Here is a 143,786-nt window from a genome sequence, read left to right as displayed (position 1 = left end):
GTATGGCCATAGCAGGCTTCTAGCTAGCTGTTCTTATATCTTAAATTAACCCATTTCTATTAATCTATAAGTTGCCACGTGACTCGTGGCTTACCGGTATCTTAACATCTTCTCAAGGCGGCAGCTGTCAGCGTCTCTCTGCCTCAGCGTTCCACTTCCCAGAATTCTCTTCTCTCCTTGTCCCACCTATACTTCCTGCCTGGCTACTGGCCAATCAGTGTTTTATTTATTAACCAATCAGAGCAACACATTTAACATACAGAACATCCCACAGCATAAATTAATTAAAATAAAATAAAAAATATTTTCAAGAAATGAATAGCAAAATGCCAACACCAACTTTGAGAAATGGCCTGTGGGTGGGGACTTTGGTCTGTCCTGGGCAAGTTATGATAACCCCTCGAATGCTAATTCCTTGTGCATAAAATAGCTAAAGGCATTTCTCTGGAAAGCATCACAGCTGTGGTTGACTAAACACCCATGACGAGTCAGACACATTTATCAGCTCAGTTCTCCTTTAGAGTAACAGAGCAGCTGTGGTCACATCTGGTCACAGAGAGCTGACGAGATCTTTTGAAGTTCAGAGAGATGTATTGGGAAGAGAAATACTTCAGTAAACAGCATTGTCTTGCCCCAAAATCTTCAAAGCTGGAGCCATTTTTTGGAATCTAGAAGCCCTGAAACAATGAACTTGGCAGATCAACTGTGAAACACCTTTAACAGTGAGTAAAGAGTAACCTACCACCACCTACTTCTTTGAACCATGTCCTCTCATGACCCAGGCAACTGTGCAACCTTGTTAAGGCTCCAGGGGTCTGAAGAAGTACAGGGGCTCTCAGCACTTGGAGCTCAGTTGGCAGATGCCTGTGGCGAGGCAGACACAGGAGATGAAGCTAGGTAAAAACCTATTCTCTCTCTCCATTGCCTGACTACCCTCACCCTGACTAAAGATAGGGGACCTTGCCACCTGGATCCTCATCTACACCTAGCCAAGCATGCATGTAGAACCACACAGGAATCCCAAATTAGCTCAACCTGCCTCCTAACTGCTGGATGAGCCTAATTAGACCAAATTAATAATTTATTCAAGCAAAATGAGACATGCCAAGAATCTCCAGGGAGGCTGTGAAATGATAATGCCTTCTTATTAGAAAATGTGTCAACACCCCACAAAAACTCTTTGAATCTGGGCTAGAAGTGGGAGGCCAGCAAATGTGACATAATTCACCTTCTGAGACCAGTTCCTGGGTCCTCCCACCTCTCTCCTGGTGCATGAGACATCTCCTCCAGCCCACCACATACACCTCCTTCTCCTCTCTGTCTCCCTTCCATGGATTCCCCCTCCCCAAATCATTAACCTAACTTTTGAAATTGTTCTCCCCCAGAAGAAAGGAAAGCCGATGACAAGCTAATATTTCCATGTCACACACTGAGTGACTCTAACATAAAAATTAACTGGTGCCTGACAAAGTCATAATTACTAACTAATGATGCATTATGAAATTTCCATAATTAGTCATGTTACTGATATTTTTGTCCAAGCACAGAGCTGGTGGAGGGGCACCTTTATTTATAGGGACAGAAATATCTGGGTGGAAGTTGTCCAGAGAGACTCTGGGGAGACAATTTCCTTCTAACACATTCCCAGAGCCACTCCTGTCCTGCTCACCAGACCCCCTGGGGGCTGATTTGTGTCTTCAGAGGAACAGGAACAAACCAATGGGTTATGCAGAAGGATCCACTGAGGACATAGCAACTGAGCTCCATGACGAATTTCTCTCTCAACCCAGACTCCTGAGGCACACCACAGAAGCAAGGATGGAAGCTGGCAACATCGGTAGCTTTATAGTCCTCTCCCATCATCTTACAGCAGGCTTCCTGAGGCCATAGTTATGTGTCCACTAGAAAGGCATGGAGACTGAGGTTTAAGAGGTAAAACAACATATCCAAGTGTACAGTAAGCTGGTATGTAAATACATGTTTTCCAGTTAACAGTCCCACAGGCTGCACACAGTGATGCAGATGGCAAGTTCTACTCCTCAGTAGCCACTGACTCAGGCAAATTACCTTAGTCAAGTTGCTAACTCAACCCAGGTGTCCTCATTTTTACTGTGAAAACATCATAAAGGGGGCTAGGGGTGTAGTTCAGTGAGTAGAGCATTTGCCTATCATGTACAAACACTAAATAAATTCAATCCCAGCCACTGCATTAACCAAGTGTGGTGGCACAAGCCTGTAGTTTCATCAGTCAGGAGTTGGAGGCAAGAAGTTCAAAAGTTCAAGGTCATCCTTAGCTAACTGGCCAATTCTAAGGCCAGGCTGTTATACATGAGGCCCTATCTAAATACATACATATGTGGTGATATTTTAATTGTGCTGAAATGTGATTTTATTTGTATGTTAATAAATAAAGTTTGTCTGGAGATCAGAGGTCATTAGCGAGCCAGGAATAGAAGTCAGGTAGTGGTAGCCCACACCCTTAATCCAATCACATGGCAGGTAGAGTCTCTGTGTGGTCAAGGACACAGACAAGCATGGTGACACAAGCCTTTAATCCCAATCCCAACCATAGAGACCTAGAGGTCTGTATAGACAGGCAGTGACGAGAAAGTCATGTGGCTGGGCTTAGAGTCAATGAGAAGGCGGAACAGGAAAGCAATAAAACTCAAGACACACAGGAAGAAGGTCTCTCTCTCAGGGGAAGGACGGCAGCAAGTGGTAAGACAAGGTGGTGTTGGCTCTTCACTGGTGCTCAGATCTCTTGGGCTTTTAACTCTGCATTTGGCTCTGTGTTTCTTATTTAATAAGGCCGTTTAGAATTTCATCTACATACATACATACATCATGCATACATCCATATATACACAAATAAGTGCCATAATAAGCCCTACCTATGATGTTATAAACTACATTGCCATGTGCTGTATTATTGTTACTTTCTGTGCATTATATCACATTACAATATTATTTCTTTTTTTTCTCTTCTTGTTCATTGTTTGTCTTCTTGGCTAGAGAGCAACCCCGCTGTGGGCAAGGACAACGTGGGTTGTACATCTATGTTCACCAAACCGACAATCATAAATATTCAGAGGAAAAAAACATGCCTACATGTGATACAGAAATAGGGGAAAGGAATACCTAGGCTTAAAGGCTGAATTGGGAATGGGAACAGGAAGACGAAAAAGAGGAGGGCGTGCAGCAGGTTAACCAAAACCAAGGGCTATGAAGACTGCATAGGCAGGCAATGGTTTTCACCTCAGGTGTAGGCTACCTCCATATGCATGGTCAGTGAGATCCCAGAGGACCCCAAACAACAGTCTATTGCTGTTGCCCTCGGTTGTCCATCATAACTTAGTAGTAAGACCCCTTTACTGAAGATATAGCACTTTGATTGTAGAACATAAAAAATTCAAGCTAGAACTGACATGCCATGCTATGCAAGCCCTGGGGGAGGAAAGTCATCAAGAAACTTCCCCAGCTGTGAACCATTCATGCTGCAATTCTAACCTACCAGGAAGATGTGCCCACTTGTGCAATAGTGGCATGACTGTTCTGGGGTCAACAACTGCTTTCTGGTTGCATGAATTCTAAATGATCTTGTAATAAAAACCTGGAGCCAGATATTGGGGTAAGTGCTGAAAGATCAGAAGAAACAAGCCACAGCCACTTCTCACCTCGCCAGCTCCTCAGCCAAAAAGAGAAGATCCTGTCTCCATGAATCTTCAGACTGAATGCCTCTGAGTCCTCAGCCAAAAAGGCTCTAGTTCCTGTCTTCTCGTGTCTTATAGGCCTTTCTCTGCCTAGTCATTTCATTTCCTTCCTAGTGCTGGGATAAATGGCATGTGTACTTCCCAAATACCAATAGCAAAGGCATGAGATCTCAAGGGCTGGGATTAAAGGTGTGTGCTACCACTGCCTGGCCTCTATGTTTAATCTAGTGGCTGGCTCTGGACTCTGATCCTCAGGCAGCTTTATTTGATATGCAATATATCACTACACTTTCTGACTGGATCTGAGGCAGGCTCCACAAGAAGGAATTCATGGTTGTTACTGTAAACCTGGGACAGTAGAGCTCGTGGCTGGGGATTATGACCCTGGGTGTGGGAGAACTATCCCTGTCATTTTGCTAAATGGACATGTTGTCAAAATACCTTCTAAATGTGTGTGTGTATACCCATGTGTAGCTGGAGAATTTCTCTCCAGCTCCCGCCAAGTCCCGCCAGTCCTGGAGCCCACTTATAAAATAAACACACAGACTCTTATATTATTTAAACTGCTTGGCCATTAGATCAGGCCTACCATTGTCTAGCTCTTACTCTTATACTAAGCCCACTTCTGTTAATCTATATGTTGCCACATGTTCTGTGGCTTTACCTGTTGCCTCTACATGATGCTCCCTGAACGGCAGCTGGTGTCTCCTCCCCTCTGCCTTCCTCTCCTTTTCCTCTCTCCTCTCTGCTAGTCCTGCCTATACTTCCTGCCTGGCTACTGGCCAATCAGTGTTTTATTTATACAGAGCGACATCCACAGCACTTCCCCTTTTCTTCTTTTTCAAAAAGGAAGGTTTTAACTTTAACACAGTAAAATTATATATAACAAAACAATTATCAAGCAAGATACAATTACAGTTACAATATTAAAGAAGATATCCTATCTATCTTATATTTGTGAGTCTAAGGTTTTATATCTAACCCATCTTTTATCGTAACTGAGGAAATTACAACTATCTAGTCTTCAACCACATCAAAGACTTCAGAAGGATATAATATTACCTGAGAAACGGGAGAAGGATGCAAGCAACTTTTGGGAGTCTTGCAGGGTAGACAGTTCAATCTCAGTCTCACCCCATCGCCCAGAGCTAAGAATTGCAGGGCAGGTGCAGGAAGACTGACTCTGAGGCCCACAGAACCCTCTGAGACTCAGTTTCTATGTGAGCTTCTGCTCTCTCCTGGGAAGTGAGATGGTAGCCACGAGTGACCTGAGGAATTCTGGCCCCAGGGCCTACATTACACTGTTGTAAGATGTTTGATTATACTGTGTAAAGATATGTCACTGTGATTGGTTTAATAACAAGCTGAACAGCCAATAGGTAGGCTGGATTTCCAGGCACAGAGAGGATGCTGGAAGAAGAAGGGAGGAGACACCAAGAGACAGAGAACAAGCAAGACATGCTATGGTGATATTTTATTTGTGCTGAAATGTGGTTTTATTTGTATGTTAATAAATAAAGTTGCCTGGGGATCAGAGCTAAGAGCAAGCCATTAGGCAGAAGTCTGGTAGTGGTAGCACACGCCCTTAAACCAATCACATGGCAAAGTCTCTGTGTGTTCAAGGACACAGCCAGCATGGTGACACACACCTTTAATCTCAGTATAAACCATAGAGACCTGGAGGTCTATATAGACAGGCAGTGATGAGGAAATCATGTGGTTGGGTTTAAAGCCAATGAGAAGGTAGAACAGAAAGGCAATAAAAAGACAGATCACACAGGAGAAGGTCTCTCCCAGGGGAAGGACAGCAGCGACTGGTAAGCTAAAGGCTATTCACTAGTGCTCTGACCTCTTGGGCTTTTAACTCTGTATTTGGCTTTGTGTTTCTTATTTAATAGGACCATTTAGAATTTTATCTACATTTGGCACCCAACATGTGGCTCAAATGCAGGACCCTGAGATTAAGAGTCTCATGCTCTACCAACTGAGCTAGCTGGGAGAGTTAGTGTGGCAGCAAATAGATTAATAGTAATGGGTTGATTTAAGTTATAAGAGCTAGTTAGAAACAAGCCTAAGCTATCGACCGAGCTTTCACAATTAATAAGTCTCCATGACATGATTTGGCAGCTGGCTGGTATGACAGCGAAACACTTGCCACATTGCACAGGTGTGTAACACATAGACTCCCCAGCTGAATATGGTGGCTTTCATGAAGTCCCTCTGCAGGCCTCTCAGTGGTGGCAGCCCAGCACTGCCCTCAGGAGCACAAAGAGTACCCTGGCCTTCTCCATGGACTTTGTAATGCATACTGCATTGGTAAATTGTCAGGTGCTGTTTGAGCTGACTGAGAAGCTGGCTCTAGAAGCAGAGTGACCCAACCCCCTATTTCAGGCCCAAACATGTTTATCTCAAAGTGTCCTTGTCTAGGGATGGGCTTCCCTCCCTAACTCTGTGACAGGGAGGGAAGAAAACATCAAAACTGTCCAAGAGTAAAAACATCATGCCCTTGAGAACAGCTAGAATTCCAACCATTTCCAGCAGATGTTGCCATTCTCTATCCCATGATATAAAAGTACATACAATGTGAAAAAAAGTCTGGAAGCCCATCCATGGGAAGCCCACCCGTGAGAAACCCACCCACAGGAAGCCCACCCACGGGAAGAAAGCTCTATGGGCTGCTGTTTGTTCTTTTGGAAGCCCCACCTGAGGATGCACTCACTGCTCGGCCTGAGTCTCTCCACGGGGAGCTACAGCTGGTTGTCTTAATGACTGCCTCTGTCAGTTTCTGCAGGATGTCTGAGGCCTTCAATTGGATGGCGCTACCTTCCTGTTGTCACTTGTTCTGTTACTTGGAAGCCCCACCCCAGGGACTCTCTATTCTGCCTAGGGGTCTCTCTATTGGAAACTCCTGCTAGCTGCCTAAACAGGGCTTCCCCAGTCAATAACTGCAGGATGTTTTGAGCACGTGGCATCATCATCATCATCATCATCATCATCATCATGTTAATAATAATAGTAATAATAATAATGTTTTGAGCAATCACACATAAATAAATCTCTTCTTCAAATGTCTCACGCCACTTTGGTGTGACTCTTTTCTTTCCCTTTACCACTTTCAGATGTGTTCCTTCTGGTCAAATTCCTTCCGTGAGCTCTCCCCACCCACCAAACCCCACCCACTGCTTCCTTCTCTTTCTAGCTTAAATGACTCTTTTCGTATCCCCAGTACTTCATCTCAGCTCTGCTCAAGGGTTCAAGGATGTACCTGAAGAAAACACAAACCAGACAAGAGCCCTGGCCATCAGGAGAGTGAGGGAAGGAAGCACGCTGAAGGCCATGGGATTCTTTTTTCTACCACAATCCCAAGTCAGTAGGTCAAGAAGCTCTCTCACCAGCACTGATTCTTGGAAAATCAGGGAATAGCGGTTGACTTGGAAGGGGGATAGGGATGTAGGGTTTGAAAGGGAAAGAAGTGAGGATTGGGGAGAGATGTGCACTGTCTTCCTCACGAGCATGATGCCTTCTTAAGACCTCAAAAGTACTTCCCTTGATATCTCATCCAGTCTTAGGGGTCCATTAAGGAAGCCATTTGAATGAAGAATGAGGATATGACCACTCCTTGGCATGGCTGAGGAGAAGGACTTTATTGTAGATTTGAGGGGGAGAAAAGCCAGAGGACACCTGGAAGAGTCCAGACTGAACCCTGCATGAGAGGAGAGACAGAAGGAGAGAGCAAGAGAGGAAGGGGGTGGGGCAAGAGGACCAAGGGAGTAAGTGGGATCCAAGGGAGGGCCAAGAACCAAGAAGGCGGCTGGCCAAAATGACCGAGGTTGTATAGGAACCAGAAGCTGGGGGAAGGGAAGGGAAGCCCAGAGCCTGGGTTGGAGAGGTTCGGGATAGGGTGTGGGTGAGAAGCACTGGGAGGAACCATAGGTACTGAGTGAGACCTGTCCTGTGTTTCTTTGGGACCTGACACCACTGTGCAGCTATTTCGTCTCATTTGACGCTTTCTGTCTTGAGGGGAAGACAAGATCACAATTCTAGGGGAAGTAAGGAAACAACTCACAAGGCTAAGAAACCGAACATTCTTGAGTGGAGCTGAATTGCTGACCAATGAGCTGCAAGGAGCTATCTGTCTCTGCCTCCCCACTCCTGGGATGGGGAATGCTGGGGATCTGAATTCGGGTCCTCAAACTTACACAGCAACCATGACTCTATCTTCCTACCCTTTATTTTCACATCTGTGCCTTCTTTGCCTAATACAATGTCTGGCACAAATTGAACATAATTAGGCTTGAGGAATAATTGAATTAATCAATTATAATTAATTAATGGCTCAACACTATACTAGTAGCCACCTGTCACAGTAACCCCAAAACACATGGTGGTCTTAACTACGAATATTAATGAAGAATCCCAAGGTGGGATAGTGAAAGTTATAAGCATGAACCCTGTAGGTCCACACAGCACTGCAGTCTTGATGCCTGCCCATCCAAGCGAGCAGATAACTCACACTGAGACTTACTTAAAAGGCATTTAACTCAGCTCACACAACTTCTGACCAAGTCTATTACCCACAGAAATCTATTCCATGTATTACCATTTTGATTGCCAGCACTGAGGAACAGTGGTGGGTTAGCAGAATCTTTTCTCTCTCCTCCTCTCACCAGTTGACTTACTGTCTGCTTTTGTGGAATAAATTGCTATAAATTGAGTTACCAGCACTCTAATGCAGGGAAATATATTCTCGATGCTTTATGGGCAGCTGACAACATTATGGAAATACACAATGTGTATGTTGACGTTTATGTGGACGGCAAAGGGTTGTGATGGATAGTGGAAGGATGGGGGAGGGGGTAGCCTCAGGCAAAGACACTCTGTGCATACCCGTCCAGAAACTGTAACAGGCCTCCATCCCTCAGAAGAGAGTACTGGAAATGAAACACTGGGATCAGGACAAACAGGAGGGGCTTTTGGAGGTACCAACTGCCAGAAAAGCCAGTTTGGACAATACAACCACCCCAGGAGCCAGTAAGCATCTGCATCGGGATGCGGGATGCCTGTGTGCCCATCCTAAGGCTTCTAGGTGCTCTGCTTCTAAAGGCTGCTCAGGAGCCTCCCTGCACATCCCAGCATTCTCCTCAGCTTCACAACCCCCAGAGCAGCCCTTGGCCAATGAGTGTGAGGTGTGGGAATATGAAAGAGATTTTGACACAGATCCAAAAATGAACATTGTCTGGGGGCAGGGAGGCGGGGGAGTTAGGTAAAGAGTAGTACACACCCAAATGTGGGTGTCAGCTTAAGGGAGAGTCGTATTTAAATGTCTTAACAGCAGCCATGTATGTGATTCTGATGGCTTCTAAAATGACACTGCTCAGAGGTTCTCTAAGGAACTTTTCCCCATTTTTAGGTAAATGAGATGGCAAGGTGATTCTAAGGATGCTTTGGCTAGGAATCAAAAGTGAAATCATAGTTCAGATAGGTCACACAAGGGGAGACACGTATTTTACCATAAGTGGAATTTAATCTAGCTCATTAGATTCTCAGAAAATGAAAGGTTTCTATCTGAGAAAGAAAAGGCCATATTTGGTCATGTATGCTTAGACCTTAAGCTTGGTTCATTGCTATTTTTAACATTCTTATCCAGATTAGAAGCAGATATTCACACTTCAAATTATTTAATTAAGCAAAAATTCCTCACAGGTATGCCCAGCCATTTTTAGGTTTTAGTTAATTGCAGATTAACTTGACAACCAAGAATAGCCATCACACCATGCCTTTCCCAGTTAGTTCTCTCTGCCTTATGGTTATTTCTCATGATATGAGGCCTGTTCCAGCAGTATCCATGCCTGCCTGCTGCCATGCTTCCCAACATGATGGTCATAGACTCTCTGAACTGTAATCAAGCTCCCAAATGAACTCTTTCCTTCATAAGTTGTCTTGGTTGTGGTGTCTCTTCACAGCAATAGAATTCTGACCATAAACTCATAACATATCTTTTTCCCATGACCATAAAAATAACTGTAAAATTCCACTTTTAAGCACTTGCTTGCTTGGTATAAGAAGGCTACTCCACCTTTAATCTGGGCTGTTTTCATTTTCCTACTATGGAAGACTGAAAATATGGCCCAGACATTAAGAAATTTTTACCCTGCAACATCTCTGTTAGCTCCTGCTTTTCAACACTGTAACAGCGAGGCAGGAATATCTGGAAGAGTCCAGAGTGGACATGACCAGACTGAGCTGGACCATGTGGGGAGAAGGGGAGGGAAAAGGAAAGGAAAAAGGAAGGGAGGAGAGCCAAGTTTCAGCCATCAGGAGGCCAAAGGTCTTAAAAGGGGCAGGCAACCAAAATGTTTGGATTATATAGAGGAGAGCTTCTGGGGCAGCCCAGCCCCTGGGCTGGAGAGTTCGGGGTAGAGGGTGGGGTGTGCCAGGTATACTCTGTAACAGGTAGGAACTGAGGGATGCTGGGAGAATCTGGAGGCCAAGTCTGAATATGTTAAATAGGCACCTCAGCCATTTGTCCTGTGTTTGAAACACTAGCAGGCTAGACTCAGTCACCCATCCTCAGGCCAACTAAGTAGACAAATAATATAGAAAAACAGAGAAAGGACATTTATTCAATGTGGCCCCAGTGAGAAGAGGTCCTCTTCCCAGTCCATCTTCAGGGTCCTGACATGCTGTCTAGGTTTAAAAAGAAGGAGGGAAATATGCATAGCTGAGCAGTTATGGTCAAGATGTGGTCCCATCCATCGTCATTGTTGTAGTTCCAGACTCAACTGCAAGGTGGTCTGCTAAGTCATGCGAATTGCGTGACACACCTTCCCCAGAAACAGGATCCTCCTCTGGCTGGCACTAGGCTTTCTTTCTCCCAGTTTGAGACTTCTGAGGAAATGCCAATTCTTTAGTGTCCATTGTTTCAGAGGCCTGATAGCCTAAGGGGAGGGGCACAAGTGTCTCTAGAGTATTTTCATTCCTGCCATGACACTTCCAGCTTTCTGTTACTGTGACAAACTACCCGAGTTAACCTTCTCATGGAGAGACTCTTATTTTGGTTCACGATCTTGGAAGTTTCATTCCGTGGCTACTCATTCCCACTGTCTTGGAACCTACAGTGAGGCAGCATAGCTTCCCTGTGTTTTAAAGAGAATTAGGTGGGTAAAGAGATGGCACAGTGGTTCAGAGCACTTGCTGCTCTTTCAGGGGACCTGGGTTTTGTTCCCAGCATCCACGTGACTTACAACCTTCCTTAACTCTGGTATCAGGGGACCTAATGCCCTCTTCTGACTTTTGTAGACATTGAATGCACATGGTGCCCTGACATACAGGCAGGTAAAAAATACATGAAATAAAAATAAACAACTTTTTTAAAGGAAAATTAGGAAACAACAATTGTTAAAAAACAAAATGGTGGGGCTGGAGAGATGGCTCAGTGGTTAAGAGCACTGGCTGCTCTTCCTGAGGTCCTGAGTTCAATTCCCAGCAACCACATGGTGGCTCACAACCATCTGTAATGGGATATGGTGCCCTCTTCTGGCATGCAGGCAGAACACTGTATACATAATAAATAAATCTTAAAAAAAATGGTGAGGGGAGAGAGAGGGGGATCTGTGGTTGGTATGAATAAAAAAATTTCTTGGGAAAAAAATCAACAATTCACAATAAAAATCCTGAACACGTTAAAAAAAAAAAAAACCAAAATGGAAAAAAAAAAGGATTTGTTCCAGTTTTACCAAATTGGAATAAAGTGTAGCATGAATCTTAGAGAGTCTTATTAATAAAATCAAACCTGAAGCAAGTTATTGGGGTGAAATGCTGGATGGTCAGAGAGACAGAACAAGCCACAGCTATCTCACCTCGCCAGATCCTCAGCTGGTCTTGTTTCCTCAGACTGGAAGCTTCTGTGTCCTCATCCCAATGGCTCTCAGCTGAACTGCTGCTTGAAAGCCTGAATGCTTAACCAGCCAAATGCTTCTAGTTTCTGGTCCTCACGCCTTATAAACCTTTCTGCTTTCTACCACCACTCCCTGGGATTAAAGGTTCGCTTTCTGAGATTAAAGGCATGTGTCACCATGCCTGGCTATTTCCAATGTGGCCTTGAACTCACAGAGATCCAGAGAGATTTCTGTCTCTGGAATGCTAGGATTAAAGGCGTGTGCCACCATTTTCTAGCCTCTGTATCTAGTGGCTGTCTGTTCTCTGACCCCAGATAAGTTTATTAAGGTGTGCAATATTTTGGGGAAAACAATACCGCCACATTTCCTCTCTTTTTGTCTAAAATTAAAAAAGGCTTATAACTAATACAAGAAAAACTATCCAATAAGTATATACAATATATACACAGTCAACATTACATTAACGATGTCTAGTCCATTAACATTTGACAGATTCAGATAAAAAACTTCATTATATATATTAACAATGTCCAGTCCAGTAACATTTGATACACTCAGACAAAAAATTTTCATTACTTATCCTATTTAAAATGAGTAGTTCCTTTTTAAAAGTAGATTCAAAAATTGACCTTTTTATCTTACCATATTTATATTTTCCTAAAAGTTTTAAAAATCTACCTTTTGTCATTTTTATATCTTCCTCTTTTTCTTTTTGGTGTAGATTCAGTGATCTACCCATTTATCCTATTATTCTTTATCTTTTTTCTCAGAGTAGATTCAGTGATCTATCTCATATCTATATTCTTTTCTCTTTTTTCTTTCTTTTTTAAACAAAACCTCTGAATCTAATCTCCATGTTCAGCTTTTTTCCTTACGATTAACAATTAACAACTTGTAACCAACCATCATAAACAATGACAACATCCATAACTCATTAAACGACCAAAAACCTCCCATCCCACCTCTTGGGAATGTGGGCGTCGTTTTCTTAAAATTACTTCCATCATTAGGGGATCCTGAAAAGAAAATTTTGGGGTTAATTGTCAAGTCCTATATCATTTGTCCAGCCACTGCATAATGAAAAAGTGCAGGGCTTGTTTCAAGTCCTTGTTCAAGTAGTCTGTTAGGCTCGATCATCTCAGCTAGTCGTCTCAAAATTGTCCTGACCAGTTTGTAGTCTAAAGTCGATTTTTCCATGGTGTTAATCGGTTTAATGGCTTTATCATAGTCCATGTGGAATCATCTTTGTGGGGTCTCTTCATCCTTTTGAAGATTTCAAAGTCGCTGTTAGGCGTGGTCATGGTTCCCTGAAGACTTTTTTTTTTTTTGGTGCCTCCTCTATGGTTTGGAGTAATCACAGTCTGACAATATCTGTCTCTCAGAACCATGAACGTTCTTCCCTAGAAGAGAATATCTTCACAGCAATTTCTCCCCACAAAAAAACATCGACAAAGGTCAGTCTGGCCAAACTTTTCCAAACTGACCTTTGCTGATTTTTTTTGTAACATGATGGTCCTGGCAATTCTTCTCTGAACAAGCAGCGGTAAACTCTTTGTCCCAGGTAGCAGCATCACCACAGTCACCAACATGATGAGAAGGAGCCAGCAACTCGGAGCAGCAGTCTCTGCCTCCATGGTCCCACTGCCACCGTTTGTGCCTGGGTCTTGGCCGAAGCTTCTCCTTAGCAAGCCTCCTAGGCCAGCCTCAAACTCAGGATCCTCCTGCCTCTTCCTAGGATTTCAGTAAATCCTACCGGCGTGCGCCACCACAACCGGCTGAGGGTAGCTCAGATCTGATCTGGGGCCCTTAAGACCACAGGCAAGTAGCTTTTTCATGAATTCGTACCCGACAAGTTGGGCGCCAGATGTAGATATGCTTTACATTGGATTGGATTGTTTTATATTGTATACAAATTATATATATTGAAATTGATATTGTTAGAAAATGCTATATGTATATTTCTAATTGTACTTATACTGTGCATTTAACAATGCAATTTTCTGATCCTTGAATGTTATTATTACCAACTATTAGGATATAAAGAAATGAAAGTTAGTAGTTAGACATTACAATAGAACTTGTAGTCATATTAGATATGTTTTAAAAATTGAGCAGATATATTTTAGACAGGTCATCTTCAAACCCTTCAGAGATCTACAGAATATGGCATTTAAAATGTTTTAATAACTTAGAAAATTTTTCTTTTTTGAGACATGTCGGCACCTGGCAGTACCAATCTACTTCAGAGAAAATATGGGCATTGAAGAAACTGCATATGGAGTTAACTTTCATTGTGGCAAAAGTTAGCCACTGGACAACAAAGTATCCTCGAATCAACAGGACAGAATGGACAGACAGGACATGAAACAGAGGATTACTGATTCTTGCCAAAACAAGTGTGGTTATGGCTTTATCAAAAGGCATCTTCTGAGGCCAGGACAATACGGCACCATCCCTGAAGTGATCTTCACAATTCGGAAAAGGTACAGTGCCCTTTTCTTCAAAGGCAGCTGAACAGGCAGTGGGCCGATGGCTTCTCATGTGCAATGGAACAGCAGCTGAAACAGTTATTCTTGAAGAGTAACTAAGCTCACACCTCTCAATAGTAGACTGGCATTTAATAGAGGGATGTGGAGAAGAATGGGATGCTAAGATGAAGCCATATATACACAGCCAAGAAGAATGGACAGCTGAATTAAAAAACCATCAACAATTTCCAGAATTTAAAATCCTGAATCATGACATGACACTAATGGAATTCAGGTGTTTCTGGTACATGGACTGCTCTCACCCAATGTGAGGTTGAACTATTGACCTTGTGTACATCCTACTTCACAAATGAGTCTGTCAGATACGCTAAGCCTATAGGCTGAAGATGATGCCCCAGCACTGCGGAGAAACCTCAGGTGATTGTCCAGGCAGCTGGCTGTTTCTGTCAACTCACAAATTTTTTGGAAATTGCTTGCATGCACTTCCTGTTTTTATTTTTGTTAGCTAATATTATTTCCTTCTTGGGTCTCTGAGGGAGTTGAAGATTAGTTAGTTATAGTTGAAGGTTAGTTAGTTATAGTTGAAGATTAATTAGGATAGAAAGTGAATTAGATACATTTTGGACTTACCAAAATAGGATAGATAATGAAATTATTTTCTCTGAATTTGTCAAGTACAAATGGACTAGACATTGTTTAGGTATTTATTACTTGTATATATGGTATATACTTATTGTACTTTTGTATATAGTTTTTCTTTTATTAGTTATAACCTTTTTCTTTTTTTTCTTTTTATTAAAATAGAAAAGGGGAAATATGGTGGTATTTTATTTGTACTGAAATGTGATTTTAATTGTATGTTAATAAATAAAGTTGCCCAGGGGTCAGAGCTATTAGAGCCATAGCAAGAGCGTGGCGGTGGTGGCGCACGCCTTTAATCCCAGCACTTGGTAGACAGAGCTAGGTAGATCTCTGTGTGTTCAAGGATATAGCCAGCATTGGAGACACACGCCTTTAATCTCAATACCAACCATAGAAGACCTGGAAGTCTCTACAGACAGGCAGTGACGAGGCGGTCATGTGTTTGGGTTTACAACCAATGAGAAGGCAGAACAGAAAGACTATATAAGACAAACACACAGGAAGTAGGTCCCTTTCGGAGAGCTCTCTTGGCTGAAGCAGGCAGGGTAAGGCTCTCAGTTCTGACCTCTTGGCTTTCTTCTCTGAATCGGCTCTGTGTTTCTTGTTTAATAAGACAATTGGTTACATCTACAATAAACAGCATGCTGTGGGATATCCACCTGAGAAGACTGCTCGGACATGCATTTAAGAATTACGAAAGTCTTTATTAGCTGGTCAGTGACTATACTAGGTGTTCAGGATTCCAGTGTAGCACTGAATCTTTCTCAGGGTGAGTTTATAAGTACAAAAACTATGTCCTGGGTTGACAATACTTCAGTTAACAGAAACAGTTAGCCAGAAGCAGAACTACAGAAGCCAAAAAGCAAGATTAGAGACTTTCCCAGAACTGTGGACTTAGATGGATTAGATCTTTTAGTTTTAGCAGGTGATACAACCAACATGTTGAATTTTACAGCCTGAATGGTACTTCCATCATGGAGTTAGCTGTGCTAAGGACTGGGGGCCTACTAAAGTTTGGGGCCCCATTACAGTTAGAGCTACAGAATTGGGGAGTTGTTCGTTTGTTAACGTATGTGTGCATGTATATGCAGTCCAGATGATAGCCTAGGGTGTTGTCCTTCAGGAATGCCATCTACCTCCTTTGAGATGGAATCTCTCATTGGCCTGGAGCTCGCTAATCAGGGTGGACTGGCTGGCATGAGCCTCAGAAGTCACTAGGGTTGTGAGTGTATGTCACTGTGTCTGGCATTTTTGCATGGGTTCAGGAGATGGAACTCAGGTCCTTGTACTTGCAGGGCAAGCATTTTTATCAACTGAGCCATCCCCTGAGCCAGAAAGTGGGGTCTTAAAGCTCCCCTGTTCTTTTTTTTCTTTATTAAGAAATTTTCTACTCCACATACCACCCACAGATCCCCCCTCCTCCCTCCTCCCACCCCTCAGCCCTCTCTCCCAAGCCACCCCGCATCCCCATATCTCCCAAATCAAGGTCGCCCATGAGGAGTCAGCAGAGCCCAGCACACTGAGCCTAGGCAAGTCCAAGCCCCTTCCCACTGCACCAAGGCTGCGCAAGGCATCATACCACAGGCACCGGATTCCCAAAAGTCTGCCCATGCACCGGGGATGGATCCTGATCCCCCTGCATGGGTGTTCCCCAAACAGTTCAAGCCAAACAACTGTCTTCCGCATCCAGAGGGCCTAGTCCAGTCTCCACTAATGTGGCTGGTTATCTCTACACATCTTCCCATCATGAACTCCACATCCACCACCTGCAGAATCTCTCCTCTCTCTCATCAACTGGATTTCCAGAGCTCAGCCTGGTACCTGGCCATGGATCTCTGTCTCTGCCTCCATCAGTCACTGGACAAAGGCTCTATGATGACAGGTTATTTGCTAGACCGGTCACAAGAGTAGACCAGTCCAGTCACCCTCTGGACCAGTGCCAACAGTCCAAGGTGGGGTCATCCTTGTAGATTCCTGAGAGCCTCCCCAGCATCCTGCCTCTTCTTATTCCCATGATGTTCTCATCTATCATGGTATCTTCCTCCCTGCCCTCCCACTCTGTCCCTGTTCCAGCTTGACCCTCCCATTTCCCTATGTTCTCATCCCCCACTCCTCGCCCTCTGCCACCCCCAACACCCAGTCCACTCATGTAGATCTCATCCTCTTCTCCTTTGCTGGATCATCCATGTGTCCCTCCTAGGGTCTTTCCCTGTTAGTTAGCCTCTCTGGAAGCTCACCCTATTCTGATCAGCTGTTATAGAACAGAAGCTTGTAATCCCAGTACCCTGGATGCAGAAGCAGCAAGATGGCTGCCCCTTTGAGCCCATTTCATCTACATATCTCAGAAACAAGGACAAAAGAAACAAACAAGGAGCATGTTTGAAGAGAAAAGAATCAGGTTTTGTGTTGGGCAGGAATCTGTGAAGAATTTCCAGAAAGGAACTCCACTTTTCACTGACCCTTCTGCAAGCCAAATTAACCAAATGTTAATGACTGCGTGAAAGTTGGAATGGTGCAGGTCAAGAGCCTAATTATAACTTATCACCTTAAGCTATCTGTGCCCACTGAAGCAGCCATTCCTTGCCCTCTGTGCCTAACCTCATATCCTGTGACTAACAGATAAGCCTTTGGAATGTATTAACTTAAAACTCAGTTTCCAACAACAAAAAAGCTGAGTGTTACCTAATAGTGTCTGAGCTTGACAGGCTGCTCTGCCTTTATTTACTGCACCTGAGGTTTCCACTGATGAATCTGAAAAGCATCTTGACTTATAACTGCTTTTATTCCATTACCATAAAAATTTAGTGATACTGAGTCTGCATTAGACCATAGAATTTAGGGTAACCAGAATCTGTGTTCCAGGCCATGATCACTCACGTTCGCCTCCAAAAAAAACCTGTCCTTTATCCCCTTTGAGATGAGATTTTGTTTTCAAGAACAATCCCCACCAACCTTAGGTATGGCAGCATTCCTGGTCCACAACTCTGTTTCTGTGATGGGTGGCTAATAGAACCTTTTGAACCTTTTCTTTGGAAGTCAGCTTCAAGATGCAGATTCCTGCATTCCTGATTATTGAATTATTTTCTTAATTTATTCTTCTCTCATTTATTACATCCTGATTGTAGTTTCCCCTTCCTCCTCCCTTCCCAGCCACCCCCATCCACTCCTCCTCTCCCTTCAGAAAAGGGCAGGCCTCCAAGGGATAGCAACCAAACATGACATATCTAATTGCAATAAGACTAGTCACCTCCCCTCATATTAAGGCTGGATGAGACAACTCAGTAAAAGGAAAAGGGTTCCCAAGTAGGAAAAAGAGTCAGAAGCAGCCCCCACTCCCACTGTTAGGAGTCCCACAAGAAGACCGAGCTACACAACTGTAACATGTATGCAGAGGACCCCATGCAGGCTCCCTGATTGTCAGTTCAGTCTCTGTGAACCCCGACGAGCCCAGGTTAGTTGATTCTGTGGGCCATTTTCTTGTGTCCTTGACCCCTCTGTCTCCTTACTCCTCTCCCACAGGATTCCCTGAGCTCTGCCTAATGTATGGCTATGGGTCTGTGCATCTGCTTCTGTCAGCTGCTGAATGAAGCCTCTCTGATGAAGATTATGCTAAGCTCCTGTCTACAAGTATAGCAGAATATCATTAGGAATCATTTCATTGACTTGTTTGTATTTGGTTTTGCTGGTCATGTTTGGTTCTATCCTAGGTCTCTGGGCTATCCCACATCTGGCTTCTGGCCCTTCAGGCAGTGTCAGGGATGGGCTCGCTCTTGTAGCATGGATTTCAAGCTGGACCAGTCATTGATTAGCCACTCCCACAATTTCTGTGCCACTTTCACCCCAGCACACCTTGTAAGGAGGACAAATTGTAGGTTAAAGGTTTTGTGGCTGGGTTGGTGTCACAGTTCCTCCACTGGAAGTCTTGCATGATTACAAGAGATTGCTCATTTGGGCTCCATATCCCCCTTGCTAGGAGTCACCTTCATAGATTCCTGAGAGTTTCTATTGCACTAGGTTTCTAGCTCATCCCTGAGATGCCCCCCCAATTCCAGTTATCTCTACCAGTATCTCTCCCTCCATCCTCCCCCCATCTGGTCCCTCCTCTTCCTGCTGCCACCGGCCTGAGTATGCCCATGGTAACTACTCTATTTCCTCTTCCCAAGGAGATCCATGCAACCCCCCCCCTTTTAGCCCTCCTTGATACTTAGTATCTCTGGGTCTGGGGATTGCACCACAATTATCCTTTACTTTACTTTACAGCTAATATCCACTTATAAGTGAGTACAAACCATGTTTGTCTTTCTGGGTCTGGGTTACCTCACTCAGGATGACCTTTTCTAGTTCTATCCATTTGCCTGCAAATTTCATGATGTTATCTTTCTTTAACAGGTAAGCAATATTCCATTGTGTGAATGTACATTTTCTTTATCCATTCTTTAGTTGAGGGATATCTAGATTGTTTCCAGTTTCTGGCTATTATGAATAAAATTGCAGTGAACATGGTTGAGCAAGTGTCCTTGTGGTAGCATGGAGCATCCTTTGGACATATGCACAGGAATGGTATACCTAGGTCTTGAGGTAGATTGATTCCCAATTTTCTGAGAAACCACCAAACTGACTTTAAAGTGGCTGTACAAGTTTGCACTCTCATCAGCAATGGAGGAGTGTTCCCCTTGCTCCACATCCATGCCAGTATGAGCTGTCACTTCTGTTTTTTATCTCAGCCATTCTGACAGGTACAAGGTGGAATCTCAGAGTCATTTTTATTTGTATTTCCCTGATGGCTAAAGGTACTGAACATTTTTTTGAGTGCTTCTCAGTCATTTGAGATTCCTTGTTGAGAATTCTGTTTAGATCTGTACCCCATTTTGTAGTTGGATTACTTGGTTTGTTGATGTCTAGTTTCTTGAGATCTTTATATACTTTGGAAATGAGCCCTCTGTCATATGTAGAGTTGGGGAAAATCTTTTCCCATTCTGTAGGCTGCCATTTGGTCTGATTGACAGTGTCCTTTGCCTTATAGAAACTTTTTAGTTTCATGAGGTCCCATTTATTAATTGTTGATCTTAGTGTCTGTGCTGTTGGTGTTCTGTTCAGGAAGTGGTCTCCTGTGCCAATGCATCCAAGGCTATTTCCCACTTTCTCTTCTGTCAGGTTCAGTGTATATGGTTGTATGCTGAGGTCTTTGATCCACTTGGACTTGAGTTTTGTGCAGGGTGATAGATATAGATCTACTTGCTTTCTTCTGTATGTCGATATCCAGTTATAAGAGCACCATTTGTTAAAGATGCTTTCTTTTTTCCTTTGTATAATCCTGGCTTCTTTGTTAAATATCAGGTGTCTATAGGTGTCTGGATTTATATCTGGACCTTCAATTCAATTCCATTAATCCACCAGTCTGTTTTTTATGTCAATATAGTGCACTTTTTGTCACTATAGCTCTGTAGTAGAGCTTGAGATCAGGGATGGTGATACCTCCAGAAGTTCTTTTATTGTATAGGATTGTTTTAGCTATCCTGGTTTATTTGTTTGTTTTCATATAAAGTTGAGTATTGTTCCTTCAAAGTCTGTAAAGAATTGTGTTGGAATTTTGATGGAGACTGTGTTGAATCTATAGATTGCTTTTGATAAGATGACCATTTTTACTGTTAATCCTACTGATCCATGAGCATGGGAGATCTTTCCATCTTCTAATATCTTCTGCAATTTCTATCCTCAAAGATGTGACTTTTTTATCATACAAGTCTTTTACTTGCTTGGTTACAGTTATCCCAAGATATTGTATGTTATTTGTGGCTATTGTGAAGGATGTTGTTTCCTTGACTTCTTTCTCAGCTCATTTATTGTTTGTATATAGAAGGGCTACTAATTTTTTTTTAGTTAATCTTATATCCAGCCACATCACTGAAGGTGTTTATCAGCTGTAGGAGTTCCCTGGTAGAATTTTAAGGGTCGATTATATATATTATCACATCATCTGCAAATGAAGATACTTTGACTTCTTCTTTTCAAATTTATATCCCCTTGATCTCCTTTAGTTGTCTTATTGCTCTAGCTAGAACTTCAAATACTATATTGAATAGATATGAAGAGAGTGAACAGCCTTGATTTATTCCTGAATTTAGTGGAATTGCTTTGAGTTTCTCTCCATTTCAGTTAATGTTGGCTTTGAGTTTTCTGTAAATTGCCTTTATTGTCTTTAGGTGTGTCCCTTGTATCCTTGATCTACCCAAGAATTTTATCATGAGGGGGTGTTGGACTTTAGCCAAGGCCTTTTCAGAATCTAATGAAATGATTGTGTGGTGTTTTTTTTCAGTTGGTTTATATGGTAGATTACATTGACACATTTTTGTATGTTGAACCATCCCTGAATCTCTGGGATGAAGACTACTTGATCATGGTAGATGATCTTTTTTATGTGTTCTTGAATTGGGTTTGCAAGTATTTTATTGTGCGTTTTTGCATCAATGTTCATGAGAGAAATTGGTTTGTAATTCTCTTTCTTTGTTGATTCTCTGTGTAGTTTTGGTATCAGTATGACAGTGACTTCATAGAATGAATTTGGCAATGTTCCTTCTGTTTCTATTTTGTGGAATAATTTGAGGAGTATTGGTATTAGCTCTTCTTTGAAAGTCTGGTAGAATTCTGCACTAAAACCATCTGGTCCTGGGCTTTTTTTGGTTGGAAGACTTTTAATGATTGCTTCTATTTCCTTAGGAGTTATAGGTCTATTTAAATTGTTTACCTGATCTTGATGTAACTTTGGTAAGTAGTATTTATCAAGAAATTTGTCCATTTCTTTTAGATTTTCCATTTGTGGAGTACAGGTTTTTAAAGTATGATCTAATGAGTCTTTGGATTTCTTTAGTGTCTGTTGTAATGTCTCCCTTTTCATTTCTGACTTTGTTGATTTGGATATTCTCTCTGCCTTTTAGTTAGTTTGGATAAGGGTTTGTCAATCTTGCTGATTTTCTCAAAGAATCAACTCTTTATTTCATTGATTCTTTGTATTGTTCTTTGTTTCTATTGTATTGATTTCATCCCTCAGTTTGATTTTCTCCTGCTGTCTACTCCTCTTGGGTATGTTTGCTTCTTTTTGTTCTAGAGATTTCAGCTGTGTTGCTCAGTTGCTAGAATGAGATCTCTCTAATCTCCTTATGAAGGCACTTATCACTATGAACTTTCCTCTTAGCGCCACTTTCATTGTGTTCCATAAGCTGGAGTATGCTGTGCATGCATTTTCATTGAATTCTAGGACATTGTTCAGTTTCCATGAGTTTGTAAGATTTCTGTTGTTTCTGTTGTTGTTGAAATCCAGATTTAATCTGTAGTGATTTGATAGGATACAGGGGGTTATTTCAATTTTTTATTTGTTGAGACTTGCTTTGTGATCAAGTATGTGGTCAATTTTGGAGAAAGTTCTATGAGGTGCTGAGAAGAAGGTATACTCTTTTGTGTTTGTGTGAAATGTTTTGTAGATATCTGTTAGGTCCATTTGGTGCAAAATGTCTGTTAGTTCCATTATTTCTCTGGTTAGTTTTGTCTAGATGACCTGTCCACTGGCAAGAATTGGGTACTTAAGCTTCCCACTAAAAATGTGTGGAGTTTGATTTGTGATTTAAACTTTAGAAATGTTTGTTTTACAAATGAGGGTGCCCTTGCATTTGGGGCATCAATGTTCAGAATTGAGATTTCATCTTGGTGGATTTTTCCTTTGATGAATATGAAGTGTCCTTCCCTATCTCTTTTGATTAATTTTGGTTGGAAGTCTACTTTGTTAGATATTAGAATGGCTACACCAGCTTACTTCTTGGATCCATTTGCTTGAAAAATCTTTTTCCAGCCTTTTACTCTGTAGCAATGTCTATCTTTTTTGTTGTTGTTGTTTGTTTGTTTATTTTTTGAGACAGGGTTTCTCTGTGTAGCTTTGCTCCTTTCCTGGAACTCACTCTATAGTCCAGGCTGGCCTTGAACTCACAGAGATCTGCCGGCTCTGCCTCCCGAGTGCTGGGATTAAAGGTGTGCGCCACCACTGCCCCGGTAATATCTATCTTTGACGTTGTGGGGTTTTGTGTGATATTTTGTTTGTGTTCTGACAAATAAAGCTTCCTTGGAATCAGAGAGTAGAGCTAGCCACTAGTTAGCTATAGAGGTCTGGAAGTCTGTACAAAGAGGAAACAGGGAGTGATAAGGCTGGGTGGAAACAGGATCTCAGACTCTTTTTGGCCAGAGGAACTGGAGAGGTAGGAAGTGACTGTGGCTGTGCCCCTGCTCTGATCTTTTAGGTTTTTAACCTGATATCTGACTCCTGGTTTTTATTGATAAGATTAATTAGGATTATGATTCATCTGGCATCCAACTTTTGTAGCATGAATTCATGAAGTAGCTGCCTGTCTGTAGCTTTACAGCCACTGGCACCCACCAGAGGTACATGCAGGAACAGTACCCAACAGAGTCACCATGCCAATGGCTGCCTTTTCCTTTACTTCCCAAACCCTCTGAGTGAGTCTGGTATTTTCCTTTTGCAGCCTCTCTACAGCAATCTCCACAAGCCCCAAACTCCACAGGTACCTGGGCTGCAAATGTCAGCAGAATTAGGCCCTCACCATCAGCCAGCTCTGCCTTCAGGCAGCTCTGTGCTTTCACTTCCCACCCATCATACTTACTGTTTTCACATGTTCCTGCTGTGGGATGTCTTTCTGTATGATGTAAATATGTGTTGTTCCCACTGGTTAATAAATAAAGCTGCATTGGCCTATGGCAGAGCAGAATGGAGCTAGGCAGGAAATCTGAGAGAGAGAGAGAGAGAGAGAGAGAGAGAGAGAGAGAGAGAGAGAGGCAGAGTCAGGGGGAGATGCTCTGAGCTGTCACCAGCAGAAGCAAGATGTGAGAGAGAGAACAGGTAATGCCACAAAGCCACGTGACAAAACATAGATTAATAGGAATGGGTTGAGTTAAGTTGTAAGAAGTAGCTAGCAAGAAGCCTGAGCCATAGGCCATACAGTTTGTAATTATTATAAGCCTCTGTGTGTTTACTTGGGATCAAGTGGCTGCAGGAACAGGTGGGACACAGGAAAACTTCTGGCAACATGTTCCCTGTGTCCACCTTTCAGATGGCTGCCTCTCTACTCTTTTTCCCTGGACCCCCTCCTAAAGCTGCTGACATGCAGTCAGCAGTAGCTGTCCTTAGCCAGGCTGTGCCCTGCCTGTGTTCTCTGTTCAGAGTTGCTACGCAGTAGCAGCCAGCCTCACATTTCACCATCATTATCAGCATATTTGGTAGGACAATTGGGAATTCTTACTAGGGAGAATTAGTTTAAAAAAGAGAAAGAGAGTTTTTTCCTACATTAAAAAGTGGGAAACATGCTGGGTGGTGGTGGCGCATGCCTTTAATCTCAGCACTTGGGAGGCAGAGCCAGGCGGATCTCTGTGAGTTCAAGGCCAGCCTGGTCCACAGGCACCAAAGCTACATAAAGAAACATTGTCTCAAAAAACAACAACAAAAAATGGGAAACACTATTACAATGGAAGGAGTTAGGTCTCTGTGATTACACAATGTATGGTTTTAAAATGGAACAATTAAATGAGGGGATAGAATAATTAACTTAGATAAAATTTACACAATGTCAATTATAAACATTATCAGTTTGATAATTTTTGTTTTATCCTGAAAAAAGTTGGTTGATATGAGTGCCAAGATACAGGCCTTAGAAAAGGTTACTACAGATAATATGCAAGCCCTACAACTAATTACTAAATAAAATAAATCAATTTTGACTAATAAGTTACAAGTCTTAGAAAAACTTATTGAAACAAATAATAGAGATATTCAGACACAGACAGAGGAATTTAAAGGAGAACCAACCTCACCATTATGTTATAAAATTAGAGAGAAACAGCCCAAAGTTATCAAACAACCAACTTTAATTTATCCATCTTACAGGAACAACTACCAAATGACAAATATCCCAAAGGCTATGTAAGAGCTGACTGGATTCCTGTTGAAATGTTAGATTTTAGGAGACTTAAGGAAGCAATAGTCTCATATGGCATGCATTTACCTTTTGTGAAGCAGATGTTAAATTCATGGTCAACTAGTAACAGAATTGTCCCATAAGACTGGAGAGATTTGGTTACAGCAGTATTGGAACCTGGTCCTCAACTACAGTGGAGGACCTGATGGAAAGATGAGACTAGGACCATTGAACAATGAAGTAGGGCTAAAGGTATTGAAATCTCCCAAGACCAACTTCTTGGAGAGGGTGATTATGCTGAAGTACAAAGATAGTCTCTAGATGATGATGACATCCTGACTGTATGCCATGCAACAGCTTTAAATGCTTAGGACAAAATTGAAGAAGTTGGAAAGAAAACTGAATCATTTACTAAAGTTATACAAGGCCCCAAAGAAACGTTCACTGAGGTTTTTTGTAAAGATTTAATTCAGCTGTAAATAGAATGATACCAAATTCAAAAGCTAGACAAATAATAATTGAATCTTTGGCTTTTGAAAATGCTAATTCACAATACAAAAGGGTAATTAGGCCTTTAAAGGCAATATCAGCACCAATAGGGGAATGGATCTGAGATACAGTCAATATTGAATCTCATAACCATGATAATGCTTGGATAGGAAAGGTGATTTCCAGAGGTTTGAAGAAAAATCAAAACATCAGTTGTTTTAATTTTGGCAAACAAGGTCACCAAAAAGGGACTGTAAACAGGACATTCCTAGAAACAATGTTTTTTTCTAGGAATAATCCAAATAGAAGGCCCCTGCCTTCTGGAGTATGGAGAAGGTACAGCAAAGGCTGACATTGAACCAATGAATGCAGATCAATAAGGAACAGAAAGGGTAACCCTTTGCCATTGGTAAATGCCTTGGGAGGCCTCTCACAGGGCCCTATGTCAAATTTGGTTCAGTTATTCCCTGTCACTGTGAGGGTAACTCCTCCCCAGAGCAATTAAAAGACCTAATGCCTATTATAAAAAACCATACTGCTCTGGATGATAGAACAGCTTTAGAAGATAAAACAAAAATTTCAGAAGAAACCATAAAGCCAATATTTTGGCAAACTTCTATAAATGATCAAAGAGCAAAGCTAAAAACATGAATAAGTGATGTTGTATTTGAAGATTTTGTAGACACAGGAGCAGATGTAACAATACTTGCACCAGAATCTTGGCATCCAAATTGGCCTCTTCAGGAGGTAAATGTTCAGCTTTTAGGAATTGGAAATTTATCTCAGGTAAAGCAAAGCATGAGATGGGTCAAATGTATAGGTCCAAAAGAACAGAGAGGAAAATTAAAGCTACATGTGGCTAATAAAGCAATGAATTTATGGGGATGTGATTTGTTACAGCAATGGAATACCCAGATTAACATTCCTCCAATCTCAGAAACAAACCATAAACTAACATATGTTTCTGGGGAAAATATTAAAAGGTATTATAAAGAACAGTCACTGAACATTCAGGTTGTATGAAAACAGGGTACAACAGCTGTGGATCTTTCAAAGGTACAAAAAGCCTTACATTTAAAATGGTTAACTGATAAACCTGCCTGGGTGGAAAAATGGCCTTTGACATCAGAAACATTACAGGCTTTAGAACAGCTGGTACAAAAGCAGATAAACCCTCAACATATTGAAGAATTGACCAGTCCTTGGAATTCTCCTGTATTTGTTATTAAAAAGAAATCTGGAAAATGGATAATAGTAACAGATCTAAGAGCCATTAATAAGGTAATTCAGCCAATGTGTTCTTTACAGCCTGGAATTCCCCTGTCTTCTCTATTACTTAAAGGATGGTCTATTATAGTTATTGATTTAAAAGACTGTTTCTTCAATAAATCTTTACAAGAAAAAGATAAAGAAAAACTTGCCTTCATGGTGCCTACTTATAATTCTCAGCCTGTTAAGAGATTTCAATGGGAGATTCTCCCATAAGGGATGTTAAACAGCCCCACCCAATATTTTGTATGACAGCTACTGGAAATGATTCATGTACAGTTTCCTCAGTCTATAATTTACATTATATAGGCAATATCTTACTAGTTGATTCAAATGTAGATAGTTTAGAAAAAATATTTAAAGAAGTAAAGAAAATTTTGCCTTGTTGAGGATTACAAATTGCTCCTGAAAAAATACAAAGAGGAGATTTTATTAATTATTTGGGATATAAAATAGGTTTACAAAAACTTCAACCCCAAAAGGTACAAATCAGGAGAGAAGAATTGCAGACTCTTGATGACTTTTAAAAATTGCTGGGAAACATTAACTGGCTACAGCCCACAATTAGATTAACAACTCAAGAACTGAGTAATTTGTTTCAAATCTTACAAGGAGACAAGGATTTAAATAGTCCAAGAAAAGTATCAGTAAGCTGAGAGAGAATTAGCTTTGGGAGAAAAGAAACTACAAGATGCACATGTGGATCATTTGGATCCAGAGCTTGATTGAATTCTGGCTGTTTTACCTTCTACACATTCCCCTATAGAGATTTTAATGCGGAAAAAAGACAATATATCAGAATGGATATGTTTACCACACAAACAGAGTAAAAAATTAAAGACCTATGTAGAAAAGGTTTCTGAGTTGATTCTAAAGAGAAAATTGAGACTTTGTCAATTAGCAGGAATAGATCCAGCAGAAATTGTAGTACCTTTTACTAATGATAAAATTTCCTCCTTATGGGCAGAAAATGAACATTGGCAAGAGCTTGTAGCAATTTTTTGGAGAGATTAACAACAAATATCCCAAAAGCAGGATAATTCAGTTTATAAAGAAAACTTACTGGATCTTTGCTCACATTGTGCAGGGAACCCCAATTTCTGGAGCCCCTACATTCTATATTGATGCAAAAAAATCAGGAAGGGCAAGTTATAAATCAGGAAATTTGAATAATGTGGCTCAAAGCTCTTATGATTTTGTTCAAAAGTCAGAATTATGTGCTATTCTCATGGTATTATCTAGAACCTCTTAATATAGTTACTCTCAATATGCAGTTGAAAAAAAAGAGTTGTTTTACATATTGAAACTGCTGAAATTATTCCAGATGATACAGAATTGACTTTGTTATTTATTCAGTTGCAAAAAATAATCAGAAATAGAAATAATCCCTTATATATAACATATATTGGATCCCATATAGGTCTACCAGGCCCTCTAGCACAAGGTAATGATGAAATTGTTCAACTAATGGTAGGAAATGTGCTAGAAGCCTCAGAATTTCATATAAAAAACACCATGTCAATATAAAGGGTTTGAAAAAAGATTTTTCCATCCCTTGGCAACAAGTCAAGAAAATTATAAGAAAATATCCTACATATTTGGCTTGGTTCCTTGCATAACCAAACTCCACTATGTGCAGGAAATAACCCAAAGAGTACTCAAAGAAATAAAATTTGATAAGTAGATGTGTTAAGTAGATGTGTTTCATTTTACAGAGTATGGAAAATTAAAATATGTATACCACACCATAGATACATATTCAGGATTTCAATGGGCAACTGCTTTGAACTCTGTAAAGGCTGTTTGTGTTATAACACATTTGTTAAAAGTTATGGCTATCATGAGGATTCCTGTACAAATTAAGACTTACAATGTTCTAGCATATGTCTCCAGTAAAATAAAACAGTTTTTTGCATATTACAACATAAAATGTATTATAGGTATACCACACAATTCTATAGGGCAAACAGCTAACAAAGATCTAATTGAACTCTAAAGGATATGCTTAATAAACAGAAAAAGGTAATAGAGATCCCCAGAGATAGATTCCACAATGCTTTATTAACTTTAAATTTTCTCAGTGCTAATGAGAAAGGAACAACAGCTGTGGAGAGACATTGAATAATAGAAAAAATTGCTGAATTAAATCAGCCTGTATACTTTAAAGATGTGTTGACCTCAGAATGGAAACCAGGATATGTATCACATTGGGGAAGAGGTTTTTCTTTCATTTCCACAGGAGAAGAAAAGCTATGGATACCATCAAAATTGATAAAGATTAAATTTGAACAAGAAAAACTTCTTGATTAGAAGAGATGATAGTTCAGCAACCAGCATAACCATTCAATCTAAACTAACTTATAAGACTAATAAATGCTTTTCATTTGATCAGATATAACTTGCCAAAAGTGAAATTCCCCAAAGTTAGGGTTGGGACAAGGTTTTGTTTTTGCCTTTCTGGGAGAATTAAGGCATCCAGCGAAGGAATCTGAAGACAATTGGGAAAAAAAAGAGACATCTGAAGAAAAAGGACAAGTCATCCAGAGAAAATGTCCCAAGGAAAAGAGTAAGTTGGTATACTGGTATATCACATTTCCAACAGGATAAAATTTTATATATCTTCCCAAATGTTTGTTTCTGCTGTTTCCTACAGACATATAATGTAAATGGTTCTTTTGTAGTCCTAGTTCAATTAAAAAAATAAAGCTGGTTTTGGAGTTGGGATTTGGGTCTCTCCTTCTCTAAACCCAAGCACGCTTGTTAAAAGGAAACCCCTTTAATCCCAGCACTCAGGAGGCAGAGTCAGGCACATCTCTGTAAGTTCAAGGCCAGCCTGGACTACAGAGTGAGTTCCAGGAAAGGCACAAAGCTACACAGAGAAACCCTGTCTCGGGGAGAAAAAAAGATATTTTTGTATATTGTTATAAATTTAAGGTTTTTTTGTTAGAACATACTGTACATATATTTCTACTCTTGGTCAAGGTATTGTACCTATACAACTCATCTAACAGTGTATTGTAAATTTCTAGTCCTTGAAAGTTATTATTACAAACTATTTAGGATAATAAAGAAATGCAGGTTAGTAGTTAGCCACCTACTACAATCAAACTTGTAGTTATGATAGGTATGTTTTCAAGGTCAAACAGAGATATATTTTTAGATAGGCAAGTGGTCTTCAAACACTTCAGAGATCTACAGAATATGGCATTTAAGATGTTTTAATAACATAAGGTTTTTTTAATGGTAATGGGACATGTCTGCTCCTGGAAGTACCAATCTACTTCTGAGAAGATGATGGGCATTGAAGAAACTCCATATGAAGTTTACTTTCTTTGTGGCAAAAGTTAGCCACTGGGCAAGAAACTGCCCTTGCCTCAATTGATGACAGGATCCTGTCCAAACTGGACAAGCAGGACAGAAAAGAAAGTGACTGTAGAACTTTGCCAAGACAAAGTGAGACAGTACTTCATAAATCCTGCTTCACAGTAAAGTCTGTTAGATATTTTAGGCCTGTAGGCCAAAGATGGATGCCCCAATGTTGCGGAGGAACCTTGGGTGACTGTCCAGGAAGCCAGCTGTTTCTGTCATTTCTTAATTTTGGAAGTTGTTTGCTCTGCTCTTCCTATTTACTCAGATAATATTATATCCTATTTACTCAGATAATATTATATCCTTCTCAGGTCTCTAATGCATTTGAAGACTAGATAGTTATAGTTATACTTTTCTTTGTTAACAGATTCAGAAAAGACACAAAAGAGGTGTAAAGTGTATAAGGTTGAGAGACATAAAAATATAGTTTTAGGTTGGTAATTTTTCTCAGAATTTGTCATATGCTAATGGTTAAACATTGTTAATATAATTATTGCCTATATATTTGCATATAGTTATTGTATTTATTATATATAGTTTTTCTATGTTAGTTAAAACTTTTACTTTTTATTTTGACACAAAGGGGGAAATGTTGTGTGATATTTTGTTTGTGTTCTGACAAATAAAGCTTGCTTGGAATCAGAGGATGGAGCTAGCCACTAGTTAACCACAGAGGTCTGGAAGTCTGTACAGAGAGGAAACAGGAAGTGATAAGGTGGGGGAGAGACAGGATCTTGGCCCCTGTTGGTTGGAGGAACTGGAGAGGTAGGAAGTGACTATGGCTGCTCCCCTACTTCTCTGATCTTTCAGGTTTTTACCCTGACATCTGACTCCTAGTTTTTATTGATAAGATTAATTAGGATTACACTTCAGAGGTGTGTTTCTGTATGCAGCAGAAGGATGGATCCTATTTTTGCATCCATTCTGTTAGCCTGTGTTTTTTAATTGGGAAATTCAGTTCATTGATATTGAGAGATATTAATGACCAATGATTGTTTATTTCTATTCTTTCATTGTTGGTGGTGGCAAGTGTGTGTGTGTGTGTGTGTGTGTGTGTGTGTGTGCACGTGCGTGCGCGTGTGTCCCTTCTTTTGATTTTGCTGGTGTTATATTATTTATTTCTTGTGTTTTCATGGGTGTAGTTAACCTCCTTAGGTTGGAGTTTTCCTTCTAGCACCTTCTGTAGGGTTGGATTTGTGGATAGATACTGTTAAATTTGACTTTATCATGGAATATCTTGTTTTCTCCATGTATGGTGATTGAAAGTTTTGCTGGGTATATTAATCTGGGATAGCATCTGTGGTCTCTTAGAGTGTGTAGCACATCTGACCAGGCCCTTCTGACTTTTAGAGTCTCCACTGAGAAGTCAGGTGTAATTCTAATAGGTCTGCCTTTATATATTACTTGCCATTTTTCCATTGGAGATTTTAATATTCTTTCTTTGTTCTGTATGTTTAGTGTTTTGGTTATTGTGTTAGGAGGACTTTCTTTTCTGGTTTAATATTTTTGGTGTTCTGTAAGCTTCTTGTACCTTTATAGGCATATTCTTCTTAAGGTTAGCAAAATAATCTTCTATGATTTTGTTAAAAATATTTTCTGGGTCTTTGAGCTGGGATTCTTCTCCTTCTATTCCTATTATTCTTAGATTTGGTCTTTTCGTAGTGTTCTAGATTTCCTGGATGTCTTGCGTTAGGAATTTTTTAGATTTAACATTTTCTTTGACCAATTTTTAGTTTCTTCTATGCCTGAGATTCTCTCTTCCATCTCTTGTATTTTGTTGATGATGTTTGCATCTGTAGTTCCTGTTCACTTACCTAGCTTTTCCATCTCTGGGATTCCCCTCGGTATGTGTTTCCTTTATTGCTTCCATGTCAATTTTCAGATCTTAAACAGTTTTATTCATTTCCTTCACCTATTTGGATTTTGTTTGCTTGTTTGTTGTTTCACTTGGCTTTCTTTAAGGATTTTATTCATTTCCTCCCATTGTTTGCTTGTATTTTCCTGGATTTCTTTAAAGGATTTATTCATTTCCTCCAATTTTTTGTTTGTGTTTTCCTGGATTTCTTTAAGGGGTTTATTCGTTTCCTCTTTAAGGGCCTCTATCGTCTTCATAAAATTGGTTTTAAGGTCATTCTCTTGTGCTTCTGGATATGTTGGAATATCGAGGGCTTACTGTAGTAGGAAAGCTGGGCTCACTTGGTGGTACCATATTACCCTGGTTGTTCTTGATTGTTGTGTTAGGGCTTCTATTGCTGTGAAAAGACACTATGACCATGTCAATTTTTATTTATTTATTTATTTATGTATTTATTTATTTATTTATTTATTTTACCTGCCTCTGCCTCCTAAGTGCTGGGATTAAAGGCGTGCCCCACCACTACCCTGCACTGGTGGGAATTTTTTTTTTGTTTATTTTTTTTAACCAGTTTTAACCAAAACTTATTCTAAGCCACAGTCATCCTAGGGTCCCCCCTGCCATATAGCCTCCCTGGTTCTGGGGTTGCAGTCTGATTGTTCTTTGCTTTATATCTAGAATCCACTTATGAGTGAGTACATACCATATTTGTCCTTCTGGGTTTGGGTTACCTCACTCAGGATGATATTTTCTAGTTCCATTCATTTGCCTGCAAATTTCATGCTATCATTGTTTTTCTCTGCTGAGTAGTACTCCATTGTGTATATGTACCACATTTTCTTAATCCATTCTTCAGTTGACAGGCATCTAGGTTGTTTCCAGATTCTGGCTATTACAAATAGTGCTGCTATGAATATAGTTGAGCATGTTTCTTTGTGGTATGATTGAGCATTCCTTGGTTATATGCCCAAGAGTGGTATGGCTGGGTTCTGAGGTAGATCAATTACCAATTTTTCTGAGAAACTGCCATACAGATTTCCACAGTAGTTGTACAAGTTTGCATTCCCACCAGCAGTGGAGGAGTGTTCTCTTTGCTCCACATCCTCTCCAACATAGACTGTCATTAGTGTTTTGGTTTTTTTGTTTGTTTGTTTGTTTTTTTTTTTTTTTTTTTTTTTGGTTTTTCGAGACAGGGTTTCTCTGTGTAGATTTGCGCCTTCCCTGGAACTCACTTGGTAGTCCAGGCTGGCCTCGAACTCACAGAGATCCGCCTGGCTCTGCCTCCCGAGTGCTGGGATTAAAGGCGTGCACCACCACCGACCAGCGTCATTAGTGTTTTTAATCATTGCCATTCTGACAGGTGTAAGGTGGTATCTCAGAGTCGTTTTGATTTGCATTTCTCTGATGATTAAGGATGTTGAGCATTTCTTTAAATGTCTTTCAGCCATTTGTGATTCTTCTTTTGAGAATTCTCTGTTTAGCTCTTTAGCCCATTGGCTTGTATTTTGTATTTCAGTATTTTGATGTCTAGTTTCTTGAGTTCTTATATACTTTGGAGATCAGTCTGTAGTGATAACACCCATGCTACCACCACCCGTTCACCATGTCCGAGTGAGGGGCTATGGATCGAAAAACAGAGACAAAAGACAGCTGGTCATTCACCTCAGCAGAATGCCCAATGCTGTTTATTGAAAGAGGGAGGAAACCTTAAATACAGGCTTACAGCACAATGGGAGAACCCCAGAAGGCAGAAGTTCGCTACTGATGTTTACAATCTTGCATCTAAGCTGTTAATGCCCAATATGCAGGATACACAAACAAGGAATTTCCCTTAAGCATTCAGGAGGGTAGAAACCTGCAGGGAATTAGCATAGGGAGAACATCACGATCAAAGTCAGCAAGCAAGGTGGCAGCTACCCAAAATGGGGGGCCAGGGCCCTACATCAGTCCTCTGTCATATGTGGGATTGGTAAAGGTCTTTTCCCATTCTGTAGGCTGTCTTTTGGTCTTATTGACCATGTCTTTTGCCCTACAAAAGCTTCTTAGTTTCAAGAGGTCCCATTTATTAATTGTTGTGCTCAGTGTTTGTGTTGCTGGTGTTATATTTAGGAAGTGATCTCCTGTGCCAATGCGTTCAAGGATACTTCCTACTCTCTCTTCTATTAAGTTTAGTGTAACTGGATTTATGTTGAGGTCTTTGATGCACTTGGACTTGAGTTTTGTGCATGGTGACAGATATGGATCTATTTGTAATCTTTTACATATTAACATCCAGTTATGACAGCACCATTTGTTGAAGATACTTTCTTTTTTCCATTGTATAATTTTGGCTTCTTTGTCAAATATCAGGTGTTCATATGTGTGTGGATTAATGTCAGGGTCTTCAGTTCGATTCCATTGGTCTGTATTTAAGCTTTTATACCAGTACCAAGCTGTTTTTATTACTATAGCTTTATAGTAGAGCTTTAGGTCAGGGATGGTGATGCCTCCAGAGGTTGCTTTATTATACCAGATTCTTTTAGCTATCCTGGGTCTTTTGTTTTTCCATATGAAGTTGAGTATTTTTCTTTCCAAGTCTGTGAAGAATTGTGTTGGGATTTTGATGGGGATTGCATTGAATCTGTAGATTGCTTTTGGTAAGATTGCCATTTTTACTGTTAATCCTACCTATCCATGAGCATGGGAGATCCTTCCATTTTCTGATATCTTCTTCAATTTCTTTCTTTAGAGATTTAAAGTTCTTATCAAAAAGGTCCTTCACTTGTTTAGTTGGTGTTATCCCAAGGTATTTTATATTATTTGTGACTATTGTAAAGGGTGATATTTTTCTGACTTCTTTCTCAGCCCTTTTATCATTTGTGTATAAGAGGGCTACTGATTTTTTTGAGTTGATCTTGTATCCTGCCACTTTACTGAAGGAGTTTATCAGCTGTAGGAGTTCCCTGGTAGAATTTTTGGGGTCAGTTATGTATACTATCTTATCATCTGCAAACAGTGAAAGTTTGACATCTTCTTTTCCATTTTGTATCCATTTGATCTCCTTTTGTTGTCTTATTGTTCTAGCTAGAACTTCAAGTACTATATTGAATAAATATGGGGAGAGTGGACAGCCTTGTCTTGTTCCTGGTTTTAGTGGGATTGCTTTGAGTTTCTCTCTGTTTAATTTGATGTTGGCTGTTGGCTTGCTGTAAATTGCCTTTATTATGTTTAGGTATGTTCCTTGTCTTCCTGATCTCTCTAAGACCTTTATCATGAAGGGGTGTTGTATTTTGTCAAAGGCTTTTTCAGCATCTAATGAGATGATCATGTGTTTTTCTTTTCTTTCAGTTTGTTTATATGGTGTATTACATTGACAGATTTTCATATGTTGAACCATCCTTGCATCCCTGGGATGAAACCTACTTGGTCATGGTGGATATTTTTTTTTTTTTTTTTTTTTTTTTTTTTTTTTTTTTTTTTTTTTGGTTTTTCGAGACAGGGTTTCTCTGTGTAGCTTTGCGCCTTTCCTGGGACTCACTTGGTAGCCCAGGCTGGCCTCGAACTCACAGAGATCCGCCTGGCTCTGCCTCCCGAGTGCTGGGATTAAAGGCGTGCGCCACCACCGCCCGGCGGATATTTTTTTTGATGTGTTCTTGGATTCGGTTTGCCAATATTTTGTTGAGTATTTTTGCATCAATGTTCATGAGAGAAATTGGTCTGTAATTCTCTTTCTTTGTTGCATCTTTGTGTGGTTTGGGTATCAGGGTAATTGTAGCCTCATAAAAAGAGGTTAGTAATGTTCCTTCTGTTTCTATTGTGTGTAACAATTTGGAGAGTATTGGAAATATTTTCTTTGAAAGTCTGGTAGAATTCTGCACTGAAACCATCTGGTCCTGGGCTTTTTTTTTTTTTTTTTTTTGGTTGGGAGACTTTTGATGACTGTTTCTATTTCTTTAGGGGTTATTGGTCCATTTAAATGGTTTATCTGATCTTGATTTAACTTTGGTTTGTGGTATCTATCCAGAAAATTGTCCATTTCTTCCAGACTTTCCAATTTTGTGGAGTACAGGTTTTTGAAGTATGACCTGATGATTCTCTGGATTTCCTCATTGTCTGTTGTTATGTCTCCCTTTTCATTTCTGATTTTGTTAATTTGGGTGCTCTCTCTTTGCCTTTTGGTTAATTTGGCTAGGGGTTTGTCTATCTTGTTGATTTTTTTCAAAGAACCAACTCTTTGTTTCATTGATTTTTTTGTATTGTTCTCTTGGTTCCTATTTCATTGATTTCAGCCAGTTTGATTATTTCCTGGCGTCTATTCCTCCTGGGTGAGTTTATTTCTTTTTGTTCCAGAGCTTTCAGTTGTGCTGTGGTATGAGATTTCTCCATCTTGTTTATGTGTGCATTTAGTGCTATGTATTTTCCTCTTCGCACTACTTTCATAGTGTCCCATAAGTTTGGGTATGTTGTACTTTCATTTTCATTGAATTCTAGGAAATCTTTAATTTCTTTCTTTGTTTCTTCCTTGACCCATTAGTGCTTCAGATGGGCATTATTCAGTTTCCATGAGATTGTATGCTTTCTATAGTTTTTGTTGTTGTTGAAATCTAACTTTAAGGCATGGTGGTCCGATAAGATACAGGAGGCTATTCCAATGTTTTTGTATCTGTTGAGATTTGCTTTGTGACCAAGCATGTGGTCAATTTTTCAGAAGGTTCCATGGGGTGCTGAGAAGAAGGTATATTCTTTAGTGTTAGGGTGGAATGTTCTGTAGATATCTATTAAGTCCATTTGAGTCATAACATCTGTTAGGTCCTTTATTTCTTTGTTAAGTTTCAGTCTGGTAGATCTGTCTTTTGGTGAGAGTGGTGTGTTGAAATCTCCCACTACTAATGTGTGGGGTTTGATGTGCATTTTAAGCTTTAGTAATGTTTCTTTTATGAATGTGGGTGCCTTTGTATTTGGGGCATAAATGTTCAGAATTAGGACTTCATCTTGGTGGATTTTTCCTGTGATAAATATGTAATGTCCATCATGATGTCTTTCGATTGATTTTAGCTTGAAGTCTATTTTATTAGATATTAGGATAGCTACACCAGCTTGCTTCTTAGGTCCATTTGCTTGGAAAGCCTTTTCCGAGCCCTTTACTCTGAGGTAGTGTCTGTCTTTGAAGTTAAGGTGTGTTTCTTGTATGCAGCAGAAGGATGGATCCTGTTTTCTTATCCATTCTGTTAGTCTGTGTCTTTTTATAGGTGAGTTGAGATCATTGATATTGATGGATATTAATGACCAGTGATTGTTAATTCCTGTTATTTTTTGTGGTCGTGTTGTGTTTTCCTTCTTTGGTGTTTGTTTGTGTGGGATTATCTATTGCCTGAGTTTTCATGGGTGTGTTTAACTTCTTTAGGTTGGATTTTTCCTTCTAGTGCTTTCTGTAGGGCTGAATTTGTGGATCGGTATTGTTTAAATCTGGTTTTATCATGGAATATTTTGTTTACTCCGTCTATGGTGATTGAGAGTTTTGCTGGGTATAATAGTCTGGGTTGGCATCCGTGGTCTCTTACTGTCTGCATAACATTTGTCCAGGACCTTCTAGCTTTCATAGTCTCTATTGAGAAGTCTGGTGTTATTCTGATGGGTCTGCCTTTATATGTTATTTGGTCTTTTTCCTTTGCAGCTCTTAATATTTTTTCTTTGTTCTGTATGTTTAGTGTTTTGATTATTATGTGGTGAGGGAACTTTTTTTTTTTGATCCAGCCTATTCGGTGTTCTGAAAGCTTCTTGTATCTTCATAGGTATTTCTTTCTTTAGGTTAGGAAAGTTTTCTTCTATGATTTTGTTGAATATGTTTTCTATGCCTTTGAGTTGGTATTCTTCTCCTTCTTCTATCCCTATTATTCTTAGGTTTGGTCTTTTCATGGTGTCCCAAATTTCTTGGACACTTTGTGTTACAACTTTTTTGTCTTTAGTGTTTTCTTTGACTGACGAATCTGTTTTCTCTATTGTGTCTTCAGTGTCAGAGATTCTCTGTTCCATCTCTTGCATTTGGTTGGTTATACTTGCTTCTATAGTTCCTGTTCATTTAGTCAGGATTTCTTTTTCCAGTATTCCCTCAGTTTGTGTTTTCTTTATTGTCTCAATTTCAATTTTCAAATCTTGAATTGTTTCCTTCATCTGTTTAATTACTTTTTCTTGGCTTTCTTTGATTTCTTCCAATTTTTTGTTTTTTTTTTTTTCTTCCATTTCTTTAAGGGAATTTTTTATTTCCTCTTTAATGGAGTTTTTCATTTCCTCTTTAAGGATCTCTATCATCTTCTTAAAGTCAGTTTTAGGATTTATTTCTTCTGTTTCTTCTGCCTTGGTATGTTCAGGTCTTGCAGGTGTAGAATCACCAGGTTCTGATGTTGTCATATAGGTCTTTATGTTGTTGCCTATATTTTTGCACTGGCATCTACTCATCTCTTCTTCTGCTTGGTATAGGCAGTGTCTGTGTCTCAAGGTGCCTCTCTTGTTCTAATTGTTTGTCTTGGTCCACTAGGAGTTCTTGGTTAAATCGGTGCTGTTGGGCTCTGTTTCTTCGGGAGCAGCTGTTCCCAGTCGGTGTAGTATAGACTTATGATTCTAGTAATCTGGTTCAGTTGCTGTTCTGCTCCCTCTTTTGTGTTCTCAGGTCATGTTTTGCTCATTTGTCAACTCCTCTGCTGATTTTGTTTCCTCAGACTGCAGAGTGTAGGATTCTGAATCCTCTCCCGAATGGATCTCAGCTGAGTAGATTATTTAGTAGGGTAATCTCACCAACACTTCCAAGTTGTTGGGTTTTTCAGGATCAGCAGCTGGACCCTCAGTTGGCCTCAGACTGAGTGCTCGTATCTGTTCTGGTCACGTCTCATGGAGATGGCCCCTTCCCCGGTTGCTGGGTTTAAAGGCGTTCCTGTTTCAGATTCTTATTCTCCTTGTTTTCACTAACTCCTCAGCATGTAATAGCTCAGTTTCTGGTCTTTATTACGACTGTTTCTCTGCCACCGCTCAGCCTGCCTCTGTCACCACCTGCCTCTGTTGCTGCTCCATCTGCCTCTACCCCCATGTGAACTTTTATAAAGGAAAACATTTAATAGAGTGACTTACAGTTTCAGAGGTTTAGTCTATTGGCATCATGGTAGGACATGGTGGTGTGCAGGTGGACATGGTGTCAGAGAAGGAGCTGAGAGTCCTACATCTTGATCTGAAAGCAGCAGGAAATGAATTGTTTCACTGGGCATGGATTAAGCATATATAAGACCTCAAAGCCCACCCCCACCATGACATACTTCAACAAGACCACACTTCCTAATAATGCCACTTCCTTGGGGAGCATTTTCTTTCAAACCACCACAACTGTGTTCTAGGCATCTGGGTTTGGGATAATTACAGGTTTAATTGCTGATTTCTGAGTTTATCTTTGTGGGATAGATGTTTTTACCTTGGTTTCCTTTTCCTCTTTGGTCTTCTGGCCTGAATGGCCTGTGGTTCTAGTGACCAGTGTCTTCAGATCCAGTAGGTTGTCTCCACAGCCTGCATGACCTCTGGGGTTTTGGGTACTGGCATTCCTTCTGGGATTCTGGGAATTACCACAGCCTCTGGGGTTCTGGGTACCAACTCTGGTAGAAAAGGGGGTTTCTAGTGTTCTGGGTACCAGTGTGCTCTCTGGGGTTCCAGGTATAGGTGTGGCCTCCAGTAGAGCAGTAGGCTTCTGCAGATGTTGTGGGCCAGATGAAGGGAGGAGGTTAACTGGATTAATCTTATTTATTTATTTATTTGTTTGTTTATTTATTTATTTATTTATTTATTATTTGCAGAGTCTCACTATGTAGCTATGACTAACCTGGAACTTACAGAGATCTGCCTGATCTGCCTCCCAAGTTCTGGAATTAAAGGCATGTACCACCAATTCTGCCCATAACATGCTACCCACCTTTGCCAGGGCTGCACCCCTTCCACTAATTTCTGCCTCCTGATTTCTTCTGATAGCAGTACTGGGTAGTTAGACCTCCAGAGTCAATCAGAAGAGCCAACTCACCCCAGCTTTTTTTTTTTTTTTTTAATTATGTATAGAGCATTCTGTTTGCATGCACACCTGCAGGCCAGAAGAGGGCACCAGATCTCATTATAGATGGTTGGGAGCCACCATGTGGTTGCTGGGAATTGAACTCAGGACCCCTGGAAGAACAGCTAGTGCGCTTAACCTCTGAGCCATCTCTCCAGCCCGACCCCAGCTTTTAAGTTAGAAATTATCCTCAAAGGGGAGATAAAAGTAGCCTCAGTGCCCTCGTGGGCCATTCACCCCTCACTTCATGCCTGAGTTTCATGGGAAAGACTCAAGGCCAGAGATGAGTTCAGGCTGTCTAGAAGGTAGCTCAAGAAGACACAGGCAGATCCCAGGAAATCTCACCACACTGCTCATACATAGGTTCAAATGCCCAACCTTAAGCAAGCAATTTTTTTGCATATAGATTTAAGAAACTGATATTTGGGATGATGGCTCAGTGGTTAAGAGCTCTAACTGCTTTTCCAGAGGACCTGGATTCAATTTCCAGCTCACAGATGTCTGTAACTCCTGTTCCAGGGCATCCAATGGCCTCATACAGATACCTGCAAGCAAAACACCAATGTACATTTAAAAAAAAAAATTAATAAAAATTTAAAGAGAGAGAGAGAGAGAGAGAGAGAGAGAGAGAGAGAGAGAGAGAGAGAGAGAGAGAGAGAGAGAGAGAGAGAGAGAGAGAGAGAGAGAGAGGCTGATGTTTGTTCCTGAAGATTTCTTTGTCAAAAAATAATGCAAAATGATAAAGGTAAATTGAATGTAAAAATAGAAGGGGTCTGTGTAGGGGAGAGTCCAGGAAATTGAAGGGTTGTGTGTGTGTGTGTGTGTGTGTGTGTGTGTGTGTGTGTGTGTGTGTGCGTGCGTGCGTGCGTGTGTGCGTGTATGTGTGTGTGTGTTTTCCGCTTTGTAGCAAGCAATTCAAGATCAGAAAGCTTGCTGAACTGGGTCAGCTGCGCCCTCTAGTGGCTTCATGGAGGAAAGACTCGGGGAACTGGAATCACGCGGAACTCGCTTCCTTGGCAGTCCAAAGGGTCACTGAGGAAGGGCTTTCTAGGAATGGTCTCATTAGCTATGGTCCCGCCCCCTGGCTCTAGCTGTGTGATGTTACAGGCACAGACATCAGCATCCAGATAGTTACTTATAGCTGGATTTCTGTACCCTTCATAGCTTCCGTTCCCTGTCTGTGAGTAAACTGTATCTTGATAAGATTAAATGCATGTCCACTCCAGAAGGTAGATGCAAGGATTGACATGGTGCTTCCAGGGGTGTATGGAAATGTATTTGTGTTGACATCTTTTTCTGTTTTTGAATCAATACTTCCTAAAGAAGAAAGCCTTACTACTGTGAACTGAAGTCCCTAAGTAGAAAAAAAGTTAATGGTGTGGTAGCACACACTTTTAATCCCAGCACTCCCGACAGGCAAGCAGATCTGTGAGTTCCAGGCCAGTTCAGTCTACACACAGAGACCCTGTCTCAAAACAAAACACACAAGAAAAGACACACTTATGTTAAAGATGCTGCAAAACTGACTAGCTGGTTAGAACTCCCTGACTTCGGGGGTCCTAATGTGAAATCTAGAGCCAAATAACCTCGACTACTTTTAGTCCCTGTAAGATGCATCTATTGTCAGCCTCTGCAGCTAACCTAACATCCTTCTGTCAGGGAAAAGTCTCTGTGTAGCCCTGGCTATCTGGACCTAGCTCTGTAGACCAGGCTTGCCTCAAACTCACAAAGATCCACCTGCCTCTGCCTAGGATTAAAAGCATGTGCCACCACCACCTGGCTAGGTAAAATCTTTTGGGATGCATTATGAGACTTAAGAGACCACTAGCTCAATCAATCTGAAGGCTAAGAATTTCATCAGATAGTATAATAATCCACTCAAGATAGTTGGTGACTGGATCATTCCAGCCTTTACTGATGTGCAAACTCCCTTCAGTTTTACGTAAATGTATGTGCACACTTCAAGACATTGACACTTTTTAAGAATACAGGCCAGATACGTTGTAAATCATACTTAATTTGTGAGGACTTGGATTATCCAGTTATGGTAAGATGCGACGGCAGTGGCTCTTCTCAGTGCATCATATCAAGAAAAGTATATGCTGTCACTTTATCCTGTCACTGAGAGTGTTAATATCAATTTTTTGTGATAAAGGAACATCTTTTGGGGAGACAGAAGAGATGGCCCAGTGGTTAAGAGCACTTGCTACTCCTTCAGAAAGAGGACTTGAGTTCAGTTCTCAGCACTCACATGGTAGTTCACAATAATCTGTAACTCCAGTTTCTGGGGATTCAAAGCCCTCTCCTGGCTTCCATTGGGTATCTGCATGCACATGATGCATATAAACTCACACAGGTACACATATACATAAATAAAAATAAATAAATCTTCTTGTTGATCTTCCAGCTAATTGCTGCCTTTACCACCAGCATTCTGTGAGTTCAAGGCCAGTCTGGTCCTCATATGGAGTTCTAGGCCAGCTAGGGCTACATAGTGAAAACTTGTCTCAAAAAAATAAAAAATAAAAGATCTTCCAATTGATTCTCTGTTACACTATTTTTTTTTGTAGTTAACACATGTCTTATAGAGAACCAAGGTGAGATTATGTGGTTATCTGCTACTTCTCAAATGTCTATTCAGTAACATTAGTGTCTTTGACCATTCCTACCTGAATGGATTATTATGATTGACAAAGGGTGCTTGTCAAATCCCATCACCTTTTTCTCCATTTATTAGTTGGATTTCTTCAGTAAGGAAGCAGTGACACAAGAATATTGGGGTGTCTTTAAGTTTCAAGAAGGCCCTTCCTCTCTCCCAGAAGGGCTTTAACTCAGGAGTTAGGATGGTAGGTTCTGGTCTCCTGAATTTGTAGAATGAAATTCTTGGGCCATGGAGGGTGTTTTAGTCATTGTTCTATTGCTGTGATGAGACACCTTAACCAAGACAACTCTTAAAAAAGAAAGCCATTAACTGGGGTCTTGCTTACAGTTTCAGAAGTTAGTCTGTTATCATCATGGTGGGGAGCATGGTGGCAGACACAGTGCTGGAAAAGTAGTTGAGAGCTGTAGGGAGACTTTTCTGTCTATTCTGCTGGTCAGCTCTGTCCCATCAGCCACTCCCAAATAACCACACAGAGACTTAATATTAATTATAAATACTCAGCTGATAGCATAGGCTTGGTTTTGGCTAGCTCTTATAACTTAACTCATTTCTATTACTCTGTGTGCTGCCCCAAGGCTCATTTAACTCACGTTCGTACTTCCTATCCTGGTGGCTCTGTGTCACATGGCGTCTCCTGACTCCACCCTTCGTCCCAGCAACCTCTCAGTTTGCTCTCCCACCTAACCTTATCCTGCCTAGCTATAGCCAGTCAGCTTCTTTATTAAACAAATCATAGTGACATCTATTCACATAACGTAAAGGAATATTGCACAGAGAGCTCATCCTGATCTGCAGGTGGAGAGAGAAATAGTGGGCCTAGTGTGGGCTTTGAAACCTCAAAGTCCACCCCCAGTGACACACTTCTTCGATCAAGACCACATCTCCTAATCCTTCTGAACCTTTCAAAAAGTGCTGCTCTCTGGTAACTAAGCATTCGAATATATGAGCCTATGAGGCCATTCTTATTCAAACCTCCACAGAGAAGTTTATTATAGATTCACAGATGGGCACCTAGGAGGAGAGAAGGGAGCACTAAGTACAGTAGGAGTGAGCCTGAGGAAATGGGATACCATCAGACTCTAGTGTAGGGTCTTTCTTAAGGAGTTATGGCAGAAAGTGGGTGGGGCACAAGGAGGGGGTGAGCTGGTTGTTCCAGTCAGCCCAAGCCAAGGTTTTCAGGTGCCTCCTCTCAGTTTCATTCATGTACTCAGCTTCAGATTCCATGCAGAGGTGATCATTTAGGAGAAGCGATAACAAGGAAGCAGGAAGCAGAACTCTCTCTTGACCTCCTGCAAGGACATTCCTCCTGAAACAGCTTTGGGGTCCCAGCCCACAGTCGCTATCTCCTGTCCTCATCAGCATCTTCCTTTCTCACCATTCATTCACTTACTTGTGTTAGTGGGCTCAGGTGCTCTGACTTCATTCAGTGTTTGTAGAATAAATCCTCCTTAACCAAGACTTCCCCTTCTGTGGTGTCGGTTACCCTGAGACAACCTTAATCTGATAATACTAGATGAAAGTGTGTGTGTGTGTGTGTGTGTGTGTGTGTGTGTGTGTGTGTGTGTGTGTGTGTGTGTTTTAAAATCTGCACCACTGTAGTATTCTGAACTCTTATGCATCTTATGCAGAAAATAAGTCATCTCTTTGGCCAGTGTATTCACATATGTATGCTACCCTCCATCAGTCATTCAGTTGTTGTGGAATATTAGTTTAAGATGTTTTATGTTCATTTATACTGTGGAATATTTGTTTAATGATGCATTCTTTTATGTTGTATTTGTTTAACTCTGTAAAGCTGTGTTACTTTGTCTGCCTAAAACATCTGATGGTCTGTAAAGAGCTGAACAGCCAATAGCTAGGCAGGAGAGGGATAGGCAGGGCTACCAGGTATGGAGAAGAAATAGGAGAAGAAATCTAGAGAGAAGAGGGGTGAGGAGTAAGAAAAGGAGGGGAGGAGGGTGCCAGGGATCAGTCACACAGCTACACAATCAGCCATGGAGTAAGAAGGAAAGAAAGATATATAGAACAAAAAAAAGGTAAAAGCCTTGAGGAAAATGTAGCTAAAGAGAAACGGGATAATTTAAGTTAGAAAAGCTGGCTAGAAACAAGCCAAGCTAATGCTGGGCAACCATAAGTAAGAATAAGTCACTGTATTTATTTGGGAGCTGGGTGGTGGATCCCCGAAGTGTAAAAAAAAAACAAACTACATTTAGTAGCCATGTCAGTTACCAAACTGTGATGAGAAAGTTTGTGAATTCAAGTCACCCTCGTTTTAGTGAATGATGGTCCTACAAAAGTATCCATGCAGCTGGGCATTTTAGCACATGCTTTAATTCTAGCACTTGGGAGGCAGAGGCAGGCAAATCTCTGAGTTTGAGGCCAGCCTGGTCTATATAACTAGTTCCAGGACAGCAAGGGCTACACAGGGAATCCTGTCTTGGAAAAAAAAAAATGAGTAGCAGTGCTGGCAGTTAGGGTATGCCCAAGGTGCTTTCTTTAAGGTAATTGAACAAAGAGATAGAGACTGGAGAGACCACACTCACGTGGCTTTTATTACAGTAGATTAGCATAACTCCTCTTTTTATTATTGGTTATTATTGTTTCATCTCATTTGCCTACTTTATAAATTGAATTTCACTATATAAATATATCCCATGTGTATGCTATAAGGAGAAAGCACAATATATGTAGGATTTGGTAGTATCCATTGTTTTAGTCATCTCTAGGGTCCTACAACACATCCCTGTGGGTAAGGGGGAGAAGGATTATAGTCTGACACTACCATTATTTATTTTCATTGTCAATTTGTCATAGATTTGAGTAGCAAGACTGAGAGAAAATGATTTGGGGATAGACAAGGACCTAAGCTGTTTCTTAGGCTTTTTTTATTTGTTGTTAGTTGTTTGTTTTATAGTCTTGGTGATGGACCCAAGGTCTCTTAATCATAAAGCTAGTGTTCTACCACTGAGCTATATCCTTGGTCCACTAAATGCTTTCATTTTTAAGACTTACTTTTATTATTTTTAATTGTGTGTATCTCTATCTGAAGAAGCAGGAGGAATCAGATCCTCCTGGAGCTGATGTTCCCAGGAGGTTATGGGCCACCCATGGTGGATGCTGGAAGTGAACTCAGGTCCTCTGGAAGAGCAGTACATGTCTAACCCCTAAGCAATCTTTCCAGCCCAAACTAAACTCTTTCTTAATGTCACAGAATGTGCTCCTACAGGCCAACAGGAAATTAGTGTGATGGCAGCCCTCTGTACCATACCACTGACTTGCTAGTTGTTTGTAGGTACATTTTACATAGAAGTGCTCCTGAGAGAGATGGGAAGGGAACTCTGTTATCTTCCCTCTGATGCTTAATGAAAACACATCCTGTGGACTGGAGTAATCTCAACTACAGCCTGATTCATGGATAAGGCAGGTACAGGGAGGCAGTTTGCTCTGAGATCTGATACTGGAAATGAAAGGGTACTTAATGGATCTCTGGACCAGTGATCTAGACTCAGCCCTGAGACTTGTGTCTTTAGGAATCAATGATAGTCCAGTCACCCAGCCCTGAAGTCATCCCTTGAGGACAAAACATGGCTGTTCATCCTCCTGCACATTTTAGAACCAGACCCTTTTCCACGTGGCTCCTGAATGCAAGCATAAAAAGGAAAGGTGAGGAAGTAGAGCTAGGCCCAGGGAGCCAAGTCACTGCATATTCTGAAGGTCGTGAGGTTTCTGGGGAAGGTGCTAGAGCAAAGAGAGGTGTAATAGAAGCTAAATGATAAATAAAATCACCTGGAACAATCTGGAAATGTCTCAGGGAGGCTGGATCCTCTAAGCAGAGAGCTCTGAGCTATTGCTCTTTGAGCAATGTATATACAGGCTGTGTGTGCAGAGAGCTTTAGGATTATGTTCTCTGAATGACTGACTGGCCACAATTGTCAGCCTTCAGTCAGAGGGCAGGAGAACTAAAGCTGTCTCCCAAAATTCAGGTTCCCAGAGCCTATGGCCAACATCCAAATCTGCAAGAAGACTTTACAAGGACAGCAGTCAGCACACCATGTTCAATGCTTTCTGCACATATGTCCTTTTCTTCTAGCTGCTTTTTAACACTGTCTCATGATTACTGTTTGTGCAACTAGCTTGTGATGGTCCTTGGTGGAAGTTTTGGGTATGGGAAGTTTCTATCACTTTTTTTTATTTCTCTTTAATTTAAATTGATGATGATGATGATGGTGATGATGATGATGATGATGATGATGATGATGATAGGGGCACTCATGTGTGCCTGGGTGTACATGTGGAAGTCAGGGGACAACTTTCAGGAGTCCATTCTTTCCCTACAAGTGGGTTCCAGGACTGAACTCAGGTCATCAGACTTGCCTAATGAGTGTTTCTACTCACTGAGTCATCTTGCTGGTGCTTCTCTGATACTGTTGTTGTTTGAGTTTTTGGTAAAAGGTAGGCTATCTGTAGGTTGCCACAGGCTGACCTCAATGACCAGAGCTCAAGAGATCCTCCTACCTCAGCATCCCAAGTAGCTACAGATGTGTACCACTATACCTAGCTCTCTAAACATATTTTGTATATTGAATTTGTTTTTATTTCATGTGTATGTATGTTTTGCCTGCATATAGATCTAATGTCCCACCAGAGTAGAGTGTCCTCAGAGGCCAGAAGAGGGCATTGGATCCTCCCCTGGAACCGAAGTTACAGCTACTGTGAGCTGCCATGCAGGTGCTGGGAACCAAACTCAGACCCTCTGGAAGCAGCCCATGCTCTTAACCACTATAGCTCTCTAAATTTAAAAATAATAATAAAATAAAGTAAAATAAAAACTCACTCTCTTTCCTTTTTCAGCTCCTCAGATTGCATTTATCTTAAGCTCAAAGTTGTCTCATAGTCACTGAAACTTCATTTGGAGGCTTTTTCTCATATATTTCATTTAGGTGATATCTTTGCTGGGTCTTAAAGAATCTCTTTGGCTGTTCACTTTATCTAGGTATCCCAGACATTATAGCTTTCATTTCTAGAAACTGAATTTGTATCTCTTCTATGACATTTTGATACCTTTATTGATGAATAACTGAGATATTTCAAAATGTCATATACTAAAGTGTAAGATTTGGTAGAGTATTATGTTGACACCAACTAACAACCACAATCAATGTAATGAATGTATTCTTTATGCTCCAAAGTTATTTTTCTTAACACTTTTCCATGTTCACTCTGCTATTCTCTTCTTCTTTCCTTATGGATAGTCACTTTCTGAGCCACTTGATAGTAAAATATACCTATTATGTCCCTTGGTCCCAAATGCTTCAGTGTGGCTTTTCTGGGAGCAAAGACACCCACTTCTCTCCTGACCTAACCCTGTCTTTAATTATCAACTGCTTCTGCCAGATGTGTACAACCTACAGCCCATGGGCAGCATGTGCCCCAGAGTAACCCAGATATAGCCCAAGGCAAAATTATAAACCTTTTGATACTTGATCACACAATTCTCAAGTGTGAATTTCATCGATGACAACAACAATATCATGTTCTAATCAAAAGATTAGATGTGCCACCTAACAGTTCCTTTTCATAATCTTATCATTTCCAGAATGTTGTTTAAATAGAATTGAACAGTATGCCATTTGGGGAACTGGCTTTTCTCACTCAGTTCATTCAGTGGAATTTCTCTTTTTTATTTGTTAACAGTATTCTATGGTATGGACATACCAAAGTCTGCGTAAGCACTTGGTGATTTCAGTATATCTAAACTGTCTTCACTTGAGCTTTATCCTGGCTAGTTTTATGTCAACTTGACACAAGCTAGAGTTTTCTGAAAGGAATGAACCTCAACTAAGAAAACACCTCTATAAGATCCGGCTGTAGGCATGCCTGTAGGACATTTTCTTAATTTGTGATTGATGGGGTTTTGGCCCAACCCACTGTGGGTGGTGCCACCCTGAGCTGGCAGTCCTGGGTTCTATAAGAAAGCAGGCTGAGCAAGCCATGAGGAGCAAGCTAGTAAGCAGCACTCTTCCGTGGCCTCTGTATCAGCTCCTGCCTCCAAGTTCCTTCCCTGTTTGAGTTCCTGCCTTGACTTCCCTCAGCGATGGACTGCTACCTGAAAGTATAAGCTGAAATAAACACTTTCCTTCACAAGTTGCTTTGGTCACAGTGTTTCATCACAGCAATAGAAATCCTAACTAAGACAAGTTCTTAGGCTATATGATTGCTTCTGTATAGGTTTGGGGGTGAACATAAATCTTCATTTTCATAAGAGAAATGCTTAGAAGTAGGAGTGCTGTGTGGTTCAGTGTGTAATACTGGCTGGCCTGTAACTCACAGAGATCCACCTACCTCTGCTTTATATGTGCTGAGATTAAAAGGTACACCACCATGCCCATGTGAAATTCTTTCATGTGTTGTAAGTACTAGTCTTTTTCCAGTGTGTACTCTTTTACTCAGTTTCTCACACTATGTTGTCAACTTTGATCAACCTGTGCAGATCTGTGTCTGTGAGACATGAGATCTGAGGACCTGAAATGGGTCAGGACTACAGACTAATGCTGTAGATAACTTTATTTCAGTTTCAGTGTATGGATGTAACAAAGAAAGCAATAATACAAGGAAGGTTGTTTGAGTTCAGAAAAACGTGATCAGAACATGTAAATAAACATCAGTAAGCACATAGTAAATATTAACAGAGCAGCCCTTTCCCAAAACTTTCTCAGAACAGACTAATTTTAACACAATTGCCTGGTACCTACTACAGATTATATCTGGGAAAGAACAAAAGCAGGGCCAAGGCCATTTCCAGATTCAGGGCACACTGAGGACAACACTCCACACATTCTCTCATCAGACTGGGTCCTATAGCTGTGTTCTGACATCCAATAAGAATAAAATGTCTTATAAATTGAGTGTAAATGTTTGTTGAATGAAGCACAAATCACATCCAAGAACAATCCAGGGAACAAAATACACCTGAGGTAAAAGGCCCTCTGCCTTTTTCCCTGGAGCCTCCCTCATAGTTCCCCAAGGCATTGCTCACCATGCATCATTCTTTCGACCGTGATCCAACACTATGTTGTTGTTTATTTTTTCTACTCTTTTCTCTTTACTCTTTTGGGGGGTCCCACCACCCAGCTCCCAAATAAATGCACACATGGAGGCTTATTCTTAATTACAAAAGCCCAGCCTTAGCTTGGATTGTTTTTTGCCAGCTTTTCTTGACTTAATTTATCCCATCTACCTTTTGCCTCTGGGCTTTTTCTTATTTTTTCTTCTATGTATCTTACTTTCACTCTTACTCTGCAGCTGGCTGTGTGGCTGGGAGGCTGGCTGGTTCCTAGCGTCCTCCTCTCCTTGTTCTCTTGCTCTTCCTTCTCCTCCCAGATTTCTCCTTCTATTTATTCTCTCTGCCTGCCAGCCCATTCTATCCTTTTTCCTGCCTTGCTATTGGCCATTCAGCTCTTTATTAGACTATCAGGTGTTTTAGACAGGCACAGTAACACAGCTTCACAAAGTTAAACACATGCAACATAAACAAATGCAACACATCTTTGCATCATTAAACAAATGTTCCATAGTACAAACAAATATAACACACCTTAAAATAATATTCCACAACACTGTGTAGATTTATTCATTTTTATTTTGTGTGTATGGGGTTTTCTTGCTTGTACATCTGTGCACCATGCACATGCAGTATCTGTAGAAGCCAGAGAGGGTGTCAGATCTTAAGGAACTGGAATTATAGCACGCTACCATGTGGGTACTGGGAACCCAACCCTGGTCCTCTGTGTGAACAAGTGCTCTTACCTCTGAGCCTTCTCTCTAGCCCCACCCTAATTGCTTCTTTTTTTTTTTTTTGGTTTTTCGAGACAGGGTTTCTCTGTGTAGTTTTGCGCCTTTCCTGGAACTCACTTTGTAGACCAGGCTGGCCTCGAACTCACAGAGATCCACCTGCCTCTGCCTCCCAAGTGCTGGGATTAAAGGCGTGCGCCATCACCGCCCGGCCCTAATTGCTTCTTAACAGTTTACATTTCATGTTTGTTTTTTTTATGAATGATTATAATGGTATTGCATTCATTTTTATTTATTATTATTATTAGTGTTTTTATTTATTTATTATAGTGTGTATGTGAGTGTATGTGTGTGGGGTGTTGTATGTGTGTGTGTGCTCACAAATGCTCGTGAATTCAGAGGAGAACTCTAAAGAGTCAGCTCTCTTCTTCAACCTTCTCTCACCAAGTACCAGAAAGCCATCCTAGGATGCTCATAAAAGCAGTGAAAAGTCTGAAAGAAGCAGTGAAGATTCTGAGGAGGAGCTTGCATTTGTTCAAAGAGCCTTGACCTCCTGGACTGATAGAGAGGGAACTATTCACATGGAAGCCTATTATATACTAACCCTATGCTAGAAAAACAAGGTCTTTGTATTAAGCCAGGTCTGAAAATAAAGCCAACAAGAATAGAAGCTTGAAAAAGAAACACAGAGGGACCAATGTGAGTCCCCCATATCCAACCATGACTGAAACTACTGAGCATTTCAATAATGTAAGCCAATAAATCCCCCTTTTCTGGTTATCTTCTCCTTCTCCTCCTCCTCCTCCTCCTCCTCCTCCTCCTCTTCTCCTTCTTTTTTTTTTTTTTTGAGTCAGGGTTTCTCTGTGTAACCCTGGCTGTCCTGGAACTCACTCTGTAGACCAGGCTGGCCTCGAACTCACAGAGATCCTCCTGCCCTTGAACTCACAGAGATCCATCTGCCTCCCACTTCTGGATCAAAGGTGTGTGCCACCACTGCCCAGCATTCTGGTTAACTATTTTAAATTGGGTTTTTATCACTTAAGCCAGAAAACATGATGGCTAGTGCATCCAGGAATTAAACAACAAAAATGAAATATATTTATAAGGTTCTTAAATGCTTCCAATAGAAACCTAAATCAGAGAAGGCATTCCAGAAAAACAAATTATTGTCTTTTGGTAAAACTCACTGCCTATCTTTTTGTGCGGTGGGTGAGGACTGAGGAGAATGAGGCTGTACTACATCATTTTCATTGTTATTTGCATTTCTACTTTGGGAATCAATTCAGCAAATTTGTGTCAGGTGTTTTTGCACCTCAGCATCTTGACACCTGTAAGAGCAATAATTAAACGCCAATCTTCTACTCGGTGCAGAGGGGAAGAGAGCAGAAACGGGGAAAAAACTACACCGAGCAAAGACACTGTCAGTCTGGCCTCTAACCATTTGATCACTGAGAAGTCTGAGTATGAGATAAGCTGCCTGTCTCTTCCTGGTCTCTCACCACTGCAGCATTTTAAAGCACTCACTCTGTTCTGGAATGGAAAGTTAGTCAGTTAGGATAAGGTCCTAAGTCCTAGCAAAACACACATGGGCACAGTAATGTGGTTTGACAGTTTCGTGGGATTCACAGCCCTAGTCACAAGTCTGTCTCTAATCACTCGCCGTCTACAGTGATTAGGGTACCAGCTTTTGCTCCGACAAATGGACAGCTCACTGTTCACATGGAAGCCAACTATACTAGTGCTATGCTAGAAAAACAGGGTCCTGGTATTAAACCATGTTCTGGACATTGTAAATTTACTTACTGGTCTAAGTTCTCCACAACAAATCAGAAGAAACTGGGTCCCCTCCTGTTTAGGAATAGTATCTACTTTTTCTTTGAGAACCGTTTGTAACTTTTATTTATTTTCATTTTATGTGTTTTTAAGAGCTCTCCTGTGGCAGTCAAAGAACAACATGCATGAATAAGTTTTCTGTTTCCACCATGTGGGCTCCTGGTGTCAAACACATACACACTGCCTTGGTGTAAAGTGCCTTAATCTACTGACCCAATTCTCCGGTTTTGTAAACATTTAAAGGAAAATTTGTGTGTGGGGGGGGGGGAGGAGTGGGCAAGATGTAATGATTTGGTGAGAAAACAAATTTACAGCTCGTCTTACAAATGTATGTTCTTGTACTTCACCTCACAGGGCTAATATCCAGACATAGATGTTAAATTATAAATAAATACTACTATTAATCTTAACGGCTCTGAGTTGGGCAAAGAGGGGAATGTCTTGAAAATAACAGAAAATAAATAATTCTGAGAAAAAAACACTGCCTTAAAAATCAGAAGACTTGGGGGTAAAAAGAGAGCAGGGGTACTATTAGATGACCAGGAAGGCTGGAGAAAGCAGATAGGACCCATGAGTTTGTGAAAGAGAATACAAAACTAATTGTTTTTCTAATGTCTGACATGGAATTTTTAGGGGGTTTTGGTTTTTGTTTTGTTTTGTTTTTTGCATGTGGTAGATAAGTGCATAAAAATGTAACTCATAGAGAACCTGTAAAATCCAAAGTGAAGCTCCACAGATTCAAAACGGCTGTCCTATTTTCATAAAAGTTCAGGGAGCTGAAAACACTTTGGGTCAGGGAAGGTGTTTGAATGACTACGTCAATCTAGTTGCCTAGCATTTTTTACTTGCAATTGCTTTGCAGAAACGTAATTTTTTATTGAAAAATGATCAGAAGACTTGGGAAATGATATGTTAAGAGAGATTTCTAGACAAAAATCGGTACCAAGACCGCGCTCAGCAAGTTTTATTCGATGCGCTCGACGCTCTTTCGCCGGCGCGACAGCCCCGCTGCAGTAGGAGTCTGCGCTCTGGGCTCGACTGAGGCTCCCTGGTCGCTCGCGCTTTTCTCTCCTTCTCCAAGATGGCGGCGGTCGGCGGCGCTGAGGCGGGATCCGAGAGAGCCGAGTGAAGGTAGCGGCGAGCGGAGCCCCCACCAGACCGGGCCGGACCCCCACCCCGGGGCGGCAACGGCCCCGCCCGGCCTCCACCCACTGCTCTGGCCCCGCGACACCGTCCCGGAGGCACCTCAGGCCCGCTACGGCCTAGCTCGGGGGCCAAGCCGGGGACTGGAGTAGCGGCCGCAGCCGCCCCGGCGTAGGGGCTGGAGCGGGCCGCAGGAGGAAGGCGGCGGGAGCTGTTCAAACGGGGAAGGCGGGAAAGCTGCGGGGCCGGGAGGGGGCGTGCGGCCGCCCCAGGGACCCGCGGCCCGCGCCGCCCCTCCCCCTGCGCCGCCGTCTGGGCGCTCCGGGGCGCCCGAGGCCGTCGGGACGCGGGAACCCGGGTCGGGCGGAGCGCGGCTGGGGACCCGGGGCGCGGGCTGTCTGGGGCTGTCAGGAGGAGAGGTCCCGGGGCGGACGGGAGGGCTGGGCGCGCGGCGAGCCGGAGAGGATGCGGGCAGCTCCCTGCGCTGCGCACAGCTTTGTTGAACTAGCTGTTGCAGCAGACCTGCCCGGGGGTATCACAGAGTGGACCCCGGGAACGGTGGTCTTGGGGGCTGTGCGGATAAACAATCTCGTACTGTGTGTGTTCTTTGCGTGCAACCCAATTTGAACATGCCTTCTTAGTTGGAGTCTCCTCCACACAGGCCCATTTCTCCCTCCAGAACCACTACTTGTAGATTCACTTTATTTTATATCATAAAGAAGAGATGTCTATCACGCACCCTGTCCCTATTTCTAAGCTGCTGGCCGATTCTATTCCCTCGTAGCAAAGTGAATTTTAAAAACTGCATCCGAAGTAAAGCCTGTTGATCGTACATGGCTTGTCGAAATTTGGATCACTGGTCTCGTGGAACTGTGTTGTCAGCCAATCTGTGCAGTGGTCGTAGTTCTGCTTAATTGCATTGCAATGAGAAGATTCAGTGCGCATTCCTGGCTGTGGAGATCTCTGCGGGTTCCAAAGCTGGCAGGGACTGGGAGTGCTGCATAGGTAGGTCCTTGTAAAAGGGTGTGGCAAGAACTCCGAGAGATTCGAGATGGAAGGAAACCCACTGAAATAAGAAGAATTCACCTGCACTATACTAGAAGTAGCAACAAAATTTCAGAAACTGCAAAACAGCTGGATGTGTTTCTTCCTTTTGCCTGCACGGACTGGCAATCTTGAGTTCATGAAAACAACCTTGGAGGAAACTCCCTCCTGGAGGAGACCTTCCTTGCCCAGTTTACTGGGTGGATTTTCTTTATTAATTTTCAATTCTGTATTTTCTGGGATGATGATAATCGTTAGTGATTGCTGGAACTGAGATTACCTCCAGAAAATCATTTTCTGAAACTTTTTTTTAAATAGTTACTTTGAGTTTCCAAAATAACAAAATATGACCTCTGAAGATTTTAAGTTTTTTCATAATTACTTGGTTATCCGAAAAGCTTGTGCCTGAAGGTTGACTTGCAGTTTTACTTCCAAGTGGAGCAACAGCCTGCTTCTTTTTCATATCCTGAAGAAAAGCCTCAGAAGAGCCAATTCACAATTTTCAAATTTCCTAAGCATTCACTTTTTATAATGGCATAAACAGTATTAAATAACGAACTTTTATTTCTACTCTGTTGTCATTTCTCTGCACACTAGGACAAACACTGGATTGAAAATCATCCTGCCTCGTGAAGTTGACAACATCGAATTTTGTAAACTCCAAAATTATGGAATTCAGGAGAATGGGTTTTAGCACCTGTTTTATGTTTGCCAACATTTAATGTAGCTGTTTTCTGATGTGAAAAATCAAACCTAAACTTTTTTCATCTTCATTAACCCTCCCAATTTGCTTTCTACCCCTGAACCTCAAGTTTATCTTGGCTCATATTTGAGACTTGGAAGGAATATTGGGTTCATCTAATCTTGTATAAATGTTGCCTGAACTCTGCTTCCTTTCATACTGCTTGAGACATTTTCCCTCTGGCACTGTCTTTCTCTTATGAGTCAGCCACCGCTGAACCCTTAGCCACGATTCAGCGCCCATCAGTCTACACAGCCTGTGTTCATGGTATTTCTCAAGTTCTAGACTACCTCACATATTGGTGAATTGGACTATAAGCATTTGGTATTGTAACCTGTAAAACGTTCTTCACTATTTTTGAGAAAATTCCAGTAGTAGCAGGCCTAATCCTAATACATAAAGCCAGCACGTCTGTGTTGACCTGCCTTTGGGAGCATTTCCTAGTTTTATGTTCCTTTTCACACCTTTTTAAAATCTAGTTTTTCACAGCAGTCAAAAAATAACTTTCATGTATAGTAAAAAGTTCAGCCCTTACCCCCATAAACCATTCCTTAATTCTATTTCATATTAGTTTTAATGTTCTCAAGGGGAAAGCCTGCTTATGAGTCTCGGGGCCTGCCTTTTTACATTTGAAAGTATGTTGATGATGACCAGGGACTGATGGCTGAATTATAAGACTAAATAAGAGTGTAGTTGGAATTTGCGGGCAGAGAGCATTATTTCTCATGAATTTTATGCCAAAATTTATCTGGCGTGAAAAGCCTGAAACTGCAATTAAAGCTATTCTATTTGGTATCAACCTGTGAAAGCCAAAGTGACCTGTATGACTTCCTAGTAAACTCATCGTTTTGTGCTAGTTGGAAGACTGCCTTTGTTTTGTTTGAGACAGGGTGTCTCTAAATAGTCCTGGCTGCCCTGGAACTCACTCTGTAGACCAGGCTGGCTTCAAATGCACAGATCCACTTGCCTCCCTTCTGAGTGCTGGAATTAAAGGCATGTGCCACCTGGTGAAAATTGCCGTTTTAAAATGAATGAGTATCATTCCCAGTGACCCACCTTCACTCCCTTTTACATCAGCACCAATGAGTGGGAAGTGAAGAACAGTTTCTAATTAAAAAACTTTAGTAATTAAGTGCTGGAACAGGAAAAACTGATTACATGATATATGTATATATGTCTCCTCACATTCTTATATGAGGCCTGACCCTGTATTCTCACCCTTTATTTCATGAAAAGGCCCTTTGAGCAAGCAGTGTGCCAGCTCTCTTTAAATAATCCGGTTCGGGCTGGAGAGAGATGGCTTAGAGGTTAAGAGCACCGACTGCTCTTCCAGAGGTCCTGAGTTCAATTCCCAGCACCCACATGGTGGCTCACAACCATCTGTAATGAGATCTGGTACCCTGTTCTGTATACATAATAAATAAATAAATCTTTAAAAAAAATTAAATAATCCAGTTCATGTGGTTTATTTACTTCACTCTAGCTTCCCTTACCTGGAGCAATTCATTCTTCCTTTGACATTTTGTATTTCTTAGACTTAGAAAACCTTGGCAATGCTTTTCTTCTTTGTGTTTTCTACTTTGGCCTACCTGTGCATTGTATTTATGTGGCTTTAAAAAAAAATTCTTGTTGTTTTGTTTTTGAGACAGGGTGGTCTCACTTTGGAGCCCTGGTTGGCCTGGAACTCATGTAGACCAGACTGGCCTTGAACTTACAGAGAACCGCCTGACTTTGCCTCCCAAGTGCTGGGTTTAAAGGCATTTACCACCATGCCTCACTAAATAAAAATTCTGAACTGTTAAATTTTGAAACCTTCCTCTGTTAATCCAGTGAATGTTTTCTTCCCCAAAAAATATATGCTGTTTTCTCCATACCTATCTGAGAGGATTGATAATGTATAATCCCAAATAATGAGTAATCCTAAGTCCATTTATAATAATGAATGTAAAAAAATTAAATTACCAATTAGATTAATTTCTAAGCATTTGACTAACTGAATGAAAACATTTTCAAAATAGTTATTTTAAATATTCTGCAAAAAAGTGAGTTCTGGGCCAACCAGAGCTACATAGTGAGACCCTGTCTCAAACAAAGAAAAAAGAAAAGTTCTGCAAGGATTTTCTGTCCTTAAGATAATTTAAGGATTTCACTTTATAGTGCAAGATGTAACTCTGTCACCTTCAAAGTCAATATGGACATCTGAACTTGAATGCCCCAAAATGCTTTATGGCAGTGGTTCTCAACCTTCCTAATGCTTCGACCCTTTAATACAGTTCCTCATGTTTTGATGAAATAATTTTATAGCCATAAAATTATTTTCATTGCTACTTCATAACTAATTTTGCTACTGTTATGAATCGTAATGTAAACATCTGTGTTTTCCGATGGTCTTGGGTGACCCCTGTGAAAGAGTCGTTTAACCCTACAAAGAGGTCATGACCCACAGGTTAAGAACCACTGCTTTGCCGGGCAGTGGTGGTGCACGCCTTTCATCCTAGCACTCGGGAGGCAGAGCCAGGCGGATCGCTGTGAGTTCAAGGCCAGCCTGGTCTACAGAGCGAGTTCCAGGAAAGGCGCAAAGCTACACAGAGAAACCCTGTCTTGAAAAACCAAAAAAAAAAAAAAAAAAAAAAAAAAAAAAGAACCACTGCTTTACCAGGCATGATAGCACATGCCTTTCATCCCAGCACTCAGGAGACAGAGGCAGGAGGATCTCTTAAGTTCAAGGCCAGCCTGGTCTACAAAGAGAGTTCCAGAACAGCCAGGACTGTTACACAGAGAAACCCTGTCTCCAAAAGCCTAAAAAAAACAAAACAAAAACAAAGAACTATTGTGTTAAATGCTACAATACTTATAACTATGTAAGGTGATGCATGCTTTTAATGCCAGTGCTCAAGAGGCAGAGGCCAGTGAATCTCTGTAAATTCCAAACCAGTCTGGTTTACATAGTTCTAGGGCTAGCCAGGGTTACATAAGGACACACTGTCTCAAAAAACAAAACCCAGTACTTAGAACTTTTAAATTATAGAACTTATAAATTAGTGAAAATCATAATTTCATCATCAATGGATAAATGGCAATTTTCCATACTTCTTTCTAGCCTTTTAAAAAAAAACTTGTTAGTGTTGGAAGTTTCCATATAGCCGACAAATTTGAGAAGTATGTCCATTTTCGTACTTCAGTGAATTTGAACAAGTTCATAAAGCCCAGCAGAATGCAAAGCTTTAGAATTATTAGTATCTGAATACATTCTGTTTAAATTATGGCACAGCAAATTCTATGCCTCACCAGTCTCATCAGTAGGATTTTGTGGTCTTCCGGTATTTGGTGTACTCTGTCCTCTGCATCTGGCTTTATCTGTGCATTCTGTGACCGTGATTGAACCCATGCCTCTGACTTAATGTCAGTTTCTACCCTGTCTCGGTGTCATTAGTCCTGTTGGCATTCCAGAAATTCTCACTAATTTTGGAAGTTTTTTTTAGTCTAAGAAGTATTTTATATATTTCTTCAAATGTCAACTTTAATACATGAATTAAATCCAGTTAAGCTTAGCATCCTCCCTGCAAGTTCAACTCCAATATATGTACAGAGTGAGGAGGTGACAAGATACTCCTGTGTTCCTTCCAATCAGCCCTTGGATTACTTGGAATTTCTACCTGGAAGGTTGCTTCTCCACAGTGATTTCACATTACAGGAAGGTTTTCCTTCTTTGTTTCTCAGACCTGGTCCTGTAGACGGGAAGGAGCCTGGACACAGTGACACAACACATTCTCAAAGGCCCTGCAGGACCACCATGGCTTATGATGACTCCATGAAGAAAGAAGGTATGACCCCTTACTCAGAAGCATTCCAAAGGGCATAACCTCTTCATTCCCTGCAGTCCATGGATGTAGAGACCAAGACTGGGCACCACAGCCTAGACCAAGTGATGCTCCAGAATACTGTATGAGACACAGCCTCCATCATTCCCAGACTGGGCCTATGGAAATGAAAACCAGGACAGGGGTTCCTACACCAGAGTCTGAAATAAGAGCCTTTTAGTTTATTGGGGTGATCCCCACAGCACTCTTAGTCCTTTGCCAGCTCCAGTGTGCATGAGTGTGGGACTAGGAATCTCACATTGGACTCCCACAGAGCAGCACAGCACATGAATCCTTACCCTTTTCAGCCTTCCCTCGCAAGTCTGTGTCTACCTGCCAAATCACTACTAAGAAACCATATCTGAGGACGCACATTGGGCATTTGCATAGCATGGAAGCATTGTGTTTTCAGGTTTGATTCTTATGTTTGAAGCCAGGTCATCAGAAGTCGTCTTGGCCCTCTGGGTTTAGCCCTGCATTTCAGTGGACACAGTGCGATGTAACTTTAACTTGGAAATGGGACTGTTTCGTTTAGTTGTTGCTTATGTACTTTAGTCATTTCCATTCCTAAATGAACCTGTGCTTCCCAGATTGCTTTGATGGTGATCACAGCTTTGAGGACATAGGACTTGCAGCCGGCCGAAGCCAAAGAGAAAAGAAGCGGTCTTACAAAGACTTCTTAAGGGAAGAGGAAGAAGTTGCTGCGCAGGTCAGGAGTTCCTCCAAGAAGAAGTCAAAGGTCAGTTCCAGATGTCTTTCAAAGCCAGGATCCCAGGAGAGCAGCTCCAAGCCATTACCTCGCCATCTTATTGCTCGCCAATTCTTCTCCCTCTTTAACCACAGGACAGTGAATTGTTCTTCTTGGGGACGGACACACACAAGAAGAAGAGGAAGCACTCCCCCGATGATTACTACTATGGAGGTGAGAATGGGAATGGGCTGCAGGTGGGATATGCACATCTCTGGTTCTTGGAGTCGGGGTAGGGGAAGGGATCCCAGATATTGCTGACTCAGTGGCCTATTTAACAGGACAGTGGTTCTTGTTCTGAGTGCCGATAAACCAGTGTGAAGGAGGAAAGAGGTGGAGGGCTGGTATTTTGGAGGATTCAGCATAGAAGAACAGTCTTCATTTGTGATACACAAGGTACCAGGTTCCTACTCCCCTGAATCATCCACTTACCTATGCCATTGTTACTTAGCATCCCTTTGCCAAATGCAGTCCTTGGGCCCTCTGCATATCTGTGGAGCATTTCTCAGCCAGCATATATCCACTCACAAAACCCGTTTTCTTAGCTATGCTCTACATGTAGCTGATGAGACTAACCTCTCACTAGAATAAGTTTGTCCTCAGCACAAGAACCAATGACACTCCATCTGCAATCTAATCTAGATTGTAACTACCCTTAATCCCACAGCTCTATTCCAAGTATGCTCTCTCTGTCTCTTGTGAAGACTCAAGGAAGAGAATCAGCTTTAGTGGCAAGAATGGTCTCGAGAGCCAAAGGCTGAATCTACTAAGCCAAGAAGTACACGGGGGTTCTGAATGTTAGGAACCAAAGTGTCTCCCTTTAAAATCACTCCTGTTAGCCTTTTCCTCATGCCAGTTGGGTGTTTTTTGTTGAGAGAGGACACTTGCTAGAAGTTACTTCCGGTCCTGTTGACAGTACTTCTCTTGATTATTTCTAGACATTTCGTCTTTGGAATCATCACAGAAGAAAAAGAAGAAATCCAGCCCGCAATCTGCCGACACAGCAATGGACCTGTTAAAAGCTATCACTTCCCCACTGGCAGCAGGTGCCAAGTCCTCCAAGAAGGCAGGGGAGAAGTCCTCCAGTTCTTCAAGCCATTTGGAGAGCAGAAAGGACCACCACAAGAAGAAAGGCAACGGAAGCAGCGGAGAGCTCTCCTTGGAGGACAGCAGTGCCCACAAACCCAAAAAAATGAAGCCACTCTATGTGAACACGGAGACACTGACGCTTCGTGAGCCTGATGGCTTAAAGATGAAACTTATTCTTTCACCAAAGGAGAAGGGAAGCAGCTCAGTGGGTGAGGAGGCTTTTCAGTACCCTGCCCAACAAGCTTCTCTGAAAAAGTCCTCCAAGAAATTGGCTCGGGATGAGCAAGGTGCTTTACTCCTAGGACATGAGCTACAGAGCCTTCTGAAAACAGCCAGGAAGAAGCACAAGTCATCCTCAGACTCACATTCATCTACTGGCCCAGAAGGCTGTGGGTCTGATGCCTCCCAGCTTCCAGAACCCCACAGTGCTAACCTCGATATTACAGGGCTTGACCCCATTCTAGTAGAATCAGAGTCATCCTCTGGTGGAGAACTGGAAGCCGGTGAGCTGGTGATAGATGATTCTTATCGGGAAATCAAGAAGAAGAAGAAGTCAAAAAAGAGCAAGAAGAAGAAGGACAAGGACAGACACAAGGAGAAGCGGCACTCTCGGACCAAGAGAAGCTCAGGGCTGGCCGCAAGCGCTGCCCGAGAGCATGGTACTGCTCGGGAGCATTTGGTGACACCCAGCCCTGCCCCCGGTATCCCCACCCTGCCACTTCCTGCTCTCCATACAGATGGACATGGAGAGAAAAAAAAGAAAAAAGAAGAGAAGGACAGAGAGAGAGAGAGGGGAGAAAAGGTAAGGAGAAAGTATCTTCATTAAACAGGTTCTTCCTGAGTAGGAAGCAGCCTTGAGCCAACCCACCATTGAGCTCATGGGATGGCGCAAAGAATAAAATGTTACCAGTGGCCAAATTTGTCGGGGGCAAAAGTGGCATCAGTGTAATTATTCCTGGCTTTTTGTTTTCTGTTTTTGTTCTTTTGGGGAGGCTGCCACCCAGCTCCCAAGTAAATCACACATGGGGGCTTATTCCTACTTATAAATGCCCGGCCTTAGCTTGGCTTGTTTCTTGCCAGCTTTCCTTAACCTTAAATTAGCCCCATCTATCTTTTGCCTCTGGGCTTTTACCATTCTCTTACTTCTGTAAATCTTACTCTTACTCCATGGCTTGCTTTGTAATTAGATGGCAGAACCCTTGGAGTCCTCCTCCTTCTCTGGGTACTTTTCTTCCTCCTAGATTTTCCTTCTATATATTCTCTCTGCCTGCCAGCCCTGCCTACCTTTTCTCCTGCCTTGCTATTGGCCATTCAACTCTTTATTAGACCATCAGTTGTTTAGGCAGGCATAGTAACATAGCTTCACATAGTTAAACAAGTGCAACATAAACAGAAGTAGGACACCTTAAAATAATATTCTCCAACACTGGCTTGTCTTAATAGAGCTATTCTCCCAGCCTGTTGATCAAACATCATCATTCTTAAAAGTCCTAGAAGCAGCCGGGCAGTGGTGGCACACGCCTTTAATCCCAGCACTCGGGAGGCAGAGCCAGGCAGATCTCTGTGAGTTCAAGGCCAGCCTGGTCTACAGAGCGAAATCCAGGACAGGCACCAAAACTACGCAGAGAAACCCTGTCTCGAAAAACCAAAAAAAAAAAAAAAAAAAAAGTCCTAGAAGCACCTATACCCCATTTCTTTTCCTTAGCACCCACTCTCTGCCAGGGCAGCTGAGAAATGTGAGAAGGTTTGGGTCATCTTGGAGGGGATGGTCTAAACTAGTAGTGGGTGACTGGTGAAGTTAGTAAAAGGAGCTCACAGCTTTGTAGTAACTGGTGTGGGCTAGTGGGAAGAACATTTCTTCATGTTTGTTTTTTATGTCCATCCAATGTGTCCTCCCTGTTTGAGTGCTTACTGTGTTGGGGTGCAGAGATCAATAGGGTATAGTCTTTCTATTTCATGTATATGTGTATGTGCCTGAATGTGTATATGTGCACTATGTGCATGCAGGAGCCCTCAGAGGTCAGAAAAGGGCCTCAGTCCTCTGGAACTGAAATGATCCATGGTTGTGAACTGCCATGTGGGTACAGGGAACTGAACCTGTGTTCTCTTTTAAGAGCAGCCTGTGTTCTTAGTGGCTGAGTATCACTCTAGCTTGTTCTTGACCTTGGGGAGCTCCCTGTCCACTGGAGAGATAGGAGTGAGAAATCAGTCACCTCACCACCTCAGAAGGTTTCCAACAGATGTATTTTGGGAACTGGTAAAGACAGTCTGACCCTGTTATCAAATTAATACCTATTTTTATTAGGAACTTATAAACTCAGGTAGGTGTGGTGGCCCATTCAGGTAACTCCAACACTCAGGAGGTTGAGGCAGAAGTGCAGAAGACCAGCTTTGGCCACGGGGGGGGGGGGGGGGGGGGGGGGGGGGGGGTGTTGGGGGGGGGGTCCCAAAGATGATATGTAGAGGGTGGAGGGAAAGGATGAGGGGAGGAGATGGTCTGAGGGTGACTTGAGATGGCTGCCAGCACTTTTATTGAAAAAGGAATACACCTTTTAAACTTTAGTTGCACACAGAATTAAATGGGAGAAAGGAGGCATGTGAGCTGGGGTGGCTTGAGATCGGGGGTTGAGGAATCTAGCATTGACCTTGACAATATGTACCAGTCATATGTTAATGGAGGGCCACAAGTTCCCCTTGCCAGATACAAGAATTTGTTTCCCTTTTTAGAAAGCAGGAACCTTCTTCAAGCCCCTGAGGAAATGGGGAATTGTCTAAATTCCTGACCTTGGGAAAGGGACTTTCTAGGGGGATCAGACATTTCATTATAGAATATTGTTTTTTTTTTTTTTTAATGACTTAGTTTATCCAAATAACTAAAGCTTAAAAGTGAGCAAAGACGAAGCTAGATAAACACTATTGTGAACCTGAGTAGACCTTAGGAATTTACAAATCTTAATTATCAAGTATACCTTACTTATCAAGCATATGTTACTCATCTAAATTTTCTATCAGTTTGGTGTTAACTTGTGTGGGTTTAGGCAGAGTTGCCATGCTATATGGTTCCACAGCAGTGGGGATTTTTTCCAAAGATGTATTTTGTTTAGAGAGGATACCATTGTATACATTTTTATCCTTCACTGAAGCCTACACAAAATTTCCCAAAGGGAAAGGCATAAGAGAACTCCCATAACACATAGTGAGAATCATTAAAAATGAAAGTAAAATGTTGCTAGAGAATTATGATCCAAAAAGTTGAAATGATGCAACTTTGTCAAGCAGCAATGATCATTCGGTCCATGCCTCAGGAGGAGGAAAAGTTCAAAGCCAATGTGGGCAAGACCAAAAAGGGAAAAAAAAATTAAAAGCTCAGAAATAAAACATGAAAGTCTTATTATGAAAATATTTCATGAATGAATTACTAGAGCCCTAAAGGGAAAGATTATCAATTTTTCTCTCAATAATAGAAAGTACAAATGATTATGTCATCTAGAAACAGCTATTCTATTCTCTTTGTTTATATTTCTACAAAGTGAAATATATAAAATATGAAAGAAAAGCTACTAAGAAAAGGATAACCAACTATATTTAGAACTTGGGTATCATGTGATGGCATAAAACTATAACCCTAAAATCTGGGAGGCTGAGACAGGGGAATTACAATTTCATGCCCAGACTGGGCTACACAATAAGACTTTTTTTTTTTTTTTTTTTTTTTTTTTTTTTAAAGAAGAAGAAGAAAAAAGAAAGCAAAGAAAACCAGCTGGGCATGGTGGCGCACATCTCTAATCCCAGCATTTGGGAGGCAGAAGCAGGTGTATCTCTGAGTTCCAGGCCAGCCTGGTCTATAGAACCAGTTCCAGGACAGCCAGGGCTACATAGAAAAACCCTGTCTCAAACAAACAAGAGAGAGACAGCGACAGAGAGAGAAGAAACAAAAGGCAGATGTGGTAGCAGGCATTTGAGAAGAAGTCAGGAGAATCAAGTTCAAGGCCAGCATATATTGCATAGCAAGACTCTGTCTCAAAATTTAATATAAAATGAACTGAAAATAATTTGGGGATGGAAGGGCAAGTTGCAAGTTATTTTTGTTGTAAAACGGCACACGGCAGCCTTGGCGGGTTTGAACCAAGGTGTCCCAAGGTGCATGAGGGAAATGGCACAGGCCAGGGGGCGAGGGGGAAGAATTACTCACACATTGCAGACAAGTTTTATTATGAAAGGGGGATGGGAGAGAGGGAAAGAGAAAGCAGAGGTGGTGCAGCCTCGTGGAAGGAGAGAAGGAAAGAGGAAGGAAGAAGAGAGAAAAGGGGGAGGGGTTTTCTCTTAAAGGGGACACTTGTTGGGTGCTGGGATTAAAGGCGTGCGCCACCACCGCCCGGCTTTACTGTGCTTTTAAAAGTGTGTGTGTAAAAGCCATACCTTGAATCCAAGAATCATTGTGGATTCTTGGCAGGATTTTTGTTTGGATATGGCAGGTTTTTGTTTGTTCATTTGCAAATTGTTTCATGAAATCAAGGTTGATATTTGTGTGATTCTATTATCATCAGCCCTGCTGTTCTTGCACTTGAGATGACTCTTCTATCCACTTTAGGAGTGCTGGGATTATAGGTGTGTACCACTGTGGCCAGATTCAGCTTGTATGTCATTAACTTGAGTTGAACATTCATTTTCAAGGTTTTTTCATTCTTTCTTTCTTTTGCTCTAATAATTTATTGAGTGTACTGCAAGGTAGTAGGTCACGCTTTACTGGGATATCACCTACTGACCTTTTTTTTTTTTTTTTTTTTTTTGTCTTTTTCAGATAAAACTTACATAGGGCAAAATGGTCGTTGGGAAAGTAAACCATTTGGTGATTTTTGACAAATGCACTTGACTACACCTTTAAGCTAGACATTACCCTTGTTCCTAAGAGTTCCCTCACCCAGTGCCAAACTCCTTTCCTTGGGGTTGGCGTTTACATTTCCCTGTTCCCTTTCCTGAGTCTGACACCCTCCTTGGTGACTGTCTTGTCAGTGTGTCAGATGAGTGGGTAGATAGATAGAATAGTACTAAAAAGGTAGAATAGGGTCAGAACGTGGAGAGTCTCTTAAACGGTTTCTGAGGCACACATTGGTGTATTTATTCTCTGTGGCAGTTTGACAATGAAATGGCCAAGCTGTACAAGGACAGGTAAATTAGGACCGAGCAGCTAGCAGGTAGAGATTGCAGGGGCAGAGGACACTGACAGAACCCTGGGAGAGAGAAGGGAAGACATTCAGGAGACCAAAGGAAAGGTGATAAGATCTTACAATGGGAAGTTGCAAAGAGCTGAAGTATAAAGGGGGAAATAGTTTTATTTTTTAATCGAATCATTTATTCAACAGATATTTATAGTGTATATATAATGTTTTTTAAACCTGACCTAGACATAAAATTCCCTGTGAGGAATAAAATGTATCTTTTCCTGAACTTTTGTATAAAAAATAACTGTCGCCAGGGGAAATGGCTGGAAGAGTAAAGAAAGGCACTTGCCTCCAAGCCTAATAACCTCAGTTTGATCTCTGGGGCCCACATGGTAGGAGAGAACTGACTCCTGCAAGTTTTCCTGTGACCTCTCCACTGTGATACTCTCATGCACATACACATACATATTTGCTCAATAAATACATGTTTAAAAAGGAAAAAGAAAATCTAAAACAGGGAGGAGGCTGGAGAGATGGCTCACCTGTTTAGCACACTTGAATCTCTTGAAGAGAATGTGAGTTTGGTTCCCAGCATCCATATCTAGTTGGCTCACAACTGCACCAAGGGATCTGACATCTTCTTCTGGTGACTTTGTGTACCTGCACGTGCACACATGCACATGCTCATAAAAAAGATAAGTTGAGGGAAATATTCGTCTGGAGATAGGAAGAGTGCTTTGGGTATGCTCCCTCAGTCTGAAACGGGTGGGCACTGGATGGCCACCTGGTAAGAGGGCTAAACTTGGCCCTTAGATTCTGTGATGGACTATAGCAAGAGCAGCGATGAGAGGAATAGCTGGATTGACAGACAGTGCTATGCCTAGATTTCGGGGACCCCCAAAAGACCACCATGGAGTCCGAATCCCGCATGTAAAAGCAAAGAGCCTTTATTTCAAGCTCTGGAGCTTGGTCCCTCTGCCTGTCCGACACAGCGGTGAGAGCAGAGAGCCCCGAGCTCACGTGGGGTGGGGTTTTTATCAAAGCAGAGGTTGGGGTGAGGGGATTTCCAGGGTTCATGACCCTGATTGGCTGACAGTTGTCTAGGGGTGATCTGTAAAACAAAAAATAGGTGTGTGCTAGACTCAAGGACATCTGGCCACCTTATCTAATGGTTAGAATGTTTGGGATGTCAGGTACTTCCTCATCCCTGGGTGGTATCAGCTTAAGGCTTTTCGTGGATTTGGGTGTTGCCTGCCAGTAAGCCTGTCACAGAAGCTGTGACTAGGTCCCTAAGCCTGTCATGGCTGCTGTGTGGTCAAGCTGTTTTGTGACCCCTTCACATTAGTAGTTATCATTGGGATTTTGAGAAACAAGCATCAGGATGTTTCATAGGTAAGTGGGTTGAGGAGCCAAGACCACCGAGTCTAAATCCTGATGCTTTCCCTTAGAAGTGGGATGGGACCAGAGATGGCCCAGCTGATACAGGTGCTTATGGAAGAACCTGACAACCTGAGTCTGACCCAAGGGCAGGGGTTTCTACACAGTGGAAGAAGAGAACTGACACACACAGGTTGTCTTCTGACTTCCACATGCACAGCAGGACATGCACTCTCCCCCAAATAAATAAATAAATGTAACTTAAAATTTTATTTAACAACAGAAGCTCTATAATGTTAGACAAGTTCTGTAACTTGCGAAGGGTATCAAGAGTACTTAACCTAGTGAGATTTAAATAAGATGATGCATGCAACTCACTTGGGGCCTGCCTCAAGCAATGCTGCATGTTCTGGATGTTTTAAAGGGGAGTTGCTTCCCAGACAGCTCTTGGGTGTCTTAGGAGCTACTATCTCAGGGTCATTTCCAGACTCAGCAGCTCTTGCATTCCTTTCAGTCATGCTGGTACCTGTAAAAAGATGGGTTTTCTGGGATTACTGTGATAAAAATCAAAACAAGTACCACATGTAAACCCTCAAGGAAAGGGCTCAGGACATAGCTCAGTGGTACAGCCATTTTCATTCCCAATAACTTCCCAAGCCCCTATCACTGTGAAAACAGCTTGAACAGTGAGAACCAGGAACCTTTGGGAACTTTGTCTTTGCTATAGCTTGCCTTATGGCTGGCTAGCTTTCAGTCAATGCTAGTTGTTAAAATCATCATCTAGTCGAGGAGCAATGGAATATATAACCCAGAATTTGGGAAAGTAGTTGAAACCAGAATAAAAACCAGATGGTTGTGTGCAATAAGTAAATGTATGAATGGGGAAGAGGAGATGCCATGAACCTGGTTGGTACTTGTTGATAAATTTTTTCACATCCTGATAGGCCTCTCCACCAACGCAGCAATCCAAATCGGACTGAATTAGAAAAAGCCCAGGTTTAATGGGTAAAGCGTTCCTGGTGATTCTCCAGCCCCCCAGAGAGGAGATAAGGATGAGAGACCATAAAACCATGTGTCTGTTGTTTTCTGGGATGCAGCTTATATGTACCTCTGGTGGAGGAGCTGTGTTTGGCAGGCTTTGAAGGGGATGGTTTGGGGAAAGAGATAGGGGAGGGAAGTTGAGGTAGATATTCTACCAGAACACTTGTATACAAGAAGGAAGAGGGGGAGCTGTGACTTACTTTGAGTCCTTCTTTTTATGAAATAGTAGAGAAATTATATAATAATATCTTGATTTCCAACTAAAGCTAATCACATTGGGATAGAAGTTTTCTTTTAAAAAGCTTTTATTATCGTCATTTATTTATTTGGGGAGGGGGGTACAGCATGCTCAGACATTGACTTTTTCAGGGGGACAAGAGGGGGGCAGTTTCAAGACAGGGTTTCTCTGTATAACAGCCCTGGCTGTCCTGGAACTCACTCTGTAGACCAGGCTGGCCTCAAACTCACAGAGATCTGCCTGCTTTTGCCTCCTGAGTACTGAGATTAATGACGTGCACCACCACCAACTAGCTTCGGACATTGCTTACTGATAAACTAAATTTTAAGATACAGTTAGACCTAGGACAATGCTGTGTAAGTTGTCCCTCTGGCTAACCAAGGCTAAATAACAAGAATAAATGGTCAGAATCAGTATGTGTTCAGTTCCTGCATGTGTCAGGCTTTCTTGGCATTTTATCTATCAGCCATCAATCATGATTGATAAGTATCATTACCTCATTTGACAAAAGTAGGAAGCTATAAAATGGTGTGGATCCCAGATTTCAACACAGATCCCTTAAGTCTGTGCCTATAATCTTTCCACTATACATAGAGCTTTTATACATGGCTACTGAGCACCGTATTAGTTAACCTTAAAGCCATGTAGGAATTATAGGTGGAAAAGAGGAGCAAGCACTTTAGATAGGGAAGGAAAAATATAGGTGAAGATGCTAAGACATGAGTGTCTTGGTATTGAGAGGATCCCAAAGTCTGTATACATGAAGTGAAACCAACAGAAGTTTTGGTTTGGGTTTTGGCTTTTGAGACATGATCTCTCTGTGAAGTCCTGGCTGTCCTGGAACTAACTATGTAGACCAGGCTGGCCTCAGACTCCCAGAGATCCACCAGTCCCTGCCTCCCGAGTGCTTGGGATTAAAGGTGTGCACCACCACGCCCAGCCTGAAACTAGTAGACATTTAAAGTGTACTTATAGAAGGCAAGAATTGGTGCAGTGTGTGGTCTGCCTTCTACGAAAGGGGAAGGAGAGCTGAGTGAGTATTAGTAAATCACAGTCCCTTGAGTTCTTAATGTGTTGTAGGCACAGTGCATGGAGTACTTAATGTGTTGTATGCATTGAAGGTTGTAATGCTAATTTTATCTGTGCTAGGCCCTTGAACTTCCACTAGGAAGTTTGGATATTATCTCCCCCCCCCCTCCGCGTGCCCCCACCCATCTCACAACATAAAGGACATGAAATAAACTGCCACAGAATGCCCCCTTGTTAATTGCAGTGCAGGAATTTAGATTCAGGTTTTTTAGAATTTGGGTCTCTGTTCTTTCCAATGACTTTCAGGGGTTTATTGTGAGAGCAGTGGAGGATAGTGTCCATTTAAAATCATTGCCACTCAATCAAAGGCTTAGTGTGAAGACCTAACTAACCTTCTTGTAGTCTTTCTTTCCTTTCAGTCAGATTTGGGGTCTCAGTCAAGTGGATCAGACAAGTGTTAGATTCCAGTGTGTCCCCAAAGCCAGATCCCATGTTCACAGACTGGCCTTCTGGCCACTAGTCTAGTAATCCTGGCTCTCAGTCTCTGTCTTTTCAGTATAAATTTACCTCAATTCAGCAAAGCTTACATGGGTCTAGTTGTTTTAAGTGTCTCCTTCCTAGCCAGTGCCAACAGCTTTCATATTAGAGGTGTTGTTCACATCAGTCACGTTAGGGAAACAAAAAGATTTAACTCCTGTCTTTCCTTCTTAACAGAAGAAAACCAACTCTGCATTGTGCATGCTGTTTCTGTGTGCATGTGTGCACACGTGCATGTGAGTGTATGCTAGAAGTTGAGCCCATGCATCTCACTGGCCTGACACGTACTTTACCACTGAACTACTCTTCAAACCCCCCAATTTTAAGATTAATAACCTATGTTGTGTCTTAAACTCCATGATATTTCATTGTTGAAACTGCCTCTTAAATTACCATCATGAAGAGGGATTTTCATCAGTTTCTGTGTTCTGTGTTCCAAAAAAGTTCAACAGGATTATTTAACAAGATCATCAAGATGTTGATTTTTGAAACATCCTACTATGATTTACCTCATCAAATACCAAAACCACTTCTGCCTGTAACATTGTATCCATGGACATTAGTGAGTTTGCTTGTTACATGTACTTTGTTTCTGGTAATTTAGTATCCGAGTTTTGACATTGTTACCATTTTATGGACCCAGTCCCTGTATCCAGCTCTGATTTGCTGGCCATCTCTTAAGCTTGCTTTGTTAGCAGCCCCTGGGAGGATTGACTGGCTTTGCATTTGAATCTCATACAACCATTTTGTGTGAGATATCATCCACCTTTCCGGCATTTCTAACTGCCTGTGCTGTAGAAAATGTTCAGTCCTTCATTTTGAAATCTGAGCTTTAGAACCACAGACTGGATGTGCATCTTACACAATGGCTAGGTTCCAAGTCAGGATGTCAAGTTCATCATGTAGTAGGTAGCACTTCCTATTAAAATCCCTGAGAAGGCTTCACTTTGAAGACAAGCAGATCCTCTGCCTACAGAGTATCTCTTAGTGTAACCTAGTTTTTCTCATTGGTGCCATATGATGTCATTGGCATAGGCTCAGGAGCCATTTTCGTTTATGTATATGGGTATTTTCCTGCCATGTATGTCTGTGCACCATTTGCATCCCTACTGCCCACAGAAGCCGGAGCTCAGCAGTTAAGAACACACACTGTTCTGCAGAGGACTTGAATTGAGCTCCCAAAACTGCCTGTAACTCCAGTTCCAGGGGAGCTGACACCTCTGTCCTCCAGGAGTACTGCACATACCCCATATATGCGTGTGCATGTGTGCACTCACACACGCTGACACACATGCACATGCACATAATTTAAAATAAATATTTTCCTAATTTAGGTCTATAAAGCTGCTACTGAGTAAATGAAGCTGCCGCAGCTCCCATGTAGCATCTTGGTCTGGGTCACTAGAAGAATGCTGGAAATGGGACCTTTACTCCTTCCTTGTTACTTAGAATGTGTGTTGGTGTATATGCTACTAATGTGTGTGTGGAGGTCAGGACTACTGCATGGGTTGGTTCTCGCCTATCACAGTGTGGTCCCCAGGAATTGAACTAGGTTATCAAGCTTGATAGCAAGTACCTTTAACTGCTAAGCCATCTTGCTGGCCCAGATCTCTATTACTCATTTTTATTTATTTATTTTTGTATGTTTGTTTTTCTTTCTATTGAAAATAATTGATTTCCACATAATATATCCTGATTATGTGTTCCTTTCCATCTACTTCTCCCAGCCTTTCTCCACCTCCCCTCCCATCTGGATCCACTCCCTTTCTGTCTCTCATTAGAAAACAAACAGGCTTCTAAGAGATAATAATAAGATATAATAAGGTTAAAAAAAATGCTGGGCAGTGGTGGCGCATGCCTTTAATCCCAGCACTTGGGAGGCAGAGGCAGGAGCATCTCTGTGAGTTCGAGGCCAGCCTGGGTTACAGAGTGAGTTCCAGGAAAGGCACCAAAGCTACACACAGAAACCCTGTCTTGAAAAACCAAAAAAAAAAAAAAAAAAAAAAAAAAAAAAAAAAAAAAAAAAAAAATTAAAAATTAAAAAAAAAAAGGTTTAAAAAAAACTATCACATTGCAGTTGGACAAAACAGAAGGAAAACAGCTTAAGAGAAGGAACAAGAACCAGAGACCCGCTCATTTGCACAATCAGAAATCACATAATAACACAGAGGACCTGGTACAGACCTGTGCAGGCCCTGTACCTGCTACTTCTGCCTCTGTGAGTTCATATGAGCTTTGATCATGTTGATTTAAAGGGCCTTGTTTTCATGGTGTCCTCCATCCCCTCTTGCTCTTAAACTTTTTCTGCCTCCTTTTCCTTGGGCTTCCCTGAGCCCTAAGGGGAGGGATTTGATAGGGAAATCCCACTTAGGGCTATGTGTTCCAAGATCTCTCATTCTTTGCATAGTGTCTGGCTGTGAGTTTCTATATTTGTTCCCATCTACTGCAAGAGGAAGCTTCTCTGATGATGACTGAACAATCTATGAATATAGCAGAATGTCATTAGGAGTCATTTTGTCACTATGGTTTTTTGAGACCAGTAGTATTTTGTTTCTGGGCTATCTAGTTTCTGATTCTTGATCTCCCAAGCAGTCTGAGGTATGGATTCCATCTCATGAATTGGGCCTTAAGTTAAATCAGATATTGGTTGATTGCTCCCACAAGCTTTATGCCACTATTGCCCTAGTATATCTTGCAGGACACCATTGTAGATCAAAAGGTTTGTGACTGGGTTGGTGTTCACATTTCTCTTTTTGTACTGTGCAGAGTACCTTTCTGTACCAAAGAAGGCTCTATGTATACACCACCTCAACTTCTCCATGTTCAATGAGTTGTGTAGGTATTGTCTTCGGCAATGGGGTCTTGCTGTGAGATTGTGCAGAGCAACCTATAGTCTTCTTGGCAATAGCCTGGGTTGTTTGGGGACTCCCATGGAACCCCTTTGGCCAAGAACTCAATTAGATGTAATCCAGTCCCAATACTGGAAGCTTCATTTGGTAACAAGAGATGGTCAATTGGGACTTTGTTTCCCCCGTTATTTGACAATTTCATTTAGATCACTATAATATATGTATACATTTTGGGAAGCTTCCTATACACACACACACACACACACACACACACACACACACACACACACATACATAATATATACATAGATTAGGTTTCCATACCACCACCCAAATTGCCCTTAATTTTAGCTGTCTCTCCCCGTATTCCTTCCCTGATCCCATTCTTCCTTTATCCTTCCCACTTGAACCTCCCATTCCAGTCCCCCCCCATTCATATATCCACAATTATTTATTCTATTTCCCTTTCCTAATGAGATCTATCAGTACCTCAGATCTCATACTCTGTCCCTAACCTCTGTGGTTCTATGGGTTGTAGCTTGGTTATCATTGACTTAACACTTTGCTGATACCTACATATAAGCAAACACATACTATATTTGTTTTTCTGGGTCTGGAATACCTTGCTTATGATGATTTTTTTCCCTAGTTCCATCGATTTACCTGTTAATTTCATGATGTCATTTTTTTAATAACTGATAATACTCCGTTGTGTAAATGTACCACATTTTCTTTATCCATTCTTCTGTTAAGGGACATCTGTATTGTTTCCAGTTTCTGGCTATTATGAATAAAGCTGCTATGAGCATAGTTGAGCAAGTGTCTCTGGTAGGATGAAATGTCCTTTGGGTAGATAGCTAAAACTTGAGGTAGCTTCCTAAAGAACTACTACATTAGGTCAGGTGGTGGTGGCGGCGGTGGTGCATGCCTTTAATCCCAGCACTCAGGAAGCAGAGCCAGGCAAATCTCTGTGAGTTCAAGGCCAGCCTGGTCTACAGAGTGAGATCCAGGACAGGCACCAAATCTACACAGAGAAACCCTGTCTCGAAAAACAAACAAACAAAAAAAATGAACCACCACATTGATTTCCATAGTGACTGTACTGGTTTGCACTCCCATATGATGATTGTTCCCCTTACTTCACATCTTCACCAGCATAAGCTGTCACTTCTTTTATTGATTTTAGCCATTCTGACAGGTTGAGATGAAGTGTAATAATGATTTGCATTTTCCTGATGGCTAAGGATGTTGAACATTTCTTTAAGTATTTCTCAGCCGTTTACATTTCCTCTATTGAGATCTCTGTTTAGATATGTACTCTACTCTTTTTTTTTGTTTGTGGGTTTTTGGGTTTTTGTTTTTGTTTTTTTGTTGTTGTTGTTGTTGTGTGTGTGTGTGTGTGTGTGTGTGTGTGTGGTTTTGGTGCCTGTCCTGGATCTTGTTCTGTAGCTCAGGCTGGCCTCGAACTCACAGAGATTTACCTGACTCTGTCTCCCGAGTGCTGGGATTAAAGGCGTGTGCCACCACTGCCTGGCAAGATATGTACTCTTTTTTTTTTTTTTTTTTTTTTTTTGGTTTTTTTCGAGACAGGGTTTCTCTGTGTAGCTTTGCGCCTTTCCTGGAACTCACTTGGTAGCCCAGGCTGGCCTCGAACTCACAGAGATCCGCCTGGCTCTGCCTCCCGAGTGCTGGGGTTAAAGGCGTGCGCCACCACCGCCCGGCGTACTCTATTTTTTAATTGGGTTATTTGTTTTCTTGATATCTGGTTTTTGAGTTCTTCATATATTTTGGATATTAGCCCCCAATCGGTCTCAGTTTCATTAGGTCCCACTTACTAATTGTTGCTCTTAGTGCCTGCACTATCAATGTTCTATCCAAAAAGTGTTCTCCTGTGCCAATGCATTCAAGGCTATTCCCCACTTTCTCTTCTATCATGTTTAGTATACCTGGTTTTATATGTCTTTGGTGCATTTGGAGTTGCGTTTTGTACGGGGTGATAAGTATGGATCTATTTGGATTCTTCTACATGCAGCTGTCCAGTTGACCAGCACCATATGTTGAAGATGCTTCCTTTTTTTTCCAGTGTGTGTTTCTGGCATCTTATCAAAAATCAGGTGTCTGTGGTCTTCATTTTGATTTCATTGGTTAATGTGTCTGTTTTTGTGCCAGTACCATACTGTTTTTATTATTATAGCTTTGTAGCACAACTTGAAATTGAGAATTGTGATATCTCCCACAGTTCTTTTATTACTTAGAATTGTTGTAGCTATTATGATTTGCGTGTGTGTGTTTCCATATGAAACTGAAAATTGGCCTTTCAAGATCTGTATAGAATTGTGTTGGAATTTTGATGGGGATTACATTAAATCTGTAGATTGCTTTTGGTAGGATGACCATTTCTACTATGTTAATCTTAGAATCCATTGAGGATGGGAGATCTTTCTATCTTCTGATATCTCTTCTTCCATTCCCTTCTTCAAAGACTTGAAGTTTTATCATATAAGTCTTTCACTTGCTTGGTTAGAGTTACCACGAGATATTTTATATTATTGGAGGGTATTGTGAAAGATGGTGTATCCTTGATTTCTTTCTCAGTCCATTTGTCATTGTATATAGGACTACTGATTTGTTTTAGTTAATCATGTATCCAGCCACATCACTGAATGTGTTTATCAGCTATAGGAGTTCCCTGGTAAAATTTTTAGGATCACTTATGTTTACTATCATGTCGTCTACCTGTGCAGAAACTTTGACTTCTTCCTTTCCAATTTGTATCCCTTTGATCTCCTTCAGTTATCTTATGGCCCTAGCTAAGACTTCAAGTATTATATTGACTAGGTATAGAAAGTGTGGACAGCCTTGTCTTGTTCCTGATTTTAGTGGAATTGCCTTGATTTTCTCTCCATTTCGACGAATGTTGGCTATGAGTTTACTGCAAACTGCCTTTATTATGTTTAGATATGTCCCTTGTATTCCTAATCTCTCCAGGAAGTTTTTCATGAAAGGTGATTTTTGTCAAAGGCCTTTTCTGCATCTACATCTAATGAAATAATCATGTGGTTTTTGTCTTTCAGTTTGTTTATATGGTGGATAACATTTATTGAATTTTGGGTATTGAGCCATCCTTGCATCTCTGGGATGAAGCCTACTTGATGATCATTGTGGATGATCTTTTTGATGTGTTCTTGGATTCAGTTTGCAAGTATTTTATTGAGTATTTTTGCATCAATGTTCATAAGGAAAATTGATCTGTAATTCTCTTTCTTTGTTGCGTCTTTATGAGGTTTAGGTATCAGGATAACTGGCCTCATAAAATGACAATGTTCCCTTTCCCTCTCTTTCTATTTTGTGGAATAATTTGAGTATTGGCATTAACTCTTTAAAAGTCTAGTAGAATTCTGTGCTAAAACCATCTGGCTGTGGGGAGGGTTGTTTTTTTTTTCTTTTGTTTTGTTTGTTTGTTTTTTCCTTTCAGAGCATATTTATTCTTTATTTCTCTAAGGGGTGTGTGTGTGTGTGTGTGTGTGTGTGTGTGTGTGTGTGTGTGTGTGTGTATAAATGGGAGCATCCAGATTCCAGAGGTATCAGATCCCCTGGAGCTGGAGTTGTGGGTCGTTGAGGGTGCTGGGAACCGAACTCAGGTCCTCTGCAAGAGCCGTGTATGCTCTCAACTGCTGAGCCCTCTAGCCTCTCCCCTTGTTTCTTACAGGAAGAATCCAAATTTTCTCTGAGCCCTTCCTATGTAGTCCTTGGGCAACCAAGACCTGGCCAGGTGGATGGCTACAGGTGTTGTTATTGGGCCTTGGGCAGTTCTCTTTTTTTTTATTTCATATAGTGTTCTGTCTGCATGTATACCTGCAGGCCAGAAGAGGGCACCAGATCTCATTATAGATGATTGTGAGCCAACATGTGGTTGCTGGGAATTGAACTCAGGACCTCTGGAAGAGCAGCCAGTGCTCTTAACCTCTGAGCCATCTCTCCAGCCTGGGAAGTTTTCCTAAAAGGAGCTTGAGCTAAATCTTGAGGTCATCCATTCCAGCCTGATTGACAATAGTTGACAACAGCTTCAGATGTCTGAGGTGCTTTCTCTCAGGTAAGAACCAGCCTGCCCTCTGACCCTTTGTGATCATGGTTCATTCTCAGGGTGAGGGTGGCTGCAGGATGGTCTAGGAGATATTGTGTGATGCGGGTCTGCAGTCATAGAGCTTCTGGGTTGAGCCTTGACTGGAGAGATGGCTCAGTGGTTAAGAGCGCTTACAGCTCTTCCAGAGGACCCGGGTTCAGTTCCCAGTGCCCACATAGAGCTCACAGCAGAGAATCCGACACTCTTTTCTGAACAGTTGACTCCTCTAGGAAGGCACATATGAAAGCTGTTGGGGTGCTGGGCCGTGTCCACATCCATCCTTGGGCAATGGTCTCCCATGTGCATAGGAGAAAGCACAGCAAACTGAAAAGGGCAGCTTTGCATTCTTGACATGTGACACGTTAGCCACAAATGAGCCCATCAGAGGTTATTCTTTTTTTTTTTTAACATAAAAACAGGTTGTAATTCAAAAGTCCAGGGTTTTTTGAAACTGGAAAATATTTTCTCTGTAGAAAATAGTAAAAATGATAACATTTCCCAGTAAGCCCTTTAAAGCCAAATAATAGCTGAATTATACATATAAATATTGATTAGGTTCTATGATACAGAAGAAACCTATCTTCATCTGTTCAGAGAGCTATGTTTTACTTAAGTTGTGTAAGTGAGATTCCTAGTCATCTTCCCCTTCACTGGCTGGGGGCGGGGGTTGTTTTGTTTTGTGTTTTGTTTGTTTGTTTTTTGGTTGGGAAAATTTTAATGACTGCTTCTGTTTCAGTAAGGACCATACATCTATTTAAATTAATTTTCTGATCTTGATTTAACTTTGGTAAGTGGTATGTATCAACAAAGTTATCTATTTCTGTTAGATTTTCCAGTTTGGTGGAGTACAAGTTTTTAAAATATGTCCTTATGATTCTCTGGATTTCCTCGGTGTCTGTTGTTATATCCCCTTTTCATTTTTTATTTTGTTAGTTTGAATATTCTCTTTCTGCTTTCTAGTTAATTTGGATAATGGTTTGTCAATTTTATTTTATCTTTTTCAAAAAAACAGCTTTTTGTTTGTTTCTATTTTCTTGATTTCAGCCCTGAGTTTGATTATTTCTTGCTACCTACTCCTTTTGGGCATGCTTTCTTCTTTTTGTTCTAAAGCTTTTAGGTATGTTGTTAAGTTGCTAGTATGAGGTCTCTCCAATTTTTTTTTTTTTAATGTAGGTACAGTGCTATGATCTTGCCTCTTAGAACCACTTTCATTGTGTCCCATAAATGTAGGTATGTTATGTATTCATTTTCATTCAATTCTAGACAGTCTTTCATTTGTTTCTTTCTCCTTTTTTGCTGTTTTTGAGACAGGGTTTCTCTGTGTAACTGTTCTCGCTGTAGACCAGGTTGGCCTTGAACTCACAGAGATCTACCTGGCTCTGCCTCCCAAATGCTGGGATTAAAGGCATGTACCACCACCACCTGCTTTTTTCATTTCTTTCTTAATTTCTGTCTTGACCCGTTTTTCATTCAACAGTGAGTTGTTCAGTTTCCATGAGTTTGTAACCTTTCTGTTGTTTCTGTTGTTGATGTAGCTTTAATCCATGGAGGTCAGACAAGATGCAAGGTATTATTTCAATTTTCTTGCATCTGTTGAGTCTTGTTTTGTGTTCAAGTATATGATCAGTTTTGAAGAAGGTTTCATGAGGTGCTGAAGAAGTTATAGTCTTTTGTGTTTTCGTGAAATGTTCTATAAATATGTTAGGTTCATTTGATTTATAACATTAGTTAGCTCCAGCATTTCTTTGTTCAGTTTTTGACCAGATGATCTGTCTGTTGGTGAGAGTCAAATATTAAAGTGTTCCACCATCAATGTGTAAAGGTCAATATGTGGTTTAAACTGCAATTGTGTTTCTTTTATGATCTTGAGTGCCTTTCTTATTTAGGGTTTCTATTGCTGTGAAGAAACACCATGACCACGGCAACTCTTATAAAAGAAAACATTTAATTGAGGTGGTGGCTTACAGGTTTAGACGTTTAGTCCATTATTATCATGGCAGAGAGTATGGCAGCATGCAGGCAGAAATGGTACTAGAACAAGAAGAGCTGCTGCATGTTGATATGCAAGCAGCAGGAAGTAGACTGTCTCACTGGGAGTAGCTTGAGCATAGGAGACCTCAAAGCCCACCCCATAGTGACACACTTCCTCCAACAATGCCACACTTACTAATACAACAAAGCCACACCTCCTCTAATAGCACCACTCCCTATGGGGGCCATTTTCTTTTAAACTGCCACAGTGCCCTTGTATTTGGTGCATACATGTTAAGAACTGCAATGTCCTCTTGGTGGATTTTTCCTTTGAGTACGTAGTGTCCTTCCCTATCCTGATTAGTTTTGGTTTGAAGTCTATTTTGTCAGATATTAAAATGGCTACACCAGCTTCTTAGGTCTATTTGCTTGGAATATCTTTTCCCTCCTTTTACCCTGGGGTGATGTCTATCCTTGATGTTAAGACATGTTTCTTGGATGCAGCAGAAGGATGGATCCTGTTTTCATATCCATTCTGTTAATCTGTGTCTTCTTATTGGGGAATTGAGACCATTGATGTTGAGAGATATCAATTAACAATATTGTTGATTGTTGTTACTTTGGTGGCGGTGGCAGTTGCACTTCCTCTCTTTTAATTTGCTGGTCTGGGATTTTTTATTCTCTGTGTTTTTTTGGGTGTGGTTAACCTCTTTAAATTGGAGTTTTCATTCTAGCGCCACCTATAGGGCTGAATTTTTAAATAGTTAACTGCTTAAATTTGGTTTTATTGTGGAATATCTTATTTCCTCCATTTATCGTGATTGGAAGTTTTGCTGGCATCTGCAGTCTCTTAGGGTCTATAGCACATCTGTCCAGGCCCTTCTGGCATTTAGTCTTCATTGAGAAGTCAGGTGTAATTCTCATAGGTCTCTGTGTGTCACTTGTTTTTTTTTTTTTTTTCCCTTGCAGCTTTTAATATTCTTTCTTTGTTTTGTACAGTTTGTGTTTTGATTATTATATGCCGAGGGGACTTTCTTTTTTGGTCCAGTGTATTTGGTGTTCTGTATGCTTCTTGTAGGCATCTTCTTTTTTATGTTAGGGAAATATTCTATAATTTTGTTGAAAATATTTTCTATGCCTTTGACCTGGGTTTCTTCTCCTTCCTCTCTTCCTATTATTCTTAGATTTGTTTTCATAGTGTCCCAGATTTAGGATTTAACATTTCCTTTGATGTATCCTTTTCTTCTCTTGTTTCTTCAGTGCCTGAGATTCTTCCATTGTATTGTGTTGATGAGGCTTGCCTCTGTAGTTCCTGCTCAAGTCCTAAATTTTTTATTTCCAGAATTTCCACAGTTTGGATTTTCTTTATTGATTGTGTTTCCACTTTCAGGTCTTGAACTGTTTTATTAATTTCTTTCCACTATTTGTTCTTTTATAGATTTCTTTAAGTAATTTATTCATTTCCTATTTAAGGACCTCTGTCACATTCATAAAGGTTGTTTTAAGGTCTTTTTCTTGTGCTTCAGCTATATTCAGGGCCTGCTGTGGTAGCATTCCTGGGCTCTAGTGGAGATGTAACATCCAGGCTATTGGTTGTGTTTTTACGAAGGCCTCTAGGCATCTGGGTTTGGGAAGATTGTAATTCTAGGTGCTGATAGCTGGTCTTGTACTTTTTGGGTGGGTGTTTCATTCCTTGGTTTCTGTTTTCTCTCTGGTTCTTAGGAGAGTGTGTTGGCTGTGTTGCCTAATAGAAAATTCTTCTAGGGTCCTAAAAGGTGTGGCCACTAGGGGTTCCGTGTAAAATATGTTTCTGGGTATTGGGAGCTGACAGTTAAGAATGGAGAAGGGCTGGGAGATTTCCTCAGGAAGGAGGAAAGCAGGGAATGGGGCAGAGAGTGAGCCTCAGCATTAGGTCTACTACAAAGCTGGGGATGAGACTGTAAAGGGGCCCCAAAACAGCTTGACCACACAGCAGCCATGACAGGCTTAGGGACCTAGTCACAGTTTCTGTGACAGGCTTACTGGCAGGCAACACCCAAATCCACGAAAAGCCTTAAGCTTAAGATCTACCCAGGGATGAGGAAGTACCTGACATCCCAAACATTCCAACCATTAGATAAGGTGACCAGATGTCCTTGAGTCTAGCACACATCTGTTTTTTGTTTTACAGATCACCCCTAGACAATTGTCAGCTAATCAGGGTCCTGGACCCTGGAAATCCCCTCACCCCAACCTCTGCATTGATAAAAACTTTGCCCCACCTGACTTCAGGGTTCTCTGCTCTCACCGCTGTGTCGGAGGGACCAAGCTCCAGAGCTTGAAATAAAGGCTCTTTGCTTTTACATGCGGCATTCGGTCCCTATGGTGGTCTTTGGGGGTTCCCCGCGATCTGGGCATAACAGAGACTAGAGGACTGGACTTGGAGGAATGGATGAAAAGGTAAAGATGTGCAGTTAGCCTATTTGTTTCCCTGGTCAGAGTGGTGTGTGGGTTCCCAGGAGTGTCCACTGGAGTTGGGGGCTAGAATAAAAGGAGTGGGGGAGGGGTTAGGAGGAGAAGATCTGTGTGATCCAGTAGAGATGGGGGCTCCAGTGGTGGTCTGCTGCAGAGCTGGAGACTGGACCTGGAAGGGCTGAGGAGGAAGAAGTCATGCAGTTAGCCTACCTGTTTTCCTGTTAGAGTGGGCTGAGGGTTCCCAGGGAGTATTTATATATTTATTTTTGAGACAGTCCCATTATGTATTCCTGGCTGGCCTGGAACTCAGTACTAGATCAGGCTGGCTTGCCTGTCTTTGTCTCCCAAATGTTGAGAATAAAGGTCTGTAATGCCTCCCCAAGTGACCTTTACTATTTAAATGAAAAATTTGTAAGTCCTGGGCTTCCCTTGTTTTGTGTCTTGTAGGTCAAATATTTTTCACTCAGTCCTCCCCACCACAGTTTCTACTTTTAAAAAAGTTTGTATTCACTTCCTGGATGCCACTGCTTCTATTTTTAACTGTACAGAGGGAATGAGAAGAACTATTTGATTATAGACTATCACAAATTTATAGTTTTAAATAGTGTCCATGTGTTTCCACCCAGTTCTGTAGAGTGGAAGCCTGGGTGACTCATTCAGGTCCTGTGCTTAGGATCTCATAAGACTGAAGTGAATGGTCTGCTGAGTTGCATTCCCATCTGAGGCTTATTCAAGTTGGACATTCTATTTTAATGTTATTTTTTTTTACATCTAATATTTTGCTTTTTTTTTTTTTTACTCTTAAGTTCCTTGAGATAGTTTTCTCATGTAGCCCAGGATTGCCTTGTACTAGGACTACTCGTGCTTAAGCCTTGTAAGTGAGCAGTCACACCTGGGAAGAAACGTTTCAGACTACTTTTGTAGAGCAAAATTTTTGAAGTTTTAGGCAAAGCATGGTGGCACACTAGCCCTCTGGAGGCAGAAGCAGGTGGATTGCTGTGAGTTTGAGGCCAGCCAGGTCTATATAGTGAGTTCCAGGCTAGCCAAGGTTAGTGAGACCCTGTCTCAAAAAAAAAAAAAAAAAAAAAAAAAAAAAAGTAAAGTATTTTAGAATCACAGTAAGATTGAGAAGAAAATGTGGGCATATGCGATATATTCCCTGCCTCACACATGCATGGCCTCTTCCACTACCAACATCCCCCACCAGTGTACTTGTTATAGATGAATCCAAACTCAGATTGACATCTTCATCTCTCCAAGTCCATAGTGTACAGAGGTTTGTGCTGTCAGTGTTGTCCATTTTACAGTGTGGAAAATGTTCTCTGTCCTGGAGTGACATCACCAAGTACTTTTAACTACTCTAAAAATCTCAGTTCTTCACCTGTTCATCTCACCTTTTTTTTTGGTTTTTTGAGACAGAGTTTCTCTGTGTAGCTTTGAAGCCTTTCCTGGAACTCACTTGGTAGCCCAGGCTGGCCTCGAACTCACAGAGATCCGCCTGTCTCTGCCTCCCAAGTGCTGGGATTAAAGGTGTGTGCCACCACCCCCGGCCTTTTTTTTTTTTTTCTCTCCATATTTTGCCTTTTTCAAAATGGCAGATAGTTAGAATCATTTGTAGGTGGCCTTTTTGGATTGTAATGTTAACTTGTCTCTTGAATTGTATTTTGTTGTCTGGTTGGACCACACTTCATTTGTTCACCAAGTGCAGGCTGCCTGGGTTGCTCTCAAGCTTCTACAGACATCCATATGTCTGTTTTATGTAGAGAGAGACATTCTCAGCTCCAGTGAGTAAATACCAAGGAACAGGAAGGACTGTGTGATGAGTTATATTTAGTTTGTGAGAAACCACTTTAACTATCTTCAGAGTGTCTACATCCCCCTACATACACTGATGCCCTTGTAGAAGATCAGCCACACTATCTAGTACCCTCCCTTAACCAGCTGAAGTCCTAGCATGCAGCAGCCACAAGGCAGGGCGGGACTGTAGAGTAACTTTCTGAATTAAAGCCTTATGGCCTATTCTGTAACTTTACTATTATGCTAACCTAGACTCCTCCCTCTAAGCTCAGAAGCCTCTTGCCCTCTGAAATCTACAAGAAAAGGCATTTCCTTTGTTCTTTGGTTATCTGTGGGCCCTTCTGCCTTAGCTTCCTCCTTTGTAGGTGGCCATCAGTTAAAGTACTGACCCCTGAGATTGTCTCAACACTTCTCCCAAACCCGAAAAGAAGATTATTTCAAACATCCACCAATTGAGAACTACCGCCACCGCACATCCTTGAAGGAGCATCGAGTATGGTCAGTTGTCTGATGGTGTCTCAATGTGTAATATGTGCTTCTCTGATGATGTGATGTGGAGCCTTTTTTCATCTATGTTCATCTATTGTCAGTTTATCTTTCCTGGTGAGGTGTCTTTTAGCTTCTTTGGTCCAGTTTATATTATTTACTTGTTGATTTCAGGGTTCTTTGTGCACTTTGGGTAACAGTACCTGATCAGATAAGTCTTACACAAGTGCTTTCTCCCAGTCTGTGGACTCATTCTTCTAACAGTGCCTTTGGCAGAGCAAAAGGTTAAAGTTTTTTGCTTTTTGACAATGGGAATGCGCCACACCCAGATAATTTTTATTTTAAAGAAGTCCTACTTATCAATTCTTTCTTTTAAGCCTTTGGTATCTTATCTAAAATATCCCAGGTCATGGAGATTTTCAGGAGTTCTATAGGGTTTTTTTTTAAGGGGGGGGGGTTACATATTACATTTGTTTGTAGGGTGTGTATGTGTGAGGACTACTTGCAGGAATTGGTTCTTTTCTCCCACCACGTGGGCCCCAAGATCAAGCTCAGGTCCTCAGGTCTGGCAGCAAGCAAACACCTCCCTCCAACCCCACCCCCAGCCATCTTGCTGGCCCCTTGACTTTGTATTTTATCTTTAAGCCTGTTTTGAATTAATTCTCTTGAAGGATATAAAGTCTGTGTGTAGGTTTTTTGTTTTTGTTGTAGTGGTGACTCCCCGCTGCCTCCAGCTTGTGATTATCTAGTTGTTCGTTTAAAATACTGTCTCGAAAAACCAAAAAAAAAAAAAAAAAAAAAATACTGTCTTTTCTCCATTGTGTTGCCTTATTCCTTTGTCAAAGATCAGTTGAGCACATTGCTGCAAGTATTTCTGGCCCCTCTGCTGTGTCCTACCAGTGTGCGTGTGTGTTCCTGTGCCAGTCAGTACTCGATGTCACAGCACTGTGGTGAGCGGTGCCCTTAGGCACCCCTTTCTTTACTACCATGCTAGTTCTTTTTCGGTCTTATACCTCTGTATACAAACTTTGATTCAGTTTTTGTTTTGTTCTTTGGAGACCAGGTCTCACTATGTAGCTCTGACTGGCCTGGAGCTCACAGAGATCCACCAGCCTCTGCCTCCAGAGTGTTGAGATTGAAGGCGTGCACTAGCTTGGCTCTTTTAATTAAGGGCTCATTCAGGAAAACCTCCCTTTTGATTGACTGAGATTGAACTCATTAGATACCTTAATTATGACTGCAAAATCTCCTCTGCTGTGTAATAGAATATATACAGGAGCCAGTGCCCTTCTTGTTCAGCACCTTGTTCACAAAAAGATAGCTACAAGACATGCAAGCCAGGGAGCAGAGTCTTGGAGGACATCTTGGATTCTTCCTACCACAAAAACAATATTGAGCACTTGCTGAAGCATGGAACATTTTACTAACCCCACCTTTGAGTTATGGTGTAGTATAAGATAGAGTCTTTGCATGCTAGGCCAGTGCTCTGCCACTGTGAGAATAAGACTACTACCACAGTTTAAAGCCAAATTTGAAGCAAGCTTTAATTAAATACTGGCCTGGTAGGTGGGCTCTGGCCAGGTCCATACCCAGGTTCCTGGGAAATGGCCCGGAGTCATGGTTTACAGAGGCTTAAGAAGGGAAACCCGTAATTCATTGCATTTTCCATCGGGTCCAATCAGGAGCAAGCATACATCCTGATGTATTTCTGCCTGTGAACCTCCACCTACAGGTGATGAAGCACACCCAGTGCAGATGGGTCACACAGACTTGTTTAAGGGAGTGGAAACACATGCCTTGTGTCTCCCATGAACATCAGCCTCCAGCCTTTCAGGAGTATCTGTCCTTAAGCAAGGGGCTTGCAAATCAGAGACATTTTTGTTTCATGGATCTCCTAGGCCTAGTAATTAACTTAAAATGTAACTTTAGCTCTCACACTACTTCCTCAACCATCTACATTTTATTTATAAAAGTTAACACTAAGGAAAATGAAACCATTTGTGTAGCTGGTGTTTGAATTGATCAGGATCTCTCGGTTGGTCTCCAAATTCTGTGGGGTTTTTGTTGGTTTGTTTTTTTGTGACAGGGTTTCTTGGTGTAGCCCTGGTTGTCCTGGAACTCTTTCTGTAGACCAGGCTAGCGTCAACTCAGAACTCTGCCTACCTCTGCCTCCGTGCTGGGATTAAAGTGTGTGCTGCCGCCACCCTTCAAATTCTTCATTTTAGTGACTTTTTTTTTTTTTTTTTTACTCTGTAGACCAGACAGGCCTTGAACTCAGAGATTCACTTACCTCCCAAGGCGTGCGCCACCACTGCCTCGCCAACAAATGTATGTCTTATCTGTTAGATTATGTATCTCAATCCTGGCTATATTCACAGCATCTGACACATGATCAATATTCAGTAAATATAAATGAATGGGTCTCTGACTATAGCCTGGGACTTGCCCAGAACTCTCAGTAATCCTCCTGCCTGCTGAGTCCTGGGATTATAAATGTGAGCCACACATCCTAGTTTAAATACTTTATTGCCACATATCAGAAAAGCTACCCATTTCTTGTGTGCTTACTCAAGATCAACCATGTAGTATATAGCATAGCTAAGATGAGATGTTGGACCTTTAAAGGTAAAGTTCATGTGTGTCCTGTGTCCTGTCCTGCCCCCCATCCTCTCCCTCTCCTGTCACCCACTCCACCCAGTTGCTGGTCTTAATTTCCTGCTAGTAAGATCTGGGATTCAAGTTCATTCTATTACATCCAGTATGATTATTTGATAAATACTAGTTTGTTTGCTTTATAGTGGATAGAGTCCTCTATAATAGGGAAACCCCTTTCCTTCAGTCTGTGAATTTGGGTGTTGAACAAGAATTACAATTAATTTAATGAAGGTACTTTATGTTAAACTCCAAGTGACTTTGGGGCTAGGGGAAAAGTAACAATATTGAACCATGTTTGAGACAACATTGTTAAAATGCCTATTGTAAGACCTGTAATACAGTTAAATGAGATAAAGTTTTTATATACATATTCTCCCTAATATCTCATTACTTAGCAGTGAGATAGATTCTACAGGAGGGAAAGATTTAGAAATGTACAGACTTTTTTCTTCTCTACTCTAGTACGTTTCAGGCATGCAAATAGGTCAGCATAGACTAAAGACAAACACACCATTATAGTTCAGGTAAGTGTTGGTGACCAAGGCAGTAAAGAAAACAGTCAGGCTTTCCCTGATCAAATAAGCAGCTCTGTGAAATGACATAAGGGACTTGGGTTTTAGTCACAAATCAGACTCTTAAGGCAAATAAGTTGCCGGTAGCTTTTTAAATTGTTGATCTGTGTGTGTCTTTATACTAATTATAAGACCAGAAGGGCCTCTTAGGAGATCATCAGATTTTGAAGTGTCTAGATGAAGGAAGTAGAGAGGGTTTTGTATGTTTGTTTGTTTGTTTCCATGACCACTCAGTCATGGCCCTCAGCAAATCTGTTTCTCTGTTTGCTTTCTTCTTCCACAAATGGAGGTTTGGGTAGATATTTTAAACTTATGTCCTTTTCTAGGTAGAGACACTCAGCATCATTCCCTCAGTGGAGAGTTATAACATGTGATAAAGAATCTTGTACTTCCTTTGCAGAACTGGCTTGAATATAGATTTTGTTTCTGAAAATCCCTTTGTTGCTTTGGGCATTGTCACAGTCCAGTGCTTTAATGGTACCACACCACATGCCGAAGTGAAGAGCCAGGAGCCCTGAGCCCCTCTTGGCATTACCTAATAAGAACTGTCTGCAGTGCCTGCCTGCCCTCCCTCCCTCCCTCCCTCCTTCCTTCCTTCCTTCCTTCCTTCTTTCCGTCTCTATGTAGCCCTGGCTATCCTGGAACTTGCTATGTGTACCAGAGATCTCTTGCCTCTCTCTCCTCAGTGCTGGGATCAAAGGTGTGTACCACCATGTCCAACTTGTTTACAGGTTTAACTGTCGCACCTTTCCACCACTGGAATCTGAATAAAATATGATAAACTACAAAGGTTAGGAAACTGGCTACAAGATGAGACATCAAACCCAGAGAAAGAAAAAGAAACATTGATTTAGGGTGTGCATTTCTGGCTCCAGAGTTGAGCTGACTCAACTAGGGAACCCCTAGTCTGACAGTGCTGGTGCATTCCTCAATTCCAGAGCTTGGGAGGCAGAGGCAGAGACCAACCTGGTCCACAGAAACCCTGTCTCAAAAAAACCTAAGAAAAAAAAGAAAGAAAAGGAAAGTGGTTCTGATTCTCAAGGATGAGAAAATTAGTCTCTTCAAGGGAAGGTAGAGATCTTATAAGAATTAGTACTTGGCCGGGTGATGGTGGTACGTGCCTTTAATCCCAGCACTCGGGAGGCAGAGGCAGGCGGATCTCTGTGAGTTCGAGGCCAGCCTGGGCTACAGAGTGAGTTCCAGGAAAGGCTTCAAAGCTACATAGAGAAACCCTGTCTTGAAAAACAACAACAACAACAATAAAAGAATTAGTACTTGATGCTCAAAGAATTACGCAACATGGGGTTTTTATATAAGAATGAAGGTGTTCACAGATGTTTGGCATGTGACTTTTACCTCCAAAGTTAGATCTGATGTTAACACCTGGGTAATAAGTAACATGGATTAAAAATTAAGTTATCTTCTTCAGGGAAGCTGATTGATAGGATGGCACTTTTTTGTGGCTGAAGAATATAGAAAATATACTACTTGGATCCTAATCAACTTTTGCCCTGTTATGGTTTTTTTTTGTGTGTGTGACACTAGCCAAAAAAGAAGAACATGTCTGCCTACCAGGTGTTCTGTAAAGAGTATCGAGTAACCATTGTGGCTGACCATCCAGGTATAGGTAAGAACCTTTCTGAGCTTTGGGTTTTGTTTTGTTTATTTTTTTACTTTCTACTCTCTGAAGCTATGCATTTAATTATTTGGATTACCAGGCTTCTTCCCCCTATAGCATTAGAATACAAATTGAAACCAGTTTGGGTGGTTCATGCCTGCAATCCCAGGGAGGCTAAGGGAGTCTGTGCTGCAGAGTAAGTCCCTGTCTCAAACAGAAGACAAATTGTAATTCCTCAGTTCTGCAAAGCCTTTATTTCACCCAGCCTATAAAAGAGTTTTCCAGAGAATGATGATGTCAGGTATCTTCATCAGTTGCTTCCACCTGGTTTTTAATTATTAGTAGTATTTTGTTTGTTTGTTTTTGTTTTCTGTTATGTAGCTCTAGCTGTCCTGGAACTCCAGAATGTCCTCGAAACTCACAGAGCCACCTGCCTTTCCCTCTCTAGGATTAAAGGTGTGTGCCACCATGTTGGCTCCACCTTACTTATTTTTATTTTTAATGTATGAGGGCTCTGTCTACATGTATGCCTGCACACCAGAAGAGGGCATCAGATTCCATGATGATTGAGCGTCACCATGTGGTTGCTGGGAATTGAACCCAGGACCTCTGGAAGAGCAGGCAGTGCTCTTAACCACTGAGACATCTCTCCAGCCCCTTTTTATTGAATTTTATGTATTATTTTGTGTGTGTACATGTGTGCATGTATGCCAGTGGAGATCAGAGGACAACTTGTAGGAGTCAGTTCTCTCTACCATGTATGTCCCAGTGATTAGTGGTGAATGCCTTTATCCTCAGAGCCATTTTGCTGGTCTCATCTTACTTTTTGAGGCAGGGTCTCTTACTTAACCTAGAACTCATCCATATGGCTAGTAAGCTTCAAGGTTCCTTGTGTTTCTGCATTTCTGAGAATCATCCCAGTATGTATTTCTTAACCAATAAAAGAGGAAAGTATGCTGGGCGGTGGTGATGCACGCCTTTAATCTCAGTGCTCTGGAGGCAGAAACAGGCAGATCTTTGAGTTTGAGGCCAGCCTGGTCTACAAAGTGAGTTCCAAAACAGCCAGGTCTGTACAATGAAACCCTGTGTAAAATAAAATAAAATAAAAGACAAGAAGAAAGAAAGTATAAATTAAACAGATATAGGAGCCAGGTCTGTACCTGTAATCCCTGGGTTGGGGAGGCTAACCTAGAAAGATCACAAGTTTCAGACCAACCTGGGCAGTATAGCAAGATCTTGTCTCAAAAGAAACAAACAAACAACAACAAAAAAAAACCCAGTGCATCAATGCACATTAATATGCAAAATATGCATTTTATTTCCAGCAGTGTAGGCCTTGAGCTCCATTGCATGTATTTTGTAGTGTTGTTGCTTGTCTCTGTGTTAGCACTTAGTAAGATGAGCAGACACTACCCTGACCTTACACGGGTCACATTATGTCTCTGTCTCATTGAATTTACGTATAAAGTGGTTGTCCATGCCACAAAGATGCTGTGGAAAAAGTAGACATTGCCAGACATGGCGGCACATGTGTACCTTTAATCCCAGCTCTTGTGAGGCAGAGGCAGGTGGATCTCTGAGTTCGAGGCCAGCCTGGTCTACAGAGTGAGTTCCAGGACAGCCAGGGCTACACAGAGAAGCCCTGTCTCGGGAAAAAGAAAAAGAACTCTGTCCCGACAAACCCTCTTCCAGTTTCTGCTTCCCCAGTCTTCTGTTTCTTACAGTGCTATTTTGTTTTGTTTTGTTTTTAACTCTTTTATACCAGATTTTGGGGAACTTAGTAAAAAATTGGCTGAAGTATGGAAGCAGTTGCCAGAAAAAGACAAACTGGTAAGTATATTTTCTTGCACAGTTTCCATTGCTGTTTGCCTGCCAGCCACACAACACCGAGAAATTGAGAAAGGAGCAGTAGAAGTGACCAGCAGGGACACGGCCACTGTTGGGCCAGGCTATTCTTGCTGTAAGAAAACGGCCTTGTTCTACTGCTGTCTACTTTTCCCCCAAAACCATATTTAAGTAAAACAAGAAGAGCCAAGTTGATTAAAATATTTTAAAAAGAAAATTTAAAGTCACAGCACTCTACATGCCAGTCAGCCATGGTTTTGGGACTGAGGACCATCATCCTCTAGATAAGAGAAGCATGGGATTCCCTTAGCCAAACTCTAGGACTCCATCCTCATCAACCATTAGCAATGTATTCTCCTATCAAGAAGCTCATAAGACTTCTGGGTATGGTGGCTCATGCCTGTAATCTCAGCGCTTAGCAGACTTGGGCATGAATGTCATGTATTCAAGGCCAGCTTGGGCTGTATAACAAATCTGTCTCAAAAAAACAAAAAGGAAAGTAGAAGAGCCAATAAAACAGTGATAGTCACGTCTGAATTATGTGCTGTCGCATCCCAGTCATTTGGTACAAAGGTAGTGTGGGAACAAAAACTGCCATTCTTACTTTAAAGAATGGCTTTTTTAGACAATACAGCTCTTTTCCACTCAGATTATTCTTGATAGCTTGCTGTTTTCCACTGCCAGACAGGTTAGAGGAAGTGGTTAGCCACATGGACATTATACTGAGCCAGGTGTTTGCTGTGTGACCTGTGTTTAACCTTGGAGTATTCTAACAGTACTGCGACTTGACCCTTAGCACTGAAGAGTAGGTGTTTGTAGTCCTGCATTTAAGATCAGCTTATCAGCTCAAAGCCACTTGAGTGACCTAAGATCCGGAATTCCTATTTGTCCTCTCTCCACCTTCTTCCAGCTCCCTGCTCCCTTTCTGCTTCCCCTTTTGCCTTTCTTTTTAAATTATGTGTGGCTGATCTGTTGCAGATCTGGAAGCAAAAGGCTCAGTATCTGCAGCACAAACAGAACAAAGCTGAAGCCACGACTGTGAAAAGAAAAGCATCCAGTGCAGAAGGTTCCGGGAAAGTCAGAGGTAGCAGCCACTTCTCTCTTGTGCTTTGAACAGATTTTCTCCAACACCCTGTGAATTCTGCTTCTTTGCTAGGAAGTAGGGAGAGCAAACAGCTTATAATAAAAGTAGGCCTTGACACCTAAGTATTACTGAGTATTACAGGCTGCATAGAAGTAGTTCAAATTTAGACACTGTAAGGAGTCACAGACTTTGCTGTAAAGATCCAGAAAGTCAGCGAGGGAAGGGTCCTTCAGCCTACCTATAACCTAGCAAGCAGGAGAGTGGCAAATTCAAAGCTAGCATGAGCTCTACATAGCAAATTATAGACTAGTCTGGACAACACTGAGACCCTGTCTTTAAAAAATAAAAGGATCCAGAAAGTGGATGTTACAACCTTTGTATGGTATGTGCATTTCCAGTCACATACACATTTTTTATTTGTTTTTCTTTCTTACAACCCTTTAAATGTATACAGCTAGGGACTAGAGAGATGGCTCAGCAGTTAAGAGCACTAGCTGTTCTTTCAAATGATTAGGGTTCAAATCCTAGCTTCAACCTTGCTCACAACTGACTATAACTTCAGTTCCAGAGAATCCAGTACCCTCTCTTGGCTTCTGGGCACTTTTCACATGTAGGTACACAGGCATGCATGTTAGGCAAACGCTCATGTACATAAATATAAATTTAAAAAAATTTTAAGTAAAACTATTTTTATCTCATGGGTCACAAAAAAAGAAGTCAAACTAATTTTAGCTCACAAACATAAATTAGCTAATGCCTGGTATAGTTTTTTAAGAGGGAAATTGACATTTTTGTGACATTGAAGGCCATGGGAAAATTTTCATCCCTCTGTTCTCAGCTTCTTCTGTGGGAATACTGTCACCCCAAAAGAAGTCCCCACCAACCACAATGCTTTTGCCAGCCTCACCAGCCAAAGCTCCTGAGACAGAGCCCATTGATGTCGCTGCTCATCTCCAGTTGTTAGGAGAGTCCCTCAGCCTCATTGGACACCGCCTGCAGGAGACAGAGGTAAGCACAGCACTCATTAGCAGGATTCCTGTTTCTTATACCATTTAGATCCATTTAGAGCCATTTGTTCATTTAATGAGCAACTACTTAATGCAAAATAATGCCAGGTACCCATGGTATAGTGAAAAGATGTCTAGAGATTCAGAGTCTGCCTACTGGCTCTTAGAGTTTATACCATTATACCATCCTGTAGAAACAGTGGTGCTAGGAGAAGTTAAGATACCCTGTAGCTGGGTTTTAGTCTCTAAAAGTTTAGTGGAAGAACTAGAGATGTCTCTGCAGTTAAGAGCACTGGCTGCTCTTCCCAAAGACCAGGACTCAAATCCCGGCATGCACAAGGTAGCTCACAACCACTTGCAACTCTAGTTCTGGGAAATCTGATGCCTTCTTCTGGCCTCCTTAAGCACAGACATACTTGGGGGTAAAACACCCACCCATACATATAACAATTTTTTAAAAAATTAAGTAGAAGCCACTCATGGCAGCTCAGCTTAATAATCCCAGAACTTGGAAGGCTGAAGCGGGAGAATTGCTGCAAGTTCAAGATCAGCCTAGGCTCCAGACTGAAATCCTGTCTCAAAAAAAATAAGCCCAAGTAAATTAAAATGCAGTGAAAAAAATAGTGGACACCCCTGGAGCCTTCTGAGAGCTGGGATTGTTTAGTACAATTTCTGCAGTTTTGAATGGTCAGACAAGATTATACAAGGATAAGAATTCCCATCATTCTCTGAAAATCCCAGCGTTCAAGAGCCAGAAGCAGGAGGATAATCACAAGATTGAGGCCAACCAGGGCTAGAGAGTGAGACTCTACCTTTAAAGAAAGGGTCCTAGGGAAAAAGCTCACAGGGCTCAACCTTAGACAAAGAACTACAGGCAACTAAGGAATACTGAGAGTAGAAGAAATAGTCTTCCCCAGGGAAGAGCACACCAACTAGTTATCCAGTACCAAATGGTCAGCCCTGAAAACAAATACAAGTAACATTATACAGACTGAGCACGTTGTATTTGTGTGCTTAGGAGAAAAATACACACATGCACCTCCAGGAGTGTCAAAACAGTTAATGATAAAAAGAGACCATGAATTTGAAAGAGAGCAAGGAGGGGAATGTGGGAGGGTTTGGTGAGAGAAAGGAAAGAGGGAAATGATGTAATTATATTACAGTATCAAAAGAATGAAAGGAGATGTAGCATTCACCTTAATCCCAACACTTGGGAAGCAGAGGCAGATGGATCTCTGTGAGTTCCAGGACAGCCAGGGCTACACAGAGAAACCCTGTCTCGAAAAGAAAAAAAGAAAAGGGGCTGAAATAAGAGCATAGCTGCTCTTCCAGCAGACCTAGATTCCATTCCCAGCACCCATGTGGCCGCTGACAACTGTCTGTAACTGCAGTTCCAGGGGACCCAAACACCCTCTCTAACCATGCACACACATGGTGCACAGAATACAGGCAGGCAACACACTTTTACACATAAAAGTACGATCTTTTATTGTGGTTTTCTTTGTCCTTCTGAAAGTTCATTTCTAACCGATCTTCCCCTTAGCTAACTTAGTGTGGCAGTTCAGTTCTCAGCTGTGAGACATTTCAGCAAAGGAATTATTGTATGCTATTAAAGCTATTTTTTTTAAGATTTATTTATTTATTTATTATATATGCGTGTTCTGCCTACATGTATGCCTGCACTCCACACCAGAAGAGAGCACCAGATCTCATTATAGTTAGTTGTGAGCCACCACGTGGTTGCTGGGAATTGAACTCAGGACCTCTGGAAGAGCAGCAGTGCTCTTAACCTCTGAGCCATCTCTCCAGCCCTATTAAAGCCATTTTTAAGTTAGAAAATCAGTGCAAGAATATAAAAACTAGTGACTTGTTTTACGTAAATGTTAAATTATTATTCAACAGACAAAAGCTACAGAAAATGAATCTACATCTGAGTTCTTTGGCTAGTTTCTAAAAATTCAGCAGGTGTTGAAAGAACATGGGCATTCTCATACAATACTCAAATACCTGAATAAGTAAAAGTATTTCCAGAATAAAATATTCTGTGATCTTTATTGAATTTTCACATTTAACCATTATTACATTTTCAAAAAAGTTGAAAGTAAAATGGTTTTGGGGTTTGTTTGTTTTTTTTTTCGAGACAGGGTTTCTCTGTGTAGCTTTGCGCCTTTCCTGGATCTCGATCTGTAGACCAGGCTGGCCTTGAACTCACAAAGATCCGCCTGGCTCTGCCTCCCAAGTGCTGGAATTAAAGGCATGTGTCACCACTACCCTCTGTAAAATGGTTTTATGCACTATTTATTGTCCAGATTTTCCAAGATAGTTCCTTTTTGTTTGGAAAATTTTTTTTTTTTTTTTTTTTTTTGTTTTTAGAGACAGAGTTTCTCTGTGTAACAGCCCTGGCTCCCCTGGGACTCCCTCTGTAGACCAGGCCGACCTCGAACTCACAGAGATCCACCTGCCTCTGCCACCACCCAGCTGGCAAATATTTTTGAGTTCTTATGAGATTATTCCAAGAACTTACAGAGTAGAAAAACCTAACTGTCTATTGGCTGTCTTAGGATGCTTACAGTCTAACTGGAAAGATAATTTTATGTGACTAACAGTCAGAACCATGCACACATGTGTGAAGAGATGCTTTGAGAATTTGTATATACACCGCAGGCAACAGACACCCAGCAGCATGCCCAAACCCACAGGTAGCACTTACACCTATATATAGATAGTGATACCACGATGCTTGACCTGGTACTAGAGATGGCTACTAGCAACCAAGAAGCAAGTAGGCCATGCAGCACTGAGATGCTGAATAGAATTAATTCACAGTCCACAGAGGACAGAGATTACATCGTGCCATTCCAACAGCATGTATGCAGTTTAGAATTGGGAATTGAGGCTGAGTGGTGGGTACACCTGTGACCCCAGAAATTGAGAGGCTAAGGCAGGAGGATGATGGATTTAAAGCCAGCCTGCAGTATATAACATAACACTGTCTGCAAAAGAAACAATAACAAACCCCTTCCACCCAACCAAAAAACCTGAGTAACTATAGCCATGAAAAGGGAAACTGCAGATAAGGGGTTGTTACCATACCAGAAAGAGAAAAGAGTTGATAGCTTCTGTTATCCACTTACCTTTGGTAACAGCCTTAGTAAAATATGATTCACATGCCAAAAGTTCACTCTTTATAGTGCAAGACTTAATGGCAATACTCTTCAGAGTTTTGGACCCATCACCGTCTCTAAAACCTTTTCATTACCCCAGAAAGAAACTCAATGCCCATTAGCAGTCATTTCTCGTTCCCTGTCTAGGCTGTGGTTTCCCAAAAATGTGTGCATGTATGTGTGAGTGTGAGCAAGGTGAAAGTGTGGCTTCCACTGCCCTGAGTTGGAGTTACAGGTGGTTGTGAGCTACCATGTGGGTGCTGAGAATCAACCCAGGTCTTCTGGAAGAGCAGCCTATGCTCTTAATTCCTGAACCATGTCTCCAGTCCCATGATTTTTATTTAATGAACAGCATAGTGGATTTGTAACTATTAAAATAGTTAAAGTTCATATATATGCCACCAGAAATTGCATACCACACTTTCAGGAACATTGATTTACATAGTTCACTAGTGTAGATATTGAATATCTGAGCTTCATCGCAAATTTATACAACTATTAGTACCAAAAATAGAGCCCAACTGGCCTTGCCCTCCTCATGTTGCACTGCTGTGCTGTTGTGAGCAGTTACAAGACCGTCACAGAACAGTGTCACTCAGGCATTGGTGGTGCACAGAACTGTAGCTCTACTGCTAGGATCCTGAGTCAGGAAGACTGCTGTGAATTTCAAAAAAGTGAGTTCTAGGGACCTACAGAGATGGCTCAGTGGTTAAGAACACTGACTGCTCTTCCAGAGGACCTGGGTTCAGTTCCCAGCACACACATGGCAGCTCACAACTGTCTGTAACTCCAAGATCTGACACTCTCACACAGACATACATGCAGGCAAAACACCAATACACATAAAATAAAAATTAATAATAATAATAATAATAATAATAATAATAATAATAATAATAATAATAATAAAATCAGTTCTAGGCCAGCCTGCACTAAAAAGTGAGACCCTGTCTCCAAAGGAGAGACAGAGGAAGCAGTGTTATAGGAGTAAAAGGGGTGGGTGGATAGCTGGAAAGATGTTGTAAACAGAAGATGGCAGGTACCTGATTCTCCTTCTTGGGGCCTTTTGCAGAGGAAGGTGGAAGGAGGGCCATTGAGGCTTTAGGCTCCAGCCCTACTTTAAACAGATCTTTGGAAGAGTCTTCCTGCTTAACTGTTGAGGTAGGGGTGTATATACACAGAAAGTAGAAAGATAAGGCAGGCATTCAAACCAGATAGATGTTTTGGTAGACACTGAAGTATTTGTAGTTTCCTGTTCTGGGACTGCAGAGGATTTTTGAGTAGGGTTTTGTGGGGGGCTGGGGGTATGTGATTAGAGTTCCTACTTGGCCTTCTGAGAAAATCTATAGATTGTGAGTGAAGACATCAGCACTGAGGAGAGAAGGTTCAGTAGCAATGTAGTATAGAAATGACAGAAACTTAGTAAATAGTTATTAAGATTTTGCTTGATTGCATGGGAGTGAATTCTAGTAGCCTCTCACAGATCTTCTGCTGACTACACACAGTGCCTTTTGTTACTGTGTTTTATCAAGAAGATGTAAAAGAGGAGTGAGACCTTACAAGCAGGAGAACGTTGAGCAGCAAGAGCAAGTGAGAGATTTAGTTGCCGTCTGCCTTCCTTGCAGGGCATGGTAGCAGTGTCCGGCAGCTTGTCCGTGCTCCTGGATTCAATTATCTGTGCTCTTGGCCCTTTGGCATGCCTGACCACACAACTACCTGAATTGAACGGCTGTCCCAAACAGGTCTTGGTGAGTTTTTGTTGTTGTTGTTGTTTTCCTTAACTTTTTAGAGCTGGGGCCTTTGGGAGCCAGAAAGCCTCCTTAATGAGCATACCCAGCACTGCTCCTGAGGCTTGATAGCACGTGGCACTTCTATCACATATTGTCCTACAGAGCATGACACTGTATTATCAACTGTATGCTATGGTTTCAGTGAAACTAGAAAACGTGCCACCTCCACAACAGTACTTTGGAGAGAATCGGTGTGGTCTAGCCCTTGAGGGGCCGCAGCTCAAAGGCAGTCAAGGGACTCCTCCCTACTGCCGGGTCTAATGTGAGGCGTGAGTAAAGAAGCTGGCATAGCTGACAGCAGCATGCCTGTGTCTCTAGCCACTCTCCCCCGAACGGGACCTGTCTCTGGGACCACAGTGAGGCACGCCACAGCTGAGCCCTTTCTCCTTGTTTGCAGTCAGACACGCTGGACAACATTGCATACATCATGCCTGGACTGTGACCTCCGAGAAGCCTGGGGGAACCTGTCTACCCTTCACTAGTTCATGTATATATGACTGTTCCAGATCCTCCACTGACCTCTGGGTGTAGGTTTTAAATTTTTATATCTATATATACATATATATAATGTACAGTATATACATAGGATTATAACTACTTCGCTTTTAATAATTTTATGAAATGGCAAGGGTTTAGATAAAAAGGAAACTTTGGCATGAATGTGGGCTTGGAATTATTTTTTGTGTAAAAAAAATCTGCCTTAAAAATCAGTGTGATTTGGGGACTAGGGGCTTATTCTGGGTACCATGTGTATCTCCTTATAGACAGCTAAAATGTGATTTTTTTTTTTTCTCTAAGCTTGGTTGTACCTCCAGACCCATCACTGACCATTTGCCTTACCTGTCTTATAATTGGAAATATAGTAAAGATTATGGGAGGAGGCCAGATGACTACAAACTATTTGACTCAAAGAGACCTGGGGGGAGGTGGAGGGGACTCATTCCAATTCCTACTAAAGAGGATCTGTGTCTCCAATTTTGTTGTAACCGTTGGTACCACAGTCATTGACACTACTGATAGCCTCAGTTATGTGATTCTTGGCAGCGGAGAAATACCTTGGAGAGGCCAGAGCTGTTGGTGCCGCCTGTTGAACCTGCACTGGCTGGCCAAGAAGGCTGGGTCTGTAAAAACCAAAGCTGTGTCTTCTGTTGGCAGCATTGGTTGACCACTAAATCCTGAGAGATTCTGCAGCTTCTTGGTTCTGCTCTGGTTCCCCTGGTGGGCAGATTGTGCTCTGCATTCCACACACAATCACAAAGGAGTCCTCTGTTCTCAGTGGGGTTATCTCTATGTGCGTGTGAGCGTATATTTTAATTATGTGTATTTAACTCTCTAGAATTTTTAGATTTTAATTTATCCTGTAAATTTCTGTATATATAATTTAATAACAAGCCTCCACCAGCAGTGGCATGTGGAGCTACAGACTTGTCATGTCTTCATGTCTGTCTAAAAGCTCCAAGTCATCCATATGTTAAGGTGTTATGATTCAGAAAGGAGCTTCATGGCCTTCAATAATGTTAGGAAAGTGAAATAGAAAGGAATGTCACAATTCCCAACTGCTCTTATTCCCAAAGAACCAGACCTGCTTCCCTGTTAGAAGACAGTCGAGCACTTCAGGGTTGTTTGGAAACTTGGTGTGAGATCCCTTTCCATGCTTTCTTCCTCTAGCCTAGATGGAACAGGGCAGCATCACAGCAAACTTTGCGGACCATGTAACCAGCTGCCATCCTGTTTAATTCCTTCCCCATAGCCTTACTGTGAGCTTCTCACAGGTGTTCTGGACTCTCAGTCCCTTTTTCAGATCAGAGCAGTTTTGAGATTTAATCTAGGAAATGGAGAAGGAAACAGGAATATGTGGAATCTGAAATCAAGAAGAGCAGAAATTAGCCGGGCGGTGATGGCGCATGCCTTTAATCCCAGCACTTGGGAGGCAGAGGCAGGCGGATCTCTGTGAGTTCGAGACCAGCCTGGGCTAGAGTGAGTTCTAGGAAAGGTGCAAAGCTACACAAAGAAACCCTGTCTCAAAAAAAAAAAAAAAAGAAAAGAAAAAAGAAAGAGCAGAAATTTAAATTTGAGTTAACAGGTCAGAACCTCATTTGAACCTACAGAAGTTTCCTTTGAGAAACAGGGTATGAAGGAGAGGCCAAGAAGACACACATGGTACAGGAAGCAGTCAGTCCTCCATTGTCATTGCTCCAGACAGCAGGGAACTCCTGATGAGAACTGACTTTTCGTGTTTGTTTTCCTCTGAAGCCTAGCCCTGTTGTGTTTGTATTAAAGATTTGTACACATTTGTATAATAATCTGTAACTTGTGTATTTGGTACTATTAGAGGAAAAACTTTGGATTCAGGCCTTCTTGCTGTTTTTATATCATTGTTTTATTTTGTTTTTTTTTTTTTTAAATAAATCCTAGTGGTTTGATCCAAACCCTATTACAGTTGTATAAAGAAACAAAATTTTGTACTTATATTAAAGATCTCATTTTTAATATTTGTAGTCCGGTCTTAGCTGTCTTTTCCCTAATTGGGTTAATCATAGTTGCTGTAAAATTATAAAAAACCTGTCATTCACTCTATTCTACCCTAATTTTTCTCTAAAAGGGGATGGGGGCTGGAGAGATGGGTCAGTGATTAAGAATACTTCCTGCTCTTGCAAAGGACCCAAGTTAGATCCCAGCTCCAGAGGATCAGGCACCCTTTCTAGCCTCCTTAGGCACTAGCACACAAGTGCATATACCCACACAAAGATACACATACATATACATAATTAAAATTAAAAAATTTTAAACCAAATGCTGAAATAAAGGTCAAGTTTTCATATTCCTACCTATCCTGGGTCTAAGGCTCCCAAATATCATTTGTATATTGTAAAACTAGAGAATCTGATAATTGTGGCTGTAATGCCTGGCTAATGAAACCATGTACATTATTGTATTGGCCTAAATCAAGTATCCATTAATTTTGTCAGGGTTGCATGAAATACTGTGCTGAAAAATATACAGTTCATGTCCCATGAGCTTCCGGAGTCTTGTCTGTAAAAAAAAAAAAGTGATGTCACCTCCCTGTCTCTGAGTCTACAGCCAGCTGGCCTAAAGTTTGGTAATATTATGAACATTGAATATATGGAAATTTGACCTTTCATGGTTAAAAAAAGTTAATGGAAATACAAGATGTTAAAAATTGTAAGTAGCAAAATAAAACTTATTAAAGGCTGAGTTTTATGGTGCACAACTATAATTCCAACACTCAGGAGATCTGAATTTGAGACCAGCCTAGGAAGATTATATCAAAAATAGGTACAGAGCACTGGCTTGGTTTGAAAAGTTGTGGTCTGTCCTCTGTACTCACCATGACACACACAGTAAAAAAAATTTTAAAATTTAAAACATGTCTTATAAAGATATATCAAGGAAGAAATCACTGAATGCCTACTATTGAGTGATTCACATGTCATCTTAATACTCTCAAAGCATTATGGGTATTGTCCCCCTTTACAACTGAGGGGAACAGATGCAGAAAAAGTACTTTTCCCATTTGCCAAGTAAAAACAGAGGCCGGTGAGGTGGCTTGCCAGAGTCCTGGGTGTAGACTTGAGTTCATTCTCTGTCTCAAGGGAGCACAAACCCAGGCCCTTGCCTCTTGGCTACACACAAGGTGGTTCTTGGAGCAGGGAGACATCAAAAAGAAATTTCGAGTCTGACAGAGTCAAGGAGCCTGTCACTCAGGGCTACGTCTCCAGGATTGAAGGCTAAGACACTGATACAAGCCCCAGCTGTATAACTAGACCCAAGTCGTTCCCTGGCCAGAGACCCAGTTTCCGGATGTGAAGACTTCTAGGCTCCGCCGCAGAGCAAGCGGAAGCCTTTCAGGGGCGTGGCTTAGAGGGCGGGGCCTCGTGGCTGTGCGCCAGAGCCCCCGCCCCGCGTGCCGACCAGCGGGTCACGTGACGGGTCGGCGGCGCCGGCGGTTGCTGTCACCTGATTCTGGGAGCTGGTGGCAGCGGCAGCGGTGGCAATGGACTTTCTCCTGGGAAACCCGTTCAGCTCTCCGGTGGGACAGCGCATCGGTGAGTCCCCGAAGCCGCGCGCAGCCCCTCCCCTGTGTGCCGCTCTGGCCTGGGCCCTGGGACCTGTCGGAGTCCCCAGTCTGGGGTGGGAAGAGGTAGGCGAGGCTGGCGCGGCGCTCTTGGCTCCGCCTCCCTATGATTCACCCTGATTGACAAGATCAAGGGCCAACCAGAAGCCTCATATGGGGATTGATGCTGAGGGTGACCAGTAGGCAGGGGGAGAGGGCGGGTCCAGGCGTAAGTGGCTCAACCAATGCGTGCGTACTGGGGTCCAGAGTAGAGGGAGAAAGTTTGGGTTAAAGGGACTGCTGTGATGAGCGGGCGTTGGGCCCCGCAGACGCCGGGCGCGCGCAAGCTGAGGGCCCCTCCCGGGTTGGCCGCGCTCAGGTCATTCTCCGCTTCTCCGGACCCTCACGTTCCCGGACACCGGAGTGTCTGGGCTCGGCCGCGCCTCTGTCCCCGCGGTCGGGAGACTCGGGTTTGTGTGACGTCGCCCCGGTGGTGTTCCTCGCCCGTAGTTAAGGGACGGTGGCCTGGCCTTCCTGGGCTTGCTTGATCATTAAATGCATTAATAAGCGCAAAGCACTGAGGATGCTGCCTGACACATAACTAACGCTTGTCGTTGTCACTGCGATACCACCTAGTGGGGCTGGAGCCCGTGGGAAGATGCCGGCTCCCAGAACCTACTCTCGGGCGGAGGGCAGGCGACATTTCCCCAGGAATGGGTGGTCTGGGTATGACAGACACACACACACACACACACACACACACACACACACACACACACACACACACACACACTTCTTGCCCGAAGGGTCCCAACAGCATTGTGAAATTCTTTTTGATGGCTTTTCGCCTTGGGTTCAGACTGGGAAGCCTGGATCTTTTAGTTAAGGCATTCTTTGCATTCTTCCTGCCTTGGAAGCCAAGGCTTCCCCAAAGTCGTTAGCCCAGCTCTGTGTTGTAACCGCCACTGCGGCTGTTAGTAGCTCTTCTGAGGTTCTCATCAGTTCCCTGCAAGGGACTGCTAGTGCCTGAAATCCAGGTGCTTCACAAAGCCCCACCCTGAATCCTTATTTGGGACCTGGAAAAAGAAGGCAGCCCTCTTTACATACTTGCTACATAAAAACAAGGAAATTAGTCTGGCTGTAAAAACCAGCCACAAAGTCCTGAGACTTTCTGGATAAGCTTATTTGGGCTCAGTGTGCTTACCAGCTGTTCAAAACTCAACATCTCTTCGTGCCCTGAAAGGTTGCCTTCCTTGGGCAAGAAATACTTCTGGACAGACAGAATGCTGCTACATCAGTGCACTGGCTAAATCTCACTGCTGGACCCTCTCTGCCTTGGGGTTCATGTCAGATTAGGCTAGACCCATCTGAGATTCAAGCTGGCAGCTGTGGGGTTCTCAGTAGTGCTCTTTGCAATTGGCTGGGAGACCACAAATTTCAAAACCTCCCACCATAAGCAGTAGCTCACACCTTTAATCCTAGCACTTGGGAGACTAAGACAAGAGGATTGCCACCAAGTCCCAGGCTAGCTGGACTACAAAATGAGTTTCAGGGCAGCATGAGCTGCAGAGTAAGACCCTGTTTCAAAACAAAAATACCAGTCTGCACAGTCCTGTTACTGGGGGGGGGGGGGGGGGGGGGTTGAGTTCTACAAAGGGAAGGTGGTGAAGACTGAGACTCACCCAAGAAGCCAGTGAATTGATAGCACAACTGAAATGAGCCTTCCAGGGCTACTGAAGAGGCTGTAAAAGAGCCTGGTGTGGTGGAGCATGTCTATAATCCCAGCACTCAGGAGGCTGAAGCAGGAATGTTTTGAGTTCAAGTCCATCCTGGTCCACATAGAGAGCCCTACCTTGAACAACAATATCAGTGTTCCTTATGTACTCTTCTATGTGTAGAGACAGAAGTACTGGAAGTGTGTGTGTGTGTGTGTGTGTGTGTGTGTGTGTCTGCCTGCCTGCCTGCCTGTCTGTCTGTCTGTCTGCCTGTCTGTCTGAGACAGAGTCTCAGTGTTGCCCAGCTTGGCCTGGAACTTAGGGACTCAAGCAGTCCTCCCCATCAGCTTCCAAGTATCAAAGACCGTGCACCTGTACCAAAGGGCCTAGCTGGCTGTGATGATCGATGGCCAGGTTTTAGCTGTTTGAATTCCTGAATCTAGGCCTCTCTTTGCTACAGCAGTTAAATGGTGTCTTCTCAGGTCTGACCTCATGCCCTGAGAGTAGAGTCTTGTATGGTTGGCATACTAGAGGACAGCAGTCACTAAATGGTGCTAGTCAGGGCCCAGTGTCACTGGCCTCGCAATTCACATGCAACCTGATGCTTGCTGGTTTCACTGTCTGGAGTGTCTGCTTCTGTGAGGAGCTAGGCTCATCCCTTAGAGCACTAGGCACCATCACCTCCTCCACTGAGGTCTTTCCTAACTCCTGCTTCAATCTCTGTTCTTTTATTCTCTTGTCACTCTGCTTCCTGTAGGCACAAAACTGCTCTCACCTCAAGGGAAATCACAGATAGTTTATCCCTGAGCCAAATATGAATTGCTGTGACCCAGGAACACAGATTCACATCACCCCAAATAACATGTTCCAATGTGGGAAATAGTTTCATGACATTTTTGTAGCTACAGAACAAAAGCAAACCAGAAATCAGGCAATTGGGTTACAGCAAAGCATCAAAATCTATGCTGCATGTCTCAAGTGCCAGCTGATGACATTCCTAGCTCTTGGGTTGGTGGACGCTAGTTTTCTATTAACTTTTTCCAAAAGGTGTTACCTGATAGTCACAGATTTTCTGGGAACTTCAGTTTGTAAACTTAAACTCTGTTGCTTGAGAGTAGTTATAAGAAAGCTGGTTCCCAGAGAGTGCCTACACAGTGAGAGGGTGTGGGGAACATCAGCTCCTGCTATCTCACCATCATTTACTGTTTCTACCTCCATCATACTGATACACCACCATCCCTGCTAGGCTTGACTTGAGACCAGGAGTTATCCCTTCTTTTCCTGGTGCCTCAGGTGAAAAAAGAAAAAAAGAAGGACATGACTACTCCTAGGTATGGTGGAGGAAAAAGTTTATTGTAGATTAAAGGGAGAGCATAGCCAGTGAGGCGGGCCATGTGGGGGTGGTAAGGGAGAGAACACACACACACACACACACACACACACACACACACACACACACACACGCGCACTCGAGTTGGAGCTGTCCTTGGATACCCAAAGCCTACCCATGAGCCCATAGACAGGAATCAGAAATGAATGACCAGCATCAGGGCTCTGAGGTTTTTTTGGGGCAGATGGGCTAGAAACCCACAAGCTAGGCCATGTTGTAGACACTGGGCTGGGTTAGGAGTGATGGTATTGGTCCCTGTCTACTGCTGACTATTGCAGTTCTGTCTCACATCCCCATCTGTAATGAAACACAGGGGCATCCCAGTCCCTCGCCTTCCCAAAGGGCTGGTGAACAGCAGTTGAAAGGTAGAGGGAATGGGGAAGGGTTAGTACTACAAGGCACAAAGGGGCAGTGTGGTGTTACAAGAGGCAGCCTACCCTGGACCTGTCAGAGATGGACCAAATACCTTGTTCATAATGAGCTCCTCTGCCCACTCTTGGTGAAAGGTAGAGGTCAAAGGAGAGGGGGCCTCAGAGGACTCTTACATCGGCTGGCAGGGTGGACTAGACCAGGCTTACTCTACAAAGGGCCACACAATCAATCCTAAAGGCTTAGGAAGGCCATATGGTCTCTGTTAAACACTTCAACAAGGCTATTATTGCATAAGAGCAGCCAGAGACAATAGGTAAATGAATGGGCGTGGTGATGCTCCAGTAAAACTTTATGGGCCATGGAATTTGAGTTCATGTCATTTCCATGTGCCATTAAGTATTATTCTTGTCGGGTGTGGTGTTGCATGCCTTAAATGCCGCACTCAGAAGGCAGAGGCAGGCAAATCTCTGTGAGTTCCAGGCCAGCCTGGTCGACATAGTAAGACCCTATCTCAAAACAATGTCTACATAGGGCTTCGCCTTGGCTGGACAAATACTAGTAAGGCCCAAGGTGACCTTGAGTCAGAACTCTCGCTCTGTGACCTGGAGTAGGTTATTAACCTCACTATCTTCTGGTTCTTCATCTGTAAAAGGAGGCTAATAATAGCACCTGTCAGGTGGGATTGCTGTGTAATGTGTGGCATTTGAAGCACCTGGACCGATGGCTGCCAGACAGGAGGAGTTCACAGCTGTTAGCCATGGGGACTGTCATTGGTGGTGTTCCTAGGGCACACTTAATGACAGAGTTAAGGTAACAATGCAGGGCCCAGACTCCAGTGCAGCTTTTCTGTTGGTCTTTGTGTCCCTGGGATATGAGCAGTCACTGGCTGGGTGGCAGCACATTCACAGGCAGGTCAGGTTTCAGGTTCTAGGGTGAAGCTGGTTCTCCTGGGGATAGGGCTCAGCCTGACTGTGGACTGAACTGCTGAATAGGTTTTGTTCCCACATGGAGCACTGAGAAATAGGAGTAAAGTCCTGGATTTCTGCTCTCAGAGGGTGGTGTTTGGGCAGCTGAACTAAAGCCCTCAGTGTGGAACTCTCTTGGGGCTGCCACTCCATAAGGAGCCTGGGGATTCAGGACACTTTAACTCTTAACCCTCTGATGAAGGAGGTCCTGATCTAGGCCAATACTCTCACATTGCCACATTCATCTGCCACCTTTTAACCTTTGTATCTTCATGCCTCCTTTGTTATTATTTTCATGGTGTTTTCCTTTAATTGGCTCACCCACTCATTTATCCCCATCTTTCACAATTAGGCCCACAAAGTCATGACAGCAAGCCCTTTACCCACTGAGCCATCTCATCATCCTGGTGAAGGTAAATTTTAGATAAGATTAGTAATGAAATAGTAGACCCTGACAGGCATAGATTGCCCTCTATAATGTGGACGATCCCTACCCAATCAGTTGAAGACATTCCTGGAAAGACTGACATCCCCAGAGCAAGGGAAACCCTGCCAGCAGACACATCTGTCGCTGATTCTCACTTGACTCAAGATTTTGGACCTGCCAAGCCTTTACAATCATATGAGTGCATGCCTTAAAATCAATGAGCCCACTGGTATTGCATGCTTGCTCACTCTCTCTTTCTCACACTCTTCCAGTCTTCCATTTCTCACTTATTTTTATTTTATATGGGTGTGTTGCGTGGTATATGCATGTACATGTGTGTGCACAGGTTCATGTGCATTTGTGTGAATGTGTGTGTGGAAGTCAGAGGTCAGACTGGTTGAATGTCTTCACCTTTTTTGATAGTGGCTCTCTCAGTGAACCTGAAGCACACCAACTCAGCAGACTACCTGTCCAGCAGCTCCTGGTACTCTCCTGTCTCTGCCTCCCCAGAGTTGCCATCACAGGTACACACCACCACACCCAGCTTCTTACAGCTTCTTACATGGTGCTGGGGATCGGAAACCAGGTCTAAATAAACACAGCAAGCACATAACCAACCAAACTATCTCCCTAGCTTTTCTTCCATTTCTCCGAACCCTGACTAATCCCAGCACCCTCTCCACCTCCTATACAAGGCTGTCCACACGTCTTACACAATCTCAAGTGGAGTAGAGAATGACACCCACACTCCCTCCTGCCTGAACAGCTTAGGAAACTCTCCTTTGTCTAGCCAAAGGTTTCTCAGCAAAGAATTGTAGTTAGTTACATCAACTTGGAAAATGTGGAGTGAGGAAGCAATACCCTCTGTAAGGTATTTTAAGGTTTCTCTTGTGGCCTGTGGTTAGAAAAAAAAAAAAATGACAGGGAGAAACAACCAGGGTTTTAAGAAAGGGTGTTTCAGCAACTTAGGAAATGGATAGAACATTCCAGGCTGGGTCTGGAAAGAGTTGTTCATTTGAAAATAGGCTTCAAGACAACTTGCTGGCTAGAGAAAAAGTTGGCTACTCTATATGATTTTAGAATGGTTTTTAATGGGAAGTCTTGAAATTTTGGACTATAGTTTTGTGGCTGATACTTTTGTAGTGGATAACATTTGTTTGGTGCTTATGCTGTAGTCAGTGGACTTAAGATACTTACCATGCGTACTTTCATCCCCTTCTCACAGGACCCTGGAAGGTGGGCACGTTAGTTACCCTATTCTGCGGAGGAAGAATGAGGCCCAGAGGAGCTCAGGTGTTCACTCAGGGTCACACAGCTACTGGGTGCTAAAGTCAGGGCCTACCCTGGGAATTTTCTGTTCACATCATGTGTTTCTAGTTTTTCCCCCTCACTGCTGACCCACAGGACTGAAAGGGACTCACTGGGCTTCTCCTTGCATCATAGGGTGTCCATCTAGAATGATTGTATCCACTAATGGCTCCGATATTCCTACCTCTTCCATAACAATTTCCTCCCCAGGGCAGGGAGCTCAGCTGAGGACACCAGCAGCTTGGGTCTCTTTACTAGGAAAACAAAGCCTACAGGAACCACCCCAGGAAGGGACTTCCACCTGTGTTCAAGTGGCTAGAAGTGAGTGGAGGGGGACTAGGGAAGAGAAACACTGTGAGCCAGGGGAAGGAGTCTGTCACAGCAGCAGGTCAGCAGTGGTGTTCATGAATGTCATATATCAGGTGTCCAGTAGTATCTATTGTGAGCAGATGAGTTACAACCATGTGCTGTACTTCCAGGTGGCTGGCACAAACAGCCTGTATCCCAGGGGCCACTTGAGATGGTGCTGACTGGGGGGATTATGTCCAGAATCACATCAGAGAAGAGGATGTTAGGTTAAAGGGCAGATTAAGAAAAGATCTGAAGCCGGGCGGTGGTGGCGCACACCTTTAATCCCAGCACTTGGGAGGCAGAGCCAGGTGGATCTCTGTGAGTTTGAGGCCAGCCTGAGCTACCAAGTGAGTCCCAGGAAAGGCGCAAAGCTACACAGAGAAACCCTGTCTCGAAAAACCAAAAAAAAAAAAAAAAAGAAAGAAAGAAAGAAAAAAGAAAAGATCTGGACCAGGTATGGTGGCACAGATCTTTAATCCCACCTTTTGGGAGGCAGAGGCAGGTGGATCTCTATGAGTTCGAGGCCATCCTGGTCTATAGAGTGAGTTCCAGGACAGCCAGGGCTACACAGAGAAACCCTGTCTTGAAAAAGCAAAAAGAGAGGAACAAAGAGAGAGCAAGAGAGGAGCAGGACAAGAAAAGAAAGGAAAAAAAGGACCTTTTTTTGAATTTTCTGAAAGATTGGGATTTTATCTAATAGCTACTAGGGATCAAGGAATGTCAAGTGGAGGTGGTGCTTCTCCTAACTAAAGTACTGTAAAGGTGCTGAAAATGTAGCCTTATCATCATCCAGTCACTTAGCAAACAGGCTCTGTAAGCTTCATCCAGTGTAGAGAACTGGGAGACTTAACCTACCTCCAGATGCATCGCACTCTAATGGAAGGGACAGACAGACCAAGAACCCACCTGAGAGTTACATTCTATGTGGAATGCTGGTGGCCCACTGAGTGCAGGAGCAAACAGGGAAGACTCAAGGTACCCAGAAAATGACCTGACCTTATTGATGGGACTAGGAACTGAGTTAAGGAACAAGGGCACAGTCCCAGAAGAATTGAGCATATTCAGAAGTACAGAAGCCTGAGTGAGGGCCATCAGACCAGTGCACAGCAAGCAGGTCAGAAGCTAAGCTATGGGAAGGTTATACTATCCCACTTGGCTCCTGACCACCAAATTCCAGGAAGGCCAGGGCACTCAAATTCGTTCTATAGGTACCACAGCATGGCCAAACTCTAGGAAAGCCACACAGTAGAGTCTGATAGAGGAATCCTGATCAGCTTGCCCTGTTCGAGCTTCTGGCAATAGGAAACCACATGTTTATCTATAAGGAAATCTGGAGAGAGACAACTTCCCATGGGCTGACATCGAAATACTGTCCTTACCAAAGCTCTTCTCTGTCATTAGCTTGGAGGCTGAGGTGTGAAATGCAACAAACAGTACTGGGGAGAACAGGTGTCCAGGCCATAGCATTGAACCAAATGCCTGGTAGCCTGGAGACTCAGTGCATTATTATACAAACACACTAGGACCCTCACCTGTCTGCCACCTAGAGTGTGGGGGTGGGAGAATTATGAGCTGGGCAAGTAGTGGTAGCCTTCAGGGGACAGAGCAAAGTGGCCAGCACTCTGGGATAGTGCAAGCAAGCAGACTTTGCCTATCTTCATCAGCATTGGCTGATACATCAGCCAAGGTGACAGGAAAGGAGGGTCATGGAGCTCATACACAGATACTTGCTCTGTGAGTGCTGCGTCATTTAATCCTTGTTTTCTGGTGATCACATGGTACTGGAGGAGGCTGGCTGAGGAGATGGTTAAGGGTGGGTGTGGGTGGAGTAAGGGTGGGGTGTGCATTAGCAGACTCATTTCCTCTTCTGCATCCTAGCCCCACAGCCTATGTGCTGACTCATCCTCACTTTCTGCATTACCCACCATAACCTCCATTGGATGCACATTGGCTGATGGCAGGACCTTGTTAGCCTTGCTCACCAATGTCTCCCCAGAGCCTGGACATGTTTCAAGGTATTTGGGAGGCATGTAACAGTGGTTACAGGTCTGTTTGAGCCTGTAATCTAGGTGGGAAGCAAAGACAGGAGGATCAATACAAGTCCCAGACTAGCCCTGCCTACAGAGTGAGCATCAGGCAGCCTGTCTACACAGTAGGTCCCAAGCCAGTCCTCTCTACGCAGTAAGTCCTAAGCCATTCCTGTCTACAGAGTAAGCTCCAGGCCATCCTTGTCTGCAGAGGAAGTCCCAGGTCACCCAGGGTAATAAAAAAGCAAGATTCTTTCTCTAAACAAAAAAGAGTGAGTGTGTTTGAGAACCAGACCTTTTGGAGTGTGAATCTCTGCTTTGCAGCTTACCAACCATGTGGCTGTGGACAAGTTATAGCCCTCTCTGTTCTTGCCGTTGTTCTAGACTGTTTTGAGGGTAGTGAGTGTCACTATGTGCAAGACATTCTCAGTCTTATGTTTGGTGCATACTGTGCCCAGTGAGTGTGTGTGTATGAGCTGGCTGTCTGACTGCATGAAGGACGACCTTCCAGGCAGCACCCAGGAATGTGAAAGAAAAAGAGTTCCAAAAGTGGGGACTCGGTATTGATTGTTCCTCTCACTCTTGAAGAGTTCAGATTATGACCCTTGGTAGCAGGGTTATAGATAACTTTTCAACAGAAAAGAATGCTGGTTAGAATTGCATTAAAGGAGAAGGGTGTAGGAGTGACAGTCTAGGCCTAGGCATGTGATGGCACCTGGTCCAGAGCTGGCCCTGTCGTGAGAGACTTGGTAGCTTCTGGCCTGTGCAGGTGAGGAGACAGCTGATGTGGCAACAGGAAGGCAATGCACCGTAGCTGCAATGCTGTCTGTAGCTCTACTGAGCACCTACAGAATGGTTCCAAGGGACAGGAGAGCAGGGCCCCTCTGGGACCATGAAGGCAGCCGTCCTGCCAGGGATTGTAGGTCACCACTGAAGATGAAAAGGTGGTGGGCAGGGGCAGGCACCTAGCAACTGCCTGGAGCACAACCTTTGTGCCTGCCCCTGCCCACCACCTTTTCATTTCCTTTGGCCCAAGTTGCAGTCAGACCCCAATGATCATCACAGCCTTCACCTGGCATGAGACAATTGACTGGTTGAGAAGTCACACTGCTGTGAAACAGGCAGGCTCAACCTGATCTGATACATGTAGACATGAACTTGCTCATTTTGACCCATAGGTGAATATGTTTAAGTTAGGAGATATGGCCAGCAGGCCCAGGCCGTTGCCCAGATCAAGTCACTATAAATGGAGGAGTGTTGCATTTGTGCCAGACAAGAGACCAAGGGCCCTCTGGGCAGAACATACCTGCCTTGGCCCAACACAGGACAAGCTGCTGACCACAGGACTGCTATCCCTAAGCAAAATTAGCAAGTCCTTAATGACAGCAGAGACCTGCAGGAACTGGGAGACAAGAGCCATTGCCCAGCAGCCCTTGAAAGTCACTGCCAGCACCTAGGAGGTGGAGGAGTCAATTATTGTGCTCTAGGAAGCTAGTAACCTTGTTAGGGTTACTAACTTAAAATACCTTCTTAAAATACCAAGTTATGCTGGGCACAGCCAGTGCTTGAAAGGCAGAGGCAGGTGGATTTCTGTGTGAGTTCGAGGCCAGCCTGGTCTACACAGCTAGTTCTAGGACAGCCAAGGCTACACAGAGAAACCCTATCTTGAAAAAAAAAATTTTTTTTTAAATAGCAAGTTGCTTTCATGGTCAAAAGCAAAACATAATGCCACTGTTCTCAGATTCTGCACTTACAGGACACTTCTCCTCAGGGCACGTCAGAAGGAAGTCCAGGATTCTGTAGCTGCTCAGTCCCCAAGGGACCTGAATTGAGGAGCAGTGGTCTGCACACATCCACCAGGCCAGCATCATCCCCACCTGTGATTCCCAGCTTTCCATCCCCAGCCACTGGCCTTCCCACATGGCTATGTCTCTTCTGAAACTTCATCTCTCTCCCCAGGAGAAGATGCTCAGTTACCAGGGTGTGCCAGTGGCCAGCAGCAGCAACAGCAAGAGGACTGCTGAGAGGCCTTGGAAGGGTTGGGGTTGGGGAAGGCAGAGTGCACAACCCTAAGCAGGTCAGGAGGATGCTTTGCCATGTCCTGACCCCAGGAAGAGCCAGGCCCCAAAGCAGGCCTGACAAGTTTGTTGCAAAAGACCAGCCACCCTTCATCATAGGATGGCTAGCGTTTTGTTTTGTTCTGAGGTTTTTGGGGTTTGGGTTTTGGTTTTGTTGTATTGAGATAGGATCTGACTATGTAGCTCTGGATGGCCTTGCTCTGTTGACCAAGCTTCCCTCCAACTCACAGAGATCAGCTGCCTCTGATCTCCGAGGTTAAAGGTGAGCACCACTGTGGCCAGCCTGAGTGGCTGTTTTAAGGGGCTGACTCCTCTGTCTTGGTTTCCTCACTAGTGAGATGAGGTAGTAGTATACGACTCATGGGGTGACAATTAAATCTTGTGTTTTATATAACTAGCTAATTACACTGGTGATTGTGTAACATAAAGCTCAAGAGGTTAAAGTGTTACAGAAGTGTTTTGTAGTCAAAGACTAGGGAACCCTGGAAGGCTGTGAGACGCAGGAAGGACATGGTCATTTTCATGGGAGGGGTAGACATGGGGAGGGAGAGAGAAGAGAATGGGCACAATGCAGACTTGGGAAGTATGATTGGCAGGACACTGTGACTATTAGACATAGGTCTGAGGTCAAGGATGACTCAATGCCTGCTGGTCATCTGGCTGAGTATAGTCTGTGGAAGAGGAGCAAGTTTTCATGTTTAAGCAGCTCCTGCTCCCAGGCCCTCTGTAGCAAGTCATAACCTGCTCAAGGGGACACTTGGCCTCAAGATGAGAAGTGGAGCACAAAAGCCACACTCAGTAGATATTTATGGAAAGAATAGGCCTTGTCTTCCAGCCCTCTAAAGGGAAATCTTCCTGGCCTCCTCCCCTGGCCATAAGCCAGTGGCAAAGCAACTGCCCTTCTATCTCAGCCTCCTGTCATATGTTTGGGCCACACAAGCATCTGTCTGTCTGCAGGAACCAAGGATAGAACTGAAGGCTGCCTGCCCAGCCCAGCAGGGGCATTGCTGATGGTTGGAAAAGGCAAGAGTCCCATTCAGTCACGTGGAGATCATGCTCTTCCTCTCCTAGTCCTGTTGAGACTGGAGCCTGTTCTGGATACCATGGGTCGAGAACTGTACTTTTTTGTCCACCAGGCATCTCAGTGCCTGGAATGAGTCTGGCTTACAAATGACTACACAATGGTAAGCTGTCAGCACCACCCAGCAATAAAGACTGTGTTCCTTGTGAGACAAATTACACCACCAGCCAAACTGGCTGATCAGCAGGTGTGTGAGTGCACCACATCTACAGCCAGAGTCTGAAAGCCAGAGGAGATAGCATGACAGCTAAGGAGGAGGGGAATTTGGACAAACACCAAGGTCCCACCCTCTGAATATTGAATGTTAGCCTGTCACACAGATTACATGTGGAAAAATACATCTGCTATGACAGGAGATGGAACAAAGTGTGTGTATTCTGTGTGAATAATAGACATGGTAGTGTGTGTGCATGGAGGGTTCGTGAAGGTCCTCACATTTTATCTATTCCTGGATTGTCATTCACTTAACACCCACCAATGCCTAGTTGGGTTTGGACTTGCTGTGTAGCACCAGGCTGACCTTGAACACTCAGTCCCTCTGCCTTCCTCCTAAGTCCTGGGATTATACATGCATGCCACCATGTTCACCTACCTATTACAAGCCTTGAGAACTTTGTAGCTGGTTCCTAGCTAAGAGATCTTACCCTAAGGATCACCCTAGCATGAAAATACCATGAGAGGTGGAAGTGGTTACACAGCATTGTGACTGTACCACTGATTACACAATTGAAGATATTATTTTATATGGTATGACTTCGTATCAATTTAAAAGGAAGAATTGGATTAGGAATGTAACTCAGTGATAGAGCACTTGCCTGCCATCCATGAGGGGTGTTGTTTGTTTTTAGTCTTTTCTGGGTTGTTTTTTTTTTTTTTTTTTTTTTACTCTTTTACTCTTAGTGTGTGTGGGGGCTACCCAACTCCCAAATAAATCACTCACGGAGGCATATTATTACTTAGAATGCCCAGCCTTAGCTTGGCTTAGTTGCTAGCCAGCTTTTCTTAACGTATCCCGACTACCTTTTGCCTCTGGGCTTTTCCCCTTCCATTCCTGAATACCTTTCTTTGTTTGGTTGTGTGTGCAGCTGGGTGGCTGGCCCCTGGAGTCCTCCTCCTTCTCTGGCTACTTCTTTCTCTCCCGGATTTCTCCTTCTGTTTATCCTCTCTCCTGTCTTGCTATTGGCTAGTTCTTTATTAGTCCATCAGGTGTTTTACACAGGCACAGTAACACAGCTTCACAGAGTTAAACAAATGCAACATAAACAAAAGTAACATACCTTAAAATAATATTCTGCTGCACATGAGACCCTGCATTCAGACTCCAGAAGGAAAAGAATAATCCTCAGCCAGCAGTCACTGCACAGCCATTCTGAGAAAGTGCCATTTGGACATTGCCTGCCCTTGAATCTGTTCTTTCATTGACCCAATCTACAGAGAGAAACTGCCTCAAGGTGGCATGGAAAGAATGCCCCAGGAGAGAGCAGAAGAAACTGTCACATAGCTTTCATGTGGTAAAAATACATACATTTGCTATGCCAGCTCAGGCATGACAGGAGGTAAAACAGAATGTGAGTGTCATGTGGGGGCCTGTAAGAAATGAGACCTAGGGCAAGGACAGAGGTAGTTGCTCCCCATTGAATACTTCTTTGGAACATTTTACATTTTAAACCACATGACTACTTCCAACTCAAAGGATAATATGAAGTGAAGAAGAGCATATTACCTATACAAATAAAGCAATACATGATCTCTGCTAGCCTGTTACAAACAAGCCCTCTGAGGCCAGGCCTGCCTCAGTTCTTGGCCCCTTTATCCACTTATGACTCCCTGAGCCACAGTTTTCTGATCCATGAACAAGGAAAGACACTTCTGGCCTCACATGGCTGGTACAATCCAATGACAAGTAGGACAGCATATAAACCTGGGTGCCCAGAAAGCAGACATGATCTTCTGTCTTATCTGTTCCCTTCTCCACTATTTTGGGTCTGCCCATATAGGACTCCCCATACCTTTGTGACTCACAGTTTCTTCACAGAGAAAGCTACAGATGGCTCCCTGCAGAGCGAGGACTGGGCCCTCAACATGGAGATCTGTGACATCATCAACGAGACCGAGGAAGGGTAAGGGCCCTGAGGGGGAGGGGTACGGGAGGTGGTACAGGCTGTGACAGCCAACTATAACAGTACACACCAGCACTGATTCATACCTATGTCCCACCAGATGATCTTCCCTAGCCCTCCACTGTTGTGGTCACAAAGTCTAACCCTGCTGTGCAGTATCCTGCTCCCATGCTAAACAACAGCATGGCATTTTCAACATCTTTAGACCATAATCCAGTCCACTGCCTCCATCAGGTGGATGAAAAGCTCAGAAATGTGAAGTTCAAAGACACAGTGTGAGCCAGGTAGTGGTGACCCACGATTTTAATCCCAGCACTTGGAAGGCAGAGGCAGACAAATCTCTTGAGTTCAAGGCCAGCCAGGTCAACAGAACGAATTCCAGGATGACCAGGGCCACATAGAGAAACCTTGTCTCGAAAAAACAAAAAAAACAAAGGTACAGTGTGTGGCTAACTGGCCCCTAGGTGCTGTGATACACACAGTGTCTTTGAACAGCAGCCCAGATGGCACACAGATCTTGAGCTCCTGCCTTGGTGCATCACCTCCCTGGAAAAAACAAAGCCAGCTGAAGATTCACAGTGCCTTTCTGCATGCTGAGAGCTGGAGTCCTAGGACAGCCAGATTTTCTCAAAGAGCAAGAACATACTTTCTCTTCCCTAAGATTAGCAACCAGCAGGGCCACCAGGGAGTTCACAGAGGGCAGTCAGTGAAGCAGGGCAGAGCTGTAGATCAGAGTGGGTGCCTTCAGGCAACCAGGTATGGGGCCCTGGCGTTTGCTCAGAATGCTGAGCCCAGTTAAAGCACATGGTATGAGAGAGGTATTGGAGTCCTGTCTTCCTCTGCCTAATGCATGCAGGCCAACTGTGTGATGGGACCATGGACAAGTTGCATTACCTCGCCAGGACTTTTTCCTCAAAGGCAGAGCTCTGTTAAACCCTGCCAAAACTCTAGCCTAAGTCCTTGAGTGGAGCAGAAAGTAGGGTGAGGTGCAGGGTGGCTAGTCATGGCAGGCAGGGAGTGCAGCCAGATGAGGACATCCTCCCAGTCAAGTGCAGACTGAAGCAAAGGGGCAGGAGGCAGGGAGTGCAGGGAGAACTGCGGGGAGACCTCAGTTGTGCTGTGTGACTTACTCACACATCTGCATCTAGATTCGTAGAGAGGGTGGGATGCAACTGGACAGATGTCAGCACCACCAGGAAAGAAGACAGGCATACATGCTTACTGAGCCTCTGGAAAGGCCTGGCAGCTTTATGGATGGTGTGCCGTAAGTCACTGCAATATTTTTGCAGACAATGTTCCTGTCTCCATGGTGAACTTGGGAAGCACTGTGTTCAGAGTTTATTGGCTGTGTAGCTGTTCATTTGAGCACTTCAAATGTTCCAGACACTGCACAAGCATCGAGGAGCCAGCAGTTGGCAATGACAGGCATGACTCTTAGCCTCACCAATCTTACCTAAACTTTTATGTCTTTGGTGGATTCATACCATTGCCATATACTTTATCTGTGTCATTGTGCACTGGTCCACTACCAGTGCTGTTCCCTTTTCTCCAGGCCACTCCATAAGTAGGAATAAGTAACTTTCAAGCCCTGAAATGGTCCACAGGTCAGCAATTGTGTCAGTCAGCTTTTCATAACTATAACAATGTTCTTGAGATGATTCGCTTATAAAGAGAAAATGTTTATCTCAGTCTTGATTTGGTTTGGTTTTTGTTTGTTTGTTTTTGAGACAGAATCTCACTGGCCTCAAATTCACTGTGGAGCTGAAGCAGAAGTTTTTATTTTGCCTCACAGTCTTGATGTTGCACATGAGAAGTGTGTGATGAACTACAACCACACACCTCAGGGCCAAGGAACAAAAGAAGAGTGACAGGGACCAGGGTTCCATGGTGTCCTTTAAAGTCACATCTCTGATGACAAAAAGACCACTCAGCAGGTTCTAGCTCCCCCACCCCCCATTTATCTACCACACTTGGGATGGAACCCAGGGCCTTGCACATGACTTGCACATACTAGACAAGCACTGCCCCCAGCCTAGGCCCCACCTCAAAGTTTCTGTAGTGTCTCAGCAGTGCTGCTGTGAGGATGAAAGCATTTTTTAAACATGTGGGTCTTTGGGGGACACTCAGGATCCAAACAATATAGCAGTGCTGACATCAAGGACAGAAGCCAGCTGCCCCTGGAACTGGCCTGGGAAAGTTAGGGAGCTGTCCGAGGTTCTGAGTACAGGTTGTTCTCACCCTTCTGGACAGGCTCCTATACCTGCCCTGACCTCTCCACTGTAGCACTGACCACCTGCACAGCTTTGCCTCCATGTGGGATCCCATCCTGGAGGCCTCTGCCTTTACTTCTGCTAGGGATCTTACCCAGGATTCCAAACTGCCCCAATGTGGCCCTTAAAGGTCAACACTGACAGACAAGCAGAGTCAGAATAAACTTCAAAGCCTCTCTGCCTGGGCACCTGCAGTGGGCTCACTCTGCTGAAAGTCAGTGTTTAAAGGATACTGTCGGCTTGCTCTCTAGGAGCTGTCTTCTCTGCGTGGATAGGTTAGTGTTTCCAGACAGGACGCACTGGAGGGGAAAGCCCCTTGGAAGGTTCACGGATCACTAGGCCTTCCCTTGGGTTTGGAGCACAGGCAGGGTCCAACAAAAGCCTTCAGGGCAGAGCAGCTCTGGCAGTGCTAGGAAAAGGGTAGTCAGCAGGTGGGACAGGGAGGATAGGTGACCCCAGGCTCTCTGTGGCCACCTGCTGTATGTAGGCACAGCCAGGCTCCTGGCCCTCCATCTCCTCTACACTGTTGTCTCCTCTCTGTCCTTCCAAAGCAGCTTCTCCCCACCAAGCTCTCCCTGCACCTGAACCCACTCTCTCTGGCTGTCCTCCAACTTGTCCTCCCCATCCTTTATGGTTGGCTACCTCCTTGAGTATCTTTTAGACCTACTCCATTCTCCCTCAAGACTACTTCTTCCTTCAGTTATCCCAGAATCCTTAGAAGTAGTATATGTGTACACATGTACACATACACACATATACACGTACACACAGGTGCTTGGTTAGACTTGACTGGAAGATGGATAGTGGAACTGTCTAAAATGTGGCATTAGAACACTCTGCCTGTAGTCCACTTGTTCTTAGCATCAATACCTAGAAGGCCCTGGGAGCTGTGGGGTACATGAGAAATAGCAAATTCTGGGACTGCCCTACTTGTTGGATTCTGATACTGTCAACTAAGGAAGGCCTGGGATTCTGTATTTTTGACAAGCACTCACACCTTGCCCAACATGAGTCTGTGATGGGAGGCCCAGGGTCTACCTAGTGCTTGGACTGAGAAGGCCGTGGTGGCAGCAGTATCCTGGTGTGATCAGAACCTGGCACAGGGAGGAGGGAAGATCCTACCCAGCCTTCCAGCTTTGCAGAGCCTCCTGAGGTTGGGCCCTTAGCCTTCTGTGTTAGGGAAGAGGGTTCTATGCCTGAGCCCATCATTCTTTTTGTCCTTTTTACCAGCCCCAAAGATGCGTTCCGAGCAGTAAAGAAGCGAATTGTGGGGAATAAGAATTTCCATGAGGTCATGTTGGCCCTCACGGTGAGTCTGTCTATCCATCCCTCCATGATCGCTCCCATGGCTAGACCATGGTCTGCTGAAAGTTGCTTCTCCTTAGTTAGGTCCAGTGGGACTCCCATCCATGCTTGAATTTCTCCTCTGAGGACTAGGAAGAAAAAAGCACCATGGGGAAATTGTTTTCCCATCCATGCTGCTGGTGGAGGTAGATGACAAAGCAAGGGAGCTGGAAAGGAGTTCCTAACCTTAGTTAGGGGAGTAGACATACTGGGGCCACTTCCCTCTAAAACTGCACTCTGAAAAATGAACATAAAGCAAATGCCAGTATCTAAGAACAGCATTGGCCACAGCACTGAGCCAGGCCAACATGGGCCAAGCACCAGGCATCCATCCTGTCTTTAGGACAGCCTGGCTGGGTAGTAGGTGGGAGAACACCCTGTCCATGCCTCTACCATGTGGTGCTTAGATCCAGATGGTCCTGCTTCCCTGCAAAGCACAGGCAGCTCCTGCTAGGTCATGGGGAGAGAAGGTTGGTGCTTGGTCCTTGAGTCATAATGTTACCTACCAATAGGAGAAGCTCAAGTTGTCTCCAATTCCTCCTAGAGGACATCTGACACTCTAGGCCAGTGTTTCTCAACCTGTGACTCATGGCTCCTTGGGAGTCTAATGAACCTTTCACAGGGGTCACATATCAGATATCCCGTGTATCAGATATTTACATTACAATTCATAAAACAGCAAAATTACAGTTATGGAGTAGCAACGAAAATAATTTTTATAGTTGAGAGTCACCACAACATGAGGAATTGTATTAAATGTTGTGGCAGCATTAGGAAATTGAAAACCACTGCTCTAGATCATGTGATCTAAAAAGTAGGGTTATGTTATGACAGGCCCTGGTTTAGTAGGAAGGGAGTCCTGTCTGTCACATCATTCTGTATGTCCCAGTCCAAGAAGAGGCAAGCCCCCAGATCTAGCACTGCTCCCATCCCCATGTCCTAGAAGATCCCTTCTGGAAGCCTCCTCTCCTCTGCTCGACTTCCCTCTGGGATAGAAGAGGAGCCTCACTGGAGTGGCAGCCCATTTCCTCTCCTCTGATAGAGTACTCTCTTGGCACCTTGACCTACAGGTCTTGGAAACATGTGTTAAGAACTGCGGGCACCGCTTCCATGTACTGGTGGCCAGCCAGGACTTTGTAGAGAGTGTGCTGGTGAGGACCATCCTGCCAAAGAACAATCCACCCACCATCGTGCATGACAAGGTGTTGAACCTCATCCAGGTGCGCTCTTCTCTTTGACAAGGTGGGGTGGCTTCGTGACCTCAAGGGGTTGGGGAGTGCCAGGGCTGTTGTTCCTCTATCTGCTAGTAGACTGCTTCTGTGTGCAGCAGGACTTATCACTGTCTACTGATCCTGGTGCAGAAGGAAGAGGAGGGAAGCACTTTGGTCCTCTGCCTAGGTGCCAGGGTGGGGAAGGCTCACAGAAAAGGTGAGCAGTGGTTACCGGCCATGTCCCCTTGTCCCCTCTCAGTCCTGGGCTGACGCGTTCCGCAGCTCGCCTGATTTGACAGGTGTCGTTGCTGTCTACGAGGACTTGCGAAGGAAGGGCCTGGAGTTCCCCATGACTGACCTGGACATGCTGTCACCCATCCACACACCCCAGAGGGTGAGGAGAACTTTGAGTGGGGCAGAAGTTATCCTGAGGGGCCTATAGTGTCCTTCCAGACTTACCCTGTCTTTTGTCCCCTAGACTGTGTTTAACTCAGAGACACCATCTGGACAGAACTCTGTGGGCTCTGACACCAGTCAGCGAGGAGACCTGAGCCAGCATACCACCCCTCTGCCCACTCCAGCTGTTCTCCCCGGTGACTCACCCATCATGCCAACTCCTGAGCAGGTACACAGACAAGGTCCAGGGAGGCAGTGGATATCACCATCACGCCAACTCCTGAGCAGGTACACAGACAAGGTCCAGGGAGGCAGTGGATATCACCATCACGCCAACTCCTGAGCAGGTACACAGACAAGGTCCAGGGAGGCAGTGGATATGGCCCTTAGCACCAGAAATTCCTTTGTCCTCCCAGAAGCCTACAGATGTATACTATTCTTCCTGTGTTCAGGATAAGATTTAGATAAATCCATTCACCCAGGGGCTGGAGAAATGGCTCAGAGGTTAAGAGCACCAACTGCTCTTCCAGAGGTCCTGAGTTCAATTCCCAGCACCCACATGGTGGCTCACAACCATCTGTAATGAGATCTGGTGCCCTCTTCTGTGTATATAATAAATAAATAAATCTTTAATAAATAAATAAATAAATAAATAAAATAAAAAATCCCCTCAAAATCACACGGCTCATCGGAATCAGCCGAGATTCCAGTTCCAATCTGTCTATACTGGAATGCAGTCCAGTACCTCTGTCATTTCCCAAACTCTTCCTTCCATGGAGACCTCTGTGCAGCACCACGGAGAGGAAATGGCCAGCAGGCAAGCAGTCCCTTTCACTTGGGCCACTCCACTTGTAATAGGCTCACATAGAATTTCATCTGAATTGAGATTCTGGTTGAGGACACCTTAAAGGATCTATATGCTTGCTGGGGTTGGTGACACACCTTCAATCCCAGCACTTGGGAGATAGAGGTAGATGGATCTGTGTGAGTTCAGAGCTTCATAGTAAAACCCTGTCTCAGAAAGAGAAGGTGGGAGAGTAGAAGGAAGAGAGGAAGGGAGGGAGAGAGGGAAGGAGTAAGAGAGAGAAAGAGAGAGAAGAAGAGAGGAGAGGAGAGAGAGAGATGCACAAAATGAGAAAGTACATGTGTACTACACTGAGGCCTCCCACATGCCTCACAAAGAAGCTTGGAGGCCTAGCATAAGATTCTGGGGAGGTTTCCCTAGCCTGGGTCTAGCTCTAGAGAGTTACCTGCCCCAGACCAGGTGGCTATAATCTAGATCATTGGTCACTTGAGATGTGGTACTGGGCTGACTTGAGGCCTTCACAGACCTTAGACCATCATCAGTGAAGCATACTTCACTTAGCTGCTGAGTGTGCTGGAGGTAAAGATTCACAAACATGAGGCACATGAGAGAAGCTTCATTCCAAAGAAGTATCTCCTGACCACTTGTATGCAGTGCACAGTCTCAGTCCCACAAAGAGAAACGTCCATGAGATCTTATAGCAGTTATGAAACCAAGCACCACAGCAAACATGACTAGAGAAGGTTGGCATGCTACGCAAGTAATTAAAGCCCACAAAACTGTAAAACTACCCTCCTATCCAAAGCAATTATCTGCCTTGCTTCTGGTTTTAACTAGTTTTCCTAATGTCTGTGTATTAAGACTGATTGATTACTTTAGTGCTCTGAGAAGGTTCTTGCTAAACAAAACTGAGTATTTTTGTTTGATTTCATAGCCCCTTTTCCCTCTTGGGGCATGTTAAGATGTTGTAGTGTAGTGATGTAACTCCTAGGCTCCTTTGTGGTTAGGTCCCTTTGGGTTTGGATGTGGCAAATTGGTGATGAATAGCTTGTCCACTCACACCGAGAAAGTTATTAAACAAGTCATCCTGCCTGGCACTGTGGGGTGTGCTGTTGGTCAACTTCAGTGGATATAGTACTTATCTCTGCATGCCTGTTTCTTCATCCTCAAGCTCTTTAAAGGTGGCTGAGCCTACTTGTGATGGTATGTGTTCAGTGCTTGGCACTTATTAACTAGTCAGTAAATGGTAGCTGCTGTCATAATCATGAAGTTAATTGTCACTCAGTCACACAATTTAGAATATACCAGTATTTCCCAAAATGTACTCTTCTAGCCACTAGACTCATGAGCTATCCCATTATCAGGGAGTCTTGATCCAGATACATTTGGGGGAGCCTTCATATGATTCTCAGCATTCAAAGTGGACACAGTGTCATGAACCTATAAAGTCCCTTGGGGTTCACAAAAGATACTACACAGTGCTCCTCACAACTTAATCTGTTTGAGGACACTGACCACCTTTATTGTTATGTGTCCCCAGGCCTGGAACCTTGACTACTGGTACAAGTACTGGATCTGAGTTTCATGTTCAAGTGGATAGCAGGCCTGGAACATTTTTTTTGGATGAGCCTGGGCCCAAACATGGACCAGAGACAAGAAATAACCCCAGTTCTCATAATGGAAGGGAAGACATAGAGCCCACTCTGTCTTCCCAGACATAAGGGGCCTACAACTTTCCCACTCCCTTGGGAGAACTGCCACTCCCTAGAGCCTCATTAATTGCCATCTTGGCCCCAAGAGATGCTGGCGCTCTTCCAACCACACTCACTGGCTTATTCCTCTCCGATTGTCACACTTCTTCCAACCTCCTCCCTGCATCCGGCTCCTGGTTTGGAGATGGCAGCGGTTGGTAGCACCTCTGTGAGGGGGCTGTGTGGTGGGATGCACCCTCTGCAGGCTCTTGAGTACAGACCGTCCCCAGAAGTCAGGAGAGAAACTGCGGAGGAAGTGTTGGTGGGGCAGTTCTTAGGCCACACGTCTGTTGGAGCAGCACGGGCTCCAGATTCTGGCTTCCCTCCCCTTATTATGCTGCATTTCAGATTGGGAAGCTGCGTAGTGAGCTGGAGATGGTGAGTGGCAATGTGCGAGTGATGTCGGAGATGCTGACAGAGTTGGTACCCACCCAGATAGAGCCTGCAGACCTAGAACTACTACAGGTGAGCAAACAGCCTGCCTACAGGTTCAGCCCCCACCCAGGTGCCCCTGTGTGCATCTATACCTGCTTCTTCCCTGCCCACACTGCAATCTTTTAGTTTTGCTGGGAGCCCTGAGGCAACAGAAAATATTACAGAGAGGAACCTTGGATTTGCATCAGATGGGAATTCAGATCTTAATTCTGCTGCTTTCCAGCTTGAACAAAATAGACCCCCATTTTCTCCATCTGTATGGCTGCTTTGATACAAGTGGGAGATGATAATTAAATGAGATAGTACATGTGAAACGTAGTCCTACACCCAGTACTGATAGCATGAACAGCACTGTGAAAAGCTGGAAGGGCTGATTTCTACCTTTCACAGTATTTGAGGGAGCAAGCAGAGGGACAGAGTGGTGTGAGCTTTGAGAGGAGTGAGCATCTGATCTTGGGGAGCTGAGGCAAGTGGGAAATGCTGGATTTTGCTCCCAGGTGTCATGTGATATTCACCTGATCCTGTCCACATATGGGGTGGGGTACTGGAGTGAAGGGAGCTAGGCTGCCTTCTTCCTGTGGAGGACACTCAGGGAAGCAACCGCCAAAGCTTAGGAGTCTCCAGAGTGCATGGAGGGACAAAATGTTGTGTGTGCAGAATGCTCAGTGTGCTGTTCATGCACTGCCCTCCTACCAACCTGGTCTTTATGTCCCTGTGAGTGCTAAGAGATCCTTATACTTGGTAGGATGGGAGGATGGAGGAGGGTACACTAGGACTATCTTAGCTGAGTGGACTCTTGAATGTGAGAACTAGATGAAGAAAAGGGTTGGTGAAGGGTTGTTGTTAGTTTTATTTGTCCCAGGCCACGTCCATCTGGATATGTGCAGTCTGAGATACTCAGAAGGCTGGAGCCAGCTGACAGGGTGACACAGAGTCAGTGCCCACATGATGGGTGCTCTGCATGTGTCAAGCTCAATGTAGGTACTTGATATACATTCACTCATAGCCCTGACCACACCCATTCACCAACCAGATCAGGAAACTAAGGCAAAGAGAGGTCATGTAACATGCCTAGGGTCATGTGGCTGATAGGTAGCAAAGCTGGGATTTGTGACTTGGAGCGGCAGCTTCAAGCTGTGTTCTTCTGCTGTCCGGAGGGGCCCATTAGGAAGCAGAGACTAATCCTCAGGTGTGCTTCATCATGGGAGGAAGAGAAGGGAGCCCAGGGATGTTGAAAGTCACCCTGAGCAGATGAAAAAATGTAGGAGGCCTGACTTAGGAGTGGGTAGGGAACAAGGTCCACAGGAAGCCAAAGATTGGTGCAGAGCCTCATCTTTGATCCCCACAAGAGAAAGTATGCTGGCATGTGGCTAGGGTCCATGGTCACGTGACAGGTACTGGGGGAAGAAATGACCAGCCTTACCAGTTGTCTATAAACCAAAGGAGGTTTTATCTTTTTCTTTATTTTTGAGTCAAGGTCTCATTATGCAGCCAAAGCTAGTCTTGAGTGTTCTCCATCCCCCTGCCTCAGCCACTGACTGCCAGGGTTACTAGCCTCACACCTAGCCTTTTAATATTTTTCTTTTTCCAAAGCAAATTTAACTGTGATTGAAAGCCAGTCAGTAACATGATGACTAAATGCAGTGTAGGATCCAGAAACAGAGAAAAGATGTTAGCAGAAAAAGTGATAAAACATGAACACGCAGTTTAGTCAATGCCGGTGTTGATGCCTTAGTTTGGATCAATGTCTAACCTGGTGAAGACACATGGGGCCTTGCTGCCATCACTGCAGCTCTGCAATACACCTGAAAAATTGTCCCAAAACAAGTTTATCAAAAGAAAAAACGAAGTCAGTCAATGAGAATAATGAGGCAAAAACTCAAAATCAGATATATGGGGCAGCAGAAATCACGACTTGTTTATGTACCCCCAGCCCCATTCTCAGGCCTGTCTTCGTCGTCACCTCTTTTGTTCTTCCCTTTGGTGAGCATTTTTGTGCATGATGTGTGTAAGAGCAAGGACGTGTGAATACCGTGGCATGCATATAGAAGTCGGGGAACAGCTGCAGAGAGTTGGTCCTCTCTTCCACTCTGTCTAAGACTGTCCCTCTTGTTTGTGCTGCTTCACCACATGTGCCAGACTAGCTGGTCCAGGAGTCTGAAGTTTGTTTGGTTTTTGTTGTTGTTTCGGTTTTCGAGACAAGGTTTTTCTGTGTAACAGCCCTGGCTGTCCTGGAACTGACTTTGTAGACCAGGCTGGCCTCGAACTCACAGAGATCTGCCTGCCTCTGCCTCCCAAGTGCTGGGATAAAAGGTGTGCGCCACCACGCCCAGAAAGTCTGAAGCTTTTTTTTAAGGAAGCAAACATGTTGGCAGAAACGTGACTCTTCAGTCTGCGTGCACTCTCATTAAACTGGCAGAATCATTAACATGGTGAGTTCCTGTACTTTAAATGTTAGTGTGAAACCTCCAGAAGCTATGAATCACTTGAGGCCAGGAGCTCCAGACCAGCCTAGGCAACATAGTAAGACCCCATCTCACAATTAAAGAATGTAGTTACTCTGTAACACCCTCAGAAGTGATCTTGAAAACAGGTTTGTAGAACCCCAAAAGCTGTTCTGTGGTGCCTTGAAGACCTTCCTCCAGGACAGGCCCAGACTGAAATACCATCCATGAGGGAGAGCCTTGTCCTGTCATGTGGCCTCAATGTCCCACTTCTCCCTGCAGGAACTGAACCGCACCTGCCGTGCCATGCAGCAGCGGGTCCTGGAGCTCATCCCACGCATCTCCAATGAGCAGCTGACCGAGGAGCTTCTCATGGTCAATGACAACCTCAACAATGTGTTTCTGCGCCATGAACGGTAGTCCTACCCCACCCTGAGCCTGGCCTTGGCTTGTCCACAGTCATTTTCCCTGTTCAGGTACCAGCAGGCTACCAGGGGCATGTGCCTCCAGCTCCCTGCCCATCACTGAGACACCTGGGTAGTAAGGAGTCATGAAAGCAGGCAGCAAAGCTCTCTGCTTGCCTGGAAACAGGGTTTATTATCTCTCCGCCTCCCACTCTGTGGGCCTCTTTTCTGTCTTTCCCCACTTGCCCTGTGGTTTGCAATCAGTTGAGAGGGGCCTGGGCCCCGGAGACCAACAACTGGTCAGCTTCTCCTGTTCATTAGTCCAGTAGAATGTAGGACCTCCTCCTTGCCATCTTGTGTGGTAGACCCCCAATACCCTATCATTAAGCCCCTAATTCACCAGTTTGTTCCAGTGCCAGCCGCTGCTACTCCGTTTCTCAACTAAGTCATCACCTGAGCTGGCAGGCAGGTGCCCAGAGACATTAGACCAGAAGATGAATTCAGAAGTGATATCCTTTACACCTGGCCACAACTCCAACAGGGTACACACTAAGGTCTTCTCCATCCATCTCCTCAGCCCCTTGGTAGTCAGGGTTAGAGACAAGTGGCCACCTTGGAGAGCTACCCGCACATTTCCCAAGTGTAGAGTAGGTGGATAACCGAGACAGTTGACAAAGCAGCACTCCCCTCTGCTTGTTGAGTGTCCCTTTCTTTTCTCTGTGTTCTTGTCAGTTGTTTCTTGCTGATGCTTACAGGGTGGCCCTGTAACTGATCATACCCAACCGTATCCAGTTGTTCAAGTGAAAGAAGGGCTCTGCTAGAGGTGAATAGGCACAGCAAGGATGCACTGGATCTGTTAGGGAGGACGAGTGTACCTCATCACCCTGGTAGCAACCTGTGATTTCAAAACCTCCTAGGGGTTTTCTGGGGACTGTGTCAATTTGACCTTTTGACTGGGGTCTTTTGTGTCATGTAGGTTTGAACGGTTCCGAACAGGCCAGACTGCCAAGGTAAGAGGCATGTCTTCTAGGTCATGCTATATTGATAGGAAATGAGAGGGAAGTTCTCACCCTCTCCCTGAAGCCCTGCACAGGGAACTGGTGCTTTTTAGGCTCATAGAGAAGTTTCTTCTGACTTCTTATACCACTGTCCCTTTAAGGGAAATAAGGCTCTGCCACCACCAGCTGGTACCTCAGGGCCTTCTCAGCCTCCCAGGGGTATAGCCAAGCTGGAGCCCAAGTGGAGGGGGAGAATCTCCCCAGCTCCCATTCAGAGATGCTGGGGCCTGGAGGCAGAATCACTGCATCCAGAAAGGATCATCCAGGCATCTCCCTTCATCTCAGGCCTCCAGTGAAGCTGAGCCAGCCGCTGACCTGATTGACATGGGTCCTGACCCTGCAGCCACCAGCAACCTCCCATCCCAACTGGCAGGAATGAGTAAGTATGCTGGGGGCTCCAGCCAAGGGTATGTTACAATGCATGTGTAGCCTCAAAGTTCTGAGGGTGCCTTCCTATACTCCCCAGCAGTAGTTCATTGGTCCAGGTCTCTCTTTGCTGGGCTCCCAAGCCAAATCTTGCTGCAGGGTTGGGCACTTGAGAAAAAACTTGTGAGAATGCCCTGGGAGCACCAATGCTTCTGAACCCCTTGGATCTAATAAATCCCACTGTGCTCTGACGATACCTCTGCACTGATATCCTCCCCAGCCCCCCACCTGAACAACCTGAGGGCATCAGGACAGTCTGCTGCTCAGCCTCTGGAATTAGTTCCTCCTTGAAGAGTGGGAGGGAGAACAAGAGACTGCCAGAAACAAGCTTCCATCAGGGCTGAGCCAGAAGGCACTCTGTGTTTTGATGGTACTTGGGGATAAAATCCAGGGCCTTGCACATGCTAGACAAGTATTCTGCCTCTGAGCTATACTCCCAGCTCGTTTATCGATTTCTTTTGGTGTTTTGTTTTGAGAAGAGTAGATAGTTTAGGTTTTATTTGATTTTGGTGGCTTTTGATCATTTGTTTGCTTGTTTTTCAAAACAGGGTTTCTCTATGTAGCTTTGTCTGTCCTAGAACTCGCTCTGTAGACCAGGCTGGCCTCAAACTCACAGAGATCCACCTGCCTCTGCCTCCTAAGTGCTGGGATTAAAGATGTGCCACCACCGCCCAGTTTGACCCAGGTTGTTGCTAAATGCTTAGTGGCCCATCTAGGTTAGCCTTGAACTTTCTCCATCTTCCTGCCTCAGTCCCCTGAATGCTGAGATTACAGGTGAGTGCACCTCCCTGTACTCTTGATAAATGTGAGCAGTTATCTCCCTGATCTTTTTGTTGTTATTTATTTCCTTTGGTGTTTTGTCTTGTTTTGTGCAGTGCTGGGGATTAAGCCTAAGGCCTGAAGTATGCTAAGCAAATACTCTACCACTGAACTGTATTCCAACCCTTTAATTTTGAGACAGAGCCTCACAAGGTTCCTCAAACTGTCCTTGAATATGCTTCATTGTAACCCAGGCTAGCCTCAGTTTCTCCTGGGGCTGGGATTACAGACCTGCACCACCAGGCCTGCTTGAGATTATAATGTTACTTGAGGGTGTAATGCTGTTGACTGCCTGCTCCAAGCCAAGCCCCACTTTGAATAACTGATACTACACTTGTGAAAAGTCGGATCTCATCACTGTCATGCTGACCAGCCTCTTCCACTAGTGCAGTGGTGATCCCCAACCAGAGAATTATTTCATTGCTACTTTATAATTGTGATTTTGCTACAGTTATGAATCATAATATAAATATTTGATATGCGACCCCTGTGAAAGTATTCAACCCCCAGAGGGGTCACAACCCACAGGTTGAGAACTGCTGTCCTATGTCACAGGCAGCGGTTTTTCCTGTTCTCTAATCCTCACCACAGCCAGGAGAAGGTGATTGTACAACCACCTTAGAAATGAGTACACTCAACAGAAAAGAAGTCCAACTCCCACCACCTAACCCCTAATACTCTTCCAACAGATAGCCCTAGACCCAGATGGGACATGGAAAGAGCAGGTGGATATCTCACCTGGCCTTTCTTTCTCTGCAGACCTTGGCTCCAACAGTGTGAGAGCTGGCCTGCAGTCTCTGGAGACCTCGGGTCGCCTGGAAGATGACTTTGACATGTTTGCTCTGACTCGGGGCAGCTCGCTGGCCGACCAACGGAAAGGGTAAGTTTCCTGTTCCATCTTGCTCTCCTGCAAATGGGGGGTTCAGGATCCCTGAATCTGGATTGGAAGTGGGCAGGCAGGAGAAAAGACACACAGTCCCTAAGTTCAGTCCAGCATGGCCTGGCGAGCACTGTGATCCATAGACAGAAAGGGATGAGCAGGAAAAGGATGCCAGCATCTGACCAGAACCAGAACCAAGGCTGGCCATAAGCCATGGGACAAGTGGCTAGCATTTGGCAGCACCAGTTTGGGAACCTTTGGCCATTTGTCCAAAACATTGTGTCTGGCTGGCCCACCATCTTATGTAATATGCAGCCAGTCCCAAGTCCCCAGGGGCAAGGAAGGCCCCTAGCAAAGCCTTAGGGGCTTCCAGGTCTTGACTGTCCCATAGCCACCCCTATCCCCAGAGGAGACTCTGGCTCCATTGGTGTATGTCTTTTGGTATGAGCTATCCATTTTCAGAGAGGTACTGTCATCAGTCAGAGCCTATAATGGAGCTACTTTCCAAATGCCACTCCCTGCCTTGGCTGACCTCATGCTGGCTCCACATGTGCATGTCAAAGGAAATAGTTTAGCTACTATTTTCTTATCCCTTTGCTTATGACCCCTTGGCTGAGCTGTAGGCATCTATGGTTCTTACAACCAAGAAAAGTTCTAGATTAAAGAAGCCTTCTAAGTACTCCCCCATGACTCCTTAGTGACCATTCCGTCTTTGGAGGTACTGGCCAGAGGGAATTCCCTGTGCACACTGCAGATCCAGGTGAAATCTGACAGTCTGCAGCCAGCAGATCCATACTGAGGTGTGAACCAGGTTTGCCTTTACCCTAAGCAGTCTGGACTCCCAAGCCCAGAGACTCTGGGACTAGCAGCTTACAATCGCCATGGAGTTAAGGATGCTGCTGAAGCTGCTATGCAGATGAAAGCTAATGAGTCTAATGGGACCTACACTCAGGAGTGTGGCCTGTCCACATAGGCCCCAGGGTACAAAACAACTGGGCACACTGGAGAGTACCTCGTGTTGAACCGGTCTGCCAGCATGGCTGGGATGCGCTCTTGCACCATCATCCCTCCATGGGGAAGGCACACATGCAGCCTGCCCTTCCGGGCAGCAGTCTTCATGTAGTGGTGTACATGGCCATTGTTGTGTGATACAGTGCTTGACTGGCGGGGCAGGTAGCTCTTCAGAGGGCTCAAGGCCAGACGGGTTTAGGGACCATTTCAGGTTCTAGGAACAGCATGTGCAGATGCTTGGAGGTAAGGTGAAAGGGCTGAGCTCTGGCCCTTCACTGGGCACAGGTCTGAGAAAGGGAGCAGACACTGAGAGGATTACACAAAAGTTCTTCCTCATGTTGGCAATAGGGGGCAACAGGGGCAGGGGAAGCGTTTCCTAGCAGATTTGTGCCTCTGAAGCTCCCTTTGGCTGGCATAGCCATTCCACGCCCTCTTAGGCCTTTGTCTTGCCTGTCCCCCTCACTACACTTGCAACCACCTCCTCGCTACAGAATGCACCTACAGAGACAGGACTGGGCCCTAGCTATGAAGTCCTTGTTCCTTTGTTCTCTTGCCTGGCTATGATAGATCCTCCCATGTAGTCACCTGGATAACCTTTTCTGCCCAGATAGTTTTCTTACCCTCCCAGCCTTCCTCCCACTCCAGGGTGACCTCTTACTCCCTGTACTTCAGTCACACCACATACTCCTTCCCTGTCTTCATCTTCCAGTAGCCAGGTGACAGTCCCACCCCTCTCAGCCCTAGCCTTCCACCTGCCTGGCTGCCTGGCCTCCCTTTGGGGATGTGTAGAAGAGCTGTAACCAATCCATCAGAGAGGTTGGGAGCCTTCCTGATGGTAAGCCAACGTCAGATGGGCCTCAGCAGCTTACATACTCATTTTGGCAGTAGAAGGGACTCTTACATTCAAATGCACCCTCAAACAGAACCACAATTTATGAAATTCAGATGGGAACTGCTCAAAAAGGAACCTATGCAAATTCTCCATGGGCATAGGGTCACAATCTATTTCCTAGTCCCTCAACTCGGCCCAGAGTGGTCACAGCCATGTGTGATCTTGTTCCTGGTCTTTGGTCAAGTGCTGTTCCTAGATTCTCATGCATGATTGATGCAAATCATTATGGGGCACATATCTGAGCATAATCCTCAGTAGCAGAAAATGGAGCCACTTCTTCCTGTCCCGGGCTTGGAGAGAAGGAGCCTCGGGTTAGGCCATCCTATGACCTGAGCCACTCCTGCCCAGGCCAGCCCAAGTCTAGCTTACCTGGTCCCCTTAATCCTCACGTTGCCTTTCAGGCCTGGTGTGGTCAGGCAGCATCTGATGCCTTGCTGCTTTGTATTTCAGGGTCAAATATGAAGCCCCCCAAACCACAGATGGCCTGGCTGGGGCCCTGGATGCCCGGCAGCAGAACACCGGAGCGGTAAGCATAGAGGTCCTGTTTTACCCAGAGTCTGCCAAAAAGAAGGGACTCTGGGCCCACTATGAACTCAGCATTGGCTTGGCACAACCCTTTCCCATCTGACTCTCAGTTGGCCCTTTGTGGCTAATGTCATTATTCCCAATTGAGAGCCAAGGAGGCACTTACCCAGCAAGGATTCAGACCCAATCCTGCCTCAGGAGCTGGTGTCCAATGTGGTCCTGGGTTCACATCCTACTTCATCAACTGCCAGCTTTGGGTCATCAAGCAAATTAACCCACTGGCCCTGTTTCATCTTCTTTACCTGGAACTTTTAACAGCAATAGTAGTTGAGAGAAGCCTGTGAGAGAACAGCACTGTCACTAATAGCAGCATGGGCAGAGGGATTAAAATGGAGACCCTAGAACAATTGTCAGAATTCCCAGGCACTCTGTCTGTTTGTTGTTTGAGATGGGGTTTCTCTGTGTAGCCTTGGTTGTCCTAGAACTCACTCTGTAGACCAGGCTGGCCTCAACCGCACAGAGATCCGCCTGCCTCTGCCTCCCGAGTGCTGGGATTAAAGGTGTGCACCACCACTTCCCAGGCTCCCAGGCACTCTTTTAAGTCCAATTAATTCCTTGACTATGTGTTGAGGCCCAGATTGAGCATTCTGTGGCCACCTTCCTCAATGGTAAGATCTTCAAGTATAATCTATAGTGAGCCAAGTCACTGGGAGTGTGGGGGAGCTAGAAACAGCACACCCCACTTAGGAGATAGAGGAGAGCAAGGAGGTCACAGAGGAGGAGTGTGGCAGATGGACGCTGAGGCCAAGTGGGCCTGAGAAGTGGAAGGAGAGGTCTAAGTGGTGGCTAGGACCATGGGCATTATCTTAGGTGAGGTAAAAGCCATTTGAAAGCCTTGGACACAGGAGAAGGAAAACAGAGTTCCATTAGGAGATCCTCCTCAAATGGGGCAGGATCTGGTGATTCCCAGGAACTCTCCATCTGCATTCATGTGCCTCCTATCTCCTTGCTTGGGGTCCATTTCAAGTCAGAGCACAACAGGCACAAAACACTGGGGCATGCTGGGCAGTGGTGGCGCACGCCTTTAATCCCAGCACTCGCGAGGCAGAGGCAGGCGGACCTCTGTGAGTTCAAGGCCAGCCTGGTCTACAGAGCGAGATCCAGGTCAGGCACCAAAACAACACTCCCTGACTCGGGGAGAAAAAAAAACCACTGGGGCAGGCTTCATGGAGTACGAGGGCCTCCATTGGGTATGACAGAGCACATCTGCACTGGGCCTTAGTGCCTCTGCATGCTTTTGAACCATCACTGTTGAGCCTGTGCTCTGTTTTGGCCCTATGCTAAACCCTCATGTTCCCCTCGTGGGAGTCACTGCACAGTCCACTCTTGCTGCCACCCAGAGATGGAGGCATCTTCCCAGGAGAAATACGTCGCCAAAAGCATAACCAGTGTTGTGTTTCCAGGCTCCACAGCTGCAGCCACAGTGGGAAACAAGCACAGCTCCACTCACTGACAAGCATGAACATTCTTACTCTCTCTCCCCTTTACTTGGGCCAGCCATCTGTTGGATGCAATTTTTGAGGACCAAGCCAGCACCCACTCTCAAGGACTTAAGTCTGACTAGAGGCAAGGCACATAATTCACTGACTACCTGGATGTGACTGCAAGATCAAAGTTCAAACTGGACCTGGTAGGCAGTGCCTTTGTCCAAGACTCAGCAGAACTGACAACTTGTGTGATGTACATTGTTGCACCAAGGGCCAGATTCTCTCCTTCACTCCCTGGGGTGCAGCAGTGGGCTGGGCCTACTCTGTCTGTGTAGAGTGGACAGGGAGGTCAGTGCATAATGGCCTGGAGCCCCTCCACCACCCACCTGCTCTGGGGCCTAGAAAGCTTTCTCTTTGCTGTTGGTAACTATGAAGCCGGCGGACAAAGCAACTTTTCTGTAACTTGGGTGCCTCTCAGAAGCCCTTGGCCAGTCACCAGTCTGGCTGATAGCTTCTATTCTTCAGCTTTGAGTATGCAGGCCACCCTTTGGGATTCCATGGGAATGGCAAGGAGTTCATTGTTGTTTTTGTTTTTAAGATTTATCTATTTATTATGCATATAATGTTCTGTCTGCATGTATCCCTGGAGGCCAGAAGAGGGTACCAGATCTCATTATAGATGGCTGTGAGCCACCATGTGGTTGCTGGGAATTGAACTCAGGACCCCTGGAAAAGAACTTAACCACACTGAACCATCTCTCCAGCTCTCTTTGTTGTTTTTGGGTTTGTTTTTTTTTTTGTTTTTTTTTTTTTTGCTCTTCACATTATCCCAGTCTAGAAGCTCTGGGCTCCTACCACCATGGTTCTCCCGTAGTGAGGCACCCTGGGTAGCTTCCTTTATCCCCTTGGCTCTGCTGCCATACCTGTGTATGCACACACATACACACACTGTCACATATGTGCACATGAACATCTAGGTGGAAGCGGCTGCCAGCCCACCACTGGCCCTGAACTCAACCCTACTGCCTACCACCCTGGTGAGGCTCTTTGCCTGAAATGAGAGAGTAGTAGTGTAAAGAACCTAATGATCGATGGTCAGACAAAGCATGTGAGCAAGGACCAGGCCACAGAATTGGTACTAGGGAACATGACCCTGGGCACTCCTTCCTCCAGCAGTCAAGGGACAGCAGTTAGCTGAACAGGCCTGGCCTGCCAAGAGCACCTGCTGCTGGAAGGCTATCCCCCGCCTCTTCCCTGTACTAAGTGATAAGCTTGGGCCCTAAACTGGTTTGGTCAGAAACTATAGCTCTCCTCTGTCCAAAAGCTGCCAAACAGGAACTTAGAGTTCCCAGCCCTCCTCTGTACAGGCTCTCTGCTGAACTTGCCTCCTCCTAACAGCACTCTGGATGGCGGTTGTATTGTCCGGTGAGGAAGACAAATATAAGAACATTATGCAAGATGCCAGGAGTCACTCCAAAGACCATAGCAGACCATATGTGTGCTCCTGACCTCCAACCAGATTGCCACTGCGGAAACTGTTAACAGAAAAAGACCCCAACCCCTGTTCCTTTTAGGAGCCATCATGTGAGAGCCCATGTGTTTGGGCCTAGAGTCAAATGTTCCCATCTAGAAAGCTGCCCCTGAGACCACCAGCCTGCCCTTTCTGGAACACTCAGACCCTCCTTCCTCTTGGATCCTACTGTTTCTGCTTCTGCCATTAACTGAATCTACCAAGGTGCTGGAGACAGAGCCTCTCTGGCATTGCTCTGAGCACAGGTGGCCAGGGTTCTCCTTGTCCTGGACTGTGGCATGAAACTTCCCTCAGCTGGAACACCTCCCCACACTTCCCGTTGTCGGGACCAGATGTCCATTCTTTCCATGTGGGGAATGGCTCCTGTTTGCCCCTTGCCTACTCCAGCTGCTAGGAGCACAGTCCCTGCTTATTCTTCTGGATCTGTGTTCCTTCACCTACAGCCCGGCACCACTGCAGAGTGGTCCTAGGCAGCTGGAACAGGTAATCCCAGGATGTGTACCCCAGCCGGAGCCAGAGGAAACTCAGGTCAGGGTGGGTGAGTGAATCTCAAGGACCATTCAGCTTCCTTCACGGCAACCAGACCACTGCCCTTCCCTGCCTCACTGCTACCTTCCTTCCAGATCCCTGCCACCCAGGCCCGCATCATGGAGGACATTGAGCAGTGGCTGTCCACAGATGTGGTAAGTTGGGACTCACTCTTTGCCTAACAAGGAGGGATCCATTTGTCTTGTAGAGGGGCCTGGTGTATAACTGGTGAAGAGAGATAAGTATTAATGTCCTCATCTGGTTCCCCAGTGTCCTCCTCCAGGCAATAGCCTCCCTGTCCCAGATCACACCTCCAGTGTGAGGTCCCTACACGTGTCAGCCATCATTCGGGAGATGGCATTGGTTATAGACCAAGAGGAGTACTAAACCGTGTCCCCACAATAGCCCCTGGAGACCTAAAGCCATTCAGAGGGAGGCATCATTATCACCCCATTTCATATCAAAAAGGCTGGGCTGGAGAGATGGGTCAGTGGATAAGAGCACTGGCTGTTCTTCCAGAGGTCCTGAGTTCAATTCCCAGCAACCACATGGTGGCTCACAACCATCTGTAATGAGATCTGGCGCCCTCTTCTGGCATGCAGGCAGAACACTGTATTCATAATAAAATCTTTAAAAAAAAAAAAAAAGGCTGATAACTTCAAGGGACCCAGCTCCTGTCCACCACCTTTCTAAAGGGGCATGACCAGAAGGCAGAAGTCCTGAGCTTGGCATCAGGGCTTCTCCCCAGCTTCTGCCACCACCTCTGTGGACATTAAAGACCCAGTGACAGCTTGAGCACTTCCCTTCCAAAGGCTGCCATCCATAAGCAGCAAGACTTTGTTTTTACCCAAATTAGGCCAAGGACTAGGCAGGACTCAGGCCCTACTAACTAGGGCAGAAGCCTCATTCCATCCCCATGCCCCACGTGTTCAGGTGGTTAATGGGTTACAGCTTAGCTCCAGCCATACTTGAGCACAGCTTTAGCTCAAACAGTGCCAGTGGGTGTCAGCCTTCCATCCATGGAGCTAGACAGTCCTGTCTCTAGATCCTGGAGGAAAGGAATGTGCTGCTGGGCACCACACCTGGGCTTGATATTCTGTGCTTAGCTTCCAACAGCTACCAGCTTAGCCTCTGCTGCAGTTCCTTTCTTTCCTTCTTTCCTTCCTTCCTTCTTTTTCCTTCCTTCCTTTGTTTTTTTTTTTTTTTTGTTTTGATTTTGTTGTTTTGTTCTTGAGACAGGGTCTCTATGTAGTACTGGCTGACCTGAAACTCGCTCTGTAGACCAGGCTGGCCTTGAACTTACAGAGATCCTTCTGCCTCTGCCTCCTGAGTACTGGGATTAAAGGCATGTGCCACCATGCCCAGCCATCCTTCCTGTTTCTTTAAAAAGATTTAATTTTTTAAGATTTATTAATTTTTGCATGTATGAATGTTTTACCTGCATGTCTGTATGTGCATCACATGCATACCTGGTACTTGAACAGGTCAAAAGAGGGCATCAGATCCCTTGGAAGTAGAGTTACAATTGGTCATGAACTGCCATATGAGTACTGGCAACAAAACCCAGGTCCTCTGCAATAGCAAAAAGTACTCTTAAACACTGAACTATCTCTCCAGCCCTTAATTTTATGTTTTAATTGTGTGTGTGTGTGTGTGTGTGTGTGTGTGTGTGTATGTGTTCATGTGAGTGCAGTGCCCAGAGAGGCCAAAAGAGGGCATTTGGTTCCCTTGAACCTGGTGTTAAAGGCTGTTATGAGTTGCCTGATAGATGTGCTTGGAACTGAACTCTGGTCCTCTGTGGGAATAGGATGAGCTCTTAACTACTAAGCCATCTCTTCAGCTCCAGCCTCCTTGTTTAAAGGAGAAAAAAGTCATGACTCAGAGAAACCGGAACACCTGGAGCCTGAAGCTCAGGAAGGAGTGAACCAAGGCCTGTGTCCTGACACTAGGGTCAGCTTAAGCACAACCCCAGCACTGGTCCTGGTCAAGGGCCTGTCTTTGCCCACTGAGTGGGCAGGCTGTACAGCTCCCAGCAGTACTAACCTCTATCTCTTTCCCTCTGCATTCTCAGGGCAACAGTGCTGAGGAGCCCTCTGGTGTCACCAGTGAAGGTAACAGACCACCCCTTCTACCTACTCCTTCCCTGGAAGTGATAGTCCTGTCCCTGTCCCTGTCCCTCCCCAGCTCTAGCCTACAAGACTACTCTTTCCCATTAGAATTTGACAAATTCCTGGAAGAACGGGCCAAAGCTGCCGATCGACTACCCAACCTGGCCAGCCCTTCAGCCGAGGGACCCCCGGGACCTTCTCCTAGCACAGCTCCTCGGAGGAAGACCCAGGAGAAGGATGATGACATGCTGTTTGCCTTATGAATGCAGGGTCTGGCACCCTGCAGCCCAGGGCCTAGCACTCTCATACCCACTGGGGCCCCTCCCTCTCTTGGTGTTAAGGCTGCTTGGGGGTGGTGTGTTAACCCCTTCTCTCCTCCTGGAGCCTGGGTGGCAGTAGGATGAACTGGGGGAACGGGTCAGCCCTCTACTGGGATCCTGACTGGTCCTGCCTCCTCCAGACAAGCTGACCTGCCTGATGTGACCTGATTGACCTGGTGTGAGACTGCTTCCATGAAATTCCCCTGGTTCCTTCCCCAGGGAAGCCCATGGGAGCCCTCCAGAATCCACACTACCAGTCTAGGTATAGAGGAGACATTACCACAGCTTTGCCCATCCCTGCCCCTGCAGAGCGGGGCCTGAAGAAGGCTTTGGCTGGCTGTTGGGGTGGGCTATGGTGGCCCCTGCTGAGCTGCCCACTGTCCAGGTACGAAGTTGCACCCAGTGAGGCAAGACCTCACCAGTCCAGGTGTCAAGCAAGATGAGACCTCGGGGATTCTGGGTACGCAAAGCCCCCCAGTTCCTCCACTGCCTTTTCCCCCATCCGTGCTCTGTTCCTCCAGCAGGACTCCACCCAACTGAGGCTCACCTGTTGGTTGGTCCTCAGGTACAGGAAGAGATGCCTTTTGTGTCCTCAAATAAAAGTAGAAAGCCATCTGCCAGCGTGATCTGCTTCTAGCAGGAGGCATTTTGACCTCATGGTGGGCAGGGCCTGCTTTAAGCTAGAGGCCATCTAAGAGGTGGGCATCCACACTCACAGCACAGCAGGGTGGTGCACACAGCCATACTCACAGATAAAACTCCTGTTTCACCACACAAATCCAGCCTCCATCTGTTCTGCATAGGACAGCCATCTGCCTCTTTGGGTTCCTTCACAAGTGACTACCCCCATGCTCTGCCCATCCTACAACAGTGGCATGTTGCTCAAGAGAGGGAGCCAAGTATTGGTGGACAGTGTTGGCATGTTGGGGCAGCAGGCCACAGGGAGAATGCTGGTGCCAGCCATGACCCAGGTGCTCTGCACTGTCTGCACTGCATGCTGGTGACTAGAACTCATGGCCACCTTGGCACACAACACTGGGCACTGGGCTGTGCACATCAGGTGTAGGCACCCAGACCTTGCCTGGTTCTACACAGCCCTCAAGAGGACAGAGGCTAACAGTGGTCAGCACACATGGTCTGGTACCTGTTCTCTGAGACCTGGCTCAGCCCTCTAGGGACAGTTGGGTAAAGGAACCAGATTAGGGATAGCCTGCATGGGCCCTGGCTGTTCCATCTTTAAGCAGGGGAAGGGCCGAGTGCACGTCCAGGCCAAGCCCATCTACCCCTGGCCTGGTCCCACAGCATCCATGGTACAGGTAGATAAGAAGGGCCTTGTTTGATTAATTAACAAGTCATGGAGGAGAGAGACCCCAGCCCACTCCTCTGCCTGCTTCCTTCATTCTCTCCATGTCTGAACCCTTTAGGGAAACTGACTTTGTGATGATCAAAGCCAAGGCTGCTGCTTTCCTGTGTAAGCTAGAAAGCCCCAGGAAGTTTCCACAGACCACTCCAGAAGCCCAGGGCCCTACCAATAACTACAGCTACCTACCATCTTGTCTATTACCAGGGTTTGATATTGTCTGAGTGATAGTTGTAGGGCAGACATGGTATTCAGTGCAGGGGATACATATAGGGATGTGACAAATGTTCCTGCCTGGGGACTTGTAGAAGGGAAGGGGCAATAAGATTAGATCTGAGATAAAAAGGGCCACTGCACTAAGTGGGAATCAAGGATTAACCAATCAATCCCCAGATTTCCACCAAGACAGGGCAAGGCTGCAGGGGCTCTCTCTGGAGACCACACAGACAGCAGAGGAGAGGGGATGCTGGCAGGAAACCAGGTACTGCCTGCAGACCTCAGGTCAGTTGGCAGCAACATGGCTTGGAGCACTGCTGTTCTCCTTCCTCAGCACAGCCTGCAGTGTTGCTGCCCAGCTCCAGGCATGTGTCCGTTCGGGACAACTGCTGGAGACCTAGAGGGCAGCACCAGTCTCTCCTCCTGCCTTGGATGCCCCTTGCCAAGATCCCAGCAATAGGAGTGAAGCGGGGGCTGACCACAGGGCCTGGTGCTAGCCCTGCTACCGAAGCCAGCACTTCATGAAGCCCCTGACCCCTCCATGATAGCTGGAAGGCTGTCCTGCTCTGACGTGTGTGGGCCTGGCTTCAGGATCAGAGTCCCATTGTGACCACAAGATGGCAGCAGTGCTGCATGCACAGGAGTTCTTGCTCCTGTCCCTGCTTGAACACACACACACACACACACACACACACACACACACACACACACACACACACACACACACGCATGCATGTGCTTGTACACACATACCTCCCCACACCTACCCTTGCTTCTCTGACTGGTGAAATAGGGAGATGGAGTCTGAAGAATCTGAAGTTCCTCCTTCAAAACTCAGTTAAGGACTTGATTCCCAGAAGCTTCAGCTCTGACACTGCCTGACTCCTGAGCTGTAGGGAAAACACACCAGAGCCAGCAGCAGGCTGTGAGGCTGTGGCTAGGTAGAGCCCATCTCCTGATGCTCCTGGTAAAACCTGGTGTGCAGACTAATTTTTGTACATGTACTAGTTCATGTACAGCTGCAGCTATTTGTACATGCCAGAAGTCAGGAGTGGCACCAGGTACAGCCTAGCACCATTCTCAGAGCCCAGCTTCTCATGCTGTTCCCTTCTCCAGTAAAGAGAAGCAGCCTCACTGCACATTTTATTTTTCTTCCTTCCTTCCTTCCTTCCTTCCTTCCTTCCTTCCTTCCTTCCTTCCTTCCTTTGGTTTATTTTTTTTTCTTGTTTTTTCAAGAAAGGGTTTCTCTGTGTAAGCCCTAGCTGTCCTGGAATTCACTCTGTAGACCAGGCTGGCCTAGACCTCAGAGATCCACCTGCCTCTGCCTCCCAAGTGCTGGGATTAAAGATGTGCACCACTACTGCCCGGTTTATTTTCATTTTTTGAGCAAGCAAACTTCCTAACCTCCCTCCTCAAATTCTGAGTGTTGTGGTCTCAGGCATCATCTCATGCCTGCCTTGGTCCACTCTGACTACTTCTTGCTTAGTTCCATCACCACCAATCTGTTGCTGTCCCTATCTGATATCTTCCAGGCCATCCTCTGCTGGACTCCATGGCCCTGTCCAAACACCACTCCTCTCAACTCAAGCTCCTGAGCTCCCTCTGAGCCGCTGCCGCCCCCTCACTACCATGGCAATCTTGTCACTTGTCTCACAGCTGTAGGACAGGAAGGGAAGAGGAGAGAGAAAGGGCAGGTTTCGCTGTAGGCAGATTGATGGAGTGACATCCACAACCTACTGTCTGGGCTAACTCCTCATCTGGGCAGTTCTGGGATTTGTCCCTGGAGGAGACCTCTCCACCTCCAGCATCAGAAAGCTCCACAGAGATCATTGGTCCATGCAGTTCCCTTGCATGGTTCCCCAGCAAAGGGCCACAGTTGGCTGAACAACAGACATTTGTTCTGGAAGTCCAAGATCCAGGTGTGGCAGAGATGTTCTCCTTGGTTTGAAGATGGCCATTTTTACTCTGTGTTGTCACAATGGCCCATGTATCTTCACCTTGATTTCCTCCTCTTAGACATCGTTATATTGGATTATCCCCCTATCTAATGACCACATTGAACTTTAATCACTTCTTCAGAGCTGCCTCTCCAAATACAGTCACACCTGAGAACTTTAACATATGCATTTGGAAGTACATATCCTTCCCATGGCTATCACACACAGATTCTTTTCACTGTATAGAGCAGTGGCATGTAATACCTGCCTCCATCCCTGCCCTCATGGAGATTTGCAGTGACTGATATAGATCATATTTGGTCCAGCCCCAGAGCCATGGGGACTCACCAAGAACCAGCCATGAGGCCAGAGCAGAGCTGGAATAGGAGACAGAAAGGACTCAGGTCTAGCGAGCCTGGCTAAGACTTCTACCTGCTCCCTAGGATGGCCTACCCATCCAAAAGCAGCACCTACCAGTCAGCAAGCAAGCTTCACTGCCACCCATCTGGATCCCCATCTTCCCCATTCCTTGCTTAGCCAGTCTGCACTCTGCCCCTGCCAAAGACCACCCTGCATTCCAATCCCCACAGCTGCATGCTGCAAAGGACTTGGGTTCAATTCCCAGCACCCACATGGTAGCACATAACTATCTCTAGCTCCAGTTCCAGGGAATCTGGAGCTTTCTTTGGGCCTCTGTGGGTACCAGACATGTACGTAGTACATGGACATATATGCAAGCAAAAACACTCAGACACATAAAATAAAAATAAATCTGGTTTTAAAAAAGGTTAACATACCAGAAAAAAAAAGCCAAGTGACAAAAACTGGAAGCACTTCCCCACTCGGGCTTCGTATAACGAGTGGAGCATACTCAAGCCGGTTTGCCGAGGAGACTTGAAGTCTTTTGGGATCATTGTTTTCCTGCTCTCCTGGAACTCGCTCTGTAGACCAGTCTGGCCTCAAACTCTGAGAGCCACCTGCCTCCGCCTGCCCAGTGCTGGGATTAAAGGTGTGTACCACCATGCCTGGCTGTTTGTCCTTTCTTAATAAATGGTGTCTGTTTATTTCTAACTATGTGTCCCTGGTGCAATCTTTAGTCGGGAGTGGGGGACACAAAAAATCAGGAGGCAGGCAACCTCTGAACTCAGATCTCTACGTATAACTCTATCTCAACCTGGCTTAGGGAAGAGACAACTCCCACCCAGGCTGTGAGCACCAGGGAGGCAGTGCAGGGCCAGAGCATGGGGACTCCCAGGCCTACCTTTTTCAAGCAAGTTGCCTTGTGGTTGGAGTCCTCCTGGGAGTCAACAAGTAGGCCCAGCTTCTGCCTCACACATCCATGTACAATACTTTTGGTTTGAGGCAAATCCTTTCTCCTTTCTGGGCTTCGGTTTCCCCATTAGTTAACCCACAGAAGTGTCCCCCTCTCTGCTATTCTGCCCAGTCTGCCTTCACACTTCACTACTCACTTCAGGAAAGAATGAAACAGGTGGAAGATCACACCTGTAACCCTCATGTTCAGAAGGTTAAAGCAAGGTGGCTGTTATGAGTTCAAGGCCAGCCTGGGTTACATTATTTCAGGCTAGCCTGTGCTACAGAAGGATACCTGTCTCAAAACAGAAGACTGGGGAGAACACAAGGCAAGAAGCCCAAGTCATCTGTGGAGATAGGAAAGCAGTGTTAGACTATGCTGCCCACCAGACCAAGAGAAGAAAATATCTATCAGCAGGCTTAATGGACATGCAGAGGGGAAGAGCCAGCAGGCCCCAAAAGAAAGTGAGACCAGCGGGGTGGTGGCACATGCCTTTAATCCCAGTACTCAGGAGACAGGGGCAGAAGAATCTCTGAGTGAGTTCCAGGACAGCCAAGGGCTACACAGAGAAACCCTGTCTCAAAAAGGGGGGAAGTGAAATTCAGACTAGGGTACATTTTTTTTTAAGATTTATTTATTATGTATACAGTATTCTGCCTGCATGCCAGAAGTGGGCGCCAGATCTTATTATCCCAGATGATTGTGAGCCACCATGTGGTTGCTGGGAATTGAACTCAGGACCTCTGGAAGAACAGCCAGTGCTCTTAATCGCTGAACCATCTCTCCAGCCCTAGGGTTCATTCTTGCACCCTGGTCCCACCCCTAACAAGGGGAAGTAAAATGGACTATGGAGAGGGTTATGGGTAGCTGTTCCTACTGGATGCAGCCCTTATCAGAGCTTTGGGAAATTGCATTTAAAGATAAGTGAGGTCGGTGAGGCTA

General features: G+C 43.8%; 2 protein-coding genes across 6 annotated transcripts; both read left to right on the top strand.

The window, feature by feature from the left end:
• Nucleotides 1-53,068: 53,068 nt before the first annotated feature.
• On the top strand, nucleotides 53,069-99,963 carry Hmgxb4 (HMG-box containing 4). Of its 4 annotated transcripts, none has more exons than XM_052726831.1 (11): nucleotides 53,069-53,171; nucleotides 58,690-58,793; nucleotides 59,420-59,568; nucleotides 59,673-59,751; nucleotides 60,516-61,468; nucleotides 88,503-88,584; nucleotides 90,341-90,405; nucleotides 91,399-91,504; nucleotides 92,343-92,512; nucleotides 97,301-97,423; nucleotides 97,863-99,963. In XM_052726831.1, the coding sequence occupies exons 2-11, from the start codon at nucleotides 58,763-58,765 to the stop codon at nucleotides 97,905-97,907; spliced, it is 1,803 nt and encodes a 600-aa protein (XP_052582791.1). In that variant the 5' UTR covers nucleotides 53,069-53,171; nucleotides 58,690-58,762; the 3' UTR covers nucleotides 97,908-99,963. The 4 variants fall into 4 exon arrangements, with proteins under 4 accessions (XP_052582791.1, XP_052582792.1, XP_052582794.1 ...); XM_052726832.1 differs by having other exon boundaries at nucleotides 97,784-97,896; XM_052726834.1 differs by lacking the exon at nucleotides 58,690-58,793 and having other exon boundaries at nucleotides 53,103-53,171.
• Nucleotides 99,964-101,399: 1,436 nt separating this feature from the next.
• Nucleotides 101,400-138,632, top strand: Tom1 (target of myb1 membrane trafficking protein). Of its 2 annotated transcripts, none has more exons than XM_052726835.1 (15): nucleotides 101,400-101,532; nucleotides 115,290-115,374; nucleotides 118,875-118,953; nucleotides 120,059-120,208; nucleotides 120,459-120,593; nucleotides 120,678-120,824; nucleotides 123,500-123,616; nucleotides 126,313-126,446; nucleotides 127,411-127,444; nucleotides 127,778-127,871; nucleotides 129,497-129,617; nucleotides 131,971-132,046; nucleotides 135,687-135,746; nucleotides 137,663-137,702; nucleotides 137,808-138,632. In XM_052726835.1, exons 1-15 carry the CDS (start codon nucleotides 101,481-101,483, stop codon nucleotides 137,960-137,962), a joined length of 1,479 nt encoding a protein of 492 aa, XP_052582795.1. In that variant the 5' UTR covers nucleotides 101,400-101,480; the 3' UTR covers nucleotides 137,963-138,632. The 2 variants fall into 2 exon arrangements, with proteins under 2 accessions (XP_052582795.1, XP_052582796.1); XM_052726836.1 differs by having other exon boundaries at nucleotides 101,440-101,532; nucleotides 115,279-115,374.
• The last annotated feature ends 5,154 nt before the right edge of the window (nucleotides 138,633-143,786 follow it).

The sequence above is a fragment of the Peromyscus californicus genome, unplaced genomic scaffold, assembly GCF_007827085.1.
Source record: "Peromyscus californicus insignis strain IS unplaced genomic scaffold, ASM782708v3 Scaffold_8__1_contigs__length_139910024, whole genome shotgun sequence".
Lineage (NCBI taxonomy): Eukaryota > Metazoa > Chordata > Mammalia > Rodentia > Cricetidae > Peromyscus > Peromyscus californicus.
Note: the sequence above shows the minus strand (reverse complement) of the source record. Positions and strands in the feature narration are given on the sequence as shown.

What these genes read in the sequence shown, in the direction of transcription:
- Hmgxb4 (XM_052726831.1), top strand. Translation starts at nt 58,763, where the DNA reads ATGGCTTATGATGACTCCATGAAGAAAGAAG. An exon ending in ACCGCCTGCAGGAGACAGAG is followed by an intron (nt 92,513 to 97,300) that starts GTAAGCACAGCA and finishes CCTTCCTTGCAG; the next exon opens with GGCATGGTAGCAGTGTCCGG. An exon ending in GCTGTCCCAAACAGGTCTTG is followed by an intron (nt 97,424 to 97,862) that starts GTGAGTTTTTGT and finishes CCTTGTTTGCAG; the next exon opens with TCAGACACGCTGGACAACAT.
- Tom1 (XM_052726835.1), top strand. Translation starts at nt 101,481, where the DNA reads ATGGACTTTCTCCTGGGAAACCCGTTCAGCTCTCCGGTGGGACAGCGC. An exon ending in AGGTCATGTTGGCCCTCACG is followed by an intron (nt 118,954 to 120,058) that starts GTGAGTCTGTCT and finishes CTTGACCTACAG; the next exon opens with GTCTTGGAAACATGTGTTAA. An exon ending in GAACAGGCCAGACTGCCAAG is followed by an intron (nt 127,445 to 127,777) that starts GTAAGAGGCATG and finishes CCTTCATCTCAG; the next exon opens with GCCTCCAGTGAAGCTGAGCC.